General features: G+C 39.1%; 2 protein-coding genes across 5 annotated transcripts; both read left to right on the top strand.

The window, feature by feature from the left end:
• The first annotated feature begins 39,108 nt into the window (after window positions 1–39,108).
• Window positions 39,109–100,474, top strand: SPIN1 (spindlin 1). 4 transcript variants are annotated; one of them, XM_041398456.1, is made up of 7 exons: window positions 39,509–39,636; window positions 70,750–70,859; window positions 76,035–76,263; window positions 87,372–87,420; window positions 92,642–92,895; window positions 93,841–94,074; window positions 96,714–100,474. In XM_041398456.1, the coding sequence occupies exons 3-7, from the start codon at window positions 76,212–76,214 to the stop codon at window positions 96,911–96,913; spliced, it is 789 nt and encodes a 262-aa protein (XP_041254390.1). In that variant the 5' UTR covers window positions 39,509–39,636; window positions 70,750–70,859; window positions 76,035–76,211; the 3' UTR covers window positions 96,914–100,474. The 4 variants fall into 4 exon arrangements, with proteins under 4 accessions (XP_041254388.1, XP_041254387.1, XP_041254390.1 ...); XM_041398454.1 differs by lacking the exons at window positions 39,509–39,636; window positions 70,750–70,859 and adding an exon at window positions 39,109–39,184; XM_041398453.1 differs by lacking the exons at window positions 39,509–39,636; window positions 70,750–70,859 and adding an exon at window positions 39,149–39,407.
• Window positions 100,475–114,278: 13,804 nt separating this feature from the next.
• Window positions 114,279–120,339, top strand: NXNL2 (nucleoredoxin like 2). Its single transcript, XM_041398465.1, has 2 exons — window positions 114,279–114,598; window positions 120,171–120,339. Exons 1-2 carry the CDS (start codon window positions 114,297–114,299, stop codon window positions 120,337–120,339), a joined length of 471 nt encoding a protein of 156 aa, XP_041254399.1. The 5' UTR covers window positions 114,279–114,296.
• Window positions 120,340–144,179: the final 23,840 nt, after the last annotated feature.

Below are 144,179 nucleotides of genomic sequence, written 5' to 3'. Positions count from 1 at the left end.
GTAGAGTTCTTCAGAGCAAACTGTTAAAGCTTGAATGGCCACAGTTGTTTTGCAATGCCAAGAGAAGGAGTCCTACTCATTTCTCCTGCACAAGTATTTGTGCAGCCATGCAATGAAGTCCATCCTGGAACTAGGTGACAGGAAGAATTTTTGCTATGCACAAGTTTCTTATTTAGTTCCTTGTAGTTACTCAGACAATTGTGCTGGGACAAGGGAGTGGGTGCCAGTTGTGGGTAACTGCAAGTGGGACAGATTCTTCTGACAGAAGGACTGGCTTACATCAGCTTAAAGTATTAACTGAAGTGAATGAACTGATTCAGCCCTTTTTGGAAGAGTCTTCAGCTGAATTACAGATAAATATTTGATAAAAAATAATTGTGTGGATTGAGCAGGAATATTGAAGAAGTAATCATTGAAAAATGAGTTGATAAAGCACATATTCCTTACACAAACAGTTCTTGAGTCAGGGATGAAGAGATTTCCTGTTAAAGGCTTAGTGATGTTTCATAAGTATTGTTCAAATGGGTTATTGCAGCTCTTGAGAACAGGTTATCTGAATTTCCACTGAAAGATTTCTGCTGTTTATGGAAGAAGTTTGGAATTTATTTATTGTCAATATGTCCTCTCCTAATTGCCTTTGTTCTAATAATGTGTTGCCAGATACATTCAATGTTTTACCACTCAAATGAAATATTGTATTTCCCAGCACTTATTCTCTTAATCATTTATTCACTTATTCCAGCAATATCTGGAATCAAATAATAGCATTATAATCAATGAAGCTTTTGTACAGAACATTGTCCACCAACTATGGAAACTTAAAAGCCAGTCCTTTTTCCTTCATTATTTTGAGTTCAGTTGTTTAACCTCTTTTCTAGTGCTTTTACATGTTTCTTCTCTGTATTTTCTTTTAACCAGACAAACTACTGCCAAGTAAAGGATGGCCCTTCATACTTTTGCCGGAATGCCTCCACCAATAAATGCCAAATAAGAATGCATACAGAGTTTGTAAGAAGAAGAAAGAAAAACTTATCTTTCAGTAGCTGCAGGGTCACAATAAATATCCAAAGATTTAACTATTTGTGCATGAATCATAGTCAAATTCAGCTTAGCTGCTCTTAGCTGCATTAAGTCTGTAAGATTTATAAGGATAAACAGTAGAGGACCTGGTTACGTGGACAAGCTCAAGGCTCATTTTACTACTAGAGGAGGATATCCAATTAGAAATTTAATCTAGTTTTACTTAAGTTCTTTGACTGCTTATGTTTAGTTGATTCTTTAGTCTGTTCCTGACCTATTCAGCTTGGAAATGTGTCTTACTGAAAGTAGCAAGTTACATACATTTTCTAAGATGCCATTTTCTACAATTGCTTGATGATTAATCGCTCAACACGCATTTAAGATTTCAAACTGCCTCCCTGTGGTCAGGAAAAAAAATTAGTTTTAAGAACTGCAAGCAAATCCTTGCATTCTATTCATATCTCCCTCATTAACAGCTGCTTCAGAATAGCAAATTGAGTAACTTTTAGGGTAAATATGGACTTTAGCAAAGGATGTAAACAGCTCCAATGCAGATATTTCAATAAGTATTAAAATTCATATTTTTAAAACTTGGTACATTCAAAGATAGTACAACATCCATAATCATATACTTGTGATAAGATATCACTCACAGATTCTCTCTGTATGGCTCATTAACTTAACCTCAGCAAGTACAATGCTATCATTTCCATGGCCGTATACCCTTCTTGTGGGCTGTTTTTTACCCTAACTTGCTAGTTTGGAGTTTTTAAAATTCTCATTTGCAATTTTTCTATTAATTTGTGAACAACTTCTTTCAAGTAACATTGTTAGCTATACACTCATCAATGCTGGAGTTCAATTTTCAGACCAAATTTACTAGAATAATCCTTAGTTGTGCATTGGAACTGTTCTGGGAATCCCCTGCCAATGATCTCATACGTTGTTATGTCTCTTCCTTGGGATATTGAAAGATGTTTGGCACGCCTACAGAAGAAAGAGGTTTTAGTTTTCATTCACAAGTTCAACCCTTCAGGTACAAACATTCACTGATTACCATACATCACGTAAGCAAAACGTAGCCAAATGAATGTGGACTTGGATATTTAGGACCAGACATTCAAATAGTAAATGCCTACACTTTGCAGTGTTTCTGGTTGCCTACTAAACAGAAAAGTAAGTGAAATACAATGTAGAGAAAGACATCAGCTTGAATCTGCTTCCAAGAAATTGTTTTATGAATCTAAGAGATGTCATAAAAGTGACATCTCTTAGACACTGGATTGTACTACACCATGGACAGACCTATTAAACTAAATAGATACTAGGCTGTATTTTCATTTTTGCTATCTTTTATTATTAAAACACGAACTGCAGAGGATCCTCAGAAAGACAAAAACCCAAAACAAAGCCTGGCTCAAAGCCAGGTTGGAGAACGACAAGGAAACAAGAGAGAGAGAGAGAGATCCATAAACTAAGGGTAAACTTTTTCCAAATGAGGTTGTATAGCCGTGGGTATAACTGCACATTCCACTTGAATCCTTTTCATATGTGCTCTTACTGCAAAACAATTTTCTTTTTTTCTTGCATACTGCATACCAACAAAATACACAGCCTCTATTATCTAAATACTCCAGGGAACTGTTAGAACAATTTAACTGCTTGTTTTGAGTAACAGTTTTAATTGTTTTCAAATATTATACTTGGGTTTTTATTTAACTTCTTAGTTATGTTTTGTGGACATGGAGGAATGGAACAGTTGCATAAATACTAAGCACATTTTTTTCACCACAGCTCTACTTGAGCCCTAATTTATTATTATGAAACTCCCACATTAGGAACTGTACCAAAAAAAGTTTGTTTTGTAGGAAGATTACAAACCCCTTTTTCTTCTATTGTTTTATTAGCCACATATATTTTAAATACCATAACTGATCCATGTGAAGTGAGGCTTCTTTATCATTACTAACACACCTATCTTTTTTCACAGTAAAGGCAGGCACTTTAAAGCCTTCTGCAGTTATAACGAGGAGAGGCACTCCAAGATGAGACATGGCTTTGGGTCTTTTTTTCAGACAGAAGCAGAACTTGGGCTGGAGGAGGGGGCTGGCAGTGCCATCATACCTGCTGTCCCTCACCACTCCCTGATGGCTCTCAGATTCTACACCACCCACACGCAGATTTTTGCAAACCTTCTTCAGCCTTTTGGGTTTTGGCATGACAGGTATCTGGCGAAAGAAAAAAGCTTCCTGGGAGTCATGTGCATTGTGAAGGAGCAGCCTCTCTTTGGCAGCGGCTTTACACACAGGAACTTAAACTGAGACAGTACTGTTCCCATCACCAGGATGTCATGCTGATCCATGAATAAGTTAGTCTCCTCCTGAGTTTCTTCAAATGTGACTGACTTACTGGGCCTGTGATTCAACAGAAAACAAGGACAAAATACACCTGCTGACACCTTAGATGGCGAGGAGAGTCACACATTACAAACTCATATTCCAGCATAAACAAAGAGATTCTTCAGGTCAACTGCTCAGTCCTGGATTACAAAAACCATGTATGGGACAAACAACCACATGCCTACTGTCTTGTATTTTTCCCAGTCTCCCTCACACAGCCTTTCAACACTGGGAAATGAGGACCCTCCCCTAGGAGACAGCAGTGGGGGAGTGAAGACCTGCTGTGTTTGAGTTGCATGACCTGACATGTGCCTGTACTTTCTGATGACAGGAGACAGGATTGTTCCCATCCTGCAACCACAGCTGTCTCCTCATGGTGTTGCCTCCTCTACTTCTGAGGATGAAGAAGGGCTCTTTCTTGGCAAGGCTGAATGTACCTGTGGGGTTGAGTGGGGCTGGACAGAAGAGGAGCTGTCTGTACACATATTATCCTGTTATAGTATGTGACCTGGAACACTGGGCAGCACTAGTAGGGAAAGAAATCTTCTCAGCTAAAACCACTGTCAGTCCTGGTAATCACCCTGAGGAAAACATCTGTCTTGCAAAGGCATCACATGACAGAAGACTGGACCACTGCAAAACCAGAATTAATAATCCCTTCTTTTATGTGTCTTTGCACAGGGCATGCTCAACATTACAACTATGCCTCTTGACTGTGTAGGTTTATTTTGTGAAGTTCTGTCTCTGAGTATTTTGTGGCTTTTTCTCTGGGTTTGTTGCAGTGCAGGGGGCACTCTGCATGCACTTCAGCTTACCAGAGCAATAACTCTCTAGAAGTTGTAATCATAGGGTTGAAGATGACTGGATAGTGAGTTGTAAGTAATTCTCCACATTAATTGCTCTATCTGAATGCTTAATCTAAGGCTTCACAACCCGTTTCCCTACAGGAGGAGATTCTCCATGCTAAAGAGAGGCTAGAAGAATGGCAGAGTATTCAGCAGCATGCTCAGCAACTGCTTTCTATTATGCAAGAGTTTAAAGGAATGTGAACAGTCTGCCGAAATCCTCCTCATGTGACCAAGATCACAGCAACAACCCGGAGCCAAATGAACAACTGAGCTCTTATGTGCTAGTACAAAGACCCAGCTAGAAAAATATGGTGGAAGTCTAGTTGCAAATACCATGAATAGGATTTTAATCTCAGCAGGTTGCTTGGATGTCTGCTTTGCCACTATGGAACACTATTTTAATTAAATTTCCACATCACCATATTTAGTGCATTTTTCCTTTTAATTCAATATTTTTTGTCAGATCCTTGAAAATTCATCTCTTTGCCCTCTGTGAGCTTAAAAAAAAAGAAGGGAAAAAAAGCTTATCTGCTGTGTGAAATCTGTGGCTGTTGGTTGTTACTTGTATGTTAGTTCTTTGATTTTCTGTTGCAAGGTTAGGATAGGAATGGGTCTCATATACAACAAAACAGGTGGGTATTCAAGCTGAATCATCATAAAAACAAAAATCATAGCAATTTCCTGCAATGCAGAGCCTTTGGAAAGGCTAAGGAAGTAATAACAGCATCATATAGAAGGGTCCAGTTATAAATTATGTTACAATATTTTGGTAACAAGTGAATAATTTCTATTTCTTTTGTGGAGAAGAAGTGGTATCCTGTTTCAGGGCCTCTTCATTTTCCATATTCAAATTTATAAGGACAGGTATTTCTGTTATCTCTTTCTCTGCATTAAGCTATGTCTCCCTTTTGGAAGTAAAAATGTTGCCTTATACCATCAGGTGTCAAGCCAACTCACTACTGTTTTAAATCTGGCCTTGAAAATAAATGGTGTGTGGTGTACCCCTATTAACTAAAAATATATTTTAGTAGACAGTTTCCAGTGTTTGTAACAGGGAAGTTATTTATTATGTTATGTGTTTGTTATCTGTCATGAAGGGAGAATTCCTGTTTATGAATTAAACATTTTGATTGTTCTTTAAAGTTTTTAATATGTGTGCTTTATGCTAGAATTCATTTGCATAGTACAGATAGATAGTATAATATAATACAATGTAATATTTTTATACTTAACAATGGTAGATTTGCAAAAACAGAACAAAAATCTTCTGTGTTGAGCACAGTAGAGATGTAAACTACACCTAATAGTCTGAGGATCACAAGGACTTAAGGGGACTGTATCCCTACGCCGTCTTCTATGAAGTGCATAATTGCAACCTAACAGCTTCCCTTGGAGAATTAAAAGCTTGTTTCTGATAGCCCTACCATCTGGTCAGCACGAATAATGAGCAAAACCGGTGAAAAGTATCCTTAAATAAGACAGATAAAGTGCTTACAGATTAAGTAAAAAGCACCATTTTCAAGGAAAATGTTCACAAAGTTCTTACACTTCGCAGTTTGTTGCAAAATGACACTTTTCTCTAAGCCAGGGAAAAACTCCATTTCACTTTGTTGCAGAAAGGAAAAAGTTCCTGAACTTTTTAAGCAATCAATGTCAGCGCAGGATAGCAAGGAGTTTCCTGGGCAATGATAGAACAAGTAAACTGGGAACAGGAAGATCAAATCTCCAAAAGTGTCTTTTTCTGCTGGCTGGCTGCCTTTGGAATTCAGATTTTATCTGTCGTCTGACTGTGCTGTGTTCGACAAGGCAGAAACAAAACACAAAAGAAGAGAGGACTACAGTTCAAAGATACCAAATAATAGATACTTAAATTCAGATTTTAAATGTTATCTTGCTGCAGAAAAAGCAAATTATTTAGTTCCTTTAAGGAAAAACGTTATACCTTACTCTGAGACAGTGAAACAAGATCAAGTGTCCTGTCAGGAACTGATCACAAAACAATAAAATATAATCCTAACAGGACAGTAACTAACCAGCTGTTTAAAGAACTGCTTACCATTAAACAAACTGATCTGTAGAAACAGTGTAAGTGGTAAGATAAGACTGTAGAAAACCTTATTACAGGGTTGTTTTTTTTCCAACAAAATGGATTTTTAATAAAATATTGCTCTTTGTGTCCATAAAATTATTTTTGGACTGAGCAGGCCAGAAGGTTGCCCTCCCAAGTATGCGTCACACCACAGCAGTTTTAAAAGTTATCATAGGTTTAAAGAGGAAGTAACAGATGACTGATTTTCAGACACTTGTTTATGCTACATATAAAGGTAATTGTAAAGTTTAACTACCATTCGTAAGGTGGTGTGGTTTTAATTATTATTACTGTTTCCTTGGACAAAATATAATGGTAGATGAAAACTGGAGGCTATCTGATGTGTAGGGCTCCTCTTAAATCTGGCCTGGTGACCATTAAATTTTGCTTCAGGTCTGTACAGTCACATTGATAATTTCTTCCTTGTTTTATGGATTCTGTCAGCTTCATGATTCAGAAATTAACAAACACATGCCTGTGCTTCACCTCCTTTCTCACTGTTTTTTGTAAGCTTTCTGCTTCCAGGGCAGCCATACAAGCGGATTTTAAGCATCTGATCACAGCTATGAAAAAGTAGGTTTTTCTTTAACAAAAAATAACTAGGAATTGTTGGGGTGGAGTGGGGTATGGTGGGGGCGAGGTTTGGTATTTTTAATCTTATAGCTAAGGAGGTTCTAAATAGCATGTGAATTAGCAGTATGTCTCAATAGTAGGAGCTAACCTCAGCTAACTACAATAAAGCAGGTACAACAGCATCTTTTCACTAGAATTCTGTGCTGCAATAGATACTTTCATGGTAGTGCACGGTTTTAAAAATCAATTTGCAGCGACAAGCTATTTTCTTCTCAGCAAATGAGTGCATTCACAGCTAGGCTACTTCTGCCTTCTATAGAAAACTTGTATTTCTAATACGCCTAACCTGCAATGTACCTGGCTTCTTATCATGCTGGAAGTGCTGTGGTTCCACTGGTGTTAGTGAGAACAGCAGAAAGGGGCTATGTGAGACAGTGTGATAGGCTGACCTTGACTGCCAGCCTCCCACCCGACTGTCTCCCACTCCCCCTGCACAGCAGGACAGATGAACAAAGTACCAAGTAAAAGACCATGAGCTGACATAAGGACAGGGGGATCAGTCACCAATTACCAGGATGGCCAAAATGGAATCATCTTGCAGAAAATTAATGGAATGCATTGCCAATTATGAGTAGGGTAACAAAAAATAAAACAAGACTAAAACCACCTTCCCCCCACCCTCCTCCTCTCTGGGGCTCATCTCCATTCCTTCACTCCTGGCTCCTCTTCTCCTACACACACACACACACACACACACACACACACACACACACACACACACAAAAGCCATGCAGACAGTGACAGGGGCTGTGGTCTGCTCATTATGATTTGTCTCTGCGACTTCTTTCTCATCATGCTCTTTTCTTGCTACAAGAGATTCCTACCATGGAGTACAGTCCTTCACAGTCTTCTCCAAGGTGGATCAAGGACCAATGAATGTCTACTGGTATTCCATACAGTAGAACATCATGCCCAGTATATGGGGGGTGCTGGCTAGAGGTGCTGGTTGCTTTTGGGGGACAGTCTGGGCATGACTAGATTTTATTTTGTTTCAATTATTAAACAGATTTTATCTGAACTAATGAGTTTCAGTGCTCTCCTGATTCTCCCCTCCTTCCCACAGAGAGTGTTGGGGAAGGGGAAGCAAGGAAGAACCTGCATAAGCTGCCAGCAAGACCAAACCATGACAGGTGCCCCCAAGGTCTGCAGCATGAATATCTGCTCCAGCATGCTCCTCAGTGAGCTGCAGGGGAAGAACCTGCACCACCACAGTCCTATGCTTTAGGTATCAGCAGAGCCTCACATTTTTCACAATCCTCTCTCTGAGCTGCTGTGTGTCATTTTTAACTCCATAAATAACTATGAACTCTATAACAAGCATGACAACACAGAGGTGCCAACCACCAGTGCTGCTGATTGTCTCAGCTTTGGACAGCTGTGGGTCTGTTTTGGAGCCAGCTGGTGCTTGCTCTGTCCAACACCTCGGCAGTTGCTGCTCTTTTCTCACAAAGACCCTTCCTGAAGTCTCCCTGCTCCCAGCACCTTGCCATGAAAACCCAAAGCAGATCAACTCTTCTGGTTTCAGCCACTGAAACCACCAGGTGCCACCAAAGTTACTACAGGAAAGTTCTTGAAAACTATCAGAATAGCTAAGGACTTTAACTCCCTACATAAAAAGTAGTAGTATGGTTCTTAAAGTCTGGTAATAAAGAGAAAAATAACCCTTGCCATAGCAATAACCAGAGGGATATTCATGACTTCTTAAGGCAAAAATTATAAAAATCAATGTAACTGCATAGCAAGGGAGTTAATCTGATATTTAAAAGAAATACCTTTTACCCAAATGGTTGTCTACAGTCTACAGTCTATAGTCTACAGTGTAAATGGTTGTATACAGCTATGTGATACTCCTCCAGCTTTTATCTTCCTTTGTATTTTTTTTCTTTCTTTCACTAGGGTTTATACGAGATCAAAAAAGCAGGACACTTTTAGTCTTCAAACAAAATTGTAATATACCAACACTGACTAAAAATACACTTTGGCAATGGCTAGCTTTTATTTGCTCTCCATCAATACCACTGCATTTTCAAAATTAGTTCTTAATTATCTTGACTGAAATCAGCTGTAAATGAAGACTTGATGCCATGCTGATAGCACTGATGACTATAGCTCTCCACTGTTTTATTAATCAAGGTTCAACACCTTTGGTGGTGTTGTGCTATTTGATCCCTCCAGCGCAACATTAATAAAAAGCTGAGGAATCTCATCTTCACTCAGGATTGTTTATCTGATTTTGGGAGCTGGATCTCACCAGGCAGGTTTCCTCTTTATTCTACAGAATTTTTCTGTTTTCCCTGTATTTGGTGTCCAGGCGCTCATTGCCCAGGTTTTCTACCTGAACTACCGTTCAGGTGTATTCCTGCATCTTGGCTGTGCAACTCTATTGCAAGTCTCTTTGTAGCTTAGTTTTGTGTGTGTTGATGCTTCATGGTTGGTACCAGTTAGGTCATTAGCAGTATTACAGCACTACAAAATGCTTACTTACTGCTATAATTTACCCTATTTTGATGCGCTTATGACTAGGCTCAAGGCATGCAAATACTAATTACATTCTTTTCAGTGTAATTCTACTTTCCAGGAAGCAACAGCCTTCTGCTTTTGCTAAAATTTATCTCCTATTAAAGATTTGGCTTTCTTACACTCAAAAATTGCCAAAGGCAAAAGAGCTGTTCGCTGATTTCCACATGAATTTAACTCCCAAGGACAATGAATTCTTGAACCTTCAATTTACCAGAGAAATGCTGTCAGGCACTTCTACTCTAACTGTTAATTTGGGATCTTTAACATCAAGATGATCTTCATGATCAAGAGCATCATTTTCTTGTGTTAAAACCTATTACGTTAAAATCCACGTGTTCCGTGGGGTCGGCAGTTGGAGACAGGGGTGACACACACACCAAAGCTCCATGGGACAAACAGCCTGTCTTATTGTTGAGAGCCTTCTTATACAGGGAGTTCAAAACTGCCATGTCTCTACAGCTCATTGGCCTGATCCTCACACAGCCCGGCTCCTGGCCAGGGAGATGCCTGCAGCTCAGGATGGAACCTGATGGGTGAAGGTCCCTGCCTATCAGTCCAGGGACTCCAATGCCACAAAAGCCCTTGCTCATGCCTGAAGGCCATCCAAAGCTGTAGCATTCCATTTACTGGCTGTTGTTATCACGTCATTATAGATACATATATTATAATATTGCCTTTTCACAAATATTAAAATGGATTCTATATATGTGGTGTTAAAGTAACTTTGCTATAAAGATATCATTTTTATTTCTGTTGTTAACTAAAACTTAGAAATAGCTTGTGTTAAAATGCCTGCTTGGCTGGGATAATATCAACGTGATGGGGAAGCTGCTACTGATATGCCAACTATCAGCACTCACTGTCTGAAGACAGTATGGACCAAGGCCCAAAACGGGAGGTGATTATAAGAATGGACTAAAACCACAGCCAAGGAATATGCATGCTCTAAAAAGGCAGACCTAAGGAGGGGCCATGCTAAACAATTCTTGGAACATGTAGACTAGTTTGGGAAAAAGTTTACTATGTAATTGTTTATGAATATGTAACAGGCTGATGCAATAGAAATGGTATATAAAGGGAGTTTTCAAAACAGCAGGTGTGCTCTTGGCTGAATGCCAAGAAACACCTGACCATAAATCTTTGCTTTACTGTGTCTCCTATTGTCCTTTATTAAACTTTTAAATTTTTACAGGAGAGTGAACCTTGTTTTTCACAATGTAGTGTGAAGGAATGTAAACAGCTAACCCAAGCAGTACAATGCAGGATAGTGTTTCTATCTACATTGCCTTCTTCAGCAGCTTTTTCAATTGCCTTTATTTTAATATTATTTGTATTCACTTGGGTTCCCACTATGTGTGTTTATTTTAACAGCATCTCAATTACTCTCTGTGATTACCAGGACATTTAAACACAAAGTATTTTACTGAAAGTAGTTTCACACCATCAGTTATGTGATATTCCTTCAGACTTCAGATTTCCTATAAATTTCCTTTATACTATTAGGATGTATAGAAGACCAACTAACTTCAGAGTTTCCATCATTAGAATTTATCTGATTTCCAAACATAAAAGTCTGTCTTGTTTATCTATTTATTGGTATAACCAGCATCTTGTCTTGAAACTCAAAGTTCTTGGCAACTGCTTTGTTGTACATTTCATAGTAGGCAGAGCATGTAATTATGTATGTCTGTTTATCAACTGCATGTGATATGTGGCCTTCTGCATTTTTTACTGAGACCAAAGAGTCTCTCCTACTAAAGTAAAGCATTAAGGGTTATCACAGAATCACAAAACACAGTGAGTTGGAAGGGACACACAAGGATCAGCAAGTCCAGCTCCTGGTCCTGCACAGGAGAACCCCAAGAGTCACACTGTCACCAAAACAGTGAGGAAAACAGAAACTCTCTATCTTTCCAGTGTTCAGGCATTACTTTATTCTGGCCAGGATGTTATTCAGGCCAAATTGTTTCATACACACATGCCTGGGTTTTGCAGAAAACCATTGCATCACACAGGGTTCTTTAATCTGGTTTTTCACGTACTTATACATACAAAATCCAAAGAAATTCTCATTCATTGTTCCAAATCACACAATTCTTAGTATTCCTTAGTTATTGATCCCTTCCGCTTCCATGCTAATTTGGTTCTTATTCTTTGGTTCTCTTATCAGTCTTTTCCCAGACCAGGTGACCACTCCAGGGGGCAATGTTCCCTAGTGTTCGTTTATCTGCTGTATATCTTCAGGCTACTCCCAATCTGTTGACTTTAAACTCCTGAGACCTCACCCAGCCTGGGTGAACAGAGTCTTTTGAAGAGAAACTTCAATTCTTCTCCCGGACAAAGGGGAACTAAAGTTACATTAAAAATTTTAAAAGTTACACCGTTTCCAACAACACCGTGTGTCTGACAGCCCACTTCTCAAACCTTGTCAGGCTGGTGCTGTGACCACTTCCCCGCAGAGGCCACTATGGTTGACATCTAACATCATAAATTGCAAGATAATTAGGCAAGTCCATAACACACCAGGCGAACAAATGGCTGACAGGACACATTCACAGAGTAAATGGAGTTACACCAGGCTGGTGTTCAGTCACCAGTGGGATTCCACAAAGCTCAATATTAGAGTCAGTGTTTTTCAGTGTTTTTAGAAGTAATTTGGATGCAGAAGGCAAATGTCACGTGTAACTTTGCCAGTAATACTGAAATAGGAGGAGCCATGGAGTCCCTCCAGGGCAGAGAGGCTGTACAGAGAGACCTGGAGAGCTGGGCAATCACCAACCATTTGAAACTGAACAGGAGCTAGTGCCAGATTCTTCCCCTGGGGCAAGGTAATCCTGTTTATACTTACAAATTATGGGATGGGACCCTGGAGGGCAGTCCTGCAGAAAGAGATGGGAGTGGGGGGACTTGAGCTGATGGCAATTTGAATCTGAATCAGCAGTGTCCTGGCAGCCAGGAAAGCCAGCCCTGTCCTGGGGTGCATCAGGCACAGCATCGCCAGCCGGGCAAGGGAGGGGATTGTCCTGCTCTGCTCGGAGCTGGGGCAGCCTCACCTCGAGTGCTGGGGGCTGGTTTGGGCACCACAATATGAGAAGGACATTAAGCTATTCAGGAGTGCAGAGGAGGGTTGCCAAGGTGGTGGGAGGTCTCAGGGGTAAGATTTACAAGGAGCAGCTGAGATCACTTGGTTTAATTAGCCAGAACAGAAGACGGAGGGGTGATCCCACCGCCCCACAGCTTCCTGCAGGTGGGCAGTGCAGGGGATGTGCTGATCTCCCCTCTCTGGTGAGCAGCAGTACAACATGAGCAAACAGAGCAAAGCTGTGTATATGCTCTAGTGCTGGGGAGTCCTGCAGGAAGTTCGACTTAATGAGCTTTATGGGTCCATTCTATTGAGATTCTCTATGATTCTAGGGTTCTATAAGCTTCTCACAGGTTGTTCAAACTTAAATGCTGGAAGATTAACACTCCTTTCTAAACTCAATGTCGGTTTTGAAAAACAGGATGTGTGCCTCGACTCTTACTAACTCAAGCCTCCTTAAATTTGGCGTCATGTATATCACTGTTGCGATCAGTACTGTTTCAGTAAATACACCAGTCTGATAAATCACACTGCCACATTTAAACATGTTTCTGTGTTTCTACCGACATACCAAGAGCTTCTTACAACAAGTCTGAGAAAGCTGCTCCAGGTGGTAACAGCCACAAAAAATGGAAGTGGCAAATCTTTTGAACTGAGAGGTGAGAGTAGCATTAATTTTATCTAGTAATCTCCCGTTTCTCAGCTAAAGATCCATTGTTTCTGAAAGAGGAACTCCAATGCTAAGAAACAAGTTTGAACACAAATGAATTATTATAATTTCACAACATTCAAATACTATGCATCAACTCATTTCTCCTGTCAATTTTGTCCCCACATCAAGTCTGAAGGTTACAGCAAGAGTGGCTGATTCCTTTTTGAAGAAGAATATTTCTTGAATAAATGAGAGTTTTTTCAGCTGATTTTTTTTTTAAATATGAAAAAAAGAAGATCACCTGAGGTGATTTTTTATGATTATCTATGTAAACAACACTTATTGATTAGTCTGTATGCTTTTTTACAAGCCCATCTGTCTACCTTGTTATCTCAAACAAATTTTGGATCTGCTGGCTTATTCTAATTAAATTACTATTTAAAATTTAAAAACTAATTTTTTAAAAGCTTTGTGAAAGCAATGACTGAAAACAGCAGAAGCGGCAGAAAAAGTTCATTAGTAGACGTGGTCCAGATAACACTATCATGATAAAGAAAAGAATAATTTCTTACCATGATAAAGAAAACGAATCTCAATGATCCAGCTTTCCTTCTGTTATGACAATGAGAAAAACTTGAGTAAAGGTCCTGATTAGCTGCAGTTGCAAATAAAATGCACACATCTATTCATCAGATGCAATTCTTCTAAGCAGTAAAAAAAAAAAAAAGCTGCTTTTTTATTTTTTGTTTTGTTTTGTGGGGTTTTTTTATTTTAAGCTGGTTTTAATTTTGGAAGGGAAAAAGGTTAAATCTTTCCCCTTTTTAAAAAATTAAAGAGAAAAAGTGTTGAAGCATAGGATGTAAAAGACTGGGGTTTGTTTCAAATTTTTTTTTTGTTTTAATAAGTATTTTTGAACTAGATATGATTTTTCCCACCTTCAGAACTGTACTTGGAAACCTTATTTCTGTATTTCTTATGAACACTGAGACATATAATGAGCTTATGATTCTGCCAGTTAACAAGGGGCCTTAACACAGTCAACATAAAGACTAATTTAGTTCTCACAGGACTAACTAAGCTGATTTGAAGGAGCAGAAAATTTTGTTTTGTTTAACTTAGATTGCCAAAATGATGCTAATAATTTAAATGAGGATTCTCCTCACTCTTTAATTAGTTTATTTTCTCATGAAAGGGAAAAAATATACAGAAGATGAAAAAATGATGTTCAGAACTGCAGCCTCTTTGTCAAATAGTGAAGAATTTACATTATGAATATATATAAATTCAGTTCAGTGAAGCACCACCAGTTATGTGTCATTAAGTTATGCAGTAATTTTGTTTCTGTCACATCACTCCATTCCTTCTGGTTCAGCAGCCTACCGATTTATTCCATTTTGTTTGCATGGGTCAAACATTTTGCTTAAAATAAAAGTACAAAGAGAAAATAAAAATTTGAGAACAAAACACATGCAAAGTACAGCACAGAAGAGGGAGAGATAGAGTAAAGGTTTCTAGAGGTGAGACGTGAAGTCTCACATTTGGGTGAAGTGCCTGTTCCCTAGAAGGAACCTATCACTTTGGCTATTAAGTCAGCCAAATAAACTCCACCAATCTTTTGTCCCTAACATTGACAGAATCCTTCAATATACACCTTTGTCTACAAACATTGCTTGAAACATCAACAGTTTTGATAACTTGAAAACTTCCAAAATGGTGACAATCCCACAAAGCACAATTCTAGGAAGCTATTTGTGCTGTTAGAGTAATCCTTCTGCCGCTGCCTAGTCAAATAGGCTCAACTGATGATCCTCCAAGCCATGCCACTGCTCCTCCCTGTGCCACTGTTCTTTGCTAAATGCTGATCCTTACCTTAACCTGCCTTTTGTACTTGCTGTGGACTGCTTAGACCACAAACCACTCCCACAGAATATCAAGATGTGGGGAAAAAAAAAATAAATGAAAGGGGGGTGGGAAGGGGAAGTTTATGGGGAGATTGGAAGTTGATTTAATACTTTTTACATTTGATCAGAAAGTTTGCTTTTCCGATCAGCCAGTAAGTTTAATAATCTTTAAAAGAATAACCTCTTCATAGCATTTAATTTCTCATATTCAGGGAAAGATATTTTAGTCAGCATTTTCAAATAAATAATTTTGTACCAAAGTTACCTTACTGTGGCTTCAGTCTTTGATGTAATTTTCCCCAAAACTTGTGAAGACTTGAATATCTGACCAGCTACTTCAGTCGAAATGGATCGTGGAGTGGTTAGGATTACTGTACATTTCCAGTTTCTGAGCAAGAACCATTTTCTTCTTTTTCTGTTTATACTGACGTGCTTTCAAATGAATCACATTCCATGTATTGTCTTTCAAAACTTCAAGGTAAATGTTTACTCATCCTAAACATTTAAGCATATGTCAGTTTCCAAATTCTGCACCTAGGAAATGAAATACATTTAGAGAAACTTTTGATAAAGATAGTTACTACAAGTTTGCCCTTACTTTACAGTCCCAGACAGATGACAATGATGGAATTGATAAATCTCACATTGGCTATGGTGGTACAGGACTTGGTACTAGCTGAAAATGTTAGATTGGTTTAATTTTGTGAATACAAGTGTGAAATTTTGTCATGCATAATTTTGGAATTCTCTTTAATCTTTGAACTGTATGACAAACAGCTATAATGCTCATATATTACTTATGTATCAGTAGTTGTCAGCTGTATTTAGCTCTTTTTACTTCTGCTCACACTGATCCTTAAAGTCACATTTCATCCATGAATTAGAAGATAAAGAGAAGGAATGTATGTGCCTTTTGTACCAGAGCATACACTGCTATCACTTTTCAGATAACAGTCATGATCTCCCTTTGTTTCACAAATGGAAAAGCAAAGCAGGACACCCTTCCCTGGATTGGACTGGGACTAATCAGGAAGAATTCTCAGGAATTAAGTGGGATTATGTTGGCCTGTCATCTCTCCCCATGCCCCAGCAGAAAATCATTAAACAAAACATCCTCTCCAGCAGTGTTTAACTTTACTCTTCTAAGACATTCCCATCTTAAAATAAAAATCCTCCAGTTCCTACTTGATCACTCTTTCTTAAGAGATACTGTCAGTTTGGGACAGGGAGTTAGTACAAAGTGGAGCTATGTAGTTTGAAAACCCCACACTGATATTTTTGGGTCCATGATAGTAACTTCACTGGAAAATTGTTTCCATTGAAAGCCCAGTTTTCCAGAATATGATTAAAATTTTCTGATTAGAGCACAAAATTTCTGTATTTCCTCTAATTTAAATGCATTTGTTCTGGAAACATTTCCAAACTAGAGTGCCCACTGTCTCATCCATGAAAACCTCTTCCTTGGGCCACAGTGACAGAAAGCCATCTCAGCTGTGGTCAAGATGCAAGGCTCAGGATGGCCTATGAATCAACCAACCTCAAAACAAACCAACTAACCAAAGAAACCTCTGGGGGGTACAGAAATGATGCACTATCTTTGGAATCTCAGCTTCCCTGGTGGTCTTCACTTGGTTTACAGTTCTCTTTCTGAGGCTTATCAATATGTGCCAGAGAGGCAGAGTGCAAACAGATAGGATTCAGCTCCTTGATTTACATAATTTTAGCAAATATTTTTCTGCAGACTTCTCTATGGCTGGGTTTTCTTTCCTGGCTTTTTTNGCAGGGGGGCAGAGGGGATGTTTTTGTTTGTTGGTTGGTTGTTTTGGTTTTGGTTTTATATACCAAAGAGCAAACAAGGTACCAATGAGTACACTCATTTAAAATATCAGAATGAATTAATCAGCAATTAGGCTAACTCATTGAATAAAGCAAACCACAGGCTTCACATTGTGAATCCTGAATCTTGAAATTATTGAAATTAATCTTGAAATTAACTATTTTATGTCTTCAGATGTGTGTTGTCTCATATTTGTTCCAATGTTTAATTATATGTCTGGTTAAAACAGTGGCTCCTGCATGAACTTTCCTGTACCATCTGACAGCCACTCTATCTCATTACACCTTCACCTCCAAGACAAAAGGACAGCTGCAGGTGTGAGAGTCAGTAGCATCCCTATGAATTCATACTCTTCCTCCTCTCAGAGGTTTCTTTTGTTCATAGGACTGCAGCATTCCTACAAAGGCAGCTGTCCCTGAATGTTTCTTCCATGCTCTTGCAAAAGTGATGCTCTGTTTCCTTGCATTTGAATTACTCATTTCAAAGAGTCATTAAATTTGCACACTGAAGGCAGGTAAGAAGTGGAGAAATAACTGTTGAGTGGAAGTAACTTTGCCTCTGTCTAATGAGAGCACTTCACTTTTCCATCAGAGATGCTCCTCAAGTCTGTTGGGTGCCTGTTGCTATTATATCCACTTATAACTTTACCTTTCAAGATTGCAATTTTTCCTACTGTTGCTGTAATGAGACACAGCCTGTACTGCTTCTGTGTGGAAAGAGGCTCTTTCACAGAGGTGTGTTGATAACTAACACTACACGCTCCCTTTTCCTTGCAGTATTCTCCTCTAAATGTTTCTGTACCCAGCAACTCAGAACAGCAAGTCACTAGAACAACTTTGCCCATGCCTCTCAATTCTGTTTTGCTTTTCTCCAGCACCCTATTCCAGCATTTGAGCTTTATCAATGTGATAATCTCATGGCTCACAAAAATCATGTACTTTTTTGATAGTGCAAAGTGGTCTCTGGGCTATTTTCCAAACACTGCTGTTCCTTAACTTGGAAAAGTCACAGACACTTTATAAATTAATGAGAAAAATAAGTAAATTTGAAATTAAAAATTAATAAATCTATGTATTTATTCAAGACACCAATAAACTTTCTGAGTTAAGGGTCAGGCTTGTTTACTAGGCGATTTTTTCTTCTCTTTAGGTTTTTCCCATGTAACTAAAACATGGAACATGTGAAATAATTTTTCAGCTAACAAATGACTACTGCTACTAAGACCTTCTTATAAATGTAGCCAGAAGACAAAAGAAATATTTAAACAGACTTCTCCTGAGTTTGGACAGTTCCTTAAAGGCTAATGACTTACTACCCATATTTAATATAATGATTTTTAGAACATGATAACTTTTTTAAAAAATACTCACTCATTTTATATGAGATCATGAAAGTGCTGTGTCTGTATTCTCCACTTGGGAAACTCAAGGCTTCTTTTTTTTTTTTTTTTTTTTCCCCCAGGTATTTTTTTCTCAAGCATTCTTGTTTGTTTGTTTGGTTGTTGTTGTTGTTTTGTTTCCAGTTGCACTGGTGCTCAAGAGAGTAAAGATTCCGTCTAAGAATAAAGAATCATTAATCCTGTTGGTATTGTCATGGAAGAAGGATGCTGGTTGTCCTTCAGCTAGGAGAATTGGTTTCGCAGCAAAAGATCACAGAGGAGCCAAGTAACCAGGCAAGCAGTGATGTGGATCCAGTCACCCCAGGCACACAGCTGAGTGCTGCTGTAGATGCCAAGTAGAATGAAGGTAGTATGCTGATCTCATGTGTCTTTCCACAGCATATTCAGGAAGGACCATTAATCAGAGCAGGGGACTCTTCAGTTTACAGGGTGTCTCACCAGTAATCTATGTTTGACTGCTCCCAATATTGTAAGTAAAATGCAATCATCATTGTAAAGCTTTGGAAAGCCTGCTTCAGTGATGGGAACTATTTCTGTGTTATGATCTTGGAAAGAACGGAAATCATACTTAAATTGGTGGAATACTAATCTGCCATCCATTACTAATCCAGCACCTGAAATGATTGCTAGGTCCAAACACAGGCAAGATGTGATATGAGAATGCTGTCTAGCTCTGCCGAGGGGAGAGCACACTCTATTAGGCTCATGAGTTTCTAACAAGGAGAAAGTGAGTAAGTCACTTGCAACAACATATTCTCATTCTAGCGTTTCTCCTTGGGGATCTGGGTCACCACCGTACTGCTCAGGAAGCTGGCCAAAATGGAGCTGGCACTTCCCTTTCCTCTTTTACAGGCCTCTCATATGGATACCGTGGTTCCTATCTCTTTAGTCTCCTGTCCTGACAAGGCAGTGGATGGTGTCTCCTTTCCTTCCTAATACTTCCTAGCTCATTAGGAACTTTTGGAATTGAAGCTGTTCTAGGAAGGTAAATTATTTTCTTTCTCTTTGCCAAAGACGAAACAACATTTTTTAAGGACCATTGAAACATCATGAATACAAACTTCTTTCTCTGAAGTCTTTATGTTGAAGGATAATGACATACTGTCAAAATAATAGTAGATTAAAAAAAATGAACTCTTGGAGAAGGAACAGTATAGCTAGGAAGAATATCTGTGTGTTCTGTTACAGCTCATGCTGTAATCATCCTGCAGCTTGTAAACTAGTAGCCATTTGTGAATCATGTATAGGGACTAAGACACTCTATTCACATTGGAAAAATATCTTAAAATGGGCAGGTGATTTAAATAAATAATTTTTCAGGGCTTGATAGAAGCATACTCAAGAAAAAATATCCATTCACTCATACAAAAATTACTCACCAAGATATTCTATTCACATATAAACAGGTATTCCTTACCAATGGCATTCTTGAATACAAAGCGTGATTGTCAGAATTCCTGCTACATTTCCTTTTAATATCAATCCTTGTTCAATCTCCAAATTCTCATATCACACTTGAAAAAAACTGCTCCCACAGAAAGTCATCAACCCAAGTTTGCCTTGGTTTTACCCCCTAAATACCCCCTATAAAATAGGACAAAATACATATAAATCTACAGCTTCATTAAAATTTTTAATTATGTTGATAAATAATAATAGTTGTCATTATACATTAAATCCATAGCCATGTGAATTTACATGTGAGCTGAATTTGTGTATGAGTTTTCTTTCCCTTCTTTCTTTAGTTTCCTTTCTCTTCTCTCATAAAGTAGTGAAATTTTCAACTTATTAAAATTTTTGGCATAATTCCCAAGTCTGACATGGAGCCAGGATTTTGCTCAGTAAATCTGGTTGACAAATTTCTTCATTTTAATAGTATTACACTGTATCTTTTTTCTGTCTTGTTTTCATACTATAGACTTTTGTGGAAGCTTGTATTTGAATTAGCTAGCATGCAGCTGTGAGTACCTGCTTATAGAAAAGAAGTCTGAATATTATTTTGGCAGGTTTAAAATAGAAGACATGAGCTGCAGTTGTCCTTTGTGCTCCTCTGATTGATATTCTAAAGCATCTGAAACCTCTTTTGATTTCCCACAACAATGTGAAATGTTTGTCTATTACTTTCAGCATATTTCATGCAAAACGTCCTCAGCAACTTCCACCTAAATCCTGTGCCTTACTTTCATTTATAAGGATGCTTCTTCTTGTTAAGTCTTTTCAATTTTTCCCTGGACTTGCTTTGATTACTTTGGAGTTAAGAGACAAGGCACATTCAAACTCTTCTCACATAAAAGAATGGGCAATGCTGTGACTAAAGATAAAGAACAGTCATCCCAAAAGCATTGATAGAGTTATTTTGTGCAACAGCACGTATGTACCAAATAAGAGGCAGAACAATAGTAGGACCTGTGGAACAAATAGGGATATTTTAACATTCTTAAAAGAGAAAGATGTTACTGGATCAAAGAGCAGGTAATTCAGATCAGCATATACATATATGAATCTGCATCTCCTCATGTCTGTGGATTTCAAGATTTAATGACCATACACTAAGAATAATATTTGAATACAAGACTGATAGTTTGATCCTTTTGCTGTGTGTTTTTTCACAACCAACTTGGCTACAGGTGGTAAATGTTGCTTCTCTTCCAATTTATAACTGAAGTTGTATATTGGGGTTCCTTTCTTCTGTTTTCTGGTATTTGTGTGAAAACAAGGATTTCATTTCTGTACTAGGCCTTCCATTTTTTTAAACAGCTACCTGTTTTTCCAGCATAGGTATAAATACATATATATATAAAGATATAAATAATCATATAAATAAATAAATAAATAAATAAATAAATATTTTTATCTGGCATTCAGGACCATTATTGTATCCATTCCTAATAAGGGCAATTATTGCAGTTGTGTAAAATAAAACTTGCTGGAAAAGCTTCACCGTGAAGTTCATCAATACTTTTACTGTCAAGCCATAATACCTGTAGATATTTTTGGTGAACACAGTCATAGAGTTAGACAAACAAAAGCCCCCCTGAAAATTTCAGTGACAAGGAGGCTCACAAAAGTTCTCTTCAGTGACTAAAAGTGGAAATCTGCTTGACAACCATCTAAAGTGGAGAACAGTCTGATCTCCCTGCAGCTAGTCTTCACTACTTCATTTATGCCATTTCAGAACAGTATAAAATACACTTTGTTGGCAGTTAAATCGCTTGCATCACTTTTCTCTTGTGTTACAACATTAAAATTTTTCTTTATTTTTCCAAACATTTTTCACTGAACTGTAGAAAATTTGTCTGGGAAAAACCATTACACTGTACTTGGCTTGTTCTTGGCAGACACACTTTTCCTTTGCAACCTTCTTCAGTGTTTATGTGATTCCACTACCTTCTTAATCAAGTTAATTCTGTGCTAACCTACATCCAAGTAGTTAATGCTCCCCAAATAATACCACATCTACTGTAATCTAAGTAACTTATATCTTGATTTCTCACTTGTTTCTTCCACAGTGGCACTTGGCCATTTTGGCCCTGTGTCTGACCATTCAAGCAGGAATTTGCATTCATATATCTACTTAAGCATTAAGACACAAAGGTGTTCAGCATCCTAAGCTGCACTTAGCTATGCTTGTAGCTTTTGCTACAAGCAAAATATTAGTTAGACTCTGACAGGAAAAGCAGAAGGTGGCACAAAACCTGTGCAATGTGAATAGCTGAATTTTACAAATTAGTCTTTAGCTGTAGGTAACAATTTTCATGGAAAGGTGAATACATTAATAATAATGGAGAAGAGGAAGTCTGCCATAACAGTGGAAGAAAAAAAATTACAAGTTTTAGCCTTGACTAACAGAATATTACATTCACAGAATCAGTTAGGATTTCATGGACATCGTGTTGTCTGACACTAGAAATTAGATAATTTATCATTTTTTCTGTCAGTCCTTTTAATAAATTCAAATTTTACTGCAAAGTTAATTTCTCAATACTGTTATACAAGTAACTTTCTGACATAAACATATCCTATGCGGAACAAGATCACATGGCAAGTAGTCTTATTTTTTGAGAAAAATTGTCCTGGAAAAGGGAACTGGAAAAGGGACTGTGAAGTCGAGACTTCTATGTTGTCTGTACTTCTGAATGTAATTTATTTGATAAGGCTGGGCTTTTCATCTTACTTTTGATGTCACACAGTAACCCCAAAAGATGTCAAACTTTGCACATCTGTAAAGAGTATTTATGCACTATTCAAAAGACATAATTTCTCAAATACACAAAAACATATACACTTGTTACAGGCAACAACCAGATCAGGCCAAATCAATAATTTGAGAAAGCCAGATTAAAATAAAAAGGAAATAGATTTTATTTCATGAATCAAAATACAATCTCTGCCAGCCACAATCAAAGGGACAGTGTCGAGCTGGGGACTCGACCCTGGGTGAACACAGGTCTGACCCCCTCTCGCATCAGATCTGTGAAGTTCACAAAGTCCGTCTGGTGAGCCGTGGTTATATACTGTTTTTCTTGCCCGGAGCTAGGTTTCCTTTGTTTCCTTCTCTTTCTCCAAATATTCATGCGGTCCTCATCCCCTGTCCGGTGTTAGAAGAATTCTATCTTCGAGTAGACAGAACAGTGTCCAGGGAAGGATTCAGACATTCATGCAGTCCTCTGTCCGTCTGGTGTTGGAGGAATCCTGGCCAAAGCTGCCTTGGGTCAAATGATGCCGCGTCTGGGAACTGATACGGGTAAAGTTCGAGTTACTGAACAGAGCATTCACATGCTAGTCGAGTTACTGAACCGAGCATTCACATGCTAGTCCAGAGCTGTCCGCGGTCGTTATTGGCCGATGATGGCCCTCGGAGAGTCGCTCAGAATTTCCGTAGGAGCTATTCCCTTCACTTGCTAATGTGGACTCTTATTCAGTGAACGCCTGTGTGCTGCAATCTAGTGAGGTAACCGATTTCCCAACCCTTGTGTAAGATTTCTAAAAACCTGGGTGCTTTACGTAACATATTCTAAAGCACGATTCAATATATATTTCCCTAAGTACCAATATATTTATCATATTTATATGACCACGAATTTAATACATATATTACACACTGAATGAAAATATATATTTCAAATCAAACTTGGTCTATGCAGACACGTAAAATATAGGACAGAAGAGAAAGGAAGAATATGTATGTCCAATGTCTGGCTGGGATGGAGCTGTTTTTGTCAGAACAGCCCTTACAGTGCTAAGCTTTGCATTTGTGGTTAGAACGCTATTGGAAAAAAAACAGTGTTTGGTCTACAGCATCGAAAACATATCAGTGTTTGGTCTACAGCACCCAGGTTGTCTCTCTAACAGCCTTCAACTACCAAAGGAAGGTAGGTAGACTGCAGCTGGGCAAGAATTTCAAGGGACAACAGTCTCCAACTGATGGAAGAGATACCCTGAATGGTGTGAAATTCTACTCAGCAATAAAACTGTGGAAAAGGAGAAGCAGGAGGTGTTATGGTGCTGGCTTTCAAAGCAACCCTAGGTAAGTTGAGGCCTAGCTTCCAAAGCAATGGACAGACGTTTGCCTGACAATGGGAAGTAGTGAAAAATTCCTCTTTTTGGATTTGTTTCCATATGCAACTTTTTCTTTTCTGGTTAAATGGCTTTTATCTCAGAAAATGAACTTTTCCACTTTATTTCCTCCTGCTGTCTTGTTGAGGAGGAGTGAGAAAGTAGCAGAGAGGGCCTCTGGCAGTCATACAAGACAAAGTACAATATATTACCACTTGATCCCATTTATCCTTTTCCTGCAGTTCTTGGAAAAGATATTGTATTTGTAACTCTTAATACTAATATTGTGTACGGAAAAAAATTGTACCATCCTGAATACAGCACAGTACCATTGGGATAAAGGAGCAAGAGATTTGATACTTTGCTTATCACCTTACCTGAACTGGTATTTATTTTCTGGGTCATTAAAGTAATTACACACCAGAAGCAGTGCTGACAGGTTTCAATGTAGGATGGTAGTAATTCGATGTAATTGAATTTATTTGCAAGTTTTTGAACCATTCACTTTTAGCATTAGTAAGTTTGAACACAGTATAAACATGAGCTCTGCAGTAAATGAAAATCCTACTAACTTGATAGATTTCTGGTGTGGTTATAAAATCTGTTTCCAGGTGTGGTAAATAGTCAGAACTGTACAGTGTTGCTTTAAGACAGGCGAAGAATTGATGAAACTGGTTGAGGTAAACAAGAGCTGGGCCATCTGCTTATCTTGCATCTGGCTTAAGCAGGGCTGAATGATGTCTGGAGTGAAGACTCCCACCCGATGTTGTTTCAGTGAGGCATAGAGAAAATATGGGACCTGCTGTACCAGTTAATTGCCACATTCCCTTCACCAAGAAAAAAAAGCCCTCGTTCATTATGGAGACAACAAGGAGCACAAAGACCCTCTGAAGAAGGTCAGGTAGCCTTTTTTGCAATCTCAGTAGGTGAAAGAGGACCAAAGTGTTTATTCTACCTCTTTTGTCAACTATAAATCCTGACTAAAAGTAACCGAGACTCATTAAGCCCAATTAACAGATTAATTTAAGCATCCTTTGGGATGCAAATGAAGAACACATGTTGTGCAATGCATGTATGACCACAGTCATCAAACCCCACCCCAACATGTTCCATTCCCTAGGGATGGGCCAAAATTTATAGTATAAAAGGTGGGCTTCAGGGCAGAAAAGGCTGGACTGGCAAAAACACATCTTGAGGGGGAAAAACCTCTGGAGGAGGAAAACATTGCTGGAGGGGAAAAATATCCCTATCTGCTTGGCATTGACTGATAGACGGTGTCTCTCTCCTCTCCTGAAGGGATAGCCTTAGGTGAGGTTTATACCTCCAACTGCATTATAGCACACCTGAGAATATTAATTTTCATATACATATATATATATATATACACATACATACATACACCCCTATTAGAATATCTCTTCCAAAACTTTCTGATGTGACACTGTATTTTTAGTGCATTTATCACTGGCAATCCTGAACATGCCCTTCTGTTGCTTCTCATTATTGTGAATCTGGATTGTGAACATTGCTTTTTGAGTGCAACCAGACCTATAGTGTTGGACTGGTGTTCAAATTCTTTTGAAATTGACTGGACTTACAGTGCTAAATTGGTGATAATCAGACCACACCCAGGCCATATCATCTCTGAAGGCCAGCTGGAACTCAAAGGGTCTCATTTTCTGCTGAATTTCCATACTTTGAACGTGAGACCACGTAATTTGGCATGTGGGGCCTTAATTTACTGGTTTTGAAATATGTGTATGTTGACCAAAGTATAATTACAAAATTGTAACAATACTTAGATTAGATTAGACTATGCTAGACTGATGTGTGCGGTAAGTTAAATATGCAAGTAAATAAAAGTTTTTAAATTGTGTACTTTTCCTTTATATTATGGTTTTCTAAGCGCTACAGTTGAAAACATCAAAATCAGGTTTTTTTTTGTGTTCAGAAATATGTAATTCCTTAGAATCTTGTCTGAAGCAACTATATTTTAGATATACTTTTTGGTCCTATTATGTATGACATTGAAAAGCACTAGTGACCTCCACCATAAGGCTGTCCATTATTTCCAAAATAGATGTAATTGCACCTAAGAGAAGGTGACTGTCTTGGAGCAAATATTTGCAAATTGTGCAAATCACTCTTCACAGTTAGGTTAAATGTCTAAATGCTAATTAAAAATTCTTTACAGATAAACAAGGCTAATCCAATCCAAGAAAAACACATCTCATTTTTCACCATCTTGATTCATCTCTTTTTCTTCTTACCCTGAGTAGACCGATCATAATTAGGTCATGTTATTTACATAGTTTTTTGCAGCCCTATATGCTATTACGAATATTTGATCTGGGATATAAGTATTTTTTGTTTCCTTTAAATTCAGCATACTGTAATAAAAGACACATTGGTAAATGTATATTTATTCAAAATATTGTCCAAAAAGATTTTTTTTCCTTCTTCTCTTCATGCACTTTTGGAGTTAAAAGAACCAGATACACAGCTGCTGTCAGAAGGCGCAGTCCAACCATTTATTTTTCTTCTTATCTCCTCACCACCCTTCCCAGTATGATGATAAAAATAAAAAATTTTGTATTTTGTACCGATATGTTTTCAGTGAAAATGCAGCTCCCACACACCACACAACTTCACTGTCTCTAGATCCAACACAGGCTAATATGGAGGAGTGCACATCAAAAGGGTGAAAAAAGGCAGGACCAGTTGGCAACAGCACTGCTTCAGCTTAATTTGAACCAGTTGTGAAGCATCTTCTGAGAATGAAAGATGTGAATAGGATATTTCCCTCTCAATTTTATTTATTTTTTTTGACTGCCTAGCAAAGTGACAACCTGTAGACTTTTCAGATTTATTGAGCTTACCAATAGACTGTGGACATCCTGAGTGTAGAAGTCGTGCAATTTCACTGGTCATAAACTTTCATTGTTGTGCAAGCACTTTTCAGGCCTTTAGGCCCTTCTTGAGAAAATGGAGTATGAGTTAAATCCAAATACCTCTCCAGTCCTTCTCAATGCATATTTACTTATATTCTGTAAGTGTTAATAATAGGTTCTGGATGAAATTCACAAATAATTACAACGTCTAATTTAGATATTGTGTCTTCAATAAGCTTGTGCAACAACTTGAAATTATATGCTACCAGTAACAAAATAATTACTTAACATATGCAAATTAACTGCATTAGCACGGTATCTTTAAAAATATCTAACTGCATTACTTCTTATTTTCCTCTGCATCTCATGCTCCTTGATCAGATGAGGTGAACCCAAGCCCTTGGTTTCGTGCAGCTCAGAGTAAAGGATGACACTGGTTGCCACACTTATAATTAAAAAGTTGGTACAGGAAGGAAAACATCTTTTCTCTTCAACTAATGTGGTTGTCTATAGTTTAATGCCTCCTCCTGCTTGCTCTGAGAGTCTGCTGCTGTGAACACTTTCCTAGGAGGATGCAGAAGAAAGGAACAGCTGTCTACAGAGCAGAAGTTACATCTTATTGAATTTATGGGAGACTCCAGTTTAATGATCTGAAATATTTCTGAACAGTATTTGTTTTCCTGTCTTTTTACACATTTTTAAAAATATTAGTACTGTTCTGAGTTTTTTAGAAAATTGCAGGGTAACACTTCCCTGATATTTCTTATTTATAGGACAAGAATATTTCTGAGTCAAGCACTTATATGAGCAGTTCTCAGAAGCTGTTTAAGAAAGCTCAGAATTGCCTCCACAGAGAAGGATGCTCAGCCCTGGAGCAGACTGGGGACATTACATAACTAAAATTTTCTTAACATGATCATGGAGAAATTCTTAACATGTTCATAGAGAAAATTACATGGGAAGGGACCTCTTTAGTACTCAAAGCAGAGCTAACTTCAGACTTAGACAGAGCTGCTCGGGGACTTGTCAAGTTTTGAAAATCTCTGAAGATGGAAATTCCAGTTTCTGGGCAGTTCATTCCAGGGTCTGATCCCTTTACCAGAAACAAGCTGTTGTTTATAATGAGTGAGAATTTTCACTGCTCTTATTTATGACTGCTGTCTCTTGTCCTTTCACTGTGTACTCTGAGAAGTGTTTGGGCAGTTAAAACTACAACACACCTTGGAGAAACTGCTTACAAGCACAAGTTTAGATATCACATAATTAAGCACAGTATGGCAAAAAAGACCCCATTTGTGAAGGAAAACAACATGTTTTGTAAAAAATAAAGTAAATCATGTTGAACTTACCTCATCTGCCAAAAGTGACTCTTCAATATATAATTGTTCCTCTATTTTTCCATTTCCATTATGAACAGCCAAAGCAAATTTTCAAGAAGGTGGTTACACTGCAATAGGTATACTCTAACGTAAATAATCTGACAACTCATCACAGGCCTTATCTAAATAAATAGGCATCTATCTTGGAGATAGATTATGGGATCTGCCTCTGGTGAAAAGAGAGGCTTTAACCTCAATATACTTTTGTGCTCATTCAGCACCTCCATTTTATACAACAACACTGTTGGTTAGACAAGTTTAATTAATTATAATGCTAGAACATGCATTTGTGTTTCAACTACACTTTCACTGCAATTCAGACTTAATGGAGGAGACTTAAGGGTGTTGTGCTCCAGTCAAGTGAACTAACAGACATAAGAGGCCGCAGTTTATTTATCTGCAGTCTATTTTCCTCTTATATTCTTTCCTTTTTCAACATTCCCTTTCCTACATAGATCTCTATATTTGAAATAATATTGCAACCCTTGCTGCAAAGCTCAAGATGAAACCTTATAAGAAGAAATTATTATTTATTTACAGTAAAAATCAATTTCATCCACACTGTCATACTCACACACTCACAAGCGCACCTAAGAAGTGTGTGTCCATGAGCTGTGTCACCTGTCAAGCATCAGGTGCCACTTGGTGTGCTGCGAGGTGTCTTTACAGGATTCAGATGATGATGCAAAGGGCAAGGTACATAGACAATCAAGCCTTCTTTGCCGCAAAAGCCACTATACTGCTCATGATCTGTTTATCCACTGGTTCCATCAGTGTTTTGCATCTGTGCGTCTACTTCTAAATTTCTTTATCTATTTTGCCAGTCACTCTTTAAGCTCTCTTTAGCAACTGCAAGGGGAACAGAAAATTTTTATTCTTTGTATTGTCCATGTTGTCTGTCAGTGAGCATGAAGACAGAGGTAGCAATCGCTTCAGCCCCACTACTGGCACATATGTAGCTGCAATCTAAATCCCCAGCTGGCACCCCCACCTCCCAAACACGATGCATGTTGATGCTGCTATTGGACAATCCATGTTACTTATTTTCTCTGATTCATAAGTTGTCTACACAAGTAACAAAGATTTATTTTCTCCCTAAGTGAACAAAAATGATATATTTTGATTCTCTGGAACCACAGGTAAACAAACTTCAAGGATCACTTTCCTCAATTCTGCTATAGGACCTAAAAATCATGTCTTAAATCCCAAGATATTCAGATACTAATTTGCTGCAAAGATTGATGATTTCTGCAAGCAGTTAAGACTTCATTGAATTATATGCTTTTTTGAGAGTTAACTCTGAACATCTCCTAACAGGAGCTTATAAATTACTTTTCTTTTTTAATGAAAGCAAATCCACTCCAGATTAAAACCAGGAAAACTTTACCTCAGTATTTTTTGAACAATTTTCTTCCTGCAGTATTTTGCTGGTAAACTGGCCAGCTTATTTCAGATCTATTTGATTCATTAACACCTCAAGCCAGAACAGTTTGAAGCAACTTTTTTGTACTTTTCAATATTGATTTAATTTCCATGGCATATTATTTGTTCTTCCCAATGATTTCATTATTTCATATTTTTTTATCACTGTGAATGAGAGCTAAAGCAGAACTTAAAAAAAAAAAAAAAGTGAAAATCTAATTCTGGTTAGACAGGAATATGTTTTCCACAATGAAATATTTGAATAAGAATCCTTTGTGTTTGTTTAGAACATGATGGATTGCTTTGTAACCATCTGTATTAAAGATTCTGCAGGGTATAGAAAATAGTAGAAAGAGTACTCTGTTATCAAGAGATATGTTCCCAGATCACAAATTCATATGCTGGATGTGAAACAACACAGTGAAATCTTGTCAATCATTGTTCAGCATATTCCAAAAATGCATATTCATGGAAGGCTGCAAGAAAATGCGTTTTAGAGAAATCTACTCACCTGTGAGATGTTCATGGGAATTTCAATTTTTAATATATACAGTATCTGGAAATATTCAATATGTTTAAAAGGCACAGGTAAGCCAGAGGAAAAAACATGGAGGAAAATGTTCTGCAATTACAATGATCACTAAATACTATCATTGGAGATTTTTAGTGATCATTAACTATCTGCTTTCTGGAATTAACCTAGATATTAAGTTTTGCTGGTTTCCTTTTGACTTAAGAGGGAAGGAAAATATTTAAAATGAAGGTGCTGAGAATCTCTGTAAGTTAATGAGTTCCCTTAAATCTTCACAAGATTTACAAAGTGATCTTTATTCTCCATATTAAGTGTGTACTAGGAATACACGTAGTCTGACTGCTACTCACTGGCTTCAGAAAATGGAAGAATGCTCAGGCTGACTACTCCAATAATATTATTAAATATAAGCAGATTGGAAACAATTATTTTTAGACTGTAGACTACAGAATTTCATTATATGAGCAGTCAGTATACTCATAGTTTGGTTAAATCTGGAACAAAAAGCACAAGAAACCTTAAGAATCTTCATCTTGGCAGTTGTGCCCACAAGAATGTTCATTCGCAGTACCACTAACAGGTGCTTATATACAAATTTCTTTTACTGCATCTATCAGTGCAAGAGGAAGTTTGGGAGAAATCAAGATTAAGATCAGAAATCAGATTAAGATCTTTTGAGCAACCAAACAAAAATTGCACATATCATGCTAAGAACATTTACACTAAATCTAACTGAATTGTACACATCAACATAAAAAACTAGGAAAAAACAATGCTCTGCATGAAGAATCTAGCAAACAATAGCAAGTGATAGAGGAAAGTAGGGAGTATCTGAAGTGAAATTTTACATTACATATATAGAGAGAAACATACTAGGAACAATTTCTTCACTAAAAGAGTTGTCAGGCTCTGGAACAGGCTGCCCAAGGAAATGGTAGAGTCACTACCATCAGATGTTTTTAGAAGACATGTAGGTGTGACACAGAGAGACATAGTTAATGGTGGACTTGGCTGTGCTAGGCTAGTGGCTAGACTTGATCTTAAAGGTCTTTTCCAACCAAAATAATTCTATGTCAAAATCCAATTTTTTAATTAAATTTAGTAAGAAACTTTTAGTCCCCTTGTATAAATGTTTGCTCCCAAGTGTGGTTTAGCATGATAATTTTTTTAGTCTCCCCAGAGGAAAAATATTAAGGCACAAAGGACAGTTATTTTGTGAAATTACTACTACTACTACTACTACTACTACTACTACTACTACTGGATGGATGTCTCTATCAACTGCTTCAATGCTGAACAGCAGTGTTCAGCAGAACAGCACATTGTTTCCATGAAGACACATGATGGATGCAACCGAGTGGATCACATTCTGCTAAACACACATATAGAATTATTATATTTTGATATTTCTGTGCTGGGACGTACCTATTGAAATAGCTGTGAAGTTCTCCAGGTATGTCTTCTATCCATTGTTCTGGTGTGATTTGGTTCCATTTGCTCTATGGGCTCCACAGGGCACTGGGGAAATTAACTCCCTGCTTTAAATATATTTTATGAATTCTTATAGAATTTTCAAAACAGTGAGGTATAAAATAACTATATGAGGTATCACTTCATATTGTACTAATTCTACACAGGTTTTCCTTCAATTCTCTCCATACTGAGCCTTGCAAACTACTTTTTCCTTGTATTAATCTTTGTTAATTTCTTTTCAGATTCTGTTGCAAGTGCAGCTGAGTATAAAGTAATTGAGGCTTCTATGCAAGCATAAGTTTTAGATGGTTGCAGTTTTTATGAAGGTAGATGTGTTATGTCTAAGTGCACCTAGTAGTCCACAGGCTGCTATTTCTTTTCATGCTCATCATCCTACTCAGAGCTTACTATAAAAACAGATTAGTTTTTATCCCTAGATTATCACAGCTGAGACCACTAAAATGTTCATCCTACCAAGTTTTGTACAGACTGCATCTTCAGCATCAATATAGAACAGAGTAAAGCCCACTTTCCTTTTTATACTAACCATGCGCAGGAATTAGCAAACACATCTGAACTGAAAGTGACATGGATGTAATTAAAGTAAAAAAAATTAAGTAATGATGATAGTACACATAAAAAGTGAATGAACAAATTAAAATAATAAATACAAAGTAAAAGTTATGTAAATACCAAGAAAAATTGAAACAGAAGGAGATATGCTAATAATGCGAATGGAAAATACCTTTTAAATTCTAATTAATCCAACACTACTGGGAGGAAAATCACACAAGATTATCTACATTGTCTTTTCTATCTTGCACAGAAATAGATTTACCTTTCTTAAAAATAGATCAGCATTTCATATTTTTTCTTCTCCTTTCAGTACTAATTCTTTGAAAGAACAGTCTTCCTATCTTCCTTGAAAGCTGTTAATAAGTTGAAGTGACATGCCTTTTTTCCCAAGATTTGTCACAGTGGATTTCTTTGTTTTTCTTCCTGCTGTGTACTTTTTTTAATATCATTGCTGGCTTCCCCTGGAAAGCTTTAAAGAACATTACACGGAGACCACATGTATCTCAAGTGCTTGTGTAACTCCCTTAAAATAAAAATTATCAGAATGGAAATTATTGTCATGTATTTGCAAAATAAGTTTTTCATCAAACTTCTCATGTTCTGAGGCCCATATAATAGAAATCATGAACAAAAAGTGTATTTTGGAGTAAGTATCTTCCTTTTCTGTCATAGAGATTAATTTCTTCTACCTATATGGAAATTAGTGAAAAAAATGCTATAGTTTGTCCTGCAAAAGGCTGACAACTACTCATTTTTGACATATGTGTGTGAAAGTGAGGAAGGAAGATACAAGAGTGGGAGGAAAAGGGTTTAAATTTCTGCAATAGTACTATGATCCATTTGGCATTCTCTCTTGCTGTGACCAAAGTAAGTCTGTGAAGCAGTGTCTCATCTCATGTGACAGAAATATTTATCTGTTTCAAAAGAATGTCAGGTTAATATCTGTGATTCTTCTCTCCAGGCACATTTATTAGACTCTTTCCCCTTCAGTAGTTTATCATTCCTTGACACTTAGTAACAGATCATTCACTTATAAAAGGGACGTAACTACAACAGTAAAAATGAAAGCTTTTGTTAATAGTAAGAAAAATGTAATCATGAATTGAGACTGAACTATAAGAAAAATAATTAATTTAGCTACAAAAGTTTCCCTATCAAACCTCTAAAATTTCAGTTAGTTTTTAGATTTTGCTCCAAACTGAAATTCTAGTTTCGTTTATTTTGAACATTTATCTTTTTTTACTTTTTATATGTTTCAATTCTAAGCAGATTTATTGTAAGCCAGTCCTAGAAATTAAACACATTGATCAGAAGTCACTCTCTCTGTTAGCACACAATAGACATCTCTGATAGATCCTGAGCTTCACTTCTGTAGTTGTTGGGAAAATGTCTTTAGGCTGAGCTTTATTCACTGTGTTCTGATGCATATATAGAAAAAATTTTTAAAAGACAAGTTTTAATATAAATAACCAATATTTGAACTTTATTGTTGTTTTACTTAAATTGTTAGAAGACAGATATTTGGTTCCTGTAGATGTGATAATACACAAATGTTGCAACTATGTCATCCAGTAAACACACTAGGAGGTCTCTGTTTCCTTTAATTTTAAGTAACTTCTGTATCAGCTTTATAACAACTAGTTTGGAACAGACAAATTTACCAGAGAGTCAATTAAAGCTACCCTTTAATGCAGCAATTAAGTCCCTTTAGTCCCTTCAAGAAAATTAATACAACAGGCTGACTGATCCCAGTATTTAAGGATGAGGATTGAAAATCAGGCTCAGCAGCAAGACGGCATTTCCCCTTCAAATTCGCAACAAGCAACTTGGATTCCAGTAGTTTTTGATTCTACCGTCAAGTTAATAATCAATTTGTTTCTTCAGGACTTAAGGTTGACAATTCCTAGGCTAGGAGGAGATGTTGAAAATGTTTCTGGAACTTGAGGGAACCTGGTTCCTACCCAGAGTATCCCAACAGCATTCAAAGCTTGTGGGAGATTTCAGCCATTCTGCTCCCAGAGAAACTAGGCAGCATTTACAGCATTAAAAATTCCAAGAAGTTTTTGTACAACACTTTGTAAAAAAACCAGGATACTAATAACTGGATTAAGATGCTTTTTTGTTGTGATAAGGCACGAAATGATGACGCAGACACTGCTGCTCTCGAGGGGAACAAAAAGAAGAACTTTATTTTCTGACTCCAACATTTATAGTTTTCCAAAGGTGACACTGGATTGGAGGGTGACAGTGCCACCTCTCCAATGCCACTGGACAGACCAAGGGTCCATCAATTCTCTCCACCTCCATGAAAGAACGCAAAACATAGGTTATTTACAGAACTGTGTGTGAGAAAGTTTGTTGAAAGAATGTAAACATCAGAAGGCTTAACAAAGTCTTACAAAATCCGGGCGACACTTTTTGAGTTCACAATGTGATGGCATCAAATTGAGCTCTTCATGACTCTTAAGGTATTCCTAAGGAAGCCAGACGAAGAGTGTTCAGGAATTAAAGTTTCTTTGTCCTATGTTGTAACAAAAAAAGTCACATTATGTCATATTATGCTTGCCAAGCTCCAGTGGAAGGCTTTCCACCCTAATGGAATCAAAAAGTTAGGAGCAGAAACAACAGTTCACCAAGGCCATCAGGACTGCGAAAAGAACTGATGCTTCTTTTAGCATGGAATTTTGAAATGTTCCCCCACCCTCTTTTTTGTTTCCCTGGTTTACAGAAGGAAGGAGACAATTTTAAAGGAATACTTCTGAAGGAACTACTCCTCCTGCAGTTGAAGAAATACTGCTGACCCTCTTCCATAAGGAAGACTATTTAGTACAAAATATAGTATTTGGGTTTGCTTTTGTCAGCATCTGAGGGCTTGTATAGGTCACAAACATTTTGCCTAGCCTAATTAGTTGTCAGGTAGCCGCAGAATCTTGGGCTTCTCTGTACAGACATGACCTCCAACATTTCCTCAGAAAACCTGAATGCACACAAGAGCTCCAAGCCTGTGCCAAGGAATCCACAGATTCACAGTCTGGCTGAAGCAGAAGGTCAAACCCAAAGCTGCAAGGGTTACATGGTTCAATTTGCCCTGCCCTGCCTACAGTCAGGCAGAAGCTCTTAGCAATTCAGAAGAACAAATGGCCTAGATGGGCAGTCAGTTTCTCAAGAGACTCTCAATCAAATGATCTCCTATGCCTCAGGGATCATCACCACTCAGATCCTGAAGCAAGGAATGGGTTGATAGCACTGAGGATCCTTTTCTATGAGGGTTTTCCAACGTAATGGCTCTCCCATTGTTCCCAAGAGAAGAAAACAACTACAACCTTGACACAGCTCAGGATTAACAGTAGTTACAGTTTTCCTTTTAAATTGCTCCATTCCCCTCCAACAGCATAACAAAACTACAATGTCAGCAGTGTGTGCAGGACTGAATTCAGTTCTTGCTCCTGGGACCACAGAAATTTTACTTTGTTGATTTCACATGTGGTCTGATGACTTCAGGAATGTTATAAATAATAAGTGATAAAGCTAAATTAATAATCAAAAAATAGGTTTTTATTTCGCGACCGAGATTTGATCTCCGATAGCCACAATCAAAGGATCAGCGTCAAGCCCGGGATCGGCGCTGGGTGAACACTGATCCGAACTCTACTGCTTCAGATCCACTCTGTTCACAAATGCTGTCTCTGCTGGGCTAATTTTATACAGTTTTTTTCTGCCCGGGGCAGAGTTTCTCCTGTTCTTCTCATTCTGCACATATTCATGTAGTTTCCTTTTCTCTGTATTGGGCTGGGCAAAACTGTTTCTGGGAAGTGATGAATGCTGATCGTTGGGTTAGAGGAACCTGGTATTGGGATGCACATCCTTGAGGACTCTGACTATCTTGATCACCAATACTGAGCTGTTTACCCCCACTTAGGCAGAGCATCCTGCTACAGTGAATGACAGCTCAAAAGAACAAATACATCCTAGTACCATTAAATCCTTTCAGAAAAATAGCACCACAGCCACTACTGAGAAGCTGTTACTATCCTTCTATTATTAACTAGCTAGCTTCCATGATGGAGTATGTCCCACACCATATATTCAGATCTATTCTCTTTGTCTGAACAGTCATACATAATTTGATGGGACTGTTCAGTAGATGAGGAATTGGTAGGATGCTTGCATCCACAGAACAGAGTTCGGCAGCTCAGTGTCCAAATGGAGGTTGGTGACAACTGGTGACTCTCAAGGATCTGTAGGTGGACGAGTAGTGCTTAATGCCTTCATCAATGTCACAGACAGTGAGATCAAGTGCACCCTCAGCATATCGGCAGATGACACCAAGCTGAGTGGTGCAACTGACCCAACTAAGGGATAAGATACCATTCTTAAGGACCTGGCAAGCTCAGCAAATGGGCCCATGTGAGTATCATAAGGTTTAACAAGACCAAGTGCAAGGTGCTGCACCTCAGTCAGGGCAACCTGCAGTATCAATCCAGACTGGGGATGAGCAGATGGAGAGTAGCCCATGGGAGAAGGACTTGGGGGTGCTGGTGGCTGAGAGGCTGGACATGACCCAGCCATGGGCACTGCCAGTCCAGAAAGCCAAATGTGTCCTGGGCTGCATCCAAAGCAGCGTGGGCAGCAGGGGAGGGAGGGGATTCTGCCCCTCTGCTCTGCTGAGAGCCCACCTGGAACCCTGCATCCAGCTCTGGGATCCCAGCACAGGAAGGACATGGAACTGCTGGAGTGACTTCAGAGGGGGGATACAGAAATGATCAAAGGGACGAAGCACCTCTGCTATGAAGGAAGGCTGAAAGATTTGGGATGGTTCAGCCTGAGGAAGAGAAGGCACTAGGGAGGCCCTACAGTGGCCTTTCAGTACTTAAGCAAAGGTTGTAATAAAGACAGGGACAGACCTTTCAGCAGTAGCTGAACAAGGGGCAATGATCATATACTAAGTGAGTGGGGATTTTAGAGATGGTAGGAATCAAGTTTTTACAATGAGGGTGGTGAAACACTGGCACAGGTTGCCCAGAAAGGTGATAGATCCCTGATCCCTGAAAACACTCAAGGTCAGACTGGATGGGGTTCTGAGCAACCGGAGTTGAAGCAACCTCTAGTTGAAGATGTCTCTGCTCATTGCAGGGGCATTGGACTACATGACTTTTGAAGGTCCCTTCCTAGCTACTCAATTCTATGACTCTATGCCTATTTTAATTCCAGGAAAATTTAATCAATGATTGCTTATCTCAATGATATGCAAAGTTGGTAAGGGATTTTACAATCCTACTCTATAGATACAGCATTATTAACTTGCACTCTCATCTTTACCAATCTTTGTCCCTACTTCATTGTTTCTCACTCTCTTTCTCTCTCTCAGAAATTTCTTCCTTTAAATTGCAAATGAATAATTTCTCAGAATCTCATGACCCTTTTATCTTGGGAACTACTGGGGACAGAGTTCCTTTGATGAAATTAAGAGATGTGAAAACAACAAAGGAGAAACTAAAAATATTATTCTTCTCCTGTTCTGCCAATAAGAATTTTAAGCAAAGTTACGTATGTCTGTACCTTCACATTTTATTTTCTGTCACAGGCATGGAATTCATGAATGATGTGATCTGTAAGCGTGACTTAGGAACTTGGATGCTACCCTGTGCATTTGCTACTGTTTAACTAAGAAATTCCAAATGTCCATTCTTTGAACCAAATCTTCCCTTCCCCAAACTGACTTAATTTCTGGCCAAGCCTTGCTTCAGAAAAAGGTACCAGTATGATTTGTTATGGCAGATCAGCTATTCACTGGTTTCATTATTAGACAAATTTGTCAGAAGGTAACAATCTTACTGATGTTTTCCATTTTGCTGTCAGCATGGCAGTATGAATGGATCATAGAGGTCTGTACTTTAATAATTTACTGAAGTGATGGACTAGGATTTGATTACAGTGTATCACATTTTCATCAATACACTTCCAGACTATTTTACTTTCCCCCCCCCCCCCCTAATTAATGCCTTAGACAGTTTAATCTGAAAATTTCTGGTATGGTTCACCAGATTTCTTCCTTGTGTTCCACTCCATCTAGATCATGCATGCTTCACGAATTAGAAAATACTCCCCATTAGGATTACGAAACATACTAATTTTCCCCTAGATGTCCTGGCATCTAATGCTAACAGTTGAAAAGATGGCACTTGCCTATGGTCCGTCAATTGCTGAACAAGTCTTGATTACTTGCAGGTTTTCCATTACTGCTCCCTCAAGTACAGTCTCTCAGCCTGCCAGGGCATGCAGGACAGCCCTTCAAGAGGGGGTAAGAATTTGTAACTACTGCTTTTGTCCACTATGGATTTTTGAAGGCTTCCCCAGCTTTTTTCATGTCCTTATTGCATAGATCAACATCTTTTCAGGGAAACTTTTAAGTTTTGAAGGAACTACACATTCTTTTTCACAGTAATGTTGCCTCTCTTGAAATGAGAGGACAATTTCATACAAAATACAGTTGTTTGCTTCTATTATTTACAAACTTTCCCTGCTTGGCCTTCTGGCAGCTGCACTACACTCTTGACCTTCATCAGCACCAAACCTGACAGAATTCAGGAAGTGTTCTTGAACTGAAGTGCTCTTGGACAGTGTTCTTAAGCACACTGTGTGACTCCCGGGGATGTCCCGTGCACGGCTGAGAGTTGGACTCGATGATCCTTGTGGGTCCCTCCCAGCACAGGACATTCAGAGATGGTTCGGTGATCCTCTGTGCGCACGGAGGGCTGGAGGGTGGCAGGTCTGGGACACCCCGTGCGCCATCAGCGCCCGAAAGCCACGCTTCCCCCCATGGCGGCCCGGGTGGGGCTGCCCCGCGCCCGCCGCAGTCGGGGCGGCACAGTGCGCCTGCGCACTGGCAGGGGGGGCCAGCGCAGGGGAGGAGGGCGGGCCCCGGCCCTGTGTTTTGAACGGCGCGATGCGGGCGGCTCACTATTTGGCAGGAAGGTGAGGAGGCCTCTACCCTGGCGGCGGAGCTCGCGTAGGGAGAGGGGGATCCAAATGTGGCAGAGGCGAGCTGGAGGCAGCGGCGGCGGAGGGGGACAAGCGAGACGAGGGGAGCGGCCGTGCCCGCCGCCGCTGCTGCCGCCGCCGCAGAGAAGCTGAGCGGCCCGGCAGGGAGGGGCTGAGCGGCAGCCCTGGCACCCCCGGGCGCCCGCCCCGCCGGCAGGTGAGCGACCGGGGCGAGGGAGGGGACGGGGGCAGCGCAGCCCGTCGCGCCGCCCTTGGCCTGGCCCGGCCCAGTACCGGGCAGAGCCGGAGGGAGTCGCTGTGGGGGGACCGGCGCTCCCAGGCCGGCCGCGCCTCGCCTCCCTCGGGCCTCTCGCATCGTGGATCCCCCGCCCTCCCCGCCCGGAAGCCGCGGGCGGCATCGGGGCCGCGGAGGCTCCGGTCTGGAGGTGTCGTCTCTGTTCTCCCTTTCCCCGCAAGCTCCCTGGCTGCTTGGCAACACCCCCCCCCGCCCCCGCCCGCCCTTCCGGGCTCCGGGGCTCTGCCGCCCTCCCCCGGCACGGCCGCGCGCCGCATCCACCCGTAGGGGAACGGTGCCCTCCCCCTTTCCCCGCTGCGGAGCTATTGTGTGCGGGCGGGGGCCCGCCGAGGGGCTGCTGGCGGATAAGCCTTTCCCGGGGGAGGTGGAGGCGGGAAAGCGGGACGAGGGGGGCGTGAGGGCGGTGGGGGAGCCGGGGCCGCGGGAGACAGCGCCGGCGCGGTGTGTGCGCGCCCCGCTCGCTCTGCGCTGCTGCGATCCTTTGTCTGCGGTGCCGCTTTCCCCTCCTCCCTCGCTCCCTTCCTCCCTCCTCCCTTCCCTCTCCGTCCCTGCGTTCCCCTCTCTCTCCCAGGCTCCAAGCGCTGCTGCAGCTGCAGGTTTGTAAATACTGGACCAACACACACACACACACACAACATGGCTGACGCTCGCCCTGCTCTTCCACCAGGGTCTCCGCCTTCTCCCTCAGTCTCCGCTGCTTAGTCGCTCCTTCGTGTAGGCTTTTGTTTCTTCCCCCCTCCCCCTTCATCGCCCATCCAAAAAAAAAAAAAAAAAAAAAAAAATTGGAAAAACAATTCACCCTCCTTATTTGCACGCATGGCGGGATTTCAAGGGTAAGGATCCTCGTTTTGGAAGCTTTCTCCTTTCGTTTTGCTGTTTACAACAAAATGAAACCTAAAATCAGAGGTGATTTGGGAACCTGGCAAGGCCTGGGGCGAGGGAGGAAGGGAGGGAATGAAGGAGGGGGGGAACTGGGTGAGCCCCGCTGAGAGAGACTTGATTGGAATGTGCGTATCTTTTTCTGGTGTTGGGTGGGGGGCGGCTGATGCACCAAAGTGCTGGCAGAGATGAGAATACTGTGTTACACTTGGCAGAATGAGCTAGGGCCTTTTCTTTCGTTTCAGGACAATTCGGTTTAAGGGGTCAACGCTGGACAATCACATTAAAAAGATCTGAACTAGTTATGCCAGAATAGGCATTGTGTAGGTAAAACCCGTAAAATAGGCCTTTCGGCTTTTTTTGCGTTTCCTGTATCTCCTTGTTACTATCTTAAACAGCTTGCAAAACATGGAATACAAAACCGGAATTTACACTTGTCAGGTCTTCGAGTTGCTAGCTCTCTGTCACAAATTAATTTGCCCTTGTGATGACAATAGTACAAACGAAGCATTTCCTTTTTCCTAAAAGGAGTGATTTTTCAGATTTTTTAATTTTGGGTTTTTTTTTTGGTGGTTGTCTTTGCTTGTTTATTGGTTTGGCTTTTTGTAAAAAAGGCAAGGTAAATGAAGTTAAGTGAGTTCCCAAATGAAAACAAGACAGCATGCTTTTGACCTCTTTACTAGTGCAAGGCAAATGCTTAGTTCAGTACCCTCCACCTCAGTTATTCAGAGCACCCCCTTCTGGCTTTGATAAATATGGCTTATTTTTTTGCTGCTTGTGACGTAAAACCAAAACACTTGAAGGTAGTTTGAGCGTATCTAAAGTGATCTGCCATGAAACGGTTTTGTTTCTAGCTTGTAAATTAAGGGTGAATGTTGAAGGTGTTAAGACATGATGCTTTATATTTGCTTTCTAGACATGTTACTGTAATTCCAAGTGTTTAATTTTTCAAGGAGCATACTTGAAGATACGGTCTTTATTTATACACATGGATAGCCACAGTTTCTGAGCACTGCTCTTAAATAACAAATGTCCTAGCTATGTCGTCTTTTGTCTGCTTTGCTTTAGAAGCTTCTAGTGGAAAAGCATTGGAATGGCGCAGTCTTGCAGCTTTTACTGAGACAGAAATATGTGAATGAGATACTGTATATCAATACTTTTTTCTGCTCCTTTTTCCATCCCCATTAATAAGCATTGGTTAGCAAACATTGATTATGGAGAAAATAATATATAGAAAGAGTTTACTACAACATAAAGCTTAAAAGAAGTCAACCGAATTACAGTATCATTTTGGAATGTGTATCTACGTCATGGCTTCTGAGGCAACTGTTTTAATTCTAGATGGAAAAGGCAGAGCAAAAGTCTGTATCTTGATGCATCAGTAGATTCCTTCAGCAGAAAGGGGTTTTTTTTACATTTTCCAGTCTGAAGGCTATATTGCCTAAACTAGAATAGCTTTAACAGTTGTTGTTAATTTGTCATTCATTGTGATAACTACTGCGTTTTGAAATTGTGCTCACCTCCTAAAAATGTGAAATGCATTGAAGTATGCAGCTCCTCCCTCAGAATAGGCCTTGAGAACTTAAGCAAATTTTTAGGCTGAAGAGCAAAATAGAATAAAAATAAGCCATCCACAACACAGTTTAACTCTGTTACATTGCAGTTTTGTTTAGCTAGAGCTAAATTTTTTTTTCTGTAAAATATGTCTCTCTTTCATCATATTTGTGAAGTTTCTCATCTATAGCATCTTTACTTCACCTTGAATTGTATTCTTTTGTGTGACACTCAGAAGGTGTTTCTTCCTGTCTTGGTTGTGTTGATTTAGTCAAAAATCAGTATTGTGGGCCTTCAAATCCCAAAAGAAGCAGATGTAATTGAGTAACTTGCCAAATCTCTGCATCTTCACTTAGTGAAGACCCTCCAGTGTTTTTGCCATTGCGAGTTATGGCAGGCTGTATTCTACCAAATTAAAAACGTGAGACTAGTAAAACCTTCTTTTCAAAAATTGTTTGGCAAATGAGACTGAGGAAAAGGAGCACTGCAATAAATGCAGTCTCAGTGATCAGCTTGCTGGAAGAAATTAGAAAATTAGCTATTTTTCAAAGTAGGCATGCTTTTCAGTAGACCTTTAATCAAATAAATCATGACTCTCTGTAGTTCTAAATATTCATGAAATTACCAAGTAAAATACTGTCGTAAAAGTAAATAAACATTTAGTACATTCTTACTCAGTACTTTATATTTTTTCTGTCTGAGTATTCTTTCATCCTCTTCTTACCCAGCATCTTTCCTTGCTGTTGCCACACTGCACTCTTCGACATGTTCAGATCTGTAAACCAATAGCTGATAAGAGAGCTGTGTTAATGTAATGCATGATTTGCTTAATGTTTGACAAATGAAATATTTTTAGAAAGATTCTATTTACAGAAGCAAGACACCATTTTTTAACTTTTTTTTTTTTCCTTTACAAAGAATGAAGCCTGTTGCTGCAAACTTCTCATCATTCCACTTTCTTTTTCTTGTCTCCTTTCTTCTTTTTTTGACCTGGTAATAGAGCAATCAAACTTTGATTTCTTCATGGTGTGGCATGGTAGTATGTTTTCATAGGTGACTAAAACCAATTCAACAAACTGGTTTAGAAAACCATCTTTGAAAGCTGTTCCTTGAAGCTGAACCAAAAGAGAAAGCTCTTACAGAAAGTTGTTTCCTGTTGTGTGGTTAGATGGCTTGTTTCTCATGACAGGTGTTAAGAGAATTCTTTGGTTTGTTGTTTTTCTTGTGTTCCTTCTCTTACTGCTCTTCAGAGATTAGTGATTTTATGGTAGAAGACTGAATGCTGATCTTTCTTGACACTGGTTCTCATTATGAGTATCTCCTGTATATCAAGATGTGTCCCGTTTGCTCTCCAGATGCTATCTAGATGTCATTGTGCCACCTGCCTTAAAGGAATCTTATTTTGCTTTATGTAGACTTGCTTCCATTTGATGTGAATATATATTGAGGTCCTTAAAACAGTGCAGTTAACTAGTTTGTATTCAGCTATGAACAGTTGATTCTAGAGACAAAAGGACCTCATCACTCATTATTTCAACAATGGTGAAATAATTTAATTTGAACTGACTGCTTTCACCATGTGGAGGTGAAGTTAACTTTCTGTTATATAGTAAAATGTGAATTTGCTAATGACATGCAGAATTCAGGAGGTGAATGGATTTGGCTTTCAGTTGTGGAGGATGGTTCTACAAATCCAGGTTATATTTTTTAATTTATTTTCTGTAATATATGTAATGAAACTGCTGTAAATGTGTGATAAGTGAGGTCTTTAATGAGTGACTTGGAAATTTCACTATTGTAATGGTTCCACAAAATGAAATGTATAGAAATAGTAATGATTACCTGTGATGTCTACTAGCTGTAACTGTTACCTAATAACATTTTAATTTTTGCCAATATTGTGCCTTGGTTGAGATGTTCTTTAAATATTTTGATGAATTTTTACTCTTTTTGATAAGACTTAAAAATCTCTAAAACTTGATTAGCTCTCTGATTAGGTTAAGTTTGGGATTTTTTTTTTTTTTTGGTTGGTTGGTGGTTTTTTGTGTGATTTTTTTAATGTTATTGTGGAATGTTCCAATATAGTATTCAAGTTCTGCACTTACAAACACTGGTGAGAATAGGTGCTCATTTTAAAAGCAGTTCTGTGGATTCCAGTGATTTAGTAAATACTTGACTTTCACAGAAGGGGTGCTGAACTTAAGACCATCTGTTCCATGTGGTATTTTGAACAAGATGGAGCTCTATCAATTAGTTGCTACTTTGTAGTGTAGTAAGTTATTCTAACTGGTGTGTGCCATCGTGCTAAGGTCTGTAACGAGTCACCAACACAGAAAAAAACACTTCAAAAAAAACCCATAAACAACAGATCAAGCAAAACCCAACTGCCCGACTTCTTTTCCCATGAACTTCTTTCAATCCAGTTTAAATGTAAAAGAGAGCTTTGCTAGATTATGATTTCTTACCCTAGGTGGATAAGGACAGAAAGAGTATTTTGGTCAGTTTGATTTATTAAAATCAAGTAATTATGTGTTTCAGAACTGTTCCAGTTTTTTACTGGTTTAATGTTTAAGTTTCCTACATGGAAGTCATTGCTAGTTATTTAGAATCAAGGCAGCTCAAGTCCACTATATTATCTTGTGATTTTAGTTGAAATTTTTGAATAGGGAAATTTTCACTTTTCTAGATGTAATGTTTTGTGAGCTGAGTAGCACAAGAAAAAGCATGTTCTAGATTAGTTCTGCAGCAAAAATTCTGTAAAGTTTTGTTGATTAACTTTTCTGTATACCTTGACAAACACGACGTTTGCTGAAGTCTGGAGCTGTGCTTCAGGTTCTTTTAGTAAGCAAAGGTTAAGCACCTGCCATGGACTGGGAAGTATTATGTGTATTCTGCTGCATATCTGTAACTTACTTGTGGTTTTAATTGTGCACTTAAAAGTGTCTGCAGATTAGGCTGTCTTTCTTCTGTTTTCTAGGAATGATAAAAATTAGTAAAAATAATGTTTCAAATACAGAGTTTGTGTAACTCATAAAATTATACTTGGAAAAGAGTTGATTGATTCTGGACAATTGCTTGCCCATCATGTTTAATAACCACATATGGTCTAGACAAAGAGCTAAACATCACAGTGAAGCTAGAAGGGAGGCAAACAAGTTAGAGATCAATGTATTCCTTTCCCAGAGCATTCCAGTGCAGAGAGCTTTGTTGAATTGATGTAATGACTTTTTTCTTCAGAAATCCCCTTCAGAAGTTCTTTGTCTTGGTGAAAGATGGCCTACAAACCCATTAATTGGTTGTTTAGGTGTCCATGGAACTACAAATGAGGTATTGTGGTGCTGAGATTTTGTGAGATATGATAGGCCAAAATCTGTACTCTGACAAGTATGCCTTCAAAGGCGGCTTAACTATAGATTCTGACTTTCATGGGACTTAACAGAAATCTCTTCTTGAGTGGTTTTAGGGTTAAGGGATATGCAGACATTCAGTATACTTGGAAACCACAGATTGCTGCATATTCTTATGGTTCTTTGTTGATAGGCAGAGGAGCTAGCCTCTGGGTCATCTCTCCCTCCTGCAGCACAGAAATCTTCCATTTCCTGGAGTGCAGGAGTATGTCTTAGGAAATGCCTTCTGCATTTCCTTTTTGTCAGTAAAGCATACATACTGTTAGGTGCCAGGCAGAATACAAGAGGGCAAGCAGACTTTCCTGTCTGTTCAGCTTCAGGGGAAGTTTTGCTCCTGACTTTGGTTGTACCTATGTGTCTTAGTTTGAAAGACAGGTGTCTGCTAAGAAAGGCAGGAGCATCCCTTGGAATGCAAAATATGATGCCCTTCCTTCTGAATTATTATAACTCTGAATTTAAGGGGCTTTCAGGCAAAGATATGAGAAACGGAATAACTGTTCTTTACTCGTGTGTATAGCAAGGCAAACAAACAGCAGTGGCAGCGACAGCAAACGAGAGCAGAAATTCCCACTCTTGAAGCACTTTCCCCTCTGGTGCGGTTCCGGTCACGGCCGGCAGGGGCGCTGCTGGCTCCTGGTGGGGCAGGCGGGTGCGGTGGTGCCCCGCGCCTGCAGGGGCCGCTGTGCAGTCCGGCTGTCTGTCTCTGCTCAGACTATGGCGGGCTCAGCCGGCAGGAAGGGCTGGAGAAGGGGTTTACTTTAGGACCTCCCAGGGGCAGCCATCCTGGTGCCCCCCTCTGGATAGCAAAAGGAGCTGTAGAAGGGACATCGGAGCAGTGAGCTGGGAAGGTAGGGATCAGCAAAGTCCCAGAGTGGTGGATGAGATTTATCAGAAACTTCGCAGCTGCAGCTGGAGCCACGGGGCATTTTGGCTGTCTGGTGGTGCAGAGCTACAGTGTAGCGAAAACTCGGAGCAGTGCAGGAAAAAACCAAAATGGCGGGGGCGGGGAAGTGGCAGCCCGGCTCTAAGCAGGGTGGGGAAGAAGCAACCTGGGAGGGGAGAGCACTCCTGAGGCACCCCAGCAAATGGTTAAGTCCCTTTTTTAGTGAGGTTGGGCGTTAATAAGGTCTCAGTTCAGTGGCTCCTCTCACGAGCAGAGGCTCGCCCCACGGCAGAAGAAGCAGGACCGGGCTGTGCTCCAGCAGCGGCAGTGACTTCCCTCCCCCAAGCAGGAGCTCTGACCGTCCTCCTCCAAAGTTAAGTGCAAGAGAGCTAGGAGCTGCCCCAGCCCCTTCTCTTTGCAGCACGATTCTCATGGCATCTCTGCCCTTCCCAGAGTAGCCAGCTGGACCCCTCCCCTGAGCTGTGGGCACTTCTCTTGTCTCTCATAAGTACCCAGTCGTTACTATCTCCTAGCAACACATATGGGAGAAAATTCCCCGAGAGAAAGAAACAAAAGGAAGAATCTTAAACCCCAGCACTGTATTTACAGTGTTTATACCTGTGGCTTGTATGGAAAGAGATCAGACAGGTTAATGTTACTTCATGGGAATAGGGATATGTGGCTGTATTAACAGCGGATGAAAAGTACATTTTCAAATGCTGTAACCTTGACTAACCAGAAGTGAAATAGGCGTTGCATTACAGATAGTTTTAGGCTAGAAGCTTGAAGAAATGAATTTGCATGGATTTGTTTGAGGCAGCCTTTTTCTTTTGCTGTTAGGTATAATTTAATTGAAGAAGGAAGAGTAATGATGTGAATAAGCATCCCAGGTTTTGGTTGTACTTAAGCCTCTAATCACATTTCTGGGAGAGTTTGTGTTTGGGTGAGGGTGGCGCAATATGGCACTGGCATGAGCAAAAAGGACAGAGGTGTGGCTGTTGTAGTGTGTGCTTTGATTATCTCCAGGACAGACTCCTAGAAAGTCTCACCTGATTTTATGGGGAAGGATATCCTGCTTCCTGGGATCCTCTTTGCTGGAAGATACCTCACTTTTTCTCTTCTTCAGTTTCTGTATTTCCCCTTCTCTGCTGCCCAGTTGAGTAGACTCAACTTTGTTTCAAGGACCACAGGACAATTTAGTCTTCCTTACAAATAAGTATGTGCATTTTCAAAAGGGAAGAAGGATTTGTGATTTTTGGGAGGATTGTTGTTATATAATACCTAGGTTGATGCACAATCTCAGGAAATACACTTAAGTGATTATTGGTGAATCTAGTTCAGATCAGATATAAAACTTTACAAAGAGAAAATGAGATTATAAAGCAAAAGAAGAGACCTCCTTTATCTGTTGCTGTTGCTAGAAGTTCTACCTCCAGGTTCTATCATAATTAATTTACTTTGTCATTTGTTTCTATTTATGCTGCATGCACAGTGGAGTAATTTCAGAGCAGCAGTTGTTTTGAGTACAAAAATACCACTGAAGTTGAAGAAAGGAAGGCAGGTTTACTGTGGGTCAGACACAGTATGGTAACAAACAAGTAATTCCAAGGTGATTGTCATTCTGGAAACATTAGCTTCCTTCTTCCCATCATTTTGTTACCTGTCTGCAACTAGAGAATGAGGACAGCATAGTGTTTTAAGTCAGCTATACTCAAATGCATGCAGATGTTGTCTTAAAAGTTCATTTTTTCACAGTCCAGTAACTTCCCAGAGTAGCTTGGAATAGTTTGTCATCTGCTTAAATACTTCACATCTGCTAATTAGTTTCCTGAGTATGTGGATACCATCATCAGAAGTAATATTTTGTAATACCATAAAATCAGAAGTAATATTTTGTTCATTTTTCTTCTCTGCTTTTTAAGAAATACTAGTGTTACAAGGATTGGTGTGTTCCGATGTCTTTGCTGCTTTTATGGAGGGTCACTGATTTCACAGTTGAACTTATCTCTCTGTGGTCTTGCTCCTTACCAACACTCACACACACATGCACACATACACACTTATGCAGGATGTGTTGTGTTTTTTTCACCAAAAGTGTGAAAGAATAGTACTCAAGCAAAGAAGATACCATGGTACATCACAATGCTGATGGTTCTCATCTTAGAGAAGAGTGTATGATTGGTGGTTTAATGAGGTACCATTGTCTTTGATGATGAATCCAGTTCTGACTGAAGTATTTAAATTAATAATGCAAATATCTGATATAAATTTTCTACAGCTAATTTATCTTCTTTTAAAGTAACTTTTTGTTCTTTCACTGTCCCTTCAGACTTAGAGAAACCAGTGTAGTTCGCTGCAATTAGAGCTCATATAATGGAATGCTGAATTTTGTTTTCAGTGACTTGCTGTTATGCAGATTGCAACTTTGACATCTATGGCAGCTATTCACCATTTAAATGTGATAATCTCTTTGGGCCAAGATTTTTAGACAGTGAGTGAATATTCTGCAGTTGATCTGGAAAAACTAACATCTCATTTTTCATTAGTAGCCATGGCAAGAGACTGCCATGCTTAACAGCAAGTGTTTTCACTTAAGTGGTTTATGATTCCACTGTAGACTGTTACACGGATGCATTTGAGAACTGATTTAATATAAGCTAAAATGGCTGAATGTGAAGAAAATAGGTAAAACAAATTCAGTTTAAGACTGGTTGCTCAGCTTTTTCAAACTGTAGATTAAAGCCAAGAGATAATTTTCTCTGAATATTTTTTTTCCGTTTTGTTTTTTTGGGGTTTTTTCCCCTGGTCATTGTAAAGATAGGTTGAAAAATGCTATTGATTGGAATTGTTTAACTACGTAAGTTTTTTGTAAAACTAGCTGTGTAATGAGAAATTTTCCTGTGCTTGGACTATGTGTTTAGTATATACTTACCAGTATGATCATGCTTCAGTTTGCAGAAATGGTATTGTTTGCTCCTTCATTGCAGTAATTCATAAAAAATGCGACCATTTTCTTCTGACTAGAAGAGGCCAAAGTTTATCAGTACTTTCACTCTAATTCCTCTTCCTGCTGTCAGCTGATTTAAGAAACAACTACATTTTTATTAGACTTGGGGAAATCAGTGTTTGTGTCCAGTGGAAATCCAAGTTAATAGCTGATTTATTTAAAACTGTCTGTTATGAGTGTAGCTGCTGTGATGTTGGTTATGGGAGAAATTCAGATACGTGTGTCTCAAATCTTTGACTAAATGATCTTGTGGCTAATCTTGTCATGGTTTCGGTTGTATAGAAAGCTAATGTAGGTAACAATTTTCTGACCTTATCCCTTTTCAGTATTTTTCAGTTCCGGTTTTTTTTTCTTTTTAAGTGCTGAATTACTACTTACATGTCGGTATCCTCACTGGTTACTTAGGTTGGGGTTCTAGTCAATGCTGTGAATAATACCTTGTCCTTACAAGAATCTTGAGTGTTTATGCGCTTTGTTTGCATTAAAAGTTGATAGGTGGTTATTGTGTTGCACATGTATTTTTTTTTTACAAGTATTTGTGTCACAAATTCTTACATTTAGTTTAGGATTTGTCTTTTATTATGCCTAGATTTGATTTAGTTTTGCAGTGGCATCTTCTTAGGATACTCAAACACATCAAAGACTAATTTGGTACTTATGATGCACAGACTAAAAAACTTGCAAATAGTCCATCTAACGGAGATCACCCCCCTGCCCCTAAAAACTATATGCTGCTTGTATTCCCTCCATGTTTGAAGGTGTCCGTAGCAGCAGTGCTAGCCTGCATTGTGGAGAAGTGGTTGTGATGTACTTAAAATGACACTTAGAAAGATCAGCCAGCCTTCTCAAGGGTTGTAAACGCAGGAGTTTGATTTGCCATGATTACTCAACCTAACAGACTTATAAGTACACTAACTTACCACTCTTTTACTTTGTAACAGAGGGGTAGTTACGTTTGCTCTAGGCTTGCTGTTCCAGAATGTTGGAGCAATCCTTCTCTGACTAGTACAATAGAAATTAAACCTAGTCTTCTGACAAAGGCCAACTGAAGTATGCTCCTTGAAGAGACAAGAGCAGAGAACACTGAAGTGCCTTACTTTTCTAAATAGACATTTTCCTCCACGGTTTCCAGAGACCTGTTATAAATGTTTCCAAACCAAATTCAGTACACTTGCTTAGAGTTGTAATAAATTATTTGGGTCACTTCTGTATGTAAGAGCATTACTAAGAACAAAATAATTGCATTGTAAAACTTAAAGTTCACTTGCATTCACCATAGGGTGGTAACAAGCAAATGATTGTGCAGTGTTGCTGTAGTATCCTGGGCAGCTGTTACTTTTGTGCATGGGTTTTTGATCTTTATTTGAGGGAGGGGAGGATAGTTGCCTACCAGGAAAGAAAGTTATAGATCCACAGAGTGGTCTGGTTTGGATTGGATCTTAAAGATCACCTTGGAGTCCTCTGCCATGAACAGTACGCCTTCCACTAGACCAGGATGCTCAATGGCTTATTGAAGCAGACTTCACATTTCCAGAGAGGAGGCATCCACAGCTTCTCTGAGCAGCCTGCTCCAGTGCCTCACCATCTCCACAGTAAAGAATTTCTTCCCGATACCTAAACCTATTCTTTCTTACTCTGAAGCCACTCCCTCATGTCCTGTTGCTGCTTGCCTTGATAAAAAGTCTTTCTCCAGCCTTCTTATAGGTCCTCTTCAGGTTCTGAAAGGCTGCCATAAAGTTACCCTTCTCTTTCCAGGTGGAGCAACCCCACCTCTCAACCTGATCTTGTAGAGATGTGTTCCAGCCCTGTGATCATCAGCTGAAAAGCTAACCCAGTTTGTATTTGCCACAATGCAAAAGTGTGCTGCTTTGGATGGTTCCACAAGCCTGTGACAACTTCTTGTTGTGCCGTTGGTGCAGGTTCTTGCCTTGTGGTTAAATGCAAAGTTATTTGCAGTACACAATTTGCAATGAACAATTAGGAGTGGGATAAAATTTATGTTTGGATAAAGTGATGTAAGGGAGGTTATACTTTTGAATAAGTACTAGATAGAACTCTTCTTTATATTTTTTTAAAGCCTTATCTTGTAAGATTACTTCAAGCATGGAGGACCATGTAGGTATCAAATGATCAGGCTGTAGTTTAGAACATACACAAGGTTAAATCAGCAAGTATTTTTGCACTGCCTGTAAGAGGATGCTGTAGAAAGCAATCATTCTACTTGGTATATTGTGCAAAGTGTAGCAGTATAGTGAAAAGAAATATTACCTTTATGTTACTAAGTATATTGTATGTACTGTTTTTAAAGCTGTTCAGCTAAACTTTGGTAGCTGATGATGATTCCATAGTAGAAGGACAGAATAGTACTGAAACTGAACCCTGTGTTCTGTTAGCATAGGCAAGTAATTCAGTAATAAAAGAGGAAGTGCTTGTCCATGCTGCTTGAGAGAAGAGTAGACAAGAGCTATAAGAAAAGTCTTCTAAATTGTGTTATGTGTGTCTTTATTTTTCTTGTACTAAAGTGTGCATAATGTTGCAGTAGCGGGAATTTTTTTTTTCAAAATTAGTTTTGCTCTGGCATCTGTATGTATAGGAAAGCAGATACATTTGTTCTTAGCCATTAGAAAGAAAATAGACTAGAAATTTATTTACAAACCACTGCATGATTTAGTGTGGAACTTGAAAGTTTATGTTGACAAGCATATTTAGTTTGTTGGGGGTTTTTTTTGTTTGTTTGTTTTTTTTAATTAGCTTCATTCCTAGTCAGTAGAACAGCCAAAATGTGTGTGTGTTTAATACCAGATTTGTGAATTTTTTTTTTGCATTTTTGTGTTTAATTTTTGGAATTTATTTTTTTAATCAAGAGACAAGTAAGGAATTCTTCAAAGGGCAAACTTATGTCAAAATGTCAGTGAGTCCTTACCCAAATATTTAATCTGGTTGTAATATTGCCTATGTGGGAAGCAGATCAAATGGGAAATTATTACATTTTAATCAGTTTAATTTAGTGAAATGCTCTACTTTTGCACAGCTTCATTGTTGATATCTTGTAAAAAGCCAGACTAAGCCTACAAGGTTTTCTGAAATTAATTTCTGCAGAACTTTTCTTTATTTTCTGGGGTATTTATTTATGAATGCTTAAAGTGGCAGTCCTCCATTTTTCTCCTTTACCCTGAAAGTTTGTGTGAAATTTCACAAACATAATGCTATTTAGAGTGAGAGTAAACTTAAAAACTGGAGTTAATTGAGCTTTTTTTAAATTTTGTTTTTTCATTCTGGATATGGCATGCATATGTTATTTTCTACTTTCTTTTGCCTCATTAATCTCATTTTTCTTTAATTTATCACTGGTTTTGTCAGTGGGTCAGTTTTGTTTTTTTTTTTTCACCTGTGCATGTTGATAACTAGCAGTTCCTTTTCAGGCAAAATCCTATGCCTATTTTAATTGCAATCAGCAGCTGATGTCTGACTTAATGACTATGTAGTGTTAAAACTGATTCTTACTTGTAATCAACCCATGTGGCTTGAGGTTTGGCGCTTAAAAATCAGTGCTTTTTGGACGCAAACTTAATATAATAATAACCACTGATGTATGATGCCTTTAGGAATGGCATTGTATAGAGGTTTTCTGTTCCTTTTTCTGAAAAATTTTAGAACCATATAGAGCAACACATAAATAAAATTAATAAAGTTTTGATCACAGGTTCCCAAACTTTCCAATTGATGTAAAGGCCCAGACAATGGAAGAAGCCATGATCTGTGAACTATTGAGCTGGGCCAGCTGAGATGATCATCTCTTGCAGGTGCAACTGTCTGTTCTTTATGGGAAAACTAAGAACTTGTGAAACCTCTGGACAGAGGTGGACTAATTCCCATAACAATACTAGGCTAGATGTTCCATTAGTTTCACTATTGCATTTTTTATGGAAAAAATAGATAAAGCATGATTAAAGTACACCTTTCTTCTTTTCATTCCCTTTGTCCTTCTTTGTGCATTTTTAAAATTCCAGAGGTAGAAAGACCAGCTAGTCTTTGGTTTGTTTATTTGGTAGGAGAAGGGGATGATAGCATGACTATGTACTTCTGCATTTCCGGTACTGTTGAAAAATCAGTGTGTCGTGTACACACAGGTGTTACAGATGCTAAGCAAGTTCCTGAGTTCAGAGAACTGTTAAAAACTTGCTGCTTGTGCTCTACATGAAGCTAAGTATAAATGTGGTTTTTATGTCGCTTTCACTCTAGTGACTTCTACTCCTGATAGTTAAATAAGAGTGCAAGTCGAAAGAGTCTGCAGCTGTGGACAATTAAATAGTCACAAGTTTTACTGAAGCGTAGTATGTCTGATGATTTACAGAATTTTCTACCAAAGGATGATCTTCCCAGCAGAACTATCTGCCACTAATGTGTTGGAATGACAAAAATTTGTCTATAATTGTCTAAAGGGGATTTCTCATCTTATATGATGCTAATGTAAGCTCAGTATAACTGGTGTTCTTTTAGTGCATTTTAGGAAACAGATTAAAAAAAGCTATAGTGAATTGTCCCCCATCTTGGATTGTTTTGCTTATTAGAAATAACAAGGCACATTTTGCTGCTGATTGCCTGAGGGTTGAGAGGTGTCCACTCTATCATTGCTATTAAAATTTGTGAAGGCAAAATGGAGAAGTCGGTGTTGTTGAAGGTCATTACGTTAATTTTTCTGTGTTGATGAAGAAGGTATTGAGGTATACTTGTAAAATGTCGTGAGTTTATAGATGCTTGTGTATACCTGGCCTTGAACACTTTCAATGATAGAGCATCCACAACTTTTCTGAGCAACCTGTTCCAGTGCCGCACCACCTGCGCAGTAAAGAATTTCTTCCTGATACCTAGTCTAAACCTATTCTCTCTGCCTTTGAAGCCACTCGCTTGTGTCCTGTTGCCTTGATAAAAAGTCTTTCTCCAGCCTTCTTATAGGTCCTCTTCAGGTACTGAAAGGCTGCTGTAATGTTGCCCCAAAGCCTTTTCTTTCCAGGCAGGACAACCCCACCTCTCTCAGCCTGACCTTGCAGATTAGTGGCCCTCTTTGGGACTTCTTCCAACAGGTCATGTCTGTCTTTTTGTCTCTGCTGAGCGACAGAGATCTGGATGCAGTATTCCAGGTGCATACCATGCAGGTGGTATTACCTCTCTGGTCTACTCATGAGTGAGCTAGAGGGGTAATACCATCTTCCCAGACTTGCTGGTCATGCTTTTGATGCCGCCCAGGATGTGATTGGTTTTCTCGACTGCAGACACACATTACTGAGTCATACTGATCTGCATTTCATCCACCAACACCCCCAAGTCTTTCTCTCTGTAGCTGCTCTTCAGCTGATTGTCTGCCCAATGTCTGTATTCATGCTTGGGATTGCCTCAGCCCAAGTACAGCACCTTGCACTTGGCCCTCTTGAGCTTCATGAGTTTCCCACAGACCCAACTCTTAAGCCTCTCCTGGTCCCTCTGGATGGCAGCACTTCTCTTCAGTATGTGGACTGCCCCACACGGTGTGGTGTCCTCAGCAGTTTTGATGAGGGTGCATTTGATCCCACTGGCTGTGTTGCTGACAAAGATGATGAACAATTCAGATCTCAGTACTAACCCCTGAGGACACCACTTGTCACTGCTCTCCTGTTGGATATTGAGCTGTTGACTGCAACCTTTTTGGGTGCAGCCCTCCAGCCAATTTTTTACTCATTAAGTTGTCTGATCTGTCAAATAATGTCTCTTGAGTTTAGAGACAAGGGTGTTTTGCACAACAGTATCTTAATACTTCACGGAAGTCCAGGTAGATGATGTTAGTCACTCTTCCTTCTTCCACCAACACTGTAGAAGGCCACCAGATTTGTCAGTCATGATTTTGCCCTTGGTTGTTGTCTGGTGTTGAAGTGTAAATGATCCTCTACTATAACCCAGAAAAGCCAGTATAATGTTTTTCTTCAACCATCAGTGAAGATGCTGAAGAGAATTAACATTATGAAGTGATACATTCATCATGGTGTAATAAATTTATCTTGCTTTGAGGGCCAGGATTATTTTCCTGTATGGGGTCACTGGACTACCTGCACATTAGTAGAACTAAGTGTTAAGGCTTGTGTTGTGGTTAAATACAGCTGGGAACTAAGCCCCATGCAGCCACTTGCTCACTCCCACACCACAGGAGAGAATTGGAAGGGTAAAAAACAGAAAACTTACGAGTTGAGAGAAAGGCAGTTTTCTAGAGAAAGCAAAAGCCATGCAAACAAGCAAAGCAAAACAAGGAATTAATTACTGTTTCTGATGGGTGTTCAGCCTTCCCCAGGAGAGCAGGGTCATCATAGTGGTTACTTGGGAAGACAAATGACATCACTCAAATGTCCCCCAACCCTTCCTTCTTCCCTCCACCTTTACATCCTGAGCATGATGTCACAGGACATCACAGAACATAATTTTGGTCAGTTCAGGTCACCTGTCCTGGCTGTGTTCCATCCCAGCCTCCCATGTGCTGCCCAGTTTCCTCAACAACATGGCAGTACAAAAAGCATAAAAGGCCTTAGCTTTTATGTCTGCTCAACAGTAACAAAAACCATTGCTGTGTTATCAACCCTGTGTTCTGTGGAAATCCAAAACACAGCCCCATACCAGCCAGAAAATTAACTCTACCTCAGCCAAACCTAGCACAGGATGTAACAGAGGAAATAAAATTCACCAGCTTGTCAGGGAAGTTGTAACTTAATAGCAAGTGCCCTGGGAAGTTAAAGGAAGAGAAGTCAGGTTTCTTTTCAGCCAAATCTTTCTAAATCTTTCTCTTAGAGCAGGGACATCTGCTAAATCTTCAGATCTTAACAATACAGAAAAATAGCAGGAAGATGCTAAGTTGCTGGAAAACTGGGCTAAATGTTCAGTGCCTTATTCAGAGCTGGAATATTTGGCCTTTCAAATGATACTGAAAATGCCTGAAGCATTTCTAATATCAGTAGATTTTATTGTACATGCTTTACAGAGTAGAAAAAGTCTTGGTTTAACTGTGATAAAAGATACTCTTGGAAATAAAAAACCTAAGAATGACAACTGCTTCTGCTCTGAAAACCTTAGCTGCAAAAAACAGCCAAGAAACTCCTGTGTAGTTAGTCGTAGTATAGATATGTGACTGTATTTCAGTACAGCAGTGAGTAGTAAGCAAGTCAGAAAGAAGAATTTTATATGATTGCTTCCTCTAAAAGGGAAACTATTGCCTGTGTACATAGGAAAGGAATGGATCTCCTGTAGATCTAAAGCTCATAATCCTCTTTAGTTACTCTGCTGGTAAAATAACTTCATACTCTCTATCTAGAAGTGTTTGTTCTCACTAATTCTGTGTAGCTTCAGACTGTCTCTTGCTTAATGTATGCAAAGTGTATAATTTTTGACATGTGGTAATTGCATGTTGGGGTCAGCTATAGTAGATAAGTTTCTCTGAACTTGGAGTTTTTCTGCCTTTCAAAGCCATCAAACAAAGAGATCACTTGAATTAACCAGTGTGCATTTCTTTCTCTTGCTGTGCACTGCATGGATGCCTGTGGTTGCATTACATTTTAACCAGTATTAGTTTAATTAGTTTTATTCCTGATAGATGATGACTGCAAGGAAATTTGAAAAATTCTTCTAAGTCCTGTACTGCCTAGTTTGTTCTGAAAGTTGCGAGTAGTAAGATAAGATCAAATGTGTAATCAGTTGAGTTTTAAGTACAGTAATGGAAAATACTGTTTTCATATAAAGTACAAAAGCAATAAAACAGCTTAAGTGATACTTCAAATAATATTTTTAAAACACTTTCTCTTTCAGATTTCAAGGAATTGCAGTGTATGGGCCTGTGTGTGCCCTGCATGTTGCTGTTGACTGGCTAAAAATTTTGAATACATAAGTGAAAATGATGTATGACATTACTTGACAGATAACAGTTTTCTGACAAATGGGTTTGATTCAGTACTTTGCTATGACGCATGTTTGTGAACTAAGCTACAAATGTTTTTGGAAGTATGGTTACAGGCTGCCCAGGGAATTGTGAAAGAACTGACTGGATGTAGCACTGCTGTAAGTCAGAGGACAGTTAATTTTGGAGGTCTTTTCTGACCTTAATGATTCTGTGTGGTTTTTTCTTTATTCCCTGATGAACTGAGTATTTGCTATAGTTCTTCTATTAATTTGGATGGCCTAACTAAATACAAATCAGACATTCTTGGGTGAAAGGCAGAAAGGGTTCATTTGTTCTATGACTGCATAGTGGAGCATCAGTCTACTAACAAAATGGTGAAAAGAGCAGTGTGTAGCTGTTCAGAACATGGTATAAATTGAGGGATTAAAATTGCTTCCTTTTATTGCATTTTGAACTAGTAAGATGAGTGTATTTGGGAAGTGCTTCTAAGCAGGCATTTAAGAATTCTGTGGTACTGCTTATTTGCAGTTCATTTTGACTGCTTGTAGTTGTCATTAGTACTTTTTAGTCTGGATGTGTGCCTCAAAGTTTTTAAAGAAAATTTATAATGAAACTTCAGTCAAAATTTCTTAAGTTTCTTTATGATGATATAGTTAGGAAAAACTGGGGTTTTTTTCTTCAGAAAGAAACAGTATTGTTCTTGATTAAGTGTGTCAAACTTTGTATCAAAGATGTGAAATTGATGAGTATAAAGGATATATCTTTGTTAAGGGTGTAGATTTTTATAAGTGGAAAAAAAACCAAAAACTAGTGAACTGCTAATGGATCACTTCAACTCAAAGAAATAAGCATTGAACAATTTTTGTTTATGGTACTTAACCAAAGACCTGCTGTAACAGAGCTTGCTAAATCCCCATGTTTTGTACGCAGGATTGTGTCAGCTGGATAGGATTGCAACTGTAATTTGTAGTGTTACTTGATGCACTGCTGAAGGCAGCCCCTGAGACTTTCTTGGTTTGTGTTCTGTGATCTGCTTTATGCTTTTTTAATAGTTCTGATGTTGACTGAAATATAGGGTTTTTCAGAGGTGATAGCTATGAGTTTTATTTGTGACAAATAGCCCTCAGTGAGAAACCAGAAGCCACGGAGAAGTGTGTAGTGTTAGCTTTGGTTGATTTTGCAAACAGCCTAGGATAGAAAAAAATGCTGCAGGAATCCCAAGGTTATTGGTATGAGGAGCTATGTAAAAAAAGTTGAGCAACTCATTGAACTGGTCATGGTCAAATGACTGAAGGACTTTTTCTGTGAAGCTATGGTAGAATGGCCTAAATCAAGAAAGACCAAGGCTGACGACAGGGAGAGGGATAAAGAGAGAATGTAAGGCAGTGGTTGACGAGTAAGGTGTTTTAAAAGAAGTAAGAGAATTCTTGGCTTACCTTAGTTCAATATTTCATAGTGGCAGATAGCTTTAGAAACTGTAGAGTGAGAAGTGGTTTTGAAAGGTAAAGAGACCCTGCCAGTCTGGAAGGGCAACCAATGTATGTGGGCAAATGTGGGCAGCCAGGCAAATCTGCATGCTGCTGGTGGCACAGACTTGTTAACCCGATACCCTTGATAAGCATTTGAATGTGCGTTTGTGGTATCACTAGCGACTACTGTTGTGTGCCTCTTGAGGCTTACCTCATCTCTTAAATGGTCGTTATGCATGTACTTGAAATGTTGTGAGTGTGAGAGGAGCAGAGCTCAAATGAACATGGAAATAATGAACTGTGCTTTCATAAAGAAAGCTATGCAATTATAATGAAGCAAGTGTAAGGGTTGCTCAACTTTGCCTTTAATACTTGTTGAACTAAATGGCGATGCATCACAGCAAGTTCAAAAGATCCTACTAGGAAAGTGCTAATACTGATTTACATGATTTGGGGAAACAGAAAAATTTCCTTGAGCTCTATAGAAAAAGTCTTTAAAAATGTAGAAGTAATTTAGAAGCCTTCTTTAACTTATCAGCTAGGGGTCTGTAGGCAAAAGCTTGAGCTTTGCTGTTTATAGGGATTTGATCTCTGAATTGTATTTTTCTCAAATGTAATCTTTAGATCAGATTCAGGTATTTTAGATTGTTTTTAGGATACACTGTATGGTATACTGCTGCTTTGTTTTGTGTTTAGTTTTTTATTCTTTGAGCAGTTTTTTTATTGCTCTGAAATCTAAAATCAAAACATTGCTATCTTGGAGTTTCAACAGCTTGGGCAACAGCAGTTCCTGTTTCAGATCTGATGTTTGATTGTGGGCTGTGTTTTATTTATGGTGCTCTTAGCACAGAGTGTGCTGAAATAAGATTGGGGAAAACTGTCTCATAGTTTTAACATACTCGTTGTGAGATCTTTATGTGTTATTTGATGAAAAACATGCTATTGGGCTTCTACTTCCATTTAGCAGCCTTTATTTTCTTAAAAGAATCCGAAGTCACGACTTTAGGTAATTTTTAATGTAAAAAGTGATTCTGATATAACCCAAATGTAAGGACTTAAAGAGCACAATTGCCTGTCTGGCCTCAGAAGGAACTTACTGTAAGATAAACTTGGACAGCAGCAACTTGAGATAGCAGAAAACGGGGGAAGTTGCGACAGGAAGATGCTAATTCTAGGCCTGGAGGAGTCAAAACCTTTTTAGTTCATTCTGGTTAATGCATCCAAAGATTTCTGCTGTAGCAAAGTGTGTGAAAGGAGGCAACTGCTCATAGAGTTATCATCGGTCAAACACAGATCTCAAGGGAGTATGCTGCCATGAATATGTGCAACTTCAACATTAGACTTCTGGAGGAGAGATAACTTTGGCCTGTTAGGAGACCTATGCAGAGAGTTCCTTGGGAAGTAGCCCTTAAAAACAAAGGAGTCCAGGAAAGGTAGGCATGCTTTAAAACAGAGATCTTGAGGGCATAGGAACAGACTGTCCCTGTGTTCCAAAAGACAAATCAATGAGGCAGATGTCCAGCCTGGATGGGCAACGAGGTTTTGAAGGAACTTGGGAATAAAAAGAGGATGTATCATCTTTGGAAGGAGGGTCAAGTTTCTCAGGAAGTATTTAAGGGGCTTGCTAGGGCATGTAGGAAAAAAATTAGGCAGGCCAAAGCTAATTTTGAACTTAATTTGGCAACTTTTGTGAAAGATAATAAAAAATGTTTGTACAAATATATTAATGGTAAAAGGAAGGGTAAGACCAACGTTTTTTCTCTATTGGATGCAGAAGGGAAGAACTTTGTAACTTCAGATGAGGAGAAGGTAGAGGTGCTTAATACCTTCTTTGCCTTGGTCTTTAAGTGGGGGTTGGTCTCTTTATCCAGACAGCAGCTGACAGAACCAGAGGACGCAGTCTCAAGCTGCACCAAGGGAAATATAGGTTGGATATTAGGAAAAAGTTTTTTACAGAAAGGATGATAAAGTATTGGAATCATTTGCCTGGGCAGGTGGTGGAGTCACCATGCCTGGACGTGTTTAAAAAAAGACTGGATGTGGCACTCTGTGCCATGGTCTAGTTGAGGTGTTAGGGCGTGCGTTGGACTCAATGATCTTAAAGGTCTTTTCCAACCTAGTGACTCTGTGTATGAACTTGGACTGTATAGGTGATACCCCTGGAAGAATGAGTTGGGGATGCCCACCACCAAGAAGCCCAGAGTGAGGAAGGACCCATAGGACACCACTGGATCCCTCTCCCTGTCTTCCTCCCCCCCCAGTGCTGTACTCTGTCCCCTGGAGAAATAGATGGGCCCAATAAATGGGTCCAATGGACTGATGTGCTTGTATGAGAACCGGTTTCAGAACCTTTTATGTTGAAGATACATACCCTCAGTGACTGGATGAGGTATGTGTTCAGCGACCTTAACTTGCGAGTCCAGAAAAGTGTCAAAAAGGACTTTAGATATGTTACTATTTAGGGAACAAGGGGTATGTGGAGTGTTAAATCTTAATAAAACTGAATGTTGTATCACTGTTCACAATGCAGTGGCATTGACTGAAGAAGCCCAAGGCAGAATTAAAAGAAGTTGCTACCAGTCACCCCAAGACAACTTTCTTGGAGTTAGCCCCAATTCCTGGGTTTTATCAGTACTTTGATCCTTGGGACTCAGAGGGTAGGGGAAGTGGCTAATGAGACTTGGGTTGATGATTGCCATTGGATTTGCATTTTTAATGATTGGGATGGTTGTTGTACATTGTATGATTGCTCATATTACTGCTTCTGTCTTTTCTCCTTCTGTTGCTTCATATACATCACCCTTATGGCCAACCTGTGAGCTGAAGAACAAAGTCCCTGGAGGGCAATATTTGAGCCACGGGGTGGTGTAAGGACTTAAAGAGCACAGTTTCCTGTCTCACACTGTCAAGGCCACAGAAGGTACTTGTCTGTAAGATAAGGCATCACAGTGGAAACTTGAGGTCAGTGACAGAAGGAAAGAATTTGCAACAGGAAGGTGCTAATTCTAGGCCCGGCAGAGGCGAGATCTGGTTAATGTATCAGGACGAAAATCCCCACTGTAGTAACATGTATGGGAAGCAACTGCTCATATACATATCACCAGTAAAAGAAGGAGCATGCCAATACAGAATCTTCTGTATTCTCCCTCACTCCCTCTGTTGTTAACAGTTAAGGCACATCTAAACTTCTGGTCTGTAATTCTTCATCCTTATTCTATGATCTTAATTTCACACTTGTCCTAGTTTTGGCTAGGACAGAGTTAATTTCAGCACGGTTGCCAGGAGGGAGATGGAGCCCGGTGCTGTGTGGGCAGGTCCAGGTTATTTTATAGCACCCACATCACTATTGGAGGGCATGGCTTTAAATTGGAGAAAAAGGGAACATGATGCAGAACAGCCATTATTTTGTTCTGTTTTTCCAGGAGAGCAAAGCAGCCAATAAAGTAATGTGTGGGCAGTCCAGCTGGGGATTTGTACATTGTGGTTTTTGTCTTAGGCCTGGGGAAGGAGCATGGGTGGAGACAGAATCACAGAACGAACTGGGCTGGAAAAGACCTTTTGAAATCATCAAGTCCAACCTATGACCTAACACCTCCTCAATCAACTAAACCATGGCACAGAGTGCCGCATCCAGTCTTTTTTAAAACACGTCCAGGGATGGTGACTCCACCACTTCCCTGGGCAGATGATTCCAGTGCCCAGTCACTCTTTTAGGGAAGATTTTTTTTCTGATGTCTAACTTAAACTTCCCCTGGTGCAGCTTAAGACTGTGTCCTCTTGTTCTTGTGGGAGAAGAGACCAACCCCCTGCTAGCTCCAGCCACCTTTCAGGAAGTTGTAGAGAGTGGTAAGGTCACCCCTGAGCCTCCTTTTCTCCAGGCCAAATACCCCCAGCTCCCTCAGCTGTTCTTCATAGGGCTTGTGTTCCAATCTCTTCACCAGCTTTGTTGCCCTCCTCTGGATACATTCAGGTGTCTCAGTGTCCTTCCTAGACTTCCCAAGACAATTTGTCTGCCATTGTTTTTCATTGTCTCAGGCTCAGGGAAGAAGATGGTGGCTGTGGTCATGTCTGCAATATTCTCCTTTGTCTCAGGAATCTGTGTGTCACTGGACATGGTAACACTGGGTCAGTTGGATTTCTATAAGCATTTTTTGCATTTGATCACCCTCTTCTATATGCTGTTGTTATTAGTGTTGTTGCTACTACTGTTTGTGTTCCTTAGCTCATTGCTGTTTTTCCAGTGAGTTGTTGTCTCAATCCATAATCTCTGCTTTTTTGTCCCTTTCTCACTGGAGCAGGTGGAGTAAAGGAAGTGGTAATTTGGAGCTTAATTTTTATCTGGGTTTGAGCTACAAGAGCCTTCAAAAAGAAATCTTTTTATAAGAATTTGTGTGCATTGAGCTCACAGTTCTGTGAACCTCTAGACTACAGTTTCCTTACAATAACTGCATATTAAAGTTTCCTACTCAGCGATTTCTTCAAGTACATGGACAGATAATGGCAAGTTAACAATGGAGCTTTTCACAGGTTATGTTGAGATTCTTACCTGTGTGCAAGGAACGGATAATTCCAGGTCTCTAATGGATCAGGCTTCAACCTCGGGTTTTGTTTACTAGTATTCTTTAGGCAATTTGTAGTAAGGTTGTTTTTTTTTTTTAATTCCCCATTACAAAAAAAAAAAAAAAAAAACCCACAAAAAAAAAAAAAAACCCCACCCCAAAAAAACCCCACCAACCCCTAAAGCCTAGGCTGTTATCACCTGGGCCTTTGTAACCCTGAAGCTAAAAAGTAGTTCTTTTGTGGTTGTACATACTTACTATTTTATTTTGTGTTCAAGTATGTTGAAAGTGTTACCTTCCACACAAAAGGACCCAGGAAGGAAGCAAGCCAGATGATTTTTCTAAGGAGTACCCAAATGGCAGGTGAAAGCAGTAGCATTCTTGAGGCCAGAATTCCACATTCATGTTCTACTATATCCTGACGGATGGCATAAAATATCAAGCCAGTCAGAGGAGAATCAAGATGACATAATCTTAATTGGTAGTTGCCCAGAAAGTCTGAAATAATTCTTTGTATGCAGTAGGATTTAGACACTCTTCAGAAAGTGACCCTTTGGCATATTTCAGAAGAGTAGGCATTGGATTCTAGATACCTAAACTTTCAGGACAGTACTTCTTGCTGTGTGGAAGGACCTTGACTCCTAAAGCTGAACTTCAATAATCAGTTTCAGTGATGTGGCACTAGTTAGGTCTATTGACTCTTATCTTGGGCAGGAAACCATTTTAGGAAGTTTCACATTTCACAGGCTCTTTTTCACCTATGGATTTTACTAATTTTAAACTACATTACATATTTATATGTGAATATTTTAAGACAAATACCGTATTCTTCTTTGCATAGTGCTTAGAATTCTGAAATTGATTTTTCTCCCAGAAATCCAGGGCTTTTCAAGGAACATCCACTCCTGTTGCTATCTAGTTGCAAAGGTTTCGTGCCTTCTTGGTGATTTCTCATGGATAGCTCCTCACAGCACTGACTCCTTTTCTCCTCCTCTGCACAGCCAACAAACTCCATCTTACATCTCAACCAGCCAACCTACTCTTTTACAATACCCTTCCTAATTGGATCCAGGTGTGGCCTATTAAGGGCAGGCTTGTTTTTAATTCTTGATAGTTAGCGCAGCTGTAACTCCTTAGGGGCGAGATTACTTTCACCACTCATCTCTATTCTCCTACATTCTATCTATCCACAATTCCCCCTTTTCTTTTAATTAAAGTTGCAGTATCTCTAGAAAGTTATGTTCAAGTAAATTGACATTATAACATATTCACATATATTACTTAGGACTAACAGTTATATGAATGTTCAGGCAACATATCACAGTAAGAACATACATTTCTAAGTTCTGATGTTGTTTTGCTTTTCAAAATCTAGAACATCAACTTAAGGCTCATCACCAAAAACCCTTGTATTTAGACTTCTATATCACAGTGAAAGTATATGTTTCTAAATTCTAATTCAGTTTTGCTTTTTCACAGTATAGACTTTGATTCATTCTCTGAATTCACAGAGTACTTATCATCCAAATCTTTATATCTATGCCTAATTGCCTAATCAAAGATTAACTCACAAGAATGAGTTAAACTAATGCTGTGTTTACTATCTTTTGCAGGGCCCTTTGCATAAGATAGTAAACCCAGTACAATCATCTTTTGTGTAATTTCTATTTAACTTTGAACGCGTTTGTGCCGACTTTGATTAGTTACCCAGACTTACATTACATATCGTCAGAAATCTTTATACATATACTTCTAAAATATTTACCCAAACTTACATTACATATAATCAGAAACCTTTATATTTATATCTCTAGAATATTGACAATATCAACAGCTGTACAGCTTTGTAAGGTAACTCACAAGAATAACTTAAAGGCTGTATATTAAGACAGCAACAACTCAACAGCCACATAATTCATCAACAGCTATAGAACTTCGAACAACATTGATCCAGCATCTGTCGAGTGTACTTATGCTTATGGAATATAAACTTTTAAACTTATGCTTAATCAAAGATTCATAGTTGCAATTCACAAACGAAATGCACATGTTTCATTAGCAAACAAATACACCATACTAAATAATAGAGTTACTCTTTCCCCAGCCCCCACTGCTGTTTTAATAATTCTCTTCTTCATTCTACAGTTTTTGTTGTATTAGTTGATCACTGCAAACCTCTCATCTTGCTCTGTTTTCCATTCTTTTAAAGTCTCACAAAGTGATTTCCATGGGGCAGCCAAATCTGCAGCTGCCTTGCCCCCTTTTTGACACTATATTTCACAGTCTTTTTTTAACTTCTTTCCATGTATATAAAACAATCTGTTCTGCACTCAATATGTTATTTCCCGTTGTGTCCCCGGTGGCTCACCTGTACCTCAGGTGTCAAAATCTATCAGGTCCGGACCAGGCAGCTTCCCCTGCTGCTCTCAATGCTACGCTGGGCTCCATCTCTGGCTGCACCTCACCCTACAGCCCACTCCCAATCACGTCGGGTTACTGTGGAGATGGCCACTATACAATTTTAGAAGGCTTCTCTTCTTACATGTTGTCTGTGCATCTCTGACTCCGCCTCTCAGAGCTCCATGTTGCTTTTGTTCCAGTGCTTATGTAGCAGTGACTTAGCAAACCTCCCCCTGTACTCCTTGGGAGCCATGCTATTGCTGAGGCACTGGCTGCTGCTGTGGCCATGCCATTTGCCACTTCTGTCACGCAGCTCGTGTCCTGCTGCACACACTGTCATTCAGGGGGAACCCAGCCCCATCCTGGGTCCTTGATCACAGCGGGGTCACCAGTTGTTGCCGTCTTGTTGCAAAGGTTTCATACCTTCTTGGTGATTTCTCATGGACAACACCTCACCACACTGACTCCTCCTCCTCTGCACAGCCAACAAACTCCCATCTTACATCTCAACCAGCCAACCTACTCTTTTACAATACCCCTCCTCATTGGATCCAGCTGTGGCCTATTAAGGGCAGGCTTGTTCTTAATTCTTGATAATTAGCACAGCTGTAACTCCTTAGGGGTGAGATTACCTTCACCACTATCCCTATTCTCCTACATTCTATCTATCCACACTCCTGCCGTCAAATGTGATATAATGTGTTCTTCCTGTAATTTTAAGCAGTTCTCCTGCATGGTAGAGTCTAACATGAATATTCTGTGTTTTGGATGTTTGTGTGGTGTTTTTCAGTAGACAGTGAAAGGTCCTATTTTCTTGAGATATTTGGTTTTTCATGCTCTTGATAGATGGGTGCTCTAATGCAGATAAGAAGACTCTTATTTTTAGTACCTTGAATCTCCCACAATAATGAGGGATATTACAATTACATGTACATACAAATATATGTAAGCATGAGGGTGTGCTAAAATACATGTAGCTGTAGACACTAAAAGTTAGTTACACACTTGCGGAAAACAACATCTTTTTATCATTCAGCCTATAACACTTTTTTCTTAAGTCAGAACTAGCTGCATTCTACATGGGGACTAAGAATCCTGTGCTCTCCTGACCTCTTTGCTGGAGCTTTTATTACAATTTAGATGTGTAGTGAGGGAGTTCTTAAAATTAGTCTTGCAAGGTAATATTCTGATCCTATAAAGGTGTTATTAAGTCTCTGAAATTAAAAAAGATAAGTAAGTTGTTCAAAGTACTGTTTTGTAGTCCCAGCTCTAATGAAGTTCTTACTGCTGTCTTTATAAATTAGCCCAAATATACACTGTTAGAGTTTATTTCAAGTTACACCCACTGTAATATTGAATTAGATTAAGTGAGAGAGGCTGCTTTAATGATATGACATGAAGGAAATGTAATGGAAGTAAATCACAAACTGTACTAGGTTCTCTATCAGCTACATTTTCCTAATTCAAAGTAAAAAAAAAGGCTGGATAGGAAACAATGGAAATTGCAGTTTTAGGATTTCTCTCTGGCTGTTCTTTCCATTCATCTTTGTTTTTCATGTGTGTAAGAACTTTTGAATGCAGTATTCACTGGTTACCATCTTATCATCTTCATGTAATCTTGTAAGACTATACTAATGTTTCAAGTTAATGAACTAAAACAAAATAAATCCACCTTTCACCTTGATCACCGTTCCTAACTTTAAGAGAGCTGTGGTAAGGACATGTGCTAAAAGATGATAGGTTTAATGAAACTTGCTCAAATTGTTGCCTGTGATAGCAGCCTTCTGAAATAATAGTATCCTTTTTAAAGCTTCCCATCTAATTTTAAACCTTTGGGATAATGCTTCAGCATAATTACTGTTCATAGTTACTATTCTACTATAGTGTTACCAAATTTTTTTTAGGATTCCTAAGTTATGTTAACTTTCACTCTTGTCTTCATAACTGTGGTAGAAAGCTGGAAACTGTACTCCAAATAAGCCACATCTCTTCTCCCTCCTCTACTAGTAAGAGAGGAGGGAAAGGCAGACGCTATGGGTTGGCATAACTAATTACTGAAAGCAAATAGGAGTGGAGTAAGGAACACACAGTAATAGTAGCAATGCTGATAACAAAAGTATAGAAAATGAGAACACTTTGCACACAAAAGCCTGTGTTCACCACCATGACTTAGCTCTGCCTGGCCACGAGAGTAAAGACAAGATGGCAGCTGTTCCTACACTCACTGCCATGTGGTTTCCCCGGACAAAGACAAGATGGCAGGTGCTCTTCACAGCCAGCTTTCCCTGTCACCAAGCCCAAGACGACAGAAAACAATGGCAGACAAACCCCCAAAAGCAAGACCATCCATGTCCTGCTGCACCACTGTATCATTCCTGGTGGCTTCTTGAACCAGTGACACTACTTTTGACATCTCCACTCAACTCCTCTGGACTCTGCTGTGCTTGGCACTCAGAGCCAGTTTCCTGAGGGAACGTACAAGTCATGCTTACTTCTGCTTTCAGTAGAGTCAACTGTTGGGATCCCCCTGCCATCCTAGAAATAGAGATGGATTCTCCCCCTAGATACCTTGATGCCATTAAGGTACGTGGTGTGTTGGTGCCAGCTAAAGCCTTATATTCTTACGGTTTTAATGTGCCAGAGCATCAGATCCACATTCCAGTAGACCTGATTATTCCTTTCCCTCTCCTATTTAGAGGCAGAGCATCTCTCAGTCTGGTCAAGGTACTTGTTACTTTTTGTAAATATGACCTTCAGGCGGATCAGAAATAACATCAGCCTTTTAAATGTCACTGAGGTTTTGCCCGAGCAAAACTGGAGCTGCATTTATTATCAAAGAGTTTAATGTGGTGTTTATTCTTCGTCTCAACAGAGGTGCTGCTAGAGCAGAGGTGGTTTTTCTATCCCACTTCCTCACATAATCTTGGTGGTCATGCATCTAGAACCACAGATTACTTTGTGGTATGTACCCTCTCTCTCTAGCTGGGGAGCACCTGCTGCCCAATAGCAGGAGCTCTGATCTGTACTGGCAGGGCATGTGACATTTCCTTCTTAAATTTCTGATAGTCTTTTTAAAATTGTTATTGGTCCTCTTTAATTTCCCCATTCAATTGTTTTAAGTCCTTGGACAATAATTTCACACATGAGATGCAGTCCTGTATTAGGATGGAGATAGTTTCTTTATATAGCTGAAGTTTGGCAGCCAAATTGTTCACTTTTTTTTCTCCTTCCCTCCATGACTTCTCTGCCAGTGAGTTGGCATGTGACACTGGCACACTCTGTAGGATCTTCACCATGTGTTTTGTGTACATTGGCTGTTTGGATGTCATCTGTATTTATAGGGGACTACTCATTATTTGAATCTTTACAGATTACCTCCATTACAACTAATTCTCTCAGGTACTGGATACCTTGGCTCCATGGTGTTCCACTTTTGTTCGTGCACTAAAAGATCATCTGTGCAAAGATAACTCTCAGTCAGACTCGACATGAGTTACTTCCACAGACTGAGAGTTTCTGGTCTTTCCTGAATCCCCTGGTCAATGTCTGCAGTCCAGGACAGGAATCCTAATTGCGTGGCTTCATTGCCATCTAGTGTTGCACCATTTGCCACGATATTCCGACATCAAGCAACCGGGTCAGTAGGGCTTACCAGGCTGGAGGCTGTAATCCTTTTGTGTATCTCTGAGCTCACTCATGGGTAGGGATCAGGTGATTATGTCCAGCCTTGTCTCTTCCTCTGGTTTTGAGGGTCCTCATCCCTCACCATGCAGATTAATTTATTCTTGAATTTTTTGTTCTGAACAGGGGCAGCTGCTGCTGGCATGGGTTGTTCCTCTGGTTCATCTGCAGTTTGAGTTGCCTTGCTGCCTGTTGCTCTGCTTCCCCTCTCCCTTCCCAGAGCATGCTGTCAGATACACAAGCAGTGTCTGACAAGCAAGTTGCATAACTTTGTGCCTCTCCGAAGCTGTCACAGCATTTCTCTTTCAAATATTCTGCCACTTTATCAAGGTCCTATATTTTTCAGGGGTGAGCTTCCAAGGCACTGGAGCAGTGTACTCCTTTAAAAGCTGGTTTATTTTTTCCGCCATCCCATGCTACTCTGGGATATTGAGCTCCGGGGCAGTTCACTGAACAACTTTCCCTAGATGTGTCTATGCTAACTCAAAACATTATGTAGACTAAACTTATTCTAAATTTCACTTATTCTAGACTACACTGAAGAAATTTGTCACGCATTGCAACTAGAATATGCTTTCTTTAACATCCAAATGGAATTCAAGATTCTCAAAAACTGTTGTAGCAGGCCCAAAGGAGGAAAAAGAGGTGAAAGGCTGAGAAAAATCATTGTCCTCTGGCACCTCTACAGGCTGGGAACTATTATTAATGAATCCTCAGATGTAGCAGCCAAGGCCAGGTGAGCAGCACTGAACACACATTGCAGATGACCTTTATTGCCATTGATATAATCATGTCATAAACAGATACCACACAGTACAGCAACAAAGCAATCCTGATCCTTCTCCCTACTCTGTAAAAATAGCATCATGGGGAGCATGTATAGGAATATATTCAGGGTTAAATATCACACCTCCATGAACAAATGGAGCAGCTGTAACTAGGGAGTTCTGTACCTAATACACAGATTATTAGATCAAAGTTATCTCTACCCTTTTGTGGTTCACAGTGGGCACCAATGAATGTAGTGATTTGACCCCAGCTACAAATTAAACTCGAAATAAGCCTCTCCCCTTCTTCCTGACAAAGGCAGAGACTATGAGTTGAGATCACAATTGAGTGGAAGGGAACAGCAATGGAATAAGAAATGCACAGTAATAGCAGCAATATTAGCAACAAAGTATACAAGAAAAGAGGGTGCATTATAGACAAAAACTACAAAAGTGTTCACCACTCCCATGTAGTTCTCTGTGGCAGCTGGGACAAAGACAAGATGGCAGGTACTCCCGGCAGTTGGCTCTCCCTGTCTTGCAGGCCTGAGACAATGGAAAATAATGACAGACACCTGAAAGCAAGATCATTCACATTGTGCTATGGCACTGCTTTGTTCCCCATGGCTCATTCCCACCCCAGTGCTTCTGCTTTTGCCCTTTTCACTCTGCTAGGGCTCGGTTCCCAGCAGCACCAGGGTTTTTAACTGCTCTGCTGGGCTCAGCTGTGTTTGCCACCCAGAGCTGCACTCTCCTGAGGGACAGGAATGGATGAGGAGTGGCAAGAGAGGGCAGGGTCCACTCAGCTGATTCCAGCAACTTCTTTGAGGAAGAGGTAAACAAAGTTTTGTCATTTCTGTGGGGTACTCACCTTTTCTTTCTCCCATGGCTGTGCCCTGCAGTGCTCATGTAGATTCTATAGAATAGCAATATAAGCCACGCCCATGCAGTTCTGAGGTTCCCCCCTTCCTACAACCACAAGAACTTACTACTAGCAAACCTTTTTATATTGTTTTTCATTATGGTAAATAACTTGCCTGTTTGTTTATGCTAAAATTTTTTAGTAAGTAATTAGAAATTGCAGTGTGCTGTCTCTTGAATTTTAAAGACACCGTGTCAACAGAAGATAGTGTGCACAAATTTCAGAATTTTCTACTCTCCTGCTGAATGATCTGCAGTTTCATCACTATGACATTGCAATGTGGAGTTAACTTTGAATTTTGTGAGTTTATATCTGTCATGAGAGTGGTTTGTGTTGAAGGGGCATTTAAAGAACACCTAGTCTAACTGCCCTGCCATTGGCAGGCACTTCTTTCCCTAGACCAGGTCAAAGCCCCATACAGCCAGTACCAGTGCAGTGGTATGGGTGTGTTTGTGTATATGCACACACAGTTGCACACCAGTGCTGCTTGTTTCTGTACAACTGTAGACAGCACCTCTCTGGGTAGAGGTAAAACTGCAGAGGCCATAATAGTGGAGAGGTAGCTTTTACTTGATTTGGGGTCTTTCAGTTCATAAACATGTTTGAAAAGTACTATTTCCGTAGTTGTCAGCTACAAATCACTTTTATCTTCAGATTTCATGTACTGTAACTGTACTTTCTTCTCAGACCTCAGATCTTACTACCTACACAAATTCCTAGTGTAGAATAAAAGAAGTTCCTATTAACTAATATACTGATTCAACTGGTAGGATATTTCAGAAATTTGTAACTTGAGTTGCTGAATTCTTGTACCACAGGAAAGTGTTTGGGATTTTTTTGTATTAGGTAATGAAAAAAGAAACCCAACAGTAACAAACTAAACCCAGCATATTTTTATTGCAACCATTATTTAGGAGATGTCTTAACAATAAGATTGCCTTTGGGAAGGCAGATGCAGAAGACTTGCACAGAATGATGCTTTCTGCTCATATAATAAGGATTAGGGAGTCTGAATAACAGACTAACATTCTTCATCTAACTTGTTAGTGCTGGAAGAAACTATACTACTACTTAATCTGAAACACATAGCAGTAGCTCTGAGCTAATTTATGGAAGTCACAATTGCTTACCAAGCAATTTAGTTGATGCATTTCAGTTTAGAATTACTCCTTTTCCTGAACGTTTTTGTGAAGTGCTCATCCTCCCCTGAGCAGCTAGCAGTGGAAGTTCTCAGCGAGTTGTATACAGAAGTGTTTTAGATAGCGAAGTAAAAATATTGAAGCCCACCAGGTGGTGCCAGAAGGCCTCATCACTGGTGGCTCTGACAGCTGGAACAGACCTGAGAAAGGTGCAAGCCTGCCACTTTTGGCAGAAAATGTATCGTCTAAATGTAAGCAATGCATGCTGTTACCCTTCCTCTCCTTCTAAACTTTTCTACCCCTAAAGCGTTTCCTTAGCAAATATTTCCTTCTGTGTTCATAATGGTAAAATTTAAATATGCTGGTTAGGAGTGAGGCACTTAAAATTGTGAGCTTGGTGTCGGCATTAACTATCACTGGTTTTGTCTGCTAACATCCCTCTTCAGTGGATAGCAGAGCCATGAAGCTTTTCCAAAAATGCTGTAAACAGCATTGTGCCATGTGTTGCAGTGAAATGCATGCAATTTTGTGGAAATATATACATGAACGTTACGTAAAATTTAAGCTAGAGAATTATTTTAGGTGGTTTACACCTATTTTCATGGAGTTAAAATCTCATATAAACATTTTAATGTTTGTAAACAATTAAGTTTATAGAAAGGGGAAAAGATATTTCACAGTAAGAACTGAAGTCTGTGCATGTTGATTTTTCCATAATTTCCCTTTATGCTGCAAAAAACCTTTTTTTATGACTTTCATTTTTTCTGTCTTTTTGTCATGTCTTTCTGCCTGTTTTGATAGTATGACTCCACTATTCTCAAATAGAACTGGTATGATTGACAATTTTTGATGCTAGTGTTTTTAATCTGACACTTGATAGCCTCTGAAACACTGCAATAATTAGACTACTATCTGACAAAGTAATCATCTAATTTCCACACTTAAAGTTTGCTTTTGTGTAGAAAGGCTTGTAAAAACAGATGAGATGAGCAACACACCTGGGCTGGTGAGTAGCAGCTCACAAGTCAAAACAATGTCTGTCATTTAAGTGAAACCTGCAGCTGCACTGATCATGACCTATGCTGTTGGATGTTGGGCAAATGAGTGTCTGATTCTCTTTGAAATGTTACTGTAAAGTAACATTTCACTTTACAGACTAGAATTTTACAGTCTGTAAAGTCTAGTCTGTAAAGTCCCTTCGGATGTGTCACTTTGTATCCAAAAAACCCCTAGTTAATGTTAGATTTACTTCAGTGTATCTGCCACTATCAACAGAATGACTTTAAAAAGTTGATGGTTTCGTAGGTCATCTTACACGTTGCTAAACAAGGAATATCTGCTCTTTCTACACAGAACAGATTATTGCAACTGAATGCATCAGAAGTGTGTTTTGGTTTTGTGTTTCCTACCTTTATGTGAAGCTTGACATTTCTTGGGACTTGCGGGAAAAGATTTTTCATTTTATGAGTTAATTATCTTCTCTTTATGATTTTCTGTATTAGGAGATCAAGATATTTTCATGTTGGCATTAAGTCTGATATTTTGTCATTTATCACTTTTAAGAACCCGAAGTTGTATAGGGTTTGGTGTATTTGTAATCAAATAAGTAAGCCTTAACTTATGCATTCTTAAAATTCAAAGTGTTGTTAAAGTACATCAATTTGTTTTCAGAAAATGAGTGAGGTATTATGCCTCATTGTTAGTAACTTCAGAACTGTTGCTATGCGAAATGTATTGAATTTGGAATACTAGTGTTAGGAAAGCATGAGTTTTGTCTTCAGTAAGGCTTTGAATTGGTAACAGTTACTGGCTTAGTTTCTAGAAAATCAGTTTAAACAGCTGGATCTCATTTTAACTTCAGTAGCCTTGTGTTCATCCATTGGTTCAGAGAGCATAGTGAAGCACTTACATTAAGTGCTAGCAAATTAATTGTGACTTTAAAAGGACTATGAATAAATTTTCTGTCTCTGAAGCATGATTTCAAATTTAGGGCATAGTAATGATTGGGGTTATTCTATTAAAAACTTAAGTGGTAGAAAACCGTATCTTTTGAGGTGGTTTAGTTATTTTTCTATACCTAAGTGCATAAGCAGTGCAATCAAAATATCTAGTGCTTTATATTTTTACTACGAATTGGAAATCTTGTGAGGGGGAAGTGTATAATACAGGTGTTACAAAATACCTCCCTTGAATAACAGTTCAACAGCTTACTGTAAAAGGGTATATTATTTTCTAAATCTAAAGAATTTTCACATTTTGTGGATTTGTGAAAGTGGTGATGGTGATTTCGTTTATGTTTTGGAAGGATTGTTCTTTTAATTTCGTGGGTGTTTTTAGATCAGAAGATATAATACAAGACTACAGTTACTTCTCAACTAAAGCTTTTTCTGGAGGAGAATAGTTATCTCCTGTATTTTTATGCAGCACCTGTGAGACGGCGTAGGGTTGTATATCACAGAAGTGGTACGAATTTAGAGTTGGTTTTTCATAATCTGTGATGTTTCTATATTAATGTATTTTGGTCCATAGGAGAACACATCTGAGTTCAATAGAAAAAAAATAATCCTTCTGCTGTATTTCTAGTAAAGTAGTTAAGCAAACTAATTGCTTCCTTTGGAATATTGTTGAATACTGTTGCCATGGTATCATTTAGCATAGTTGGGTATACACTGATAGATTTCAAGATGAGATGAAATGTGGAAAACTTGTATGTTTCTGTAAATAATTTTTTTAATTTCACAAGTTCTTACAAATTCCTAACTGTAAATTGCTTAAGTTAGTTCTTTCTAAAAACTGCAGATTACTCCCTACCAAATTTTCCTAGATGTATTGCTCTTTGTTCCAAGAAGTTAATGGGTACAAGTCATTAAAGAATTGTCAAGTGTTAGATGTAAATGTATTTTTCTGTGTAACATTTTGCCATACCTCAAGGTGTGTCACCTTTATGTTCCCGTATTCAGTAAGGCATTAGCTTAAGTTACATTTTTTCCCTTGTCTGGATCGTTAGTTAGGGGCATTCTTCTGCTTTTAACCCCTGTATGAAAATTGACAACAGTTTCCAAAACTGAAGTAAAAGAGGGAAGACAGTGCTGACTCACAGATTAGACAGGCCCTGTCTCTCAGATTAGCAGTGACACTTCTTAAGGAAGTGATCTGATCTCACGTGCCTCTTTTGTGAGCAACACTGAAGTAGTGAATTCTTATACATAAATGTTTCTGGCCCAGAAATGTTACTCTGAAATAAATTAACCTGTAATGCTTTGATTTTTTTCACATGGTCAAAATTTTCTTTTACTAAATCCTGAAAAGGGTATTAAAAAGTTGTCCTCAGTTACCTCCCTTATCTTAGAGGAATGTGATGACTAAATGCTTTAGGAGTTTGATGATCTTAGGTGGAAAGAATTGCCAGAAACTTAAAGAGATCTATGAATCATCAGATCTATGAACTATTGACCTACGCAACAAATTGCTGGTATTAGCAGTCATTGCAGAGAAATCAGTGTTTTTAAAAGCTTTTGTGTTGCATTTTTTTCTACAGTCTTTTTTAAACTTCTGTGAAGCAAAGTTATTCTGCTATGTGAGTGGGAGCATGTTATTTCTAACCAAATCGATTGGTTGGATTGTTTGATTGGTGCTTTAACCCAGTAAAGGTAGTACAGTTTCTCTTAAGTTAGTAGTCATACTTCCCTGTGTTAAGCTCAGTAGTTTATAAGAAGCTTTCCTTTCTTTTTGTAATTGACATAGTGACCTGGAAATTTACTGTGATTAGGAGATAAAAGTAGCAGCCCTTGTATTTGTTTAGCTGTTTATGTCCTGTGTTCTGAATGTTTTCAGAATAACAGAATGTGAATGCCTATGAAAACAAGCATTAAAGTGAGACTTGGTTAACATGGAATATTTTTGTTTCAAAATCAAGCTGCTTATGAACTTCACCTGTTTTGTTTTTCAGAGTACTGTAATTGAAAGAGCATCTTCTACATTGGAAGAAGGACAAGTTGTTGATTGAATGGTGGATTAATAAATGGTTGTCTCATCCTAAGTCTAAAAAGAAGATATCCTGGAAGTTGGAAAGAACTGGATTTTCACCCTAGTCCAGCAGCTTTGCTGCTCACTTAAACACAGATGAATGAAGACCCCATTTGGAAAATCACCAGGTCAGCGGTCCAGAGCTGATGCAGGTGAGGTGTTCTTTCTGGGTGGTTTTCTTTGATTGTAATGGATGAAAAGCGTTCTTATTTTAATGAGTTTTTAAATACATGAATGACTTTCTGCAGATGTTAATTATTTTAGATGTTATCCTTCCTGTTTTAAAAGAAAATTTGCTTTTATTCTGAAATATCACGGCTTGAAAAGACAAACTGAAAACTTAAGTAGTAAATTTAAATGTAAATTTAGCAGTACAGATCTGACCTTCCTATTTCGTGTTGTGTCAAAAGTTATTTATCACTGACCTGTGTGGGGAAAGCAACATATTTTTTATCACCAACCATTGTGAATTGTGGCTTTGATGAAGCTCTTAAGAAATCAACTGACAAGTGTAATTGGGAAGGCTCATTTAACTTTTAAAGTACTTAAGCAATAGACTATTTGGGTGCTTCCAAATACATGTTTGATTCATTGAAAACTGGAACTGGTACTGGAGGATTTCTCAGTAACCCTTTGGAGACTTTCAAACTTGTATTTTACCTGAGACTGTGCTAAAATTTGCTGTCACTTATTTGAAACATGTACTGATTCCAAAAGTAATGCAGTTACCTTTCAAGTAAGAGCTACAGGTTTTAAAGGAGAGATCCAGTGCAAAGTCTTAAACACTTGGTTCAGTGACCAAACGGAGACAGTGATGAGTGGAGCTCCTCAGGTGTCAGTATTGGGAGCAGCATTGTTTAACATCATATTCAGTGGTAGGGATGGTGGGATTGGGTGCACTCAGCAGGTTTGCTGATGACATCAAGCTGTGTGTTGCAATCAGCATGCTGGAGAGAAGGAATGCTATCTGGAAGAACCTGGACAGGTTTGAGAGGTGGGCCCTGCATGCCTTGTGACATTCAGCAAAGCCAAGTGCCAGGCGCTGCATCTGCATTGGGGCAATTCTAAGCACAAATGCATCCTGGAAAGAGAATGGACTGAGGGCAGCCTTGACAAAAAGGACCTGGGGGTGTTGGCAAATATGAAGCTTAACATGACCCATCAGGGTCGCACAGTCACACTCACGGCCCCAGTGGCCTCTCACATCCTGGTCTGCATCAAAAGCAGCATGACCAGCAGGTTGAGGCAGGTGTTACTGCCTCTGTAGTCCACTCCAATGAAACACCGTCTGGAGTACTGCATCCAGATCTGGGGCTGCTAATGTAAGAATGATGTGGATCAGTTGGAGTGAGTCCAGAGGAGGGCCATGAAGATAATACGAGGCCTGGAACACCTCTCCCACAAGGACAGGTTTCAGGAGCTGTGGTTGTTCAGCCTGGAGAGAGAAGGCTCCAAGGTAACCTAATTGTGGCCCCCCAGTACCAGAAGGGGACTTAAAAGAAAGCTGAAGAGGAGCTATTTACAAGCTCTTGTAATGACAGGACAAGAGGAAATGGCTTCAAACTGAAAGAGAGTAGGTCCAGAGGATCGCCATGAGTGACTGAAGGGCTGGAGCTTCTCTCATGAGAAAAGGCTGAGAGTTGTGGTTATTCAGCCAGGAAAAGAGAAGGCTCCAGGGAGTGCAGTCTTTCTAAGTGGGACTTTGGAGGACACAGAGAAAGGCTATTTGCCAAAGCCTTCAGTGACAGGACATGGGGTAATTGTTTTAAACAGAGAGTACAGTTAGGTTTGAGTATACAGAAGATTTTTTTCACAAATGAGTATGTATGGTGAAACACAGGAACAGGTTACCCAAATGTGAGTGACTCCTCATTGGAAATGTTTAAGGTTACATTCAAAGGATATTAAGCAACTTGATCTAGTGAAAAGTGCCCTCCCTCATCATAGGGCTGAACGTAAGAGAATCTATGAGATTAACTAGAACAGCTGTAAAAAAAGAAAAAAGTTTTACTTAAAGAAGTAACTTTTAAATCAGATTTGTTGAGCTTTACAGCATTATGGATACAAATATTTTATTAACTGCCTTCCATTTTTGATGGTGGTTGTCCCTTGCCAAGAAACTTCATAAACAGCACATAGGGTACCAGAATAGCTACATCTTGAGTAGAAATTAGGATTTTAAGTCTTGCCTACAAAATTGCTGTCATCTGGGATTGAATAATAAAGCAGTAATATAGTCTTTATCAGGAGGAAAAATTAATAAAATAAAAAGATACAGTGAAAGAATGGAAATAGCCTATGTATTTTATATTTGATGTGTTAATAATGTAAAATAATAAAATTGTTGGATTCTAGGAGACTTCTGGATCGTGTTCAGGTAGCAAAAAACAGTCTGGAGGTAGAGATGAACCAGTGGTAGTGTCAGGTATTCATATAGGGAAAAATTTGATGCATTAACAAAACATTTTTTGACTGACTTTGATTTCATCCTGTTGTAGAGACTTATCCATCAGTGACACTACAGGTTGGTGGCATCTTTGACAAAGCCAGTTTTCAGCCGTCCTGTCTGTCTGCTTAGGAAGGAAATGCTTTTATATGTTGTAAAGTAGGTGTAAAGGAAGAGGTGTACGTAATTTATAATATCTAGACTTTTGAAATCTCTCTCTCTGGGAAACATACTTTGTATGTAGTTCCTTTTTGAGAAGCAAAGGGTAGGATTGAAAGTGGAGAAAAGAAGGCAGGGTAGATGTTTAATTTTTACACAACAGTAGAGAACATGGCTACAGACTCCTAGATTTTATCAAAGCATAGAGTTGCTTTCCATGATATAGTTTCTGTCAATCAAACAGGTGCTCTTGGCAGTGCGCCTGCCTCTCTCTCTCTAATTACTATATTGCTGTCCTAAATATAGGGGAAATACAGCCTTTAAAAAAAAATTAATGTACAGTATGTTTGATTGTAAAGTAAGATGTGATTACTCTGTGTAAACACAATTGATCCTTCTAAATCTAATGATTTCCTGTATAATACTGTATAAGGCACGGTCCTCTGGAGTCTTTCTTAGCAGTGTTCTCCCAGAGACACAGAATCCTACCAAGCTGCATGATGGTTAAGAACAATTGTATAGCATTTACTGGATGGTTTGGAAATATAAAAGTACTCCCTTAGTAAAGAAAACTTTTAACACATATATGAGCATATAACAATTGAGTCTTATATGAGCATTTGTAGAGTTTTCACTCATAAAGTGTAAATTGTTTCAGTATTGTCTTTATTAACTAAGAAAAGAGATGATGGATGTGAATTGCCTAGAATTGCAGTGGAATCTTTTGTGCAGAGTTAGAATTTGGTTTATGCCTGTACTTCTGACCTTCTTCAATTAAAAGACCTCCCTTCCTCAAACTCTTTTAAGTTGAAGTTGAGCAATACTAGGTGTGAATCAGCACACTGAAGTGTTTCTTAGGTCCCTGAAAGCAATTCTGAAATAGTCTCCAGATACAGAATGGAATTACTGCTGTTCACACAGATGATTCTGGAATACGACTTTAAAACATCTAGGTTTTGCTGACTGTTGTAAACATAGGAGATATTCAGAGAAGTAAAATATGGTTGCTGTTTTCTGGAGAGCCTTTCTGATTTTCAGGGATTGCATGGAGGGTACCAACTCATGTCACAATAGCAAAACATAGCTTTCTAGGTAGCTTTCATAGTAGCTTTCTCCCATCCTTCTTCCTATTCTTCTATAGCCCCAGCTGAAATGACATATATATTTCCCTTGAAGCCAACATCCTGAACAATTATATTTTTTAGTCTTGTTATACCCTATTTCTTTATCTTTGTCTGGAGTAAAGTTCAGAAACATGATTTCTAGTTTTGCTATTGAATTTTAAGGGTTTAATGTAAGGGGTTGAATTAATGAGCCTCAGAAAACACAGGTATGACAAAACTCCATATGACAGTTGAATTCTTAATTCTGTTGCTCTTGTCTGGAAGCTGGAGTTCATGGTCACATTCTATTGCAAAAAAATATGTTTCTGTGCTCTTAGTAAAAAAAAAATAGTTTTATATGAAAGGAACCTTTTAAAGGTCATCTTGTCCAATGCCTGCAATTAGTGGGGACATCTTCAACTAGATCAGATATTTTTTTGTAATAGAATATCCCCAATCATTACTATGCCCCAAATTTGAAATCATGCTTCAGAGACAGAAAATTTATTCATAATCCTTTTAAAGTCACAATTCATTTTCTAGTACTTATTGAAGTGCTTCACTATGCTCTCTGAACCAATGGATGAACACAAGGCTACTGAAGTTGTACTGAAAACTTGGACACATCCAGGGATGGGGCAACCACCACCTCTGGGCAACCTATGCTAGTATTTCACCACACTCGGTGTAAAAAAACGTCTTACATCTAATCTTCATTTTAAAATCATTACCCTGTTGAGTCCTGCAAGGCAAATGCCACTGCTCCTGCTTTCTGCCCCTCGGCACCACCCCCATCCCCTCTGGGCTGGGGACCAGAGGCAGAAGCCACAGGAACTTTTTCCCCTACGCCACTGGGGCGCATGGGGGACGGCAGGCACTCCAACCCCCAGGGAGAAGCCCCCGACCACACGCGAAATGACCCATGACCCACAATGAGTTTGGATGCAGGCAGCCGAACTGCAGCCGCAGTCAGCTGGCGAGCCATGCCCCCTCCATGGAAGGACAGGCTGTTCGCAGGGTCTGAAGCGAGGGATGGAGCTCCAGAAGCCGTCAGGACAGCTGGGGTGGGCGGTGCGGGCGGCACGGGTGCCGGCTCTTGAGACGGTCCCGCGGGCTCAGCACCGTTCTCAGCATGCTCTTGCACTGCCGTTGCGTCGGCTGGAGGCAGCGGGACAGGCGCGGGCGGCAGCGGGACAGGCACGGGCGGCGGCGCGACCGCAGAGTCCACCCCCAGAACATCCTCGGGCAGACAGCTGCGGGGACATGGCCGCGGGGACATGGCCCCTCTCTGGGACAGGCTCGTGTTCATCGCCGCTGCAGTCAATCGAGTTGCCTGCCAACACGGGCGGATCTATGGGAGGCGGTGCTGCCGCGCTCGGGACGCCGGCAAACCCTGCTGGAAACGGCGGGGCCGGCCCGGGCGGCGGCGGGACCGCGGGGTCCGGTGCCTCCCTCGGGGCTGGCTGAGGTGGGATCGGGTCCGCGCCCTCCCGGAGTGGGGGGAGCGGAGAATGCTGCGGCGAAGCGGGCGGGGCCGGCTCCCCATCCCCCCCCAGGAGAAAGAGCCGGGGTGGGGAGGCAGATCCGTCTGCTCGTGCTCCAACGGAGCGGAGGAAAACTTGCTCAGCCGTGGGCGATGCGGGGCGGCTGGGAAGTCGCGGTTTGTCTTCGAGAGGTTTCTCTCGTGCCGTACCTGGTGGAAATGGGGTGCGACCGCGCCACCGAGCCACGATCCCCGCAGCCTCCCTTTTCTTCAAAGCATGGAAGAGAAGTTGGGACCCTGAACACATTACTGGAGGTTTAACACCCTGGTCCTTTGTCTACTCAAAAACAGATTTCATGAAATCCCAAAGATCTAAATCGAGACATATACTGTATAGCACACTTGCATTCCACAGCAGCAGATAGTAATTGTTTACATTTCTCTCCTGAGGCTCCTCAGCTTCTCAGGAGGGGAAAAATCCCAGCAAAGGATTTTTCATAATATCATGGCTACAATTGCCCTGTGTTCTGTTGCAAGAGATCCTGCTAAAAAGTTTGTCTTATATTTCTTGTAGGCCCCCTTCATGTACTGGAAAGCTGCAACAAGGTCTCTTCAGAGCCTTCTCTTCTCGAGACCAAACAATCCCACCTCTCACCTTTCTTCATACAGGAGGTGCTCCAGCCCTCCAGTCATCTTCGCGGCCTTCCTGTGACCTGATTCCAGCAGGTCTGTTCAGTGCTAGGACCCCTGGATACAGGGTTCCAGGTGGGCTCTCAGCAGAGCAGAGGGGCAGAATCCCCTCCCTGGCCCTGCTGCCCACGCTGCTTTGGATGCAGCCCAGGGCATGTTTGGCTCTCTGGGCTGTAAGTGCCCATGGCTGGGTCATGTCATCCAGCTGCTCCATTCTTGTGGACCAAGACAAATTCAGGAGGCAGATAGTTCTGATTTTGACCTTCTTATTAGAATATGTTAAACTTAAGGATTCTGTGCTATTATGCTCTCCCCATGTCCAGAGCTGCTGTAGAGGACAGAGAAACTCTTGTTGCAGTTTCTACAATTGTGTAGCTGTCATGGTTTAACATAGTTTAGGTTTTTGTTCAGAAAAAAAATCCATGAGCTACGGAAGTGATTCCCTGTAAGTACCGTGGCAGCTTCCTTTGGACCTGACAAAACCAGTTAGTTGGCGAGTTTGAATATTGACCACTTAAACCACTTAAAAGAGCTGAAAATGCCTCTGTGGAAAACACATTTAAAAATTAACAAATCCTGGGAAAAGCTCTCTTGCTTCTAGCCTTTCAGCAGGTAACTGGTTGCTAGCCAGGTGAGGCTCTGCTTTGCCCGTGCAGCCGTGTGGCCTGGCGGGGCCAGGCAGGGCGCTGTTCTGCTGCAGCGCTGGCCAGGCTGGGTCGGGCTTCGCTCTGCCACACAGCCCGGCCAGCCCAGACGGCTTGGCTGAGATTCTGCCGCCGCTGAGTTCCAACCACGGCCGGCAGGCCACGCCGGCTCCGTTTGGATGGAGCTGAGCCAGGCTCTGTTCCAGCCGTGAGCCACCAAGCCATGGTGCTGGTGCTGCAGAAGTCTTGTGGCTAAGAACAGAGATGGCTCTACAGTCCCGTGCAGAAAGCAGCCCCTGTGACTGGAATTAAATGCAGCAGGGGCCAGAAAATAGCCATGCAGCCAGAGCAACTACTGCCTGGCAAAGATCATATGGCTATCCACAGGCCCAGGCAAGGTATTAACATTTTTAGTGTACAGATGAAACTTGCAGACATCAATCCTCTCTCAAGTGAGAAAAGAGGAAAGAGTGAAGACACATAGAGAAAACAGCATAGAGACACCAAGGTCAGTAAAGGAGTCAAATCCCAGATGGGAGGAGAATGAGATGCCTTAGTCTTGGGCTGAAATTCTCTTGTAAGGCTATGGTGGAGATATAATGGATACATCAGACTTTTTTTTTTTTTTCCTATAACTCTTTGAATGCGCCTGGGGGATGTAGCATTCTAGCCACAGTTAGCAGAGGCACCAGTGCTGAAGCAAGCAGATGAACTAGTTTGAATAGAGAGAGATGAGAGAGATGAGAAACCTTGCCCCAGAGATGGAAGAAGAAAACATCTGTTTCCAGAGATAAAAGAACTTTTGTTTCTCTACTGGAACACCTCATCCTTAAAACTGTACCCCAGTAAACTGAAATGACTCACCCATGGTGATAGTTATGGAAAAGGATACCAAAACATGGGAGGGACTTCATGATTGCAGGTTTCCAGGCAGCTGCTATTTGTGAAAATTAAAGTCGTATCTTGTGGAGAAGTCTCCATGGTGTGGCAAGAGAGACTCCTGTCCCTCAGAGAACTGAGGAAAGACTATTTTAGAGGTGGTAAATTGACTGAAAGTCCCGGGCTTTGTCTCTACATTGTCAGTGGAAAAGAAAAGAGGGTGTGGTGGGAGAAGTGCTCTGAAGGTTTATTCTGATTTCTTATTATTTTTCTTTTAATTCTGTTACTAAAGTTTTCTTTAAAGTTTGAGCCTCCTTTGCTCTCCTCCTAATCCTTATCTCACAGCAGAAAATGAGTAAGTAATTCTAGTGGGTGCACTGACATTTGGCCAGCATTAGACCCACTACAGTAGCCAAGCAATTCAATAGTGTAACCTGATATATCCTTAAAAGGAGTTTACATCTCTGTGAGACCTATCTGAATTCAAACTGTGCAAATTAGGAGGGCAAATTGTGGCAAATCAGCATTTGGTTAGTACAAGATCTAGGATCTTCATGTACTTGCTATTGATATATTTATTAAACATCCAAATGCCATTACATCATATATTAAACTGGGAGCTCTCTTAAGAGACTGACTTAAGATGATGAGAGTAGTACTTAGTTGTCCGTGATGTCTTTGGTATAGAGCTCATTACATCCGTGAGCAAGTTGAATCTTACCAAAATTGAAAATCCTGAAGTGTGAACTTAGCAAACAGCAAAATCCCATTCCTAGAGACTGGCATAACTTCTCTTCTGTACTTATTGCAAATGTTGTAGTAAATCTTCCTTCTGTGTCAATCTAGTGTTTCTGTTCTTGACTGTGAAAGATAAATCCTTCATACCTCCCTTCTTACAGGTTACAGAATCATTGAGAGGTGGACAGAAAGCAAATTCTTGGTCTGCACCATTCTGTTGCTTTGCTGTGTTTTTACTTGAGCTACTTTAGCCCAAAATCTTACTTTTCTCTCATTAGCTGGAAATGTAAAATGTTAAGTACATATATTCATCTTCTGGTGATGAAGCTTCTCTGTTTTGTAAGAACAGTTCTTGGATTTTAAGAAATTACTGTTTTTAAAATAAAACATCATCATATTTTTAATAAAAGGTGTTTTATTATATTATCAGTAGGGCACAGCCTCATATACTGGAGGTAACTGAAATTATGCTTAGAAAGTTTTTTTTACAGGTTGTAATAAAGTCCTAAAGTCTTATGGGTTTCTAATCAAACTTTTTGTGATACTGTTTTTGTTTTTCCAGCTAAGTTCTTACAAATACTCAATTATTTGGTTTTGTAACAGTCAAAAATTGCAAGTAGGATCTTTACTGCAGTAATTGACACACAAGGCCTAATTTTTAAAAATTAGGAACATTTCAGATGTCATTACTATTGGAAATGCAAATTCCTGACGATCTGATGCAAGCTTGAATATACTAAACGTAAGGTTATTTTAATTATTAATTAATTATATTAATTCTGCCATTTCTGTGACTTTGTGTATGCCCTCTTAAATTTAATATACAAAAATTAAAATAACAAAATACTTACAGAGACTGAAGATTATTGGTACTGTCACTGCTTGACTCCTGTGTGATTCTCTTTGATATGTATATAATTCTGGATATGCTTGGAACATGCACATAATGTAAATTTAAAAGCATTGTTTTGTTTAGGCTTATAGAGAAATTAAAGCACTTCTCTGCAAGTGTTAATTCAAGCATTCCTAATTAAAATTCTAGGCATGTTTGTGCATAAACATGAGGCATTAGAGATATACATGGCCCAATCCAGCACTGTGACCAGATTGTTTTAGATATGACAATCAAGAAGCAAAAAATCCAAAACAGTCCAAAACAAGCTACTGTGAAGAAATATTATCTCCATACTATTCAAAAGCAGTATAATGAGGAAGACAGGGAGAATCAGGATCAAGGCCTGGTATCTTCTGGCCATGTAGTCACCATCAGCCATCAGTTTATCAGGGACTATTTCAGTTAACCCCCCAGTAAATGATCCCTGTGTAGGTGGCTTTTGACTGTGATCTGAGGCTGCAGTTTTCATTCTAATAACTAATTTTGATTTTTCTACCTATGCACATTACCTTTTATGTGCAGAGTTCTTTTGAAAGTGTTTTTCTGTAATTTTGTTCTTGCATATTTCCTCTGCTGAATTCTTCATGGCTGCTCATAAGCAGCTTTCTAACAGCCAGCAGAAGCCTGATTTCCCCTTTCCTCATTTCATCTTACTAAAAGCTTTCCATTTTTCATATTCATCCCAAATTTTCACTAGGTTGAGTGCCGTGCTCTTCTCTCAGTAAAAATTCGTTTACTTTTCGTTTTTTATGTGCTCTGTTAGGCACAGGTAGTGCAGGTCTGACTAACTCAGGATGATGTGTATTGGCATCTCCTTTTATTAACTCAAGGATGAAAGCTTAAAACAGCCTGTTGATTCACTATTGTTGCTGATTGACCATTGCAACTACTGTATCTGTTGTTTTTAGTTCAACTTCCATTTTAGTAGTTGCTGTCACTCATTATGTTCATCACTGAGCTTTTGTGTTGGGTTTGGGTGGCAAGGTGCCAGGAGGGTGCAAGGGTGACTTCTGTGAGAAGTAGCTAGAAGCTTCTCTTGTGTCCAAGAAAGCCAGCTGGCTCCAAGATGGACCTGCCACTGGCCAAAGCTGAGCCTGTCACTGTTGGTGGTAGTGCCACTGGGATATTGTATTTTAGAGTGGGGGAAAGATTCTGCCCCACAGCAATTGCAGTAGAGGAGTGAAACTGTGTGAGCATAGCAGCCCTGCAGACACTCAAGGTGTCACTGCAGAAGGAGCGGGAGGAGGTACTTCAGGCACTGGAGCAGAGGGTCCAGTGCAGACTGTGGTTAAGATCATGCTGAAGCATCTGTGCCCTGCAGTGCATTGAGGACCCTGCACTGGGGCAGGTGGATGTGACTGAAGGAGTCTGTGAGCCTGCAGGAAGACTGCGCTGGAGCAGGTTTCCTGGCAGGACTTGTGGCCCCATGAGAGAAGAGCCCGCGCTGGAGCAGCTCTTGTGACCTTGTGGGGGGCTCACTGCAGAGCAGCCTGTTCCAGAAGGATGACACACTGGTGAAGAGATCCATACTGGAGCTGTTTGTTAGGTACTGTAGCCCCTGAGATACATTGGAGAAGTTTGGAGGACTGTCTCCTGTGGCTGGGACCCCACACTGCAGTGGGGAAAAAGATGAGTCCTTCCCCTGAGGAGGGAGAACTAACCCTAACCCTGAGGAGAAAGAAAGAAGCAGCAGAGACAGCATGTGATTAACTGACTGCACCTTCATTCCCTGTCCGCCTGGGAGAGAGGAGATTGAAAAAGACTGGGAATGAAGTTAGGCCCAGGAAGAAGGGAGAGCTGCAAGGAAGGTATTTTTAAGATTCAGCTTTATTTCTCATTATGTTACTCTGACTTGCTTGGTAATAAATTAATATTCCCCGAGTCAAGCCTGGTTTGCCTGTGATGGTAGTTGGTGAGTGATGCCTCTCTGACCCTCTCTTGACCCAGCAACGTTAGGTTATGTTTTTCTCTCCCTTGTCCAGCTGAGAGAAGAGATAGAGCAGCTTTGGTGGGTACCTGACATCCAGCCAAGGTCAGCCCATCACGGCTTCATGTGCAGGTAGCCAATGTCTACCTCTCTAGAGCCTTTTCCCATTTTAGCAGGTCACTGATCAGTCATAACATGAAGTGTTTGGGTTCTTTACGTTTTGATATTCAATATGATGGCTTTTATTTAAGTTTTTAAATTATTTTTCAGTAACTCCAATGTCTTTTACATTGTAGGTCATGCAGGAGTGTCTGCCAGTATGATGAAGAAAAGAACATCCCACAAGTAAGTTGTTAATGTATTTACTAAATAATGGCTCTCAGTAACTGGAAGTACTGTTCTAGAAATATACCTGTATTGATCCACTCTGTTCTTGAAAATTGAGGAATAATACTCAGTCTGTATATGTGTGTAGAGTCAGACTTCTAATCCTTTCAGGAGGGCAGTAGGAAAGAAAGCCCCACAGATAAAGTTTTAAACGTTGTTGTGGCTGTTAACATTTTTAAATAAAATTTTTAAATTCTTTCTGGAATCTGTAGAGAAGGATTTTCAAGCCTGAGCTTACTCACGTCTACTGAAGGATGTCTGTTCTCTGGCACAGAGTTCATGCAGTAACCAGGTCAAAAAAAACTGCAAATCATCCTTACTAAGAACCCAGCTGGGAAGGAATCTCAGATATATCTAATCATGTGTGCACTTAAACTGTAGTGTTAGGTTTTTCATTTTTTAAAAAGAAAGGATGTACTGAAATACAAGAAGAAAGAAAGAAAGCTGCTATTAGTATGTGAAGGAAGGATACCTGCTTTTGCTATGCTTTCAGGGCATGTATTTTTCCATCTTCAACATTTTAAATAGTGGCAGCTGAACACTGGTGAGTAGTATGAAAGTAGAGGTAACCTTCTGGATATAATGGGTCTTAGTGTCATGCAGCAAGATACCATATCTCACTGTATCTGGTGAGAGGAATCTAAGCTGGGTAAGTGGAAACTTAAAATGTTACTAGCTGTTTGAAAGTATAAAGTCATATAGTGTGTGTCAACCACAAGCAATTTGTTTGGCAGGTGTATTTTCCACAATTAATCTAGTTAATCACTATTAACAGTGTTAACTGTTTCCGAGAGACAACACTTGATGTTAAACTACTCTGATGCCTTCCACCAGCTCATCATTATCCATTCTTGTCTATCTTCATAGAAGGCAAAGAGAAATATTTTTTTTTTTGTCTAGGGGCAGGTAGAGTTGGTTAAACTTTAATTTCTCTTGTTCTCTTTCAACCGCTCAGAGAAAGGAGTGTATGATGGGAAGACTATCAGAGGTGGGTTGCCTTTTGTACTTGAGGGTGGCTAGATTTGTCTTTATTGTTGTGTTAATATACACTTATTTAAATAACTAAACAGGCTGTAAATTTGTTAGCATAAAAGCTTTTGTGGGACATAAGAAGTTTTTGATCCTAAGTGACATAATTTTGAGGTATTTAACTTAAGCATCCAGCTTAGTTTATGTTAATTTAGCCTAGTTCAATTTTTTATTATTTAGTTAAGGTTTTTTTTGTACCAAGCCAAGGTGGGTTTTTGTGTGCTGCTTGCTGACTTGTCTGAGAATGAGGTGGAGTAGTGGAACATTGTTTATAGTTTACCATAAATGAGTAGGATATGAATATGATGTAATGCTGATACTACTCTGAGCCAACAGGATAGACTGTGAGTTAGTAATGTATACTTTTGTCACTGATTTAGCTATTTATTTAGTTATGTCCTCATTTAAGGAGAAAGAAAAAGAAGCCTACTGGTACTTAAAGGCCATTGAGATTTTAAAGGTTTGTTTCAGAAGGTTTGTAGCAGAGGAAGCAGCAAGGCATGACTCAGTGAGGTTGTGATAGAATGAGCAGTGTGGATGAGCCTTCTGAACTCTTTAAATGGTAGTTAACTATTTGTCGGACAATACCCTTTTCTTTAAAAGAAAGAAGGGCCCACAACTGTTGAGCCTTTTGGAGATGATTCCAGTGTTTATAGGACAGTTTTTCCAAGCGCTCTGTCAGTGATTAGTGGTGATCTCTGCCAACAAGAAGCTGGCATCAGATCAATCAATAAACTAACAGATGTCATTTTTTTCACGCTTAGTGTATAAGAATAGTACAAGATCTAGCACAGGTATGAAACAATCCTTTCTTCATAGGCTCTCCAGATTTCTTGTAGTCAGCAATTCAGAGACTTGGAAGTGTAGGTTATAGTTGCAATTTAACTACAAGTGAACTTAAACATTTTGAAATTTTGATACCACTTTAGGTAACATGCTCTTGGCTTCTGCAGCACCTAGAGCTGAAATTCATAACTTAATGATTTTTTTTTTTGCTTTTGAAGGAGTATATAATGTACTTTAAAACTTCTATCTTAATTAACATGCCTCATAGTCTGAATATTGTGAAAAGTAGTTAACAATTCTCAGATCACCATTATGTTATTAGTCATAGATATTAATAAGCTCACAGTTCTATTAAGTTTTATATCCTATTTTCAATAACCTTTCTGTTTTGTACTATGAGAGATTTGAAAGCATACTGACTACTGCTACTGTACTACTTCCATAATGTTTTATCATTTTTATTCCAGTTTTTTCACAGTTGTGCGTGTTTTGTATATCTGAGAGATGTGGTTTTCTTTCATCCTTCTGGTTTTTTTTTTTTTCCTTGTGGTGTTTTTCTGAGATGACACGATCAGGATAAAAAACAATCAACAACAAAACTTAAATGGGTAACTTTATAGGTTACTGGGCATTACCATTCCTATTTTTATAAATGCTAGTTTGTGTGTTAAGCACAACCCTCTGGTAATTCCTGATCTTTCTGCTACCAGTCCTCTGCAGTTCTGAAATATGTTGGTTTCCCAGGTAGCAGTAGCCAAATTAAACTTCGTGTAAGGACCATATAAACACAGCTTTAACATCTGGGCAGATTTCCTTTTGGCTGTGTAGTCTTTAGAATGTTTCCAAAGTATCTGGTTCTGATAATGAAACTTTTTTGCATTAGGTTTTACTTAATAACTTACAGCCTGCAAGATAAAGAAGAGGACCAGAAACTTTTGGGAATCAAAAGGCCGTTTACAATGAGGATGTATCTGATGTGTCAAGAACTACTTCCAGGACTTGCTATTTTCTTTTAATCCTGGCTTCATTTCTTACGTGTCTAATTGTTTTCAAATATTCAAGAGCAAATGTATATGGACATTTTAGAGGCTGTTACAATGAAAGAGAAGGAAAAATTGTGTTGGACCTTCTGGATAGAACATCATAGAAGGTTCTCTGTGTAACTTGTTTTTTTAGAAAAATGACACGCTGTTGAGGAAAGGAGAAGTGATTACTTAGTTGTCTTACATGGAGGTACATTCATAACTTACTAATAGTTAGAAACTTTTGCTTGCTTTCTTCCATGTTTAGATGCAAGAACTTGGTAATATACTAGTTTGAATATCTAATTTCTTCTAGTATGAACCGCTTGAAATGAGAAGTGAGCAACTGTTCAGTAATGCAACCTTCTAGCAAAACTTTGAACTTCAAGTACACATAGTCGGTACTTGATTTGTAATTAAATTCCTAATGCTCCTTGCTCTATGAGGCATTTTAAACCTGTTTGAATTCAGTTATGCTGTTTTCTTCCATCTTTGTTTAGAGTGAGTGTAAAGCTTTTTACCTTATTGTTCCAAATTAAATATTAAAGTGGATTATGCTTTGTAGGCAGAAAGTAAAGCTGACTGTGAGGTTGGATATCAACAGAACTATAATCTTTTTCAAAGATGAAATGATGAACAACATAAACTGCTTAAACTAGACAAAGCAAAGCCAGTTTAAACTTCTTTTATTTCTAGTAGTTTTTATTCCCTTCAGAATGAAGCAATGTTCCATTAGCACTAAGTAAATGAATTGAATACAAAACAAACTCAAATTTGTGCTAAGAACCAGATCTCTGAACTTAATTTGTAATAGTAACCTATTACTGACACTTATTACAATTAGAAACATATATATATATATATATATATATATATATATATGAGCGTAGCTAGAATTTGAAAATACATTCTAGTTTTTACATAAAATTAGAACCACCTTTTTGGGAGAGTTTCTCTTTATATAGGAACTCCAGCCTGTTCCAGTTACCTGTGCTGTCAATGTTAGGAATGCAAAACTGCAGTCTGATCTTTGAAAACCTCAAATGATAACAAAAGTGAAATTTGAAAACACCCTTGCTAATATCTTCATGGTGAATTAAAGTCTGAAGGTGGGACAACTACTAAAGTTAATTGTGTATCTTGTTTTTAATAGTTATGATTACAGTTATGATACAGCATTAAACAGACCATTATCATATTGTGAGTGTGTACTGAAATAATACTGAAATACTGCTTCCAGGATTTCAGTATTATTATTGTTATCTGTATTTTTTTAATCATATAGGGACTTCCGTGAGAGCATTAATCATATCTGGAGACCTTTTTCTTTGATCACTGTCTCTAATCTAAGGAACAGTATTGCCTTCTGCAACTGATAGTCTTTTAGATGTTACTTTTAAGCTAGTTGTGTGCATATATTACTGACATTGAAATGATGTGTGCTACAAGTAGTAGCCCAAAAATTTGTCTTACAACTAGTTAATATCCAGGAGAATTTTGTATATTGTCATAATGGCCCTTAGTTTTTTCCATTTATGTTCAAAACTGTGTTTTTAATAGCTGGATAAAACAAAACTTGTATAACTCTTTCAGTGACACTTTGGAGCTGTCAAATAGCTTACATTACAGTTCATCAGAATAGTAACTGTTACTTACCAGAGGGAATTTTCATGCCAATTGCATGAAAATACCAGAAAGACAAAAAAGTTACTTGATCTGTTTTCCGCATAAAGGAGTATCCCCTCTCTGGCTATTTACATTATATGCAGTTTTTTATTTTCCCTACTAAATACAAAAGTGTTGTTGCTGTCATGTGTCTTTAAAACTACGTGGAGTCAAAATTACTTGTAAATGAAGGAGCCGAAATTTTCTTCAGGTGAAAACAGGTCTGTTTTAGGGAAAACAAACATTGTGAAAGAATTTCAGTCAGCCATATAATGCTTGCACTGGCGTTTTCCTTCTGGGAAGGAGTTCTTTACTGTTCTGCAGAGAGTAACAAGGTAGTAAAGTTGTAATACTGCCAGTGAGCCTTGTGCTTTGGGATTTGATCAGGTGAGTTTCACTTTTGACATTCAGTGTAGCAAGGGATAGAGTAGTTATTTTGGCTTAAGCAAACTACATTTAGAGTTTATTGCTAGGAAACTGACCTTATACAGCATGTCAAAAATGTGTCACTACTTTTAAGTATTTTTTTTTCCAATAAAGTGTGATAAGCTTTTTGACCTAATTAGAATAAAGTATGCTAAGCTATAAAATATATTGTCATGTAAAAGCATACAGCTATTTTCTGAAGTAGAACATATATGTACCTGTTTAATATTGATGTTTGTATCTGTGTACAGAAAACATAGAAACAATGTGGGACCAAGCAAACCTATTTCTCAGCCACGAAGAAATATTGTAGGCTGCAGGATACAGCACGGATGGAAGGAAGGAAGTGGACCTGTAACACAATGGAAGGGCACAGTTCTTGATCAAGTTCCTGTAAATCCCTCGCTCTATCTCATAAAGTATGATGGATTTGATTGTGTGTATGGACTAGAACTCCACAAAGATGAAAGAGTTTCAGCGCTTGAAGTTCTTCCAGACAGAGTTGGTAAGTGTTTGTCGTATTTCTCCTAAATAAAAATACATATTGGCTGTCATTTATCACCAAATGTTCCACTAATCCCTCCAGATTTCCACCAAGATTTAAGATACTTAAATGTTACTGGTCAATTTCATTTCTGTGTCATGGCAGGTAATCTAAATGCTTTGATTTTTTTTCTATTCCACTAAATTTTGATGATGCTAGTGAGTGCAGTTGCTGTCTTCTTTCTTTAAGTAGTATGCAGTACATTCTGTAGTTTTCAGATTAACATTGATACTTCTGTTAAAATTTCAACTCTAAGCCATCTAGACTGTGTTATCTGTTTTGTGTGTCTAACAGTAATAAGGTTACATTTTTTCTTGTACTACCGCCATGTACTTATAGTAATGGCTGGGGGACATTTTCTAAGTGAATTAACCTAATTAGTAATAATGCTTTTTGTTTTTCAGAATTAGCTCTTGGATTGTTAAACCGCAGGTTTTTCAATCCACCAAGTTTGATATCTACTCAAGTAAACACCAGTTTGTAAATAGAAAAAGCTGTTGCTTCTTCTAACTGCAAAGGAATTGGTTACAGTCTGCAGGGTGGTGTTATGAGGAATCAAATCCCAGAGTTGAATTAATAACATCATAGAACTGCCATGAGATAGGCCTTTTGTTTCTGCCTCTCCCTGTCCAGTTAAAGTTCAGAGTCTTTGCTGCTCAACTGATCTTTTGTTAGCTTGCCTTGTGATTGTTTAATCACAGGGAGTAGAATAATTCATTGTTATTTTAACAACATTCTGAAGTTCTTAGTTCTGCAGCACTAAACTCTCTGGAATGGACACTGTTTGTTTTGTGTATGAATTTACGATCTGCCAGTCAGATTTGTGCATTAATCAGCATAAAGATTATATTTACAAAGATACATAACTTTGCTTTTGAATGAATTTCTGAAATGCTGTCATTTCAGCTTCGTCTCGAATTAGTGATGCCCACCTGGCAGACACAATGATTGGTAAAGCTGTGGAACACATGTTTGAGACAGAGGATGGCTCAAAAGATGAATGGAGGGGGATGGTTTTGGCTCGAGCTCCTATTATGAACACATGGTTTTATATTACCTACGAGAAAGATCCCGTCTTGTACATGTACCAGCTCTTAGATGATTATAAAGAAGGTGATCTTCGCATTATGCCTGATTCAAGTAAGTAGGCCAGTTACTGTTTTCCTTTGGCAGCTTTTTCTATTAAACATTTAGCTGTGGTTTATTTATGGTCAAGAGAGCTGACAAACAAGCATTATATTTGATATTCCATTTAATTTTTCTTTGAAGTATCACAGCTAACAAATGTGGTAGTACAAGAAAGAACATCTGTTAACTGCTGAAATATTTAACTTTTCTTAGCAGTGACATATGCAGGTAATGCTTTTTCATAATTAATCTTAACTCTGCTGAAACTTTACGTTTTGGTTTTTTAGTGGAAATTGACAAGCCGTAAGTCTTCCACTGCTGTTTTCTTATAGAAATATCATGTCGTGTGAAGTTGGCTCTTGATTTGTGTCTCTGAAGCAGTTCTTGTGGGACTGAATATTATGGGTCAAACTGATGTAGTAAGAACAATTTCACTGAGCTGTGTCTTCAGTATGAAAAACTTCTTCAGTAGTTGTTTGTGGGAAAAAATACTTATTTTTTGAAAACTGATTTTCTCTCATGTTTTGCAACAGTAGTAAGAAAAAGATTTTGTCTTAGTATTTTTCCTCTCATTTTGGATGAAGTAGTCTTCTTCTTCAGGACTTCTATTAGTTAGGAGGCTTTTCACAGAATCAGTATTATTCTAGAGATTTAGATAGTTCAAAGAAAGAGATTATAAAGAATACTTTGAGTTTACTTCTCCTGTGTAACAAAACCCTTTCTGACAGAAGTCATTTGGGATTTAAATAAAATTATTTTTTACTGATACATATGCAAAGCACTATTTGGTCAATGACTACAGTTATCCAATTAGTAATTTTTTGAGTTTGAGGTCATCTTCTTGCAGATGCACCACTGGTAATGATCTACTGGCAGAATAAAAAGGTGGCACTTGTTTGCGTAATCTCTGTGGTAATGATCTGTGTTTAGATTACCCTCATTTCTGGCCCTAGCAAAAAACAACATCTCTGATGTTTTTAAAGAAAGAACCACAGATGTTAATGGAAAAAAGTGACCTTCCTCTTCTTAAAGAAATAAAGCAAGCTCTTTCAGACTTGAATGTTAAAATAACTTCTTTGTATTAACCATCAGAATGGACTAGGAATGCATTTTAAGTCTGCTTTGCCTTCTTCCACCTTGAGAGTAGGGAACGTTTATACGCTTTATTTCCATTTAAATATTAATTCATTTTAGTGCACTTTACCGTCTGTGCTCACCAAAAGATTATTGTTTACCAATTTTCTAAACACTTCTAAGTATTTGCTTCCCTTCCTGAATGTGAATGCTTTCCAGATATTTTGAATCATGTCCTTGAGTCAGCAATTGGATGTTAGTGTTTTGGAATAGTATTAGTCAAAATCAGATTTTAGAATATCTGCAAATACTTCCATAAATTTGGTGGAACTTGACATAGTATTATAAATAAAATTTCTGTGGTACTGCCCCTTATCAAATATAGGTTTTGCACATGTGAGGAGACCAAATAATAGATAATTTATTTGAACCTTTTTTATTTTTGTAAGGGGAAAATATATTGCTGGGTCTGATACTAAAACTTGGCCTACGCTTCTAAGTGAAAATGTAGGAAATGAACTTGCATCTTTGCCAAGAAAGACTCTTCATATAAAACTCATGTTAAGAGGATAATAACTATGTGTGAGAATGCATTTATAGAGGAACTGAAACAAAAAAAGAAACTTCTGTTTGCAAGAATTTTTAAGTGCAAATGCAAGCCAGTCTATTCATTCCCTGTTGTTTTTTTTCTGCTTTGAGAGTTCTTTCACGGCTCTCAAAACTAAAAATAAAATGGGTGGAATCTGTAAGGGATTCTTAATACAAACTTGTGACTAAGTTACTAATTTAAAAGCTTATGAATTCTAGAATAAAAGCCACATCAGATATTGCAATTGCTTTAGAAGGTTTTCCAGTAGAATACAAACTACAAGTTTATCTGAACTAGGAATCGAAGAGGAGTGAGAAAGATGTGATTAGCTTCCAATTCTCCATACAGTACTTTTTACCCTTTATCATGTTCTGTGATTGGCTTGTATTCAATCACTTGGCACATTACAAATCACATCTTTCATAATCCAGATTTAGCATAGGGATTGTCTGATTAGGTTTTGCCAGAGAGTAAAATAATACAGTCAGACTTTACCAAAATTACTGAAACGTGGAGTCAAAAGTCCCTTTTAATAAGGAGTTGACAGCTACTACCATTTCAGAAGAGATGCTTCTGTTGTAGTGAAATGCACGCATTGAGCCTTTGAATAATGTGTGTAGGAAGAGGGAAGTTAAGTTAGGGTACCTTTCTGCTAATTAGGTCCATCTTTTTCTGCTCATTGCTTAAATTCAGTTATCTACAGCCATTTTCTACAACTTGTGCATACACCTTCCTGTCAAAGATCTACTTCTCTTACCAAAGTGCTATTTTTGTCTCAATAAAATTGAAGACAGTATTGCTTGAAAATTTTTTCTGCAACTACTTTCTACAGTCATGGCAATTGTTGAATGCTTGTCTGAATGAAATTAATGAATCTGTTTACAACTTCTAATTGTTTTGTATGAGTTTTAAAGACAACTATGCAGTTGTTCTCCTTAGTGCAAAATTTTATTAATGTCTACTAAAGCATACTGGGTTTATGTTACAGATGATTCACCTCCTGCAGAACGGGAACCAGGTGAAGTTGTGGACAGCCTGGTAGGCAAACAAGTGGAATATGCCAAAGAAGATGGCTCGAAAAGGACTGGCATGGTCATTCATCAAGTTGAAGCCAAACCATCTGTCTATTTCATCAAGTTTGATGATGATTTCCATATTTATGTCTACGATTTGGTGAAGACATCCTAGACATCATCATGAACTTTTGCCAAATTTGTGGAACTATTAAATGTAAAATTTGTAGACACAAAGACTTGACTGCTTTCCAGTTTAACGAAAGCTTAAATGTCCCTGCGAACCCACAATCTCTGCCAGCAAAACTGTTTTGTTCTGAGTAATACAAACATGACGCATTTTGTGTAAGAGAACTCCTTTTCTTGAAGGAAGTCAGTATGTTTGGGCAGAAGGGAGTTAGAAGCAAAGAACAGCTGCAAATTCAAGCTGTGTAAAGTTGATCTAGTATTGTAATCATTAATCTAAATTTTATCATAGATTTTGACTTTTTCTTCAATCTTGCACTCACTTGTTTAACTGCCACATGCAAGTGTAGTTTGATATTTTGGTATGCCTTCTTTTGTAACATTAAATTTAATTTCTTGGATACTGGCAGTCCTTGTCTTCAGGGTTGGGACAGAGGTGACTTTTCTGAAAGGTTTAAACAGTTCATGCAGTATCAAGGAGTGCCTAACCCAAGTAACATCAATCTGCTGTGTTTCTACACTTTATTACAAATTTAGCTTTTTAAGAACTTGCAGTGCGTGGAAATGCTTGTGCATTTCTTACTAGTCAACAGGACAGTAGGATATCAAGTCTTTGGATTACACACCTTTCTGTGAAAAGGCTTTAAACTATAAAATTACATTTAATCTGTATAACCACTTAATTAGAATATGCAGGTTAATGGCCCATATTTACAAGTTGTAGGAGCCAGTAAAATACATGCAACAAGGCTGCCTTCAATCCTAAATGTTGTACTTCTTTCTTTGTTTGTTATACACACTTATTAGCAAAACCCAAGTGCTTAGTGCCACAACTCTTAACAGTATATATGCTACTTCAAAAGACTTCAGACTACGCATTGGCATCAGTAGTCTCTCATTTAAAATCAAAATCTAGCAACCTGAATGTTGGTGTGTGGACTTAGAAGCCTAACAGTAGTTAATATTTTACATGGTAAATACAATCTCACACCAGGGAAGTGGGAGGGGATGTTCTTTTACAGTGAAGATGTAACTTTAGAGAAGGAGAAGCATTTATTGCCTTCTGCTCAGTCTGTTGCATTCCTTTGTTTTGGTTTGCTTTTAATAATTTCGATTCAAGAAGGCATCTTCCCAGTTTATTCTTTTTCTGGCTTTTCCACTTAAGGAGTGTCTGGACAAATCTACAGTTTAAACCTGTTGTTGCCTTTTGTGGTGTACATTGTACTTGCTTTGAGGTATGCTGTTAACATTAATTTCATTCTATGAACACTAGAGTTCTGCATGCCAGTGGTGTACTATCTAATGGAAGCTATAAGGCAGTCTCAGTGGTTCAGTCATCTGCATTAGATTGTGGATGTAAATAGCAGCCCACAACTGCAGAATCTTTTCATGGTTATAATCTTGCAAGGTAGTTGTAAATGAAAATTAGGGTTTCCTTAATTGTGGCAGCTTTTAAAAATAATGGAATTGGAACAACAATGCAGCACAGCAACAAGGTTGTCATGTTACAGTAAGGCAGAGCTCTGCAAGTTTCAAATAACTGCTTCACAGAAGTACAGAATGTGAAGACAGTTAACACTGTTGATGGAAGGAACAAATACCCTGATATCCAGCTGTGTGCCATTAGTGGAAGAATGCAGGAGCTGTTAATCAGAGGACAGAGGTGCAGATGACCTCTGTTGTGGGTATTCCTGATACTGAAGACTCAGTGGTTTAAGCCCCTTTCTTGTCCATTTTTTTTGCCTGATTTCATATTTTAGCCTTAAGGCTTGTGCCTCATTATGCTGTTGAATGGTAATAAATACTCTCCGTATAAATATGATACCTTAATTCTTTGTCCATTGCTACTATATTGCATTATGTCCAGTATTTCATCATGGGCAACCAAAGGCAGGCTATTGTCTTTCAGTGAATAGCTTCTCGATGCAGTCCTTATGCAGTAAGTACCTGAGTCGTAAATGTTTCTTGTGTTTGAACAAAGTGAGCAGATTTGCAATACAGTGTTATCATCCTGCAGATCTGTTGTGTTTTCTATTGACTCTTAAGAGTCCTGCATGTAAATCTCAAAGCTGAGCCTGGCTCCATGAGCCCAAGTCGATATTTGTGGCACAGGAATGAGTGAGTGTATTAATTACACACAAGATACATGGATTACCTAGTACACTGAGCTTGGGGCTATATATCTGAGGAATAAGTGGTTTGTTTTGAAATATCTGTGGTTTAGGTCTACTGGAACACTTCTAGCATTAGGCTTGTATTTGTGGGTTTTCTGCAAGCCTATTGAATACACTATGTATTCTGACAATTAGAGTATAATCTACGAACTGTAAATTTCACTGTCATTTTTGGATGTCCCCATTTGTCTGTTGCGTGGATATTTTCACTTCGGGTTTTTTTGGGGATTTCTTTGTTTTGTTGTTTTGGGTTTGGTTTCTTTTGATAGCTTAAACCACAGTTTTGAGGCTTGAGACTAATTCCACTCCCTGCCCATCTGCTTTGGGCTTTGTTTTAGGCTCATGTTTCAGATCTGCATGCAGTGCTTGCGTTACCCTGGTAACTAAATGTTGGTTCCTTGTTCTAGGGGTTCAACATTACTTTCCAAAATCACATAGGGCTTGTGATGGCACAAGCCATGGATCTTTGTATAAAAGTTATTCACCTTTCACATTTACCTGCTGTAGTATTGTTGTATATTGTGTGTGTGCGTGTGTGTGATGTCAGGCTGCCGTGTAAAACTTAAAAGGGAAAAAAAAAACAAACCAACTTAAATGCAGACCATCCTTTTTTGCATGCTTAGAGGGTTAGAACATTCAATGTAACAAACTAAAGTTGCATGTTAAAATGTTTAGGTTTTTGTTTTGTTCTGTTTTTATTTTGTGTTCAGTTTTTTGTGAATTTGCTTATTGTGCGGTTTTAATGGTTGTTAGTAGGATTAAGTGCACCGGTGAGACGAGCATAGTGCCAACGGAAGGTAATTTTCCAGTTCTATGTGTCATACAGCATTTGAAGGGACCATGTATTCTGTTAAAGAAAAAAAATAAAATTTCAGTTGAATAGCAGAACACTACATTCTTCTTCTTTCTTTTGAGTGCCAAACCCTAAACTATGTTGGGAGTAGAGATGGAGAAAACCCTTTTTGTTGGAATAGGTAGAAGCATTCTTTAAATGGATTGTTTAAACATAGGAGCTTTGCTTCAAAGGGGATTGTCCAGTTGCAGCAGGGAAAAGAATTATGGTAAAAACAGTTTCTGGTTCCTTGAAAATGCTGTGCTTTTTGTATTTTACATCAGTAGTGCAATTTGGATGGTTCTTGGTATGTGTATAGTTCAGAGGTCTTCGTGTTCACATTTTTAAACTAGGTAATGAATTCATCTTTAGAGCTTGGTTTCTTTATTTTTATTTTATTTTGAACAATGTAGACAGTTCCCTGTTCTCTGCATTTAGAAGTATAAACACTTTAAATTGTTACTTAATTCTGTAAGTAATTTTTATAATTATGATGTAACTCTATCCTTAAAACATTTAAAATAAACCCTTTATGTGCAACTTATGCCTGTAAACTTTGTTCTCATGAGCAAAACACAGAGATGTGATTTTAGATTATGAAGAAGCAGTTTCTTCATTTTAATGTTGAGCCATGTATGCTGGTATAATACTTGCCCTATGAAATATGTTTGCTTGCAAAGCCAAATTGTTGTTCTTTTTTCCAAGTAGATATAAGTGCTGGTAAGATGGAACTTGCCTAAGGAAAAGCATACTGTTAAATTGTATTTAACTAAACACAAAAAACTCCCCCCCACCCAGGGGCTGTGCAGGTCTGTGAAGCAGTCTCTGTTTCCAGAGCGCACAAAGTATCTTGGCAGTGGGGAACTGCAGAAGCATTTTGCAGTGTTTTGGTGATACATTAATTTGCTTTGAATTAAAACAATCTAAAATTTAATGAAGTGTCTTTTACTGGTGATAGAAAACAAAGTCGATGCAAATTGGAGGTGATGAGGAAAGAAGATAACATCACCATGTTGTGGATTTTCTAAAATGTTTTTAAGCTGTTTTGAAGACTTTATGTGGTGTAATTACTAAGGCAGTCTTTCCACGTTGAGCAGATTTTCTTTATTACTGCCTCTTTTCTGAAAATAAAAGGTGCATAGCACTTAAAGGATGTGGTATAGTGGTGGACTTTGTAGTGTTAGGTTAACAGGTGGACTCAATGACCTCAAGGATCTCTTCCAACTTAAATAATACTGTGATTCTAAAACATGTTTTTGACACCAAGCTCATTTAGTCATATACTGAAGAATATGGAGTATGCCAGCCTGCAGACCCAAGCCTTTTCCCTTAGTTCATCATCCAGTTTGTTGTATCCTGTTGCCCCTGACACTGCTCCCAGTGATGATTTATATTGTGTACATCTGTGATTGGGAAGAGTCTAAGACTTTTGCTGTAGCTGGAGTATCACCTGCAAAAAATAGGTGTGTATCTCTGTGACCAGTCTGTTAAATTGTAGTTAAAAACAGATACACTAACACATTGTGACTAATGCCTTAACCTGTTCTGTATTACCGCTAATAAACCACCCTCAGTTTGGTGGCATCTTTCTCTGGAGGGAGAAGAAGAGAAGGGTTATAAAAGCAAAGATATTTTTGTTGTCTATCACTGCAGTAATGAACTCACTCCTGAGAGCTGGTTACTTACAAGCTCACTTACAAGCATCTTAATTGTCAGAGCTGTGTAGACAGTAATGTCCCTCAGATTTAAGAGGGTGATAGGGGTCCTACTCAGAGCTATTGCTTTAATGCTATTGTACTGTATTTTCGTATCTGTCAGGTTCCTCCTTGTCAATATGAATAGGTTATATTATCGGGGGGGGGGGGGGGGGGGGGGGCGTCTTTTCTTTATATTCATGCTGTATGCAGTGGAGCCATTGATAACTTCAGGGGACTACTGCTTTTTGGAAAGTTCAGTAAGGATGTTTTGGAGATGGTTGGGCTGCTGCAATTTAAGATCATTAGGGTACAAAAGGAGAAGTAAAAATAGCTCAAGGAAATTATACGTAGGTTCTTTCATCCTCAAGCACTAGATAATAAAAGATTTTTACTATTTTACACACTTTAAAGCATTATTTTCAATCTGACTCATTCTTTCAGTAAGATCCTGCCTTAGCATGTTACATCATTTAACCTCTTTGCCAATATCAGTATCTTACCATTTTAATTCATTTCAGGATAACTGGGGAAGTTATCAAGCTACTCAGGATATTTTTTAAGCTCTTCCCACTGCCTTGTGAGTTTCCTGATTTCCAAACAGAGTGCAGAGCTGCATATGCACAATGCACACCTGTGTGTATATAACAGGAAGCAGCTGAGGTCTCAGCAGTGTGAGGTGGTGTCAACACTTCCCTATTCTACATAGATGTTTATTACAGATCTCTGCACATTTTTCTTTTGAAATCAGTATGATTTGCTTAACTTCACTTGTGTGTAACTTGAATGGTTTTTCAACCTCACAGTTTAAATATCTCTGTGTTTTGACACTGGTTCCACCCTCCCCTATGCAATTAATCCTTAAATTTGTTTATATTCAATGGAGTCTGACTTTTACAGGCCTTTTTTTAGTATTTTGATGCCATTGTTCCCTCAGGTCTATAGACTGATCTGTTCAAAGCTGACTTTAGTAATGAATGTAGACATCTTCACATTTACTTTGATTTGAATAATCTTGTTACTTGCTAAGGATGTTCCACCCAGATCTGACAGATGAGAAGCAATTTTTTTTTCATTAAAAAAAACCAAATGCAACTTTATACTACTTTAAACACACATTCTTGTTGTTCAAAGTGAGTCCTTGTAAACAGCCACTGAGAAGAAAGTAGTCTTATTTTTCTTTTATGGAAGATTGCTCAGTGTCAGGGTGGCACTCATCTGAGGTTTGGGTTGATGCATTTTAGTCCTGTGGTACTAACTAGCTACACATGATGTATTCATCTTTGAAATGGACTAGGATTAAATTATCTTCATAAAGACCTTTACCACTGGATAAAAGCTGTCACTAATTTATTTGATTTTGCGCACTGTTCACTAACTCCTCGCTATTTTTAGCTTATAGAGGCAGATGTCTAACTTAAACTTCCATTAATTTAATGAATTACAAAATATTAACCTTTTAAGCTGTAAGAACAAAATAAATTGGCACTAAGAGTAGAAGCACTAGAGAAGATGAAGTGATTAAAAAGTTTTGCTTAAAGTGTTGGAAGAATGGCAATGGCAGTTTTTACAAGTAACTTTTTCATCGGATGCCACACATATGGAAATTTGGAACTCTGTTTTGCTGGGAATCCTCAATATTCTACAGCATTTCTAAATGTCATTTAATTCAGGTTATGCCTTAAAAATATGTCATTCTGCCTGACACAAAATCCTCTTCTATTATTATTAGTGCAGCTCAGTGTATTGTCTACTCAATAGCTCATATACAAAAAATAAAAAAGGGAGTTACAGTGCAGTTTTCTGAAAAGTGAGGCAGAAAACCTAACTACTCTGACTCAGAACTTCTGATGGGGGGGGGGGGGAGGGGGAGAGGGTGTTGGAAATCCAAACCATATAAGGATCCATTTTCTACTGATTGCGAACTAAGAATAATATTTCATTGTTAAAAAAAACTGGCAGGAAGATTTAAGAGGAAGGTGCTCATAATATATGAGAAATGCATTGTGTTAAATTTTACTGAAAAGAAAAGAAGATTAACTACAGTAGGTAGTGCTTTCTAATATTGTAAATCAAAACATTATCCTGGCCTTTAACTTGATATTACAAGACTAGCATTGTACACAGGAGAAGATTCTTAGCATTTTGGCTTGCACAGATTTGGTTTAACACATGAAAATTGTCATATTTAAAATACAATCAAATTATGCAGATAAATGAACCAAAATAACCATATGTTCTCCAAAATTCTGATTTTTTAGTTCAACGAATACCACTCTGGCAGATGACAAAACTACAACTACCTAAAATTAATATTAATTGATACTATCTAATCATACTCCTCCAGATAACACAAAAGCATGAAATGGAGGTCTCAATTGCTTCAAATTTTTAAAGAATGCACTTGTGTGTGGAAGGAAGAAAATATCTGGAGTGCTAAAAGCTTTACTGCAGAAAGCCTGTGATGCATTTCATGCTTTGTTTTGAGATGCTCCTCTGTGGAGTGCAAACATTTTTTTGCACTCAATATAGGTTCAAGATTGCAAAGATATGAGCTGCTGATACTTGTGTCCTTTTGAGTAATAGAATAAAAAAATGAAGTATACACTGTGCTGCCAGAGGCAGAAATTTGAATTCTTCAGACATCTGCTTTTCTGTAAACTACCTGATTATATCACTAAAAACATTTTGGAAATAACAAATGCAATTTCAAAGTTTGTTTTGTTTTTTTTTTTTAATGGGATTAGTCAGTACTCTTGTGTGGCAGAGTAAAGGTGCAGAGTAAGCAACAGAGAAAATCATGCTGAGTAAAAAATAACCTGTCCAACTGACTGAACCCCTGAACTGCCTTTGGGATGGCACTGGTGTAGGAGGCTGCTGCAAGGCTCCTGCACGGTTTGGCAGCAAGTGAACCTGCTTTTTACTGGCCTTTGGGCTAGAGCTGTAAGGGTATAAATACTAACTTCTGAAGCAGTAATCCTTTCTTGACTGGACTGGATTATAGTTGATGCTGACCGATGCTCTAGTGCTTTCTTTGCAATGGGATTAACAATATAAGGAAGGCTCTGTCTTGATGCTCTGGTACTGGGGAAGTCCTGTCTGACTCTAAGTCTGTTACTCCTATTCAAGATACAGGGCCATCTCACAGGAATGATTTCTGTCAGAACCACTTGGAGATGCAGGATTAAATGTGGTCTTACTGTGAACATGGAAGACTTCTTCTTTGAGGCTTTAATACTTTCTGTTTATGTAGACAACAGATCTAGCCTTCTAGTGGCAGGTGACATAAACAGCATTGAGGTCTTTGCATCCTGGACCCAACTCCCTGCATCTTCACCATGTCCTGTTCGCAGTGATCTGTTCCTGTGGCTTAGCCCCAGGAGTATGCCTAGAGCAGCCATTTTTTCAGAGTTAGCAACCTTAACAATTTCTTGAATATGAAGATGATTGTGCTCAAGTAATTCCTCTTCTGAATTGCTTCAGCCGTAGAAGAAGTTTTGGGATTAAGTTACTGGGATGCAAGAATTTAAAATAGGGGTATTGGGTGTCCATGTCAAGTGTTGGCGGTAGAGAAGTTTAGGTGTGGCCTTGGTGAGAAAACAGCTGGTGCTGCCCTTGTGTAGGACACAGCCAGCCTGAACAGTCCCACTACAGGGCACTGCCGATCACATTAGCCAAGCTTTTAGTGCTGCCTCTGGAAAGCATATTAGAGAAAGGGTACAAAATGCTGCAAGACAGCTGTGAGAGAAACGTGATCTTATGTGACAGCAACAGCCCTCCTGACACCAAGGTTAGGGCAAAAGAAGGGGAAGAAGGTGCTCCAGTCATTGGAGCAGAAGTTCCAGTTCTCCTGGAGCAATCCAGTTTAAACCCAGAAGAGCAAAGAAAATTAAGTTTCTGTGTATAAAATGGAAAAAACTTTGAAAATTGGAAATATACCCAAAAATGTGATTAAAACCAAATGAGATTAGAAGTTAGTTAAAAAAAAGTTTATTTAATAGTAAAAGGAAGTGGCAGAAGGAAGAAAACAGCCGCTGTGAATTTACTCTTCTCCCCCAGCCCGGAGCTGTTACTTTATTTATCTTCATCAGTGAGCAGTGTAGGGCCTCAGTCAGGGCCCCATTTAGGGTGGGGGGGTCTTCAGTTTTGCTATATCGGCCAACTTCTTCCATGAAGATGTTTAAGTCATAAGCTATGATGTTTCAGTTCCTGACAAGCCTGTGGTCCAGTCCATGGTGAGGCAGCTGTGCCCTCACAGCCCGTGGAGTACCACTGAAGAGCAGAGATCCACTCTGTGGTCACTGGGGACCTGGTGCTGCAGGGAATGGAGATGTCCTGAAGGAAGCTGCTGTCTGTGGAAAGTCCGTCCTAACCCATGGCACTGTGGAAAGGAGCCCACGCTGGGGCAGTTTTTCTGGCAGAAACTGCAGCCCAATAAGGACCCAATACTGGTGCAATCTGCTCTTGAAGGACTGCAACCCATGGAATGGACCTACAGTGGAGGAGGGGGGAAAAGTGGAAAAGTGTGAGGAGGAATGAGGAGCAGTGGCCATTAACTAAAACTCAAGAAGCTCCAGTTCAACATGAGGAAGAACTTTATGCTGAGGATGACAGAGCATTGGCAAAGGCTGCCCAGGAACATCATGGAGTCTCCCTGTCTGGAGAGGTTCTGAACCCACATGGATGCAATCCTGTCTCACCTGCTCTAGCTGACTGGCCTTGGCAGGCTCTTTGGATTGGATGATCTCCAGAGGTCTCTTCCAACTCTAACAGTTTTGTGATTACATGAAGGAGCAGCAGAGATGGAGTACTATGAAGAGATCACAACCCCTATTTTCCAGTTCCTTGCACCAGCTGGGCAGAAGGAGGAGGTAGAAAATTCAGGAGTGAAGTTGAGCTTGGGAAAAAGAGGGGTGGGAGGAAGATATTTTTGGCTTAGTCTTTCTTTGTTACCATCCTATTCCTATTTTTAATTTGCAGAAAATTAATTTTCTCTTGATTAAGTCTGTCCTACCTTCAATGGTACTTAGTAAAGAATGTTTCTCTTCAACTCAACTCAGTCTTCATCTCAACTGATGAACTTTCTCAACCTTTTTCTCCCCCAGTTCTGTTGAGGAGGAGGACTGAGAGAGCAACTGGGTGGGCTTCTGACAGTCATGCAATGTTAACTCACCACAATAGTATGAGGATTTATTCTACTCAACAATCTTATGTATGATTTCTCTTTTCCTTGCCCAAGATGATTTTCTGTGTAACTGAAAAGGATAGAATCATAAAATGCCTTGGATTGGAAGAGACTGTAAGATCTCTAGTTCCAAATCCTCTCTGTGGGCAGGGATGCCCATGAAAATTACCTGAAAATCAATGTTCATGAGGCACAGAAGCTAGCATGTGAAACCCGAGTCTTTGACATCTGTCATTCTCTGAAGTTAATTGTCATTTCAGAGCTCTAAAGTACAGTCACTGTTTTTTTCACAGTCAACCAACAAAACAGAAAGTAGCCTTCTTAGGCTAATTTTTGGTGGGTTCAGCCTATTTAGTGACATTGCTTTCTCAAATATTTCTGTGCTTCTAATGATTTTAAAATCAGAGCACATGGTACTACAGGCCACAGAATGTTATATATTCTGCATATGTCTGTGCAAGAGGAAGGTCTTTGGGATTTCACAGTGGCTAGATAAAACATGTACAATATAAATTACAGTGAAACCCACTCTTAAAGAACGTTCCCTTAATTCAAGCAACAAAACTGCAGCTTTCTTATGAAAAGGAGCATGCTAGACAGAAAACTCTTAGGAGACTCTCTACAAACCCACGAGACAAGTGACTGTGGTAAGGTCAGTGTGCTCTGCTGAAACACTTATTATGAACTCCTGCTAGCAGCTGCAGCATAGCTGCATTGGTAGCTTGGTTATTGGCAGAAAAGTATTCTAGCTTGAGCACTGTAAAACCTACACTAGCTTCTCTAGGACCTGGTCCTTTTTTTGCTAATAAATGATCACCTGAAATACATGGTTTAAAGAAATCATCCAGTCTAGCTAGAAGAGAGGTGGCTAACAAGGTGGGCAGGAGTAGATGCAGGCTGTCCCTTCCATGACTGAAGGCTCAATTCAAGTTTTGCCAGAAGAGGTTGTGCAGATGCCAATTACTTTTGTATGCAGCTATCAAATTAATTAAAGCAACTGAAACTGCTATTATACTTCTGGAGTCCCTCCTTGCAGCAGAGTACTTGTGACAATCTGACCTTCTTCTTCACCAAAACTCTGACAAAATGTTTGAATTAGGTAGTGGTTGCTAGCAACTGTAGGGGACTGAGCCAGATTCTGCAGGAAGATTCAAAAGCGGGTTTACACTTCTCATAAGGCCCATAAATGCAGGATGTAGTGTTGAATGACTCTGACCCTCAAAGGAATACATCTAGTCAGAGGTCTCTTCAAGCAAAAAAAAACCAACCCAAAACCCTAAATGTCCTCTTAGCTACATTAAACTGCCAAAAGGCTGGAGTGAAGTGAAAAGTGTACCTGAACTCAAATGAACTAGAGCAGAATTTTACCACAGTATTTTTCCATTTCTGCAGGTGCAAATGTTGTTCCGTGTTGCCATGCATCTGCTGCTGTATTAGATGACACAGCATTGTTTCCTTAGCATACCTGTGTCGCCCTGATTTTGTAAGACTTTGTTAAGCCTTCTGATGTTTACATTCTTTCAACAAACTTTCTCACACACAGTTCTGTAAATAACCTATGTTTTGCATTCTTTCATGGAGGTGGAGAGAATTGATGGACCCTTGGTCTGTCCAGTGGCATTGGAGAGGTGGCACTGTCACCCTCCAATCCACTGTCACCTTTGGAAAACTATAAATGTTGGAGTCAGAAAATAAAGCTCCTCTTCTTTTTTGTTCCCCTCGAGAGCAGCAGTGTCTGTGTCATCATTTCGTGCCTTATCACAACATACCTGTTTGGAAGTCAGAAAAGTTACAGCACTGATATTTAGACTATCTAGCACTTGATAATTTGAGATATACTGCTCGAGATAAAGTTAGATGCAAAGGTTCATTGAATCAGGCTTTTTGTACTGCAAGGAGAAGTTCATACACATTTTGCTAAACTCAAAATCTGTAAAATGGAAAGAATGTACCCATAATTGCTGCAATTCCTATAACAGACTTTTTGCATAGTAGGAATCTGTTAATAGGCTGCAGTATTTCCTGATTAAAAGAAAAAAAATATTCCTTGCAAACTCTCAAATCCAGCTAATTTTAAAATATTTTTAAGGCATTTGAGAGCATTCTTTCACCCTTTCCATATGTTCTGTCTATTTACACCAATAATGCTTATTAAACTGGGACCCAGACTTAATGTTGCAAATGCTTACTTAAAAATTGTTATTGTAGAACCACAGAATATCCTGATTTGTAAGGGACCCACAAGGTTAATTGAGTCTGTCTCCAGGCTCTGGACAGGACACCCTGTTCTGTACCTGAGGGCATTGTCCAAATGTCCTGAACTCTGTCAGGCTGTGCTGTGACCATTTCCCTGGGGAGCCTGTTCCAGTGCCCAGCCACCCTCTGGGATAAGAAGCTTTTCTTAATATCCAATTTAAATCTCCCCTGATACAATTTCAGGTCATTCCTGCAATGAGATCTCCCCTCAGTCCCCTCCAGGCTGAGCAGACCAAGTGACCTCAGCCACTCATCATAAGGCTTCCCCTCAAGGCCCTTCACCATCCTTGTTACCCTCCTTTGGATGCTCTCTGATAGCTTAATGTCTTTTTTATATTGTGGCATCCAAAACTGCACACAGGACCCAAAGTGAGGCCTCACCAGCACAGTGTTCTCTGATAATTATTGCCTCTTATTGCTAACAATCTGTTGCTTCAAAAAAGTAAAACAAAAGAAAAGGATATACCTTACAGTATCTTCTGTACTAAAATGTTTTGGTTAGGTGGTAGCTGCTCCAGCTCTCATTCAGTCTTGATGATGGAGATGTCTTTGTGGTAAGAATGCTAAGCTACATCCCTGTATCTCTTAGGAAGGAAAAGTAAGATTCCCTAACAGGTAACCCTTGATACCTGCTGCAATGGGCACCAAAGACTTCAAATAAAAATAATAAAATTATAATTAAAAAAAAAGTGTGCTACTTATTTGATTCATTTGCCTACTTGAGAAAAGCTGGTATTATTTATTTTGTGTTTAGAGGTTATGTAGGGGAAGCAGCTCCAAGAACAATCTTGAAGGAGCATTCACTACATATCTGTATCACTGCTGACTATGTCATAAAGACCCTGAACCCAGCTGGGGAAAAGGTGTTCCAAATGTGTCAGCTCTAAGGAATGCTATGAATATGCAATAACTACTTTAGTTGGCAGGTTGTGTATAGTGAAATTTAATTTTTTTGGCTCAATAATTCTTTGTGCACTGGCTTCTTTCCCCAGCTCATTGGTTAATGTGTTGGGTTGAGATCAAGAAATTTTCTATTCCTTTTTTTCGCTGTATACACCGTGGTGAGTAACTTTGCCTGCTTTCTCACCAATAACTCAGATTATAACTCTCTTCTGTAAAACACATTTTTATGTAGTATGAAAATGAATTTTTAAAACCCAGCTATTTTACAGAATTTTATCAATGATTGCTACAAATTTAATTCTTCAGTCCACCAATGTGTTTCCTCTATTCTGTGTGTTCTGGTCTCCTTTGGGGTCTGATTTTCTGTCTGGCTAGTATTCACACATAATGGGATTCACCAAGGCCAGTTGCTAGTATGACTTCTTCAGGGATTGCGCTACATACAGTGCTGCTCAACCAGAGTTTATCTTCATTAGTTTTGTCACTTACACATTTTCATCAGGGTGTAATTAACTAGGTGGTGCATTAATGATTAATTGAACACAAACCCAACAAGCCCTCAACCAGGTCACACTCTTTTTTGAGTGAATTTAGTCAGCTTTTGCCTTACGGCTTCTCACTGGATGGGTATAACATCACCTGTGTTATGACAGTATGCATTTGCCACAGAGCACTTAAGCATTATAGGCAGACTGAAAGTTGGTGTTCTATACCTTTTCATTTAAAATTCCAGCATCATGCATATAAGTCAAGTTTTGAGACTGTTTATTGCAAATGTTTATGGGATCAAATTCTTTACTACTCAGACCCGTGCCAGCTATGAAGACAGTACATGAAGGAGAGAACAATGGGTGTCTTCCTTAAAGACCTAGACAAGCTTTCAGAACCTTCTCACACTTTATCTTGTGTATATATAGAGACATTATATATATTATATATATATATATATATATATATATATATAATAGAGACATTAACTCTGCCACCACAGGTGTATGGAATTACTTTTCTTTGAGCAAGTGTTGTATTTTCTTATATTATTTAGGAGTCAGCAAGTCTGAACATTTTTTTACTTCCAGTTCATTTCTTCTGCAGGTCTTTCTCAGCATGCTGCCCTGTATAATTGGAAGCAAGAGTTTATGATTCAGGCTCTTCTTTTTTTCTTTTTTAAATTCTGAATTGTCTGTCAAAATCTAGATATGTAATTAACTTCAGTGTTAATTGAAGCAAATCTCAAAGGGCAAGTAAGATAATCTTTGCAATATGAGCACAAATAAACTAAAAGTCTTGGGCTTAGATTAAAGACAGGACTAAATATTGTTACCTTAAAAATAATACAGTAAATTCAATAATAAAAAGCTCATTTCTAGCAAAATCATAAGTGCAATTTTTTGTGGTAGGAAATTTCTCTTTCATTTTATCCTGGAATTCCCCAGAGGCTTCCAGTGGATGAGTATTGTGTGCAGATTTTCTGATAGCATCGCATCACAGCTAACACACTACCTTGAGACAGGACCACAGGTTCTGTGTAAAGAAGCTCTATTATTTTCAGTCCAAGTGGAGACTAGGGGAGAGAATAAATCACCACAGTGTTAACACCACTAGCAAGAGCAGTCCTAGAAGACATTTCAACTGAAAGATCTTAGTCTCTTTGGTATGAATCATAAAGTGAGGCATTTCTTACTGGTCCACATTAGTGTCATGGAGAAATATCCCTGTAGTCAATTCAAAGGCAGGTGCAAGACAAGATTTTCTGTGTTATGCAGCACTTTCAGTGAATCTTTGATCTGTTTAGAGAGTTGATCACCTTAAGCTTCCTGAAGGAAGGCATCTGGTTCCTCATGCCTAGTAGCTCTTCCGCAAAGAGCTTCAAGAAGTTTAATGTCACTATCATGTACATCCAGATCTTCTCCCCAGGGAGATGTAGGTAGTTATCAACGTTTTTCTCCATGCTTAAAGATCTCAAAGACAATCTCAGTATGTTCTTTTCTCACGGCATAGCCCTGTTTCTGGCTAACCGGCTTTCTAACCTGTACAGATGGAACATTTGGGAGTTCCTTGGGCCATTGCTTCCACTCATAATACCTGAGAAAGTACACTGTCACTACCGATGGAAGGAGAAATTGGTAGGAATATAAAGAATGTACCTATGGTAGCCTGAACTTGTCTGGAAACATTTTCCATTTTTTGGTAATTCTACAGGCTCCAAGTGCTTTGACTCCCTCCTGTTTCACAATGGTCTCGCAAAGGGAGACAGTATGGCAAAGCAAAAACTCAGGTGAGCCTAATTTCTCACCTGTGCTATTTTAAGAACAGGCAACCTTCACAGCTCCTTTTGTCTTTTACTTTTGGCATCCAGAGGAATTCTGAAGTGGGGAACTGCAGAAAACAGCCCTCAAAATTTGGAGAAAGAATTGATAGGAGATGTGACAGATGGGAGGACTACACTGTTTTGAATATCACTTCTGTACTGGAAGCAGATGAGTATCTGAGTTTGAAAAAAACATAGTTAACTCTTAATGAAAAATGGAGAAATACAGTATTTGAATAAATGCTACTTTTTAAACACCTAAGCAACTTTTTTTTTTTTGTTTGTTTGTTTTCCAGTAGAATATCAGAATTGAAGTAACATATTAGTCCAGATATACTTGGAAATAAATAAGAAGGCGTGCTTTGTAAAGATTAATTCAATAGAATCTCTTAGAAAATAATGATGAGTTAACTATTTTCTTTCAAGTGTGTGAACTTTTGAACAAGGAACAAACAGTGTTTTAACTAGCAGTACATCTTCATAATAAAAAGCAAAAGGGGTAAGTGAAATGGCAGGAATACAGCTCCCAATTCAAAGTGACCCTACAACCAGTTTTGATGAGCCTACTAAAAACTCCCAAGATTGCTGTGTTACTTCTGAGGTTCATCTTTGGGTTTTCTCTCACAAGTTCAGCTATTTGATATGATACTATGTTCTTTTTCACTCAAGACAGAACAAAAAAAAATTTTTGTTAAGTCAATGGAAGAAAAGTGTGTTTCAAAAAGACCTCAAAAGGAAATAAATGTGGGGGAGAATACTTGTGCTCAGTTTATTCCTATACAAATTTAAACTGGAATTCTGACTTGAAGTATCGCTGATCATACTATAGGGTCAGAAGATGATCAGATGTAGAAATTGGACTTTAATTGCACTGTAAAGTTGGTTGCAATCTACCCAAGCAAATACTCATCATAATTAACATCCAGTCCATTCTAGTGTTCAATATTTGAATCATAATACATACTTGTCACAATTTTATCTTTTGTCTAAGTAAAATTGACAGATTTTTGAGAGGCTGCAGATTACAACAGGGGAAAAACTTAAAACTAAACCCTAGAATGCATTTGTACACACTGTTTTAATGTGAAATATTTTTAAGTTAGCTTCATTAAACACTTGAAGTATCCTTTCTAAACACTAAAACTTATTTTGGGGGATACTGATAATTTTTTTAAGATAAATTCTCTTTAATTGGGTTTTGCACAGTTCATGGAAGGGAGAAAATGCGCCATGTTTGATTATCGCCCTATTGTGATCCTTTAATTGAACTGTCATTTAATAGCCCTACCACCAAATCATCTTTCATTTCCGTTTTTGCAGCTTGCTTTAGGCAAAAAAAAAAAAATTCATATTTGTAATACAATTTTTATTAATTTCTAACTCAATGTCAGCTGGAGGAAAAAAGCATTATTCAATGCAAACACATGATAAGTGCCCTGGAATAAAATGAGAATTCCTCTTATCTACTGGGACAGAGAGTAGACAGCCCCTTTTATATCCAGAATTCAGATAATTCTCCATGATACGGGAAAAAAAAAAAAAAAAAAAAAAAAAAAAAAAAAAAAAAAAAAAAAAAAAAGTGCCAGACTCCGGACTCCTGGCAATAAAAAGTTTATTGCCAAAACTGACGAAGCCTGGTGATGAGACCTCCAGGAGAGAGGCGGTGAGCTCCATGGGGAGCTGAAGGGACCCGGCACACGCGATTGCTGCTTGAATTTATTGCAAGTTCGGCATCTTCAGCGAGCCTTGACGTGTCCTTGGGTCCTCTGACAGCCGCCTTGGCGCTCGGAGCCGCATGGGCACGGGGCCGCGTCTCCCGGGCTGCGCCGGGCGCCGGGCGCTGGGCGGGCCCGGGCGCGGCGGGCGCTATAAAGCGGCGGCGGCGGCGGCGGCCGTGCCATGGCAGGTGGCGGTGTCGCGGCGTGTCGGGGCGGTGTGGCGCTGGGGAAGGAGGGTGGATCCCTGTGGAGTGCTCGGGCTCGCGGCTCGGGCTCGCGGTGGGTCCGGCGGTGCCAGCATGGTGGATGTGTTCAGCGGGCGGCTCCTGGTCAGCAAGGATGGCCGCAGCGTGGACCCCGAGGAGGCCCTGCAGAACAAGGTCGTGGGCTTGTACTTCTCCGCCGGCTGGTGCTCGCCGTGCCGCGACTTCACCCCCGTCCTCTGTGACTTCTACACGGAGCTACTGGAGGAGACCGAGCCCCCCGCCCCCTTCGAGGTCGTCTTCATCTCCTCCGACCACAGCGCTGAGGAGATGGTGGGCTACATGCGCGCCATGCACGGGGACTGGCTGGCCCTGCCCTTCCACGACCCGTACAAGCAGTGAGTACCGGCGGCACTCGAACAGCCGTAATACAGCAGCTCCCCGGCACCTCCGCCTCTGCCCCGCCAGCCCACGCCTGCCCTCCTGCTGAAGTCCCTGAGCCTGGCTCGCAGCGTCTCCCGGCCCTGCTCCCGCCCCGAGCCACGGCTGCCGCTGGCTGTCACACCGCTTGCTCACTGTTTTTAGCCCGTCCCATGAGTAAAGAACGCGGTTTTGTGCTCCTCTTTTGGAAACCGAAAGATCTTTGAACACGAGTTAGTAAAGACCCCATGTGTTAAAGAGATGAGTGAGGTAAAAACGAATGGCAAGTGAGGATCGAGTGACTGCTCTTCAGCACGGTGGTCATTGTAACTAGGGCTGGTCTGCACTGTCTAGGTTAGTGCCCTGGGAAAAAGGCAAATGAAGAGGCAGCAAAACTTGTAACTGAACTACTTGAAGCTGAGGAAACTGTGAAGAATTTCAGACAGATACAGTATCAGCTGGAGTTTAGAGGTGGCATACTACACCTGGTAACAGGGGTGTAAAATTCCTGTGCTGTTCGGTTTCGAAATTGACATTCCTGTAGGCAGCTTGCTCATGAAAACAGCAGAAGGAAAGGGCATGACTGTGTGTAAGTAATGGGGTGAAGGATGATACCAAGAAGTTTTGATGACTTAAGTCAAGGATGGAGACTCATTTGGATGACTTTCAGAAATCTGATTTAGCTCCTATAAGTATAGACTGGTATTACAGGAGGACAAGATATTCAGGGTTACTAAAATGCCTGTAGACTTGAAATGTATGTTGAAATGTACGTTTCCAGTTACTTGAAATGTAACTGGAGACTTGAAAAGAATATAAATATTGATAAAGGGTTTTTTCCCCCTCTCTTTAAATGCGTCGATGGTAGAAAAATTTTTTCCAGGTGGTACCAAAGTCAAGAAGGTACTATGACTTTTAAATGTAGATTGAGCAATAAAACTTGCAGCCAAATTAATTAGTTGAAGAAAGAGATCTTTTCTAGTGCTTCTAGTAACTTCTATCTTTCCTTTTAATTCTAGATCCATCCCAGTGTGCTACCTGGTGTGTAACCCCCCAGCTACTCACTCAACAGGGAGCATGCTGGTTATTCTTGTTTTTTTTTTCTGTGCAGTTTGACAAACTCAAGAGCAAATTACTTGAAGCCAGTAACAATTTCATCCTTTCCTGGCTCATTTCTGGATGCCTACTACCAAATTGTGTTAGACCTTTTCCCCACTGGCTTAAATATTGTTTTGCATAGTTCTCTACAGTCTTCCCAGGCAGTAATTGTATTTGATATTTACTAATCATAATAGCATGCCGGCAAGTTGCCATCAGGAAATGTAGCATTTGAAGACCCTGCACCCAGCAAGCTGTTCAGCATGGCCCATGGGAATGTGCTTACAGCTTTATCCTCTGTGGATTAGACGTCTATTTCTGACTGCTCTTGCCCAAGTAATGCAGAGCAGAGGCAAAGAGCTAGTTTAATTGGCTTTTCTGTGTCATCCTGTAATGTCCTTCACAGTTCTGTAGAGAAGTGTGGCTTGTCCTGCCAGATGACTGTGAGATCACAATGGCTTACTGAAGAACAGAGTAGAGAGGAATATGAACAAGCAATGTTTTTGAAATTGTGTTTCTTGTGTGTAACAATGAAGGACTCTGTGGAGCTGTTCAAGGTGCTTAGGTTGGATTAACTGGTACTTTGGTGTCAGGGGCACTGGTGAACCATTGTAGACTTAGAGCAGATGTGTAGTCACTAATCCAAATTATAATTCTGGCTAGATACTAGTTCTAATTAAGAATATAATTTTTAAAATGGGTAAGATAATTTATTATTAATATTTTAAATTTTATTAATATTTTAAAAGTTCCATTGCAATTAATTGAATTGGCTAATTTTTTTTTGACTGTGTAAAGAAGGCATTTAATATCTTCAGTGAGGTTAAAATATCCTAGCTGGTTGCTTCAATGTTTAAGATATATAATTGCAGTATAGACTGATATATTTTCTAGACACAACAGAGCCAATTTTAAGTATGCCATCCAAAATAAGTATTCAAGAACAGAAGTATTGGTGATTAATTTTGTCTTAAGAAATAGTCAGTATTCATATTTGTAGTGTGTAGAAGAAACACTGCAGTGTCAAACCTACCTTCAGAGAAGCAAAATACTGAATCCAAAGCAGGACCTCCAGACTCTTCCATGCTGTCAGTCCTGACTATTTCCCAGAGATAGGACTGCACCTTCACTACTTCATGTGGTCATTGGCATGGAAATACTGCTCCTGATCCTTTGTGTCTGTCTGCAGGTTAATGTAATTTTTTTATTGCCTGAGGCACAGTTTTTTGATACTTGAAGACAGTATGGTAGGAAGTGAGCACTTGGAAGAGAAAGAGGGTAGTAGAGAGGAAAAGCAGGTGTTGGACAGAACATCAACAACAAAGGGTGTTAAATAGGACTGATGTTTTGATAATGGTACACAAAGACATACTGCTGCTGTATTTGTACTGAACCCTGCGGTGAAAGGCACCAGTTTGTGTGAGGGTGCCTGGTGTGTACAGTAGTTCCTGCAGGCTTCCAGGTAGGCAGGTATTTACTGAGTTGGCCTGTACAGCTCAGTAAAAATTAGAATCATAGAAAACGCCCATAAAAAGAAAATGAAAAAGTTGTATGTACATTTATATTAGGAGCTTTACATATGAGGGTGGATTGGGGAGGATGGGGTGTTAAAAAACAAAGGTAGAATAATGTTAAGTATCTGTGCAGTTAAGAGAAATTGCTTAGTTCTTAGACTTTTTAGGCTGCTATTGCAAAATCTCAGCAGACACTTTAAAATTGAATCCCAAGCATGTGACGTGCATGCTTATGACATGTTAGGATTTGTGTTAAGATTTATGTTATTTTATGTTAAGATTTAGCAATACAGAAATTTCACAGCTAAAAGAAAATACACCTGTGTACTGCAGGACATACTGCTAGAAGCAGATGAGCAAGAAGGCCATCACTTTCACATGACAGCACTTCCAAGTGAAAGCTGTTATAATTCAAGTGTTGTCAGATATCACATTACACATGTGTATAAAATTTATCATTTATGTTCCCAAGATTAGATTATATTACATCTGCCCTGTGTTGTCTTCATCTCAAGAATGGTCTTGCACATAGACCTTAAACTCTTATGTAAAGATACTTGTGCCTCAGCCTGGATAGATGGGGGAGAGAATGTGGAGGGTGAAAGTGAGAACACTTAGGGGTTGAAATAAAGACAATTTAATAGATAAAGCAAAAGTAAAAATACACTGGCAAAGCAAGATACGAAATTAATTCACTAATTCCCATTCACTGACAGATATTTAACAGCTTCCGGCACAGGGTAGCCTCATCCTGTAATGATTGCCTGGGAAGACAAATCTTCTGGCTCGGAATGTTGGTCCCTTCCCCCTCCTTTCTTCAGCTTTTACAGCTAATCATAGTGTTACATGATATGAAACATCCTTTGGTGCTGTGAGATCAGCTGTCCCAGCTCTGCATCCTCACAGACTCCTGTGCACTACCAGCCTACTCACTGGCATAGCAGCACAAGAGGCAGAAAAGGCCCTGTTGCTGCATAAGCACTGTTCAGCAATAGCTAAAACACTGGTGTGTTATCAGGGCTGTTTTGGTACGCACCATGCGAGCTGCTGTGAAGAAAATTAGCTCCCAGCTAATGTCTGTATTATCTAGAAATAAAAAATCTGTGGTCTCAAAAACTTTCATCCAACCTTCTCATAAGAATAAAAAGATCTAACAATGGTTATGACTTCCAGTTTGTCTCAGTCTTAGTGTCATGGGTTTTTATTTCATTTCTATTTATGGTTTAACGATATCATGAGTTGCCATTGGAGTTAGTCCCATGGCACATATGTGGTTTGTGCAGGTGAGTCATGGGATTTTAGGTCCCTATCAGGAAGAATGATCTTAATAAGTTCTAAGAAGTAATTTTTGTAAGCACATGTGCCTATGTACACAGTGATTAAGAAGCACTGCTGCAGACCACTTTCTGAGCCTTCTTCAGGTCCACCGATCTTGAAAACTGCACACAAATGTGAGCAAAATCTGTGCACACTTCAGTCTGGTTTGATGCAGGCAACCTTCTGCCCTGAGGCTGTCTGAACAAGGTGCCATACTGGGCTGGATATATGCATTCCCTTAGGAAAGTAAAGTGTAAGATTCCAGTCTGCATACCAAATTCCATTCCTTCAGTCTCCTAGTGCTCTGTCTGTCATTGCTACAATTGTGTAGCAATAAACCAATAAAAAGTGTCTTCCACCCCTCTTGTTTGTCATTCAGGTGATATGAGGTGATAGTAATTTTACAGGGCTTCTATGCATACTTGCTTTGGAATGTGTTTTTTTCACCTGTTTTAGCAGATTTTGGAAAGTTCTATGGGGATTTTTGGTTGATTGCTTGTGTGCCACAATTCATTGAGAAAGGAAACCTGGTCCATACCCATTATTGCTGCCTCTGTGCTATTTCCTGCTTTATTGCTCAGCCAACATAATGGCAGAGCAGTATGCTTCACCTGTTGATTTTTCTTCTCTTAAGAAAAAATGCAGAAGAGAAAGCACATTTCAGGTATGCCTCATCTGGGTTAGTATTTCACTTAAGTCTTATATTTCAGTATTTTTTTCCTCGCAGGAAATCATTGAGAATGTCTATGTATTAGTGTCAAGCATTTTTTAGCATTGTCTACATTTTTTTCATACTCAAATTTCTGTAGCTTTTGAACCTGATACAGCAAATGTTCTTGCTTGTGGTGATGGTGCTCAGGCAACATATTTCCATTTAGTATTTTAAGTATGCTTTGAGAGAGATAATGTTAGTGTTTTGGAATTTAGCTATTCTTTTATTGCCTGTTTTGTGTCTGTCCTCTGCTTCTTCTAAAGGTAGAGAGGAGTTGAATTTTTTTTTCTTTGGCAACACAGATGGGTGGCTCTTATTCCAGATATTTTGATTGCTCACTTTTCTGTGTGTAAAAGGCTTATTTCACTGAGGGAGCTTAAGGAATATCTTCAGTGTCTTCCATTTACACAAAAAGCTTAAGCATCGTGCTTTCTTTAATGGTGATTGCAGGAAGTAGCACTGTGGGACACTTGGGTGAATTTGCAGGAGAATGAATATCAAATGCTGATCTAAGTGAGATCCTTCTCCTGTCTGTAAAAAGGACCCCAAATTATATCTGGTTTGGGTTAGTAAAAAAAAGGTGTAAGATTATATCAAACTTTGCTTCTATGGACAACTTTTACATCTCCAGGAGCCTCTGCTCCTGTGGAAACTGCAGGCAGCAGTGATGAGCATATACAGGAAGGGTGCTGCAGCTCTCTTAACTCTCAGAGCTACATTTCACTGTGCAGGCTTCCAGCTGTGGTTTGTTCATCTCCTTACACTACCCAGTGCTGTGCCTCAAACTCTGAGGAAACCCAGGCTTCTGCTCTCCCAAGTGTCCTGACCAGAGTAGCCTTTGTAAAGACACTAGGAGTTTTCTTAAAATGCTCCTAATGGTGTGTTTTATTTTTAATTTTTTTTCCACAGTGATCTGAAGAAGAAATACAACATAACAGCAATTCCTAAACTGGTGATTGTGAAACAAACTGGAGAAGTCATTACTGACAAGGGAAGAAAACAGATCAGAGACAAAGGGTTATCGTGTTTCCGGAACTGGCTTGAGGGTGCAGATATCTTTCAGAATTTTTCTAGCTAAAATGTTGACAAATAAAAGCCAGAAAAGACATTGTGGAAAAGTTGGTAGAGCTTTGAAAAAACTCTTGCTTTGTTCAGAATGAGAAGGGTAAGGCTTATTTATTTACCTTTTCTTGTAAACAAATTTTAGGTTTGACTTGAAAACCAGTTATTCCAGTGTCATAAAATGCAATTATGCTTGTATTGTTTTATCTGTGATATTTAATATGAACCACAATGTTCCAAATAATACTGAAGAACTTCAGCAGAATGGGCTGTTTAGACAGTAATAATAGAAACCTGTGAAATCTATGCAAACACTTACTTTGCAAAGTCTAAATAATAAATGCAAAACTAAAAATAAATGCAAAAAATATTTATTGATGATTTTTTTTTCAGGTGATTAGCACATTTTATTAAGAAAATGAAACTGTTTGCTTTAATAAATTACTGTTTATGAAATATGTCTCATGTATTTCCTTATCTACCTAAACAAGAATAATCAGAAAATTTCATGACTTTTAAATAGAACACATTTGTTTGTCAGTACTGAAGAAATGTTCTTCTACTTTATTTTACTTTTATGGAATTTATTTTTATTTATTTATAGTTCTGCTCAGTTTTCCTTGGATTTTAAAAGTTTGCCCTATAAACTAAGTTCCAATTCCACTGGACTGTAAGTAGATCTTTAAGGTCCTTTTCAACACAAGCCATTCCATGGTTCTATGATGTCAGTTCCCAAGTTAACATCAGGTCAGGTTAAGAAGAAACAATTTTCCATCTTTTCTTTTGCCAAAATATGTAGAAGCAGACATCAAAAATTATACCAGGTCTCTCTGATGAATGTTTATGTTGTATCTAAAGCACAGCTTGATTTGCTATCTCTTTATGGATGGGGTCTCAGCCCAGATATTCATGCAATTAATGAGCCAAAAAAACCCCCACTTCCCATACAAGCCAAGTGTTTGCTGATTAGAATTTAACGACTTTAACAGAGTTGTTATTGTTTCCATTACAGGCACTTGCATTACTAACACTTGAAGTCTGGTTGACTCAGTTTGGAGCAAAAGAGCCTGCATCCATCAATTGTAGCATTCCAGTTGTATGTAGCATCCCAGCAAATCTTTGTGACCCCAAGGGGGTCACAGTCCTCCAGCTGCACCCAGAATTCTGACTTCCTCTCCATCCCCTGGGCTATGTGCGCTAGTGTAGAGGCGTTTCAGTGAGGCACCCGAGAGTGCTGATTCCTCAGAGTGTGGTGGTTCTGCAGACAGCTCTTTGCATGCCTGTGCTTGAAGGGTTACCACTTCAGCCTTGTTTTGTTGATTGCAATGTCCCATCTGCAGTTACTGTCCTACTGACCCCATCCATGACTGTCTCTATTATTTGCTGAAGTACGTTTGCCTTACCATGGGAAAATTTAACAAAGAGGGTCTGAACTTTAATGTATGTGAATAATTGTATCATTTAATAACAAACCTGCGTCATTTTCTTGTAATGGAGGGAGAAGAAATTCTCTGAAGAGTGGGAATATAAAAAGTCACGCGTACTTCACAGTAGATAAGAAGCAAGTACACCAGAGAAACTGATTTTAAATGGAAAATAATAACTCTAGAAAGTGTTCAGCAGAGATGTGAGTTCTGAGCACCTTTTAGCTGTTTTTAAAATTACATCTGGGTATACCATGGACAATTTATAATTTGTGCCATCTCACCATATAAGTAGTATTTATGTTCTTTCCTAATGTGTTTTAAGCTCCTTAGTAAGTTTTTTGTGCAAGTGAGATGTGAGCTCTGCCTGCTGTTCTGAAACCACCTAAGAGTAGATATATTGGAAACATAAGATGAGAAAAAAAAAGTTTTTCCAAAAGTTTTAAGATAGGTTACCTGAATGTGGAAGAATTTATATAGCAAAAGTGTCCACTGCACCCTATGATCAGGTATCAGGCATTACTTCAGCCAAGAGATCTTGATTAGTTGTTTGTCTACATGCACATATATGAAAGAACTCAGTATTTTATAACAGAGATGGACTTAGACCCTTTGGATAATTGAACCAATTGAGTAACACAGTTTCTAAGTAAAATTCAGCTATGAATTCATAATGATGAAATGAAGATATACACTGTATAAAAAGCTTGGTGTGACTTCAGTCAAGGACTGGTGGTTTTGCACATCAGTGCTTGGAATATCAGAAAACTATTTTCCTTGTCAGTGCTAAAATAATTCATGTTTGACCTAGATGAAGTACAGAATAGTGGAAAATATTTTCTTATTAGCAATACCTTGTGAAATTAGAGAAACAAATCCTAATGGGTCAGCTGTAAGGCTTATTATTACTTGGAATGTGTGTTCTTTGGAAGTGGAACTTTGCAGTGTACTCCTCTTAGAATGTACAGAATTGTCCCTTTAAGTTTCTTAAATTATTTTTCAGTTCACTGATGACTTTCTACCCTCTGTATTTAGTCACAGTCACCCTGAATATTAGTGAGTACTAGTACTTTTTCAGTGGAGAGGGGAAAAACCCTTCATTTCAAAAATACAACAATAGACAGCAGCACAGTGATAGTGTTTGATGCTATACATTTTTAAAGGAGTCAACTAAAAAAAAAGTAAAGTTAAGAAGAGGAGCATCCTTCCTAATTCCACTGGACAAGATATTGTCCATTATTATTAATTAATTTATGGATCAATGTATGCCAAGATTATTAAGAACCAATGGTGTTGAATTTGTTGTAGGCTTTATGGACAGTTACTTTACTATGAAAAAAGGCAAGGATTGTAAGTTGATACTTTGTGAATTGATAAATAGCCTGAATCTTGTAGAGACTTGCTGCAGGTGACTGATGCATGCTGTCCTGTGACTCTTATTTTAGGAAGAGGCAAAGCAGAAAGGGTGGCAGATTCAGACATGAAATAAACATCAAAAAGGCAATGAACATTTCTATCTTTGTTAATATTTTATTCCTTTTATTCCTTAACCCTGCTCCTGAAGAAACTTTCCTTCTTCCTCCTCCAGAGCTGCTGTTGTCAAACTTTAATAGTATTATGATGTATTTAAATATATGTGGTAAAAATAGGGGGGAAGGAGGTGTTTAATCTCTGTTTATTCACCTAAACTCTTCAATTATGATATTTTGGGCTGAAGAAAAAAACCTAAATTAGGTACTTGAAAATTCCTTGAAATGCTGTCATGATATCTTGATATGCATTCTTAATACTAATTTAATCTTTCACTTTTCTTCTCAGTTGGGAGTATATACAAAATATGTGCTCTCTTTCTGAAGTAGCTCTTCCTGAAGTGTGAGTTGAATCTAGTCTGCAAAGAGATGTTCTGCAGAACACAAGTAGTAGTTGGTACATACATTACAGGTTTTTTGCTTTTCATTTCATTTCCACCCTGTGCACAGCCTGGTTTTGCCTTTTGTACAGCTGAGTTTTTTGTTAAAACCAGACACTGATAAGAGTTTAACCATTATGTGTTCTCTCTGCACGCAATATTCATAAAAGAGCAACCCTAAATTTTTTTCTGTCAGTTTCTCTGAAGATGGACATATAAATGACTAATACTGAACAGAAACACTTTTAAGCCTTCTACCTCCTCAATGTCATTTAAATTTCTCTAGTAGATGAAGTTCAATGATCAATCTCCTGACTCTCCGATATCAAGTAATGCTGTCAGTGTCAGATGAAGATGTTGCTATGGAAGGTGCTATTTCTATGCAAAAACCCCTGCATTTAAGCATAGTGGTACAGTGCCAAAGAAATACTTCAAAGAGAAGTTGAAGAAACTTGGCATAGGGGTGTTCTTATATAGACTTCCCTCTATATAAGGGAAGGAACTGAACTAACAATTCAAACAGATAAACAAAAGTTATAGGCAGGTTGTAAACAGATACACGCACTGTCCTGGAAGTGTTTGTACTGGCTATTCCAGTAACTCTGCCTACTTGGATTTGTAGGACATTGACAAATCAATAGATTCTTAAAACAGTAAACAACCATTTTGTATAGGCAGTAGCCAAACCTCCCCAATCCTTCCCGTGCAAATAACCTTAAGTGCATGCACAGGACATCAAAGGACATATTTTTCAGAGATTACTGTTTTCCCAAGTATAATGTGAGGGCACATTTCCCATGCAAACATAAAATTTACTAATACAGTTATGCTTGGGTCAAAATTATTTTCAAAGGAAGTTATTCTATTTGAATTAGGGGGGCTTTGTCCCAGAACAAGGTCGTTTACTGAGATTCTCTTCTTTGGCAGTAGCTTCATTTTGGTTTTGAAAGGCACTCAGGTTTCTAGCAGGACTGTCAAAACCTTAAGTTCTCTTCAACAGATAGCATGCCTGCTTAAACATGCAAGAGGATGTTTTTAATAATTTTTTATGAATGTGGCAATCTACTGGTTATATTTCTTACTTGGAAATTAATAGCAATATTGCCAGTCTCAAATGGTACACTGGGGCTTATAATCTCTAATTCATTGTGCAAGTGACTCTGTCTCTCTTCCCCTGGCTTCTCCCAGTGTAGTACATAATAACCCATTGAATGTCATCTCTGGAGATATTTGAAGGGTGCTCTGAAGCTCCAGGTATGCTGATGCAATGCCAATGCATACACGTTTTGTGTGTATGTGCAGTGCAGTCCACATAAATTGGAATGCAGCTGTATCTTGTTAGCATCACTGAAGCAAAATTCCAAGATCTACATCTAGATACCTCCTCTCTACAACCTCATAAAGCTGCTCTTACATATAGTCTATCTGGTGAAGAGAGCAGAGAATGAAGGTTAGGCAAGGAGAATGAGTTGAGCTCTTGATTGAATCCTGGGCTCCCAGCCCTGGCTTTGTTTTTCAACACTGAAAAACACATACTCTGTTCCCTGGACCCATATTACATGCTGCAGTTAGTTGTGCTTATGAAGAGTGCTGCTTTAACCCTAATTAACACCTATCATTAGAAGGGTATTCACATTAACAATATCTCTATTTGTATTTGAAGTTGCCAAATTATCACCTCCTTCAAGAGGAATTCAAACAATTGCACATGTAAGGCCATGCAAGAATTTGAGTATATGGAGGATTTTACTGTGCATGGTGCAGAGGGAGAGACCAGCTGCAGAGACCAAGGCAGAAGTGTCCCACATGTGAAAAGAAAAAAGACAGTACTAACTGCTTGATGTTCTGCTTGAAGTAGTTCTAATGCCATGAAAGAAGTTTGAAGTTGCTGGGACTAGGCTGGAACAAGTGTGGGGTTGTGACAGTAAAATTCTTCTGTATTTGTTTCCGTCATCCTGCATTCAAGATGGCGCGACTCTCTTTAAAAATGAACAACATTGACCAAAACAAACCCCCCTCCAAACCCTTTAATTAGATGGTAGTGAATTTCAGAACTTCAAAACTTTGACTTTCTGCTCAAGTTGAGAGACTAAGTGCCAACTTTGTCTGAATCTTCCAGTAATGTCCAAAACGAAACTGCTTTCTGGCCGGTATATGGAAGCAGGCCTTAGTGCGGTCAAAACTGGATCAAGGACACAGCAGCATCACAGATGGAGAAGCTGGACAGAGGGCTGTGCATTCACATGGATACAGTTTCTGAGTTATCAGGAAGAAATGGATACATCTGCTGAAACACCGTTCCCTTCTATAAAGATGCTGCTGCCCTGAAGAATCAATTCCCTTCACAGAGCAGTTTGTATCTGTTGCAATGTAAGTAAACCCTAGCAGAGTTGTGATATGCTATGGTTTGCACTGATAGAGGACTGAACTCTTCTCCTTTCTGTCCTATAGCTGTTGAAATAACCTTCTGCCTGACCAGAATCTGTGAAGTAGACTGTGTTTGTAGTATGACAGGTATTTTGTGTAAGAATGCACAAAAGTGCCTCTTAGGCTCTAATAAGCCTCTAGTAGCCTCTAATATGCCACTTAGTGATTTATCTTCTGGTGTACTTTAAGCTTGGAAATTTCTGACCGCATGAACTCAACTCTGTGAGTCCATACAGAAAGTTTCTTGCTCACAAATTGAGTAGTGGTTTGTAATCTGCTCACCAGATGTGTTTTAAAAAGTCATGATGCACTTGACCTTTGAAAGAAGACATTAGTTTGAGGTTTAATTTACTTTCAATCTCAACCTAGAACATTCTGGTCTAGTGGTCAGACACTAAAACAGAATATGCAGTATAAAAGAGAGAGCTCTTGAAGCTATGTTAGAAAGTATTTGTTTCATCTGTGAGAGCTTAAAAAAAGAGAACTTGATGGGACCTTCACGTGCAGTCTAGTTACGCCACAGTTTATTTTCAGCTGTACTTGCTGACAAACTGTACTTATTGACAAATAATTTGTTGCTACAGTCCAGCTGCACTTCATGAAGGTAATCCAATATTGCTGGGCTTCAGAAGCATTCTTCTGTCTTTCAAGAGGGTGGTGTAATTATCATGCTGGATAGAGCTCAGGTGATTATTGAAGTGGAACATGGGTGGGTCTCTTCTACTTAAAATAGTAAGGGAGTGGGTGTTTGAGAGTTATGCAAGCTAGTAAGAGGCACAGCCATCTGCAGCTGCTCCTGACTGGCAGGGAGAGAGGAGAGGGCAAACATGTATTAACCTGGAGCTGCTTTTAACCTGGCCTTCAGGCTCCTGTCTGTTGCTATAGACCAAAGGCCAAGAGTAGCTCAAACTACAAGCAGGGGTGAGGAATGGAGGGACCAGACGTAGCCCACTATATTGCCTGCGCTTTCTGCATGGAACAGAGAAGGTGAAATCCAGCAACAGAATCCAAACTTGAATCCTCGTCAAATGGTAACAAAGGGACAGGCTTAATCCTTTTCTAGGGAAGGCAAAGGAGCAAAAAGATGGTAAACTGCATTTGTTACATCCTCCCTCTCCTCACTCTGCTAAGGCCACGTTAGGAAACCCTACCTGTTCAGCTGCTGTAAGATGCTCAGATGCCTCTCTGAACACCTAAATGCTTTATCTAGAGAAGAGATTGTCAGTTCCTGAGAACTCAGAAAAAAGGCTTTTTTAATCTCACCAGCTCACTAAACACAGGATGTTTAAATGTAAGATGCAGAGGTTATGCCTGGCGTAGTAGTTTTATGCTGAAAACCTGCCAGTTTTCAGCATAAAATCTTTATTTTTCCACTTATTTCTCCAGTTTTCGTCATCCATATTTATCACTCTTCTGCTTACCCTTTTATCCTGAAGTACACCATCTCCTAAAGTTTTGTGCATAGTAAGAGAAAATCTAGCAGACTTTTATTTGTATTCACTGTGAGTTACAATGCATGTTAAATGAGAAAATTGATTCCTTTTTAAAAACTGAACATATAAAGTTAGACCAGTGAGTTACAATCTGGAAGTTAGGATGGAAAATTAAGTTAAAAATTCAATACCTATGTAAGTATCTGATTTAAATAGGCAGAATTGAGTGATTTATATCACTTGATACCTAGTGACCTCCCCAGAAGGAGATCATCTTAAAGCAAACAAAACCAAGTTATCTAACAGTATGCTACTTTTAAATTTCTGTTACAGGACCTCAAAAATAAACATGAAATAATTGATGATTTACCACAAATGAGAACTAAGAAAGCAAAGAGGCATGTTGATCAGACAGGTAAGCATTTCTAGCTCATATCAGTTATCCAGGATGGAATAACAGCTAAGAAATACAAGACTAAAAAAAAAAAAAAAAAACCAAAAAAAAAAAAACAAAAATAAAAAAAAAAAAAAAAAAAAACCAAAAAACAAAAAACCAAAACTAAAACAAAAACAAAACAACAACAACAACAAAACCCCAAAAAACCAAAAAACAAAACAAATAAAAAACCCAAAAAAATAATCCCAAACAAACAAAAAAAAACCCCAAAATAACAAAACAAAAAAAAATTAAAAATTGATCATCTTTCTCTCATGCTGATTTCATGACTCATTTATGACTAGGTTTATCAGATTTTTTAGCAAAGTTCCACTCTTACTGGTTTTATTACTGACACACACCACATTAAGAATCCCTCTATCCTTGAGCTTGTCTTGAAAAATGAAAATCTTACTTAAAAATCTATTTTATTGAAAAGATAATACAGACTCACACAGTTTGCACCTTATTATGGCTTTCTGAAATTTGAAAAAGGCACAAAAGACATGTTGCTAGGTTTTTAACAGCCTTGAAACACAAAGACTTTTTTTTTCTAACGGTGATTGTCCAGGATAAAATATCACTTCTTTAAAGAAATATTGTACTATACACCATGAGGTTGCATGGAGCTCCAAATTTCTTTGACTTGGCTATAACTGATAATAAACTTGAGAACTGCTTGTCAGCCTTTCATTTATGTCTCTGGATGAAAAATATTTTAGCAATATGTCACTGACCTGATGCTCTATGAGGTAACTGTCTAATCCCAGTGTGAATACTTCAGGTTTCTCATCCTTCTAGTTTATCATAGCAGGAAATATGTTTCTGTGTGTAAAACCAAGGCAATGGGAAAATAGTCCTTCTATTTAAAATTAATTTAACATTTAATATTTTTTATTCACTCCCCTCTTTTCTTTCTAGTTCAGAGGATGAGATAACACATTATTTGTTACAGGCATAACTGCAACTGTAGAGAGTATTCAGAAAGTCAGTTCATCACCTCTGTCTCAGGAAGGTGATTGTCTCCAGAGAAAAACTAGATCACATTCATACACATGCAATGTGCAATGCACAAATGTCCAAATGAGACCAGACAGATTCTTGAAGAGAAATTCTCCCTTATGCTTGAGCAAGGTCCATTGCCCCATTTAAATTAAATTTAGTTCTAAAAATAGGATTTAAGGGAGATTTAAATAATTAAAGAAAGATTTTCTCCACTACACAGAAATTTGTATTTCTCCCTGGCAGTGATCTCACCACAATCATTACATTGATCTCCAGGGACACCATTTTCTCAGCTTATACCCTCTTTGTCTTTGAGAACTTCTGTACAACTTGCATAAACATAAACAATAGTTTTAGAAGAAAATACATTTTAAAATAGGTCCTATAGTGTTGTGTCCAGCTGTAGCTGGCCTGTAGGCCTCAAAGTATAAATAATTATAAAATTATAAGGGAAATATGTGATCAGTTACATAATTACCTTACTTATATAATTTGACCAGTAAGAGCAGGCCCAGGCCATTGGAGACTCAGGCTCCTATTGGCTGGCTGAGCAGGAAGTAAAAGGCTCAGCCAATGAGGATTGACCTCATGGGCTCCCGAGGTATATAAGGGAGAAAGATCCAAATAAAGCGCACTGCTGCTTCATGGACTCAGTGTGTCCTGTCGCTGGTCTGTCTCCGAAACTGTGACATAATGTAGCAAAGAAACTATTATTTCCCATGCAAAGTGTACTATCCTGGTCCACAGCTAGAAATTATGATTCTTTTAATTGAGTGTTGCAAGTGTGAAACAGCAATATTCTTGCATTATTTTGCACCAAGTGGAAATTTTGTGTTGCTATATACAAGAGAAACGGGAAAGGCAAATTGATGGAAGTAGTGTTGATACGAAGCAGAATGCTTTTTCTCTAAGGACTCATAACTGCAAAAATAAATGGAAGGGAATTGTTTTTAGTATGAAACCAGGAAACAGATTCACAAATATAAACTAGTAAGCACAAGAAAATTAGCAGACTACTGGTCAGATTTTTAAGGTTTATTTTCCAAATAAACAATAGGATTTACCCACTAGGAAAAATGATCTGTTATGAGAAACAATGAAGCAATGGACATTTTAATTTAGTCTTGTAAAACAAGCCTTTACTTCCAAATATTAGAGCCTGAAAAGCTGTAAACTAGGCAGGGAGGTGCTTAAAATTTCACAGGCAAATGTAGTTAAAGCATTATGCTTTTTAAAACATTTTGACAGACTGTATCATTACCCTGCTTCATGGAAGGCAAGACAGCAGCTAAAGGCAGAATTATTTTCTTCTGCATAACTGCTTTGACTTTCTTCTCTTGTAGGTGAATCTGCTGGTTTTCTGTGACTGTTAGGTAATTTTTTAAAAACACTTAGTTTAATGAAAGATGACAAGCATTCTTTATTCTTTGGTTATTGGCTGTTTTTTAAAATTTCCTGACCTTCTTCTTAAATTCAGCTGAAATGTTACTCTGGAATGGTTTATTTATTGGCAACTAATAATGGCACTCTGTGCCTCTCTGGTCACATCCACCCAGATTTCACCATTATCAAAACACCAGTCATCCCAACAGTCCTGGGAAGCAGTTGATGTGATCTATATTAATTTTACTGAGAGAGAAAACAAGACATAATGAAAGTGTCTGGGAAAGTTTCCTGTGAATTTTGTAGCAATGCCAGGACCTGAACACAAATTGTGGTATCATTTGATTCCTAAGCCGGTGATTACCAAACTACAGCTAGGGACTCATTGCACAATTTTGATAAAGAGTCTACAGATAATTCACAAAATCATATGGCCTTTTCAGTTAGAGAAGTTGATTGCAAGAGACTGTGAGAAGTTTTGCTCTCTTGGTCTGAAATATTTGGAAAGAACCATGTTTTCCTGTGAGTGTGAAAAAATAAAGCCAAAAAGCCTGTAGCTTTAATTGCTAAATAAGCTTGAGCCTTTATACATCTGTATTTTTCTCTTCAGAGAAGTATGAATGAAAAATGCTATCATAACAAGTTGTGTTACATGCTTACACCAACAAATGTATGCATATCCTAAAAAAGAAAAAGGAGAGAAAATAATTACCTCAAGAAAAATTGTGTAGTTGCAGTATAAGAAAAGAACATTTACTCTAAGAAATATGGTGAAGTTCCGTGGCAGACATGACACCAGACATAATGTAGGACCCAGGAAGGATGAATAGTCACTACAAGTACCTTCTAGGCCCATTTAAAGAGACAGGAATACTGGCTGATTTTCTTAAAGACGTACTTGAATCCTCTTCTCTTCTGTGGCTGCTGCATCCAATTTTCCAGGACATGTTCTCCTCTCCTGCTCTCAGTGTCTTGCCCAGGCAGATTTCTGGTAAAAGTAGTTCATGCCTGTGGTTTTTAACCCCTGTGAAAGAAGGAGGCAGAGTAGTTGTGTGGGTGGGAGAGCAGCAGAACCTCTGCCAGCAGAGCAGGGAAGCTGACCAGGCAGCAACTGGCTTCTGGACAGAGATCTTAGGCTGGGGTGAGAAGGCAAGGGAAGATGGCCAGCTTAGGATGAGGAATTTAGGGAGACATGTGAAAGGAATGGGATTATCCAGAGAAGGAGGAATACATTTTTTTTCCTTGCAGCCACATAATTCTGAGTTGGGATACACTGGGAGTCTTAGGACATGCTGGGACTGGAGCAGAAGAAGCTGGGGGATGCATGTTACCTGATGGGATGGGGCTACACTGGAACAGCTGCTCCACTCCATTCACTTAGACAACTAGGCATTCTAAGGTTTGTGGGCCAGAGACTTGACAAAACACCTGTTAAAGGTGGGAGGCCAGGTACTACCTTCATTTCTCTTTTGATACTGGAACCTTGTTCTGTCACAGGAGATGCATCAGGAGCCACAAGGTAATTGCTGCACCAGGTAACAGCCACTGAGCACACAGAGGGTGTTTTTCTGGCTGCTTGCCATGTTGTGAATGAGCCCTGAGGACTCAGAAGAGACACTGGGCGCCACCAGGGAGCTTGCGGGGCAGCTCTGTTTGGCATCTGGAGCCGATCTGCTCTGACCCCCGCTCTGTAGCAGGAGGGGAGGGTGGCAGGGGCCGGGGTGCTGCCCTGCGCCTGTGGGCTGAGCTTAGCACCACAGCAAACCCAGGCACTGCTCTGCCCACTGCACCAACACGGCTTTCCTCCAGCTGGCAATTGAATAGAAGTGGACCTGAAAAGCTTCATCCTGCTCCTAACTTTAACACAGCTGGTTTTATCTGGAGATACATTATTGCTAACATTTTTCTGTCTTTAAACACTTTATTGGCGAAAGACAGTAAAGTTAGCTTTTAAAAAAAATGCTTGCATTCTTCTCTGTTGTGTTATTCTGAAAGACAAACTGTCTGAATAGTTTCTTTCTGTGTGCACTGGTCAATTAGAGTCCTCTTATTGCCCATCTCACCTTTACAACAGCCAGTTCAATCTTCAAAGCACTACTTGGTGTATGAAGATGGTATGGCTTGTTCTCTCATCATGTGTCCTCCATCCCAAATAGCTTGAAATTGAGACAGTTTGAACAAAGACTTTGAGAGAGTAAGATTTTACTTAGTCACTGCAGTTGCTATCCACATTTGTACATGCACGCATACATACATATATGCATATATATATATATGTATATACGAAGAATAGAAGAAAAATAAGCTCTTCTGAACCCAGAACATATCTAGTTTAATTTATTCCTCTATGATTGTGCCGTGGTTCTTAGCAGCTGCTCCCCACAGTGAATGGCAAGTGGTGGGAATATTTTTGTTGTGTTGAGAATAGAATGTTCATTAATGTATAATATTCCAGCAGCCATGCTTACTACAACAGTAGTAACATATGCTGTAGTAGTAGCATATGATGTTAACAGTGACCCACCTGTAGGCCTGTGTGCTTCCTTCATAAAGGTATCCTGAGGATGTCCTGCATTTTTATCATGGCAACCATGTGGACGAAACATACCTGGGCATCAGTAATGTGCTGCTTTCCTTAAGGCAAAACCAAGCTAGGTTGTCCTCAGCCTTCCTGTCCTCAGCCTGTCTCTTCCTTCTTGCTTTTGCTCATTCTTCTTCATCCCGAGTTTACCAGTTGAATAGTTCATCTTTTACAAGTTTCTCTGAAGAGGTCTGAGCAAAAATCAAAATCAACTTTCTTTATAAAATGTAATTCCTCTGGACAGCCCATTTTAAATTTCTACATCTATCATGGCTGGACAGTAATCCACTCTACAGCATGTTTTTCAATACAATCCATAATCAATTATAAATCCTCTGAAATTAACCTTAAATCACCTCCACCCCACCACTCTGTACAGTATGAATTATACTTTTAGGAGATATGAACCGAACTGCTTGTAGACAGAACAGAGGCGATATTTTTAAAGCAAAGCGATCTTAGCAAGACTTGACTCTCAGTAACGCATCTCTGTATCATGGCTCTCAGGCTAAAACTTTTTTTTTCTTCAGCTTTTCTCTCTGTTCTTTCTGAAAAAAAGCATCCTGACCTCAAATATCTGGCTTTCAAGAGGAAGCTTCTGAGCCATAGCCTCACAGACATATTCCTAGCCAACACATTGAATTTTTTGGTAAAGACTTAATCCTGGTCCTATAACAAGTGCCACACATTCTCAACTCTGAATGACCTGAGAATATGGAACAAAAATGTCAGGAAGTTTGAGCGCCTGCTGTAATGAGACTCACAGGATTAACAAACATTGCCGGCATCAGCCGGCGGCAGCCTTGCTGCTTTCCACTTCGGCGTTTTCCCACGAGAGGGCAATGTTGTCCCTATTTTTCATCTTTCAAAGCTCCATCCTTCCCGAGCTTTGCCAGCCTACACATTGCCCCCTCTGCTGACCGGTCCGCACTCAGTTTTCTGCGATGTTCTTATATAAATGAATCTATTTAACCTTGTGGTTATTAATCTTCACTAACGGGTCTACCATTTGCTGGCAAAGGAAATACTAGTAACTGGGAGACTCTTCCCTGGCAAAGGCACGGTAAGCTCCAAAATTATCTGTAATTATGTGAGCCCTGAACTTGTGTGCTCCTTTGAAATACCATAATTTACTTTCTATATAGATTTGTATGAGGAAAGCAGCTTGAGACATTAGTGCTAGCTGCCTATCCTTAAACAATACAGTTATCAAGCAGATGAGTAGGAGTTGTGTTTCTGTGTAATTGTTACTGAAGAGGAGCTGTGGGGAAAAAAAGTTGTGAGGAAGAAGAGGGTAATTACTGTTCAGTGATTTGACAAATCATCAGTGCCAAAGTTGTCCTGTAAATCAACCTCCTGTTTCAATAATCTGCTATAAGAGCTCTTCATATATATCAGGAACAAAATATGTGTTTGCTGTTTTGAAACCAAGGTAAGTCAGCCATGCCTTACCCCTTCCCCCCATACCTGTCTGTTTAAAAAGTGCAATTTTTATAGCTGGTTTTTATTCTTTTTGCCTTTACTGGCAGGCAGGACAAATTAGCAACACTGTCCATTCCAGTGATATCAGTTGTTTTGCCATCTGGCCTGTCAGCAGTGCAAGCACAATATTGCAACATGCAACTACTCCCCATCATTCTCTCTTCACCACAGCAGCAGGAAAGATAAATGGAATTCCAGAAGAAACATCTCAGCAGAAATCCATGCCAGAGCTACATCTCTGAATCTCGCAGGAAGCCTTTAATATCTTACTGGATTGAGTCTACATTAATTGCCCAAGTGAGTGTGTGTCATGTCCAGGGCTAGGTATCAGGGCTTCCTGGATCCAGGTCTTCTGTTTTGACACAGCTCTTTCAAAAGATAACTGCAGAAACTGGTAAGTTTTCAGAATTGCAACTGATGTAGCTTACACAAATCCTTTCCTTTAGTCAAAACATGCATGCTGCAAGTTTTAAACCCCTAATATCAAGGAGGGGGGGAAAACATTCTAGTTTGAGTTGCAGCATTCTCATTATTCTAATTGAGTTATACTTTTTTTAATAACCAAAACCTTTTTTTAATAACCTGTCCAAAGCAGAGAAAATAATAAAATTGGACTATTTAATTTTTCTCTGAAATTTGTTTTCCATTTGATATCTCAGGGATCAAAAAATTCAAACTGCTGTTTTCAAAACGTTCCCACAGATGCCTTTTTCACATTCCTCCTGCCACTGTAGATCATGTTCATTCAGTGCAGTCTTGGCTGGTGTGGTTTATTCATGTGCTGCAGTAGTGATGCTCTCTGGAGCATTCAGCTGCTGATGGAAAAGGAACACTGACGCCTACTATGAGCAGTACACGGTGGTCTCTTTTGGCAGCTTTGTGGTTTCCATTGTCTGGACATCCATCTAGACTTGTCCAGAGTATCTTCTGCTACCTGAATGGTGTAAAAGGATTAGATAAGGGTTATAAACATCCACACAGTTCATGACACAATTGCCATTAATATCCTCTCTTGCTTTATCTAGAGGTTGTTAGTTTATTCTCCAGTATGGTAAGAGAGACTGAACATATTTACAGAGTAATTTTTTCTCCTTTCTCCCTCCTTGTTTAGTGGGAGGTTTTTTTTGTTTCGTTGGGGTTTTTTTTGTAGTGGTTTTTTCTTTTCTGGGGTCTTGGTTTTGTTTTGTTTTGGTTACATGTATTTAAAAAATGCAAAGGTTATTTTTTGCCACTTAAGTCCAGCTCCTTAGTTGTTTATTAGTTTCATGTTTTGTCTAGATAAAAAAGGCTTAAAAAAGTAGCAGTTAAAGGCAATTCTAAGTGAAGAAGTTAAATAGTCTCTCAGCAGTTACACCTCTGGGATATTGCCAAATTGAGGCAGGCAGTGGCCTGGTGACTGGGCTGAGCTTAACTGTACTGCACGGCACACAGCTGTGCAGCATCAGGGCACCTTTGGCACAAATGCCATCCTGTGTTCACTGACCCTCACACCTTGCATCTGGAATAAGATTGATGGGAAGGAATAAGTGGTACATTTCAAAGCTTTCTCTGTCCACATGAAATAAAGCACGTCTCTAACACAACTAACTTATTGTCCCTTGCGGTCTTGAAGCTTTAACTGTAAAGTGTGTGTTTGGGGATTAAAGCACATTGTTTCCACAGAATATGTGTTCTAGTTTTTGGTACCCTGGTTCAGAGATTTGGGATGTGTGATGTATTTGGAATAGATTTTGTTTTGCACATGGAGGATTCTGTTTCAATAAATCTAGATTACATTGCCTGTGTCATAAAAATATAGACCACGGCATACGTGATTACGAGAGCCTCTCAGCCAGATTTGACAAGTCATATTACTGTAAAAAATATTTAAACAAGGCAACTGAACAGTCCAAATAGTGGCACTGTTGTTTGGTTGAAAGATTTTTAAACCACTGTCATTTTTCTAGACTACATGGGTATGCTTTGAAACAGAACATTTCAAAATGAACCCTAAATACACTTTGGTAGTTGGAATCAGCTGATTTTTTTTTTTTTTTAATTGGATCCTATTGTTATTAACCTCTGGGTTGCTGGGAAAGAAATCCAGATAACAGTGTCAGTGACTCTTATTTGAATTTAACTGATAGAAACTGACATGTTTTCATTTTATCTTTCACAGATAAAAGATTTCAGCAGAGGAATTCAAATGTGCACTTTGTTCTTTTTTTTAAGCAGGGAATTACCTTGAAAATGATGATTTAAAAAGAGGTATATATATCAAAAAGACAGATGCATTTGATAGATCTGCAAATGCTATACATTGTTATAGTTCTAAGTTTCTGAAGTCTCTGAATTTTATTTTTGTTCCTTTTAATTACATCAGTATTTCTCTAAGGGTTTTAAAGAGAAAACCCATGCACAGAATGAGAGAACACGATAGAAGTTTTGTTTGTTCAGCATATTTCCAGTAAAATACCCCAAAACATCTGTACAACAGATCACTGAGCCTGCAGTGATAAGCTGTTGATTGTTACTTGTGCAATGATCCCTACAAATTGTGCCATTATCCTTCAAAAGAAACATACCAAAAGATTACAGCCTTGTGATAAGTGACATAACTCACAGTTTTCCTATTGTGACAAGGGAGACAAATCTGTTTCTTGCCAAACTCCTGTGTTTCTTGCCAAGTCCTGCTGTCTCTTGTTCTTCATGTCCACCCCTAAAGCATAGCTTATAGTTCCTTCCCATTTTTTTACCCACTACCCACTTCCTCTCCTTACACTGGGTGTGTTTGGATGTACTACAGAATAGGTTTGTGATGCTCCTTGCCATTCATAACTAGGAAGTGGTTACCTCTGGAGTGATACAGAAGACATGTCAGTGTCTGGGAGCTGGTACTGTGTGAGTTAGCATATTCCCTTTCTACTGGGTATCAGATGAAGTAGGTGGCAGCTGTAATCCTCAAGATGGTAAGCCACAGCACACCACTGGGCAAAACTGGGTAGAGCACAAGAGACAGTGCCTATTAGATTAAATTACAAAGCAATTTCCAATTACTTGTTGTGTTGACAGTAAAAAAGGAGAGGAAATTATTGAGAGGAATAGTTTTCTGTTGTGTGCTGCCAGATGTTTAATTTTGGTGTCTTGGCCCCTATGAGTTTCTACCATTGCCTGGAGCATTACCTGAACCATGAGAATAGGCTGCTTCTGTTCTCTACCTGGTGAATTTTTCTTCTGGTGAAGTGTAACAGAGCAATTCCCCTACAGAGAAATCAGAGCATGAGGAATGAAGGGTGGAAGCAGGCATCAGGTTTCTGGGGAAAACAAAGCCCAGCAATTTTGACTGTGGCAAAGGAGCTCTGGGTCTTAGGGCTTTTTTTGATGAAGACATCCATGCAGTAGGGTTAACATACAAGATCGCACTCCAGAGCCCCTCATCATGCAAGGTGTAGGACAATTCTTTAAAAAAAACCCCAAAGTTTGAGAGAGGACAATTCTCTTTTTTGTTTTGTGCACCAAGGTTCACTTCTCTGCTTAGAGCTTGCAGCAGCAAATGCAGTATGATGAGCCATCCAAATGTAATTCCTAGCCTGTGGAATATGGATCAGATGGATTACACTTAACAGTAAAAATCAACAGTTGATTGTGATTAGTGTGACTAATTGGAGCACCTTAACAAGATAAATGGCTTACAAGATGAAGCCTTCACACTCTCATGGGGATTTGTTATTTTTGTGATCTGTGCTGTGCAAGCACTTAAAAAATACAGTATGAATATATGAAAGCTGTGTCGTGACCCTTACTTATAGCAATAAAATGTTGTTTTTCTTTATTGGGGAGTTTTTACAGAAAGCAGTGAGCTCATCATCCTGTATGTTCTGCAGTGTGTGTGACACTGAAGTTTAAAAGCTATGGCTGCAGTGGGATGAAAACAGAAAACTGTTTCCATTATGTATTTCTTTTATATATATATATATATATATATATATATATATATATATACACACAGATATAGGTATTAGATAGATAGATAGATAGATAGATATAATAAATATGTATAAAATTCCTTTATATGTAGAGTCTATCCTATGACTGAAGAGACAGTGAGAGTCATTGTCTCCTAAGGGAAAGCTGCATGAACCAGTGATGAGGGAAAGATACTCACAGTCACACTAGTTTACTTTCTTTCCAGTTTTCAAAATTCATTTCCTCTGTGACCTTGAACAAATCTTACAACTGCTGTTTACCATGAATTAAGCACAAGCAATGTTTTTTTTTAATTGAAAAATGCTTTGAAATGAGAGGATACCAAAATCCATGGAAATCATCTTAGAAAGGTGACCTGCTGTGCTCAGATGGGTTACTGTAGATGTAGGCCTTATTATTCCCCATAGTTAAACATCACTAAGACTACAATAGTGTTGTGAGGAGTTTCCTTTTTTTTGTTTCTCAGATTTTCACCCCTTTTATCCTTCTCACTCCCTCAGACCTATTTCAAAGATTCTGGTATAGATGTGGCATAGTGTCAAAGTTTAAAATTAAAACAAAAAAGCTACAAAAAGTCATCCCAGTTTCAAAATGCATGCCATAGTATGTGGACCACATTTCCCTCTCTGTAACTGGAAACCAATGGGGATGAGCCTGGGCAGCTGACATTTTCTTAGAGATGGATTTTCTAGTCAGCCATAGCCAAGCTGTGTGATGCCAACACTTATAAACACAATTTTCTTGCAGCAAGTAGAGAGAGGGCTCTACTCTTGTTCCTTGGTTCCTGTGGAAGTTATTCGCTATGGCAAGTAGAGGGTCCCAATCATTGCCTATGGCAGGAGTGACCCTAACATCACCCCACGCTTCTGCTTTTATTGATTCAGAGGTCAGGTGCTGGTGGAAGCCCCCTGGACTGGCAGCCATAGCCAGAACAGACTTGTCCAGTCAATGATTTATCTGCTCCACGGAGAGGTGACAAGGAATCAGGCCCTCTCCTGCAGCTGATTTGAACTTTGACAGCTGCCAGTAAACATCTGTGTTGTGTCCCGTGTTAAAAGCTCTCAGAAGATCTCATGATGCCTTAGGATCTCTCAGATCTTACAGACACAGAATTAATAGAGATTAACTCCCCCATACTGCTCAAGCAGGCTTAAGAATCCTCTGAGTAGCTGTAAAGAAGCTTGCACCATGCTCATGGGACCAACCTTTTCACTTCTACTTACCTGACTTCCAAACTACTTCATTTTGTTATTTTCTGAATTCCAGCAAAGTGAATACGCTCTAAAAGAGCAATCTGTTGCTCAATAAAGTACAGAGTCTGAAGTAACACACTCCAGTTTTTTGTTTCTACCTGACCAGAGATTGCGGAGCTTTCTTCCTTTGCTGGGAAGTCTGTTGGGAGCAGCTATTTTGCTTCACAGTGGTCTTCCCCCTTTCCTTATCAAGGCTACAATTTTCACAGCTAGTCCCTTGCTAGTAAGGGCAGCCGGTCTGTATTGTGGGAGGTGCGTGAAGCTGCACATACTGACAATCTCCCTCTAGAAACCCTCAGAGAACTGAAAAGCTAGCATCCTTAGTGGAAGGTATGATTTCAGACCATCTCCATGTTCCCACAGGAGCTCAACTTCTACTGACATGAAGAAAGCAAAGGAATTTTTTTTCCTTGCTCCAGCTAGGCATCATATGGCATTGTTCTAGGAGAAAAAGCAGGTAAGACTTTTTTAAGGGAGAATGAAAGAATAATTTCATTTGTTATGCTTGATACCATTCTTTTATTTTAAGTGCATTATCATCATATATTTGTAATATACATGGTGTGTTTTCTTTTCCAACCCAATGGCAACATGTGGACCACAATTTCAAAGAATGTAGTCTGACTAAAAGAAATGTGGCATATATATTGAACAACTGATTAAGGGAATGCTCTAGGTTTGTGGCACAATCAGAATCAAGAGATTAGGTGGCACTCTTTTCATTTGCAATGTGTTTTACCTCAATATCAATTCAAGGATAAGAATGAGCTATTTCAAAGAGCACTAGAGTAGTAAATTTTTTCCTTATGTTCTGGGTGTGAAACAGCACACAAAATGGCAGCTGCTGTTTGAAAGAGTTTGAAGGACTCATGAATCATTTGTATCTCCATGACACTGCCTCTACCATACAGGGTATGATTCAATCATTTTCTTCAAACTGTGATTCTCAAGACAGACAAGTATCAGAAAGGCAAGTAGTGCTGGGCTGGACATGCCTTTGTTAAATGGCCAGATGATGGTGCCCTAAAAATGTCACAGGTCTCTAAAACTTTATGGTTCAGCTCTTAGGAAGAGATATTAAATTGAGATTAACTGGCTGAAAGTCTTAGTCCTTGAAAATTCAATTAATTCTGAGAAAAATAAAAGTCATGACTAAACACCCATGCAGTGACTTTCAAGAATTGTTGGCAACCCTAAATGTATGGTTTGTGAATTAATAGCTCATTTCATGTTTTGCAAGATTCACAGTTGGCAAATAACTTATGTCGAGTATTTCTATGTTGTTTTTAGCATTGCACGAAATGCTCCATGCTTAGACAATTTTTTCTGAAATCAGACATAAATTTAACAAGAAAATCACATCTCAAGTAGTATATTTGGGTCTCAGAGTGCTCTTGTTTAAAAACAAAATCTGTAAGGCAATAGAGACTCAGGGCTTTGCATAGGTCACACTGAATCAGTGATTCAGCTGAGATAAGATGATTGACTCCCCCTTCCCTTTTTTACCCCATTTATTAGATCCCCCTGCCAGTGTAAACAGTCTGCATAACTTGGTAAGGAGGTTAAAATGTCAGGTCAAGTTCATTTGAAACCGCTTGAGCCACTTGTGGAATGTAAACTCTATGATCAAGTTTGTATTTAACCACAAATCTTCAAACAGTTCAGTACTGGGCCAAAAACTGATTGCACAGCAAGCTATGGCTGCCTGATAGGCCAACAGTGTAGGTGGGTCTTATCTTCTGCTGGAACTTCTAAAGTGATTTACTATCTCCATATAACAGATGTGTTTCATTCTCATTAAAATTTAAACCCAAGTGGCTACATCAAGATTAGCTAACACCCAGCCCTGCTAAACAGGACTTGCCAGAGTATGTAAAAATAAAACTACTTAATCAGCTATTAAGAATGATGAAGAAACAGTCATGATGTTTCTGCAATTTAGCATAATAATGAAGCAATATTCTGTAATAAGATAAGGGGACACAGGGCATGCCCTGCTCTGAGTGGAAGGAATGACTGCACCACGTACAAGCATTACAAATCAATACACTTTGACTTCAGAGCAGCTAAGGCAGGGTGGCATTGCCTTCAGTGCACATTAGCTCCACCAGGCATAATCTATCTCCTGATAAGTTTGTTGCAAAAGAACTGAATGCCTTAATTTCTGCCCCTATGATTTGCATTGTACTTTATTTCAGCCAGAAAACATGGAAATTTATATTAAGAACTAGTCTCTGCCATCAAGCTGCCATTCTGACAGGCAACAGAGACCAGTAAACAGCTGGAAAAGGAAGTCTACTTGTTTCTGTATTACTTCTGAGAGCTGCTGTCTGTCAGTTAAGGATCAATCCTGCATTCATGCTCCAAGCCCCTTCTATCCTCACTAACTAGCTCCCCACCATGCTGCCCAAAGCAGGAGATCTACAGCAGAAGGCAAACCTGGTTTAAAGCAGGGTCTCTGCTGGTACAAACTGTGTGGATGCAGCGAACTCACACCCTTTGATCACATCACAGAAAGTTGTCTAGCCAGTCAAAGGCTGTTAAACAAGCAAAGGTGCCCAGGGTTTCTTGGCCAAATGCAGCACCTGGAGCAGCAGGACTGCTGCTGTTTGTTGCCTGCTCACTCCTAGAGATGCAGTCCTACGGCAGCCACATACCAGAAAAAGACATCCTACAGACACTTGCGAATCTCTGCAGGCATGTCTGGACCTGCCCACACCTGCAGGGAGCTGAGCAGATGGGCAGTCATCTCCTCCTGCAGACCTGCCAGGGGACCCTGCTGCACTCCTCTGCAGGGACTGCACTGGATGATAGTCCCTGCTCCATGTCGCTGTGGAGAAGAGGAGAGCCTGTCACAGACTGTGGGGTTTTGGGTGTTCCCCCAGTTTCAGGGGGGTACATGGGCATGTTTGTAAAACACCCTGGGTGTCAACTGCTGCTATGTATAACACGTATGAGACAATCCCAGGGTACTCTTTTAATTCAAAACTTTTTTTTTTTTTTTTCTATAAAGCATTCACTGTAAGGATAGAAACCTGGGTTCTCATGCTCAATAAGAGACCTAGAGGCAAAGATAGCTGTCTGTCTTGGGTATTTTTCCCTTCCCCTGATATCAGAAATCATAAAGAACTTATTATTTTGTTCTTCACAAGAGCTTTAACAGGGGACTTCTATCTGACTGCTCTCAAGTAACTCAGCCTCACCTGAGTCTTCTCTTCATCTTGACTACATTTCTTACAGGTACTGAGAAATGTTCTACCCACACTCCTCTCTCAGCCTGGCTGGCCTTTTAAATCTGGAAAGAAAAATGATAAAAACTCCTAGCAGCTCTCAAAATGAAAGTGGAAAAAGAGAATCCCATAAAATTTCAATATAAGCAAAAGGAAGCCAATTGGATATGTAAAGCAGAATATCAGTTTGCACTCCTGCCCATCTCCTTTTCACTCTCAGGGCACCCTGGGAGACTGGAAGTTATCTTTTTCTGTCCTTTCCCTTCATCTGCATAGTCAGATTGTTTTCAATTGCTTAGCTGGAAGGGTAATCCTCTTCCCTTCATCATTTTTTCTCTTTCCTTTGGGCCTGGTTCAAAACACGCTTAAATTAAGACAGTCTTTTTTGTTTGACATAGTGAGTCTGTGTCAGCAAAATTCAGTCTCCACCAAGAACTGCAAGAGATGTTGTGACATCAGGAGTAAATCACTCCTTGGAACACTTCTGAGAAAAACAGGCTGTCAATTTATGACTGGTTTACTGTTAACACTTTCATTTGGATATTTCAAAGTACTTTTTATTTCTGAAAAAAAATTCAATAATTTCCAGGCAGCTGGTCCTTTTCTTACTAATACAATTAAAAATAACCACAACATTTAAACCTGCAATTAGACCCCAGTAAACAGAGTAAATAAACAAATGAGGAATTGGAATTTTCCACCAATGCAAACATAAAGGCGCTTTTCTGTCAGACAGCTTGTTTCACATCCAGAACCTAGCCCAAACATTACCAAAAAAGGACAGTGAGGGAGCAGAGTGGTATTACGTGTAAGAGAGCACTCTTGCTTCTATGAGCATCATTAGTTTAATTTTTCTATTCTGGTGGGAAATAGCCAGAAATTTAGGGTAGTATGCAACAAGTGAGGAAGAGAGACTGAATTTACTAGTACTTCAGGAAAGTAATAACCTGCTGAAACTGCAATGAGTCATTTTACAAGATGTTAAGAGATTGTTGTGGCATAAAAAATACATAAATTTGCCTCAGTGTGTTGCTGCAGCACACACACTACTTGAAATTATTTTTTATTACTTTAATTTAATTAAGAACTAGTCAAGAAGAAATCACTTTAGAGTTATATCAGACCAACAGTGTGTCTACAGAAAGAAAAAAAAAAAAAAGCTCTTTTTGTATTTGTATTTTCAAAAGACACCATAGCTTTTCATAAAGTCTGAAGTAAAACAAAGAGGATAAAATGGACTTCAGCATACAAAATACACAACCAGATGCATAATTAAGGCCTAGTCAAGGGAGGAAAAGGCAGACTGAATAATTCTGTGGGTAGAGCA

The sequence above is a fragment of the Onychostruthus taczanowskii genome, unplaced genomic scaffold, assembly GCF_017590055.1.
Source record: "Onychostruthus taczanowskii isolate IOZ18803 unplaced genomic scaffold, ASM1759005v1 scaffold149, whole genome shotgun sequence".
NCBI classification, from domain to species: domain Eukaryota; kingdom Metazoa; phylum Chordata; class Aves; order Passeriformes; family Passeridae; genus Onychostruthus; species Onychostruthus taczanowskii.
This window is presented reverse-complemented; position numbering and strand designations above follow the sequence as displayed.

Excerpts from the sequence above, each read along its gene's own strand:
- SPIN1 (XM_041398454.1), top strand. The coding sequence starts at position 76,212 with ATGAAGACCCCATTTGGAAAATCACCAGGTCAGCGGTCCAGAGCTGAT. Across the intron at positions 76,264-87,371 it reads GCGGTCCAGAGCTGATGCAG|GTCATGCAGGAGTGTCTGCC; the intron begins GTGAGGTGTTCT and ends TTTACATTGTAG. Across the intron at positions 87,421-92,641 it reads AAGAAAAGAACATCCCACAA|AAAACATAGAAACAATGTGG; the intron begins GTAAGTTGTTAA and ends ATCTGTGTACAG.
- NXNL2 (XM_041398465.1), top strand. The coding sequence starts at position 114,297 with ATGGTGGATGTGTTCAGCGGGCGGCTCCTGGTCAGCAAGGATGGCCGC. Across the intron at positions 114,599-120,170 it reads TTCCACGACCCGTACAAGCA|TGATCTGAAGAAGAAATACA; the intron begins GTGAGTACCGGC and ends TTTTTTCCACAG.